This window comes from Oppia nitens, unplaced genomic scaffold (assembly GCF_028296485.1).
Source record: "Oppia nitens isolate AA-2021 unplaced genomic scaffold, nextdenovo-longstitch-racon4-pilon3 scaffold5_pilon_pilon_pilon, whole genome shotgun sequence".
In the NCBI taxonomy this organism is placed as follows: Eukaryota; Metazoa; Arthropoda; class Arachnida; order Sarcoptiformes; family Oppiidae; genus Oppia; species Oppia nitens.
Genome location: NW_026533243.1, coordinates 7160688 through 7304866, shown reverse-complemented (window position 1 = coordinate 7304866; position 144179 = coordinate 7160688). Strand labels below are relative to the sequence as shown.

Here is a 144179-nt window from a genome sequence, read left to right as displayed (position 1 = left end):
GTAATTATAATTTTGATATGTTTTTATATTGTTGTTAACAAAATCAATAAAATAATTGTTTATTTAAAGATTTTTTTAATTAATGATTTTTTCTCTCTTTTTCTTTTTTGCTTTTTACACAACAATTTGTTAATTATGTTATAAGTTTAAGAATAATATTATTTAGTAATTTAATAATTGTTAAGAAATAAGAGCAAAAATAATGAATAAAATATGAAAAAACATAATATTTTGATCGTCAAAACTAATTTTTTCTTAAGCAATAGTATTGTTATTATACTGTATTTTTTTAATGTCATTAATTATATATATATATATAWAWAAAAGTAAATTAATCTTTTTTGAAAAAATGAGAAATTCAATATAAAATGTTATACACATTTATGCGCTTCAAAAATAAAGTTTCGCAACTAATGAGACACAAAAAAGTTAATATCATATTATGTAATATACAAACATTTTTTATTACACAGTATTTAACATCTACTTAAATTTATGAGTTTATATAAATAACATTTTATATAAATTCATATTATYCTCAAAATACTTAAAAAACCACATATTATTGAAAAGATTATGAATCTTCTTTTTTAAAGACATTTTAAAAGCTATTTAATGTATTCTAAGTTATAACTAAAATAAAGAGAGACTCAGGACTGGGAGGGGAGGTATGGGAGGCTCAGAGAAAGAGAGAGAGAGAGAGAGAGAGAGAGAGAGAGAGAGACGACTTCATATTGAGTTTGAAGTCTCTAACGTACCGTTTGTTAAGTGTGCGATCAGAGCCATTGCTTACCTGAAAGCCCATCAGTTATATAAATAATTTGATGGCTTTCCCAAAAAGCAATGACAGCCTCGCATCTCAAACCTGACGGCTCAACATATATTAAATGCTCTCTCATATAATATTACTTTATAAGCCATTAAAATATAGGTCAGTGAAGGAGAAACTCAATGTAGAGAAATATTTTTTTGAAATAAAAACACAATATATCGTAATGACAGCATAATTGGAAATTTCAGTTTTTTATACATAAATACAGTATATTATAATCCATAAGATTGTGTGTTATGTTGTGTGTGTGCCAGTCATGAGGTAATACCTAAACAAAAAGCTCTGACTATGAGGAGCTTCCAGAGTACGAGTCCTCGACATATCATCGCTCAAACAAAAGGTCAATAAGAAAGTAATGAGATGTTAGATGTAAGACAAGAGAGGGGAAGACAGACAGACAGACAGACAGAGAGAGAGAGAGAGAGAGAGAGAGAGAGAGAGAGAGAGAGAGAGAAAGAAAGAGAGAGAGCCAAGAAATACCACAAAATATTTCATAATACTAACCAATAAGAGCTTTAAAAAAGTGAATATTTTAAAACAAAACACAATAATGAAAGAAACAAAAACTTTCACTAAGTTTTAATGAAATGGTTTTTGTTGTTTTACTAACATTCAAAACTAACATATAATTTCTACAGTTATGTACAGTTATATACTGTATATGTGTTGTTGTAATTTAAATGTATTTCTTGTGTTTATTAAATCAATTATTACATCACTGTTTTATATATGTAATAATATTAAATCAAACGAGAAATTAAGAGAAAATTAAAAAAAGAGAATAAAGTATTTCTGAGAAAAGTTAAAATAAAAATTATTATTATTATTATTATTATTATTTTATAGTTTTATTTTTATTATGAAAGTATATGTATATATATTTAATAAGTCTTATTAAATTGAGTGAAACACAACTATTCATTCAAATTAATTTCATTCATAAGTTTTGTTTTGAATTAAACACTAATTTTGAATTTTACAATATATTGTTGTATTATTGTATTTACAATGTATTGTATGAGGAAAATAGTGTTTTGTTTTTTACTTTAATACTTTCAAATCACGCTTTTATAGTGTTTGATATTTCCTTATTTATATCTAAATATACATTTACTTTATAACTAATAAATTTTTATTAATTTTCAATTGAAAGTAAGAGTTTTTAATAATAAATTATGTCAATATTAAAATATTTTATTGTAAATCATGATTACAAACAATAACTAATTTGACATTTGTTTTTTAAAAATTATAAGAAAATTAATAAATATTATCAACAAATTTTAAAACTTACAAAACTTATTGATAATTTTTTTTTATCTCAATAGTAATATATTAATAATAGTAACAGTAATGAAAAATTTCTTAGAAATGACAGTTTGTTTTTTTCAGTCAGTCTCATGTGTTTTATTGTAATCACAATTGTTATATAATCATTATTTTTAGTATATATTACGGTCTATAAGTACTTAGAGCTAAACTACAGTATAAAAATTGATATATGAAAAACAAAACCATGTTTACTATGTTGTTTAAATTGTTAAACTTTCAAACATTAAATTATAAAATATCAATTAATTTAACCTTTAATTATATATTTTTTTGTTAATTTCTTATTTATTAAAAAATAACTAGAATTAACCAAACCTATGAACCGGTTTTTATCGGTTAACTAAAACCGTTTTGGTTTACACACCTATTTTACAAAGTTATTTAATACATCCTTTTGACGACAACTATCTTAATAATATATATTAAATTATATTATTGGCTATAATCAGAGACACAGAAAGAGAGAGAGAGAGAGAGAGAGAGAGAGAGAGAGAGAGAGAGAGAGAGAGAGAGAGAGAGAGAGAGAGAGAGAGAGAGAGAGTTAGACTTCAAGTCTCTTATTATTTATGTGACTAAAAATATGATTAAATATACAGTATACACAAAAAAAATATTATATAATATATCATTTTTTGAGAAAAACATAATAATCAATAATCTCATCACATGTAACTTCAAAGCTATCAAACATACTGTACTTAAAAACATACTTTTTTACATATATCATATCAAATATATTTATTTTTATTGTATGTGTGTTTCAAACAAAACAAATTAATTTTAAGCACAATTTTTCTCTTAGTTAAAATAAAACGTTATGTATATTTGCAAATAATAATTGTTAACAAAAAAATTTAATAATAATATGTTTGATGGATGAGAAAGAGTGTCTTAATTCTCGAAGAAAATGTTTAGAAATGTTTTTAATATTCATATCATAAAAAACGTTTTAAAATAAAAAAACCTTGAAAATATATTGTATATTATATCATACTGTAGTACATTTTGTAGCTTTTTTATTAAATATTATATACTGGGCTTTATATATATATATATAATTGCATATAAAAAATAAAAATTTAATTGTATTGGGCGTCAGCTATCTATGAGAAAGTGCAGTCAATTATTATTATTATTATAAGTATATAAACATAACATTGTGTTACTAGATATCAAAGAAAATATTTTAATTATCATTTTATTTGATATTTATTAATACTTATAAAATAAATATATATAAAAAAAGCCCAAACAAACAAATTATAAAAATTATTTACTGATATCAACGTAAAAATTTTCCAAAAATCATTAATCTAGATTTTATATAGATATACATAAAATTATTTTGTATACATTGTAAAATAATAATATTTTTTTATCACACTTAATTTAATTAGACGGTATATTGTTATTTTATTAAGCAAATAAAATTTCCAATCAAAAACTTACTAACCATGTAATAAGCTGTAGGGAATATTACAAAAACTAAAATTATCTAAATAATAATAATATTATCATTATTAATAATAATAAATTCATATTCTAGTTTAGTGTTGAGTATTTAATATTTTTTATAGAAATTTACTAAATTTTTTCTTAATAAAAATGGCAGTCTTTACTTCTTTAATTAAATGAATTATTTTATTATTTATTGTAAATCATCTACGATTATATAATTTATACAAATTGGCTAATATAAGTATAATWTATATATATATATAATTTAACAAATTTGCAGTTAATTTTTGTATTTGATTTCTCAATTTATAATCAAATAGCTAATAAATTAGATTTTATTTTATCACTCTATAGATTATATTTATTAACTTTCTAATTTATAATTGTACTATAATAAAATCTTTAAATTATAATAGATATCTYATAGAGAAATAGAGTTATTCAGCAAATTTCACGTAAATTTAGGAAAATTTCTATAATTATTTTCCAATACTATTCTGTTTACACAATTCATTATTTTATACACAATTCTTATGAATCTAATATTGAATTTATTATATTATTAAATGTAACCATGAATTATGGTATCGCCAATGTTATGATATATTAATAATATACGATATACAGTATTTTTATTTCATATATATATATATATATTTATATTTATATACATTTAATTTAAGCGCTGATTAACCCTCAATTTAGTTGATAACCTTGATGACCTTAGGTTTGTATTACATTTTTAGATATAGACTTTATTTGTGTTTTGAATAAACAATATTTTTATTATAAGAAAACCTTATAAAATGTTATATTTAAAGATAATATCAATTGATTAGTCTTGAAATTTTTCTTTGACTAATTAATTATTCATAATTTAAACATGCTAAATTACTTAAATGTTTTTATAAACATTTTTTATTTAAAACTATAATTATTTAATGATACTTAAATATACTTTCTAATTAATAAATTCATTCATGTATTAATTGTGATTGCCATACAGTATAAAATCAAATAAGCAAATTGATAACAAATTGATTTATAATATGTAAAATAAATAAACAAAAATATATTTAAATAAATAATTAAATTTAAATTAGTATTATAAAACAATTTATTTTTTCTATAAATATAGACTAGAAAATAAATTTGTTATTTTTAGTTTAATTAATGCTAATTTAATTATTTTTGACTTGTAAATAATTACAATTAATAATAATTTTAATAATAAATTTTTAGCTATGAATATAGTTTATTKTATTAATAAATTATTAATGATTTTTTCATTAAAATTTTAATTACAATATTTATTATTTTTTTATTATTAACAAACAAAACTATATCATATAGGAATCCTTCAAAATTTCAGTTAAAAAAACTAATTAAAATTTTATTACACATATTAAGACTTAATTTATTAATTTAAATGTTATTAAACAATAAAAATATATACTGTATTAATAAATTATCATAAAAATAAATTATATCAAACTACGACAATATTCATGTTATATTATTTTGACGATAAGCATAACAAAACAGTTATATTATTTATATTATGCTGTAATATATCAAACAATTATTTGWTTTATATAAATAAGAAATCATAATTGTACTTGATAACTATTTACTAAATTATTATTATATATTGTTTGCAGTATTGATATCTTAAGATCATGAAAAATAATCTGCAATTTGTTTAAAAWTGTTTGTATAAATGTGAATACATTTTTTTTGGAAAACCACATTATAATTGTTTTTTTAAATAATAGTAAAAAATAATAAATTTAATTTCACTCAGATCTCACCTACGCTTATGCAATATATATATATATTTATAATAAAAAATATATGATATGTAGATATYAAACAGAAACTAATTATTATAATAATTCTGTCTACAAATAAAACAATACAAAATAAACTATTTTTTTAAAAATAAAAATCATATGATAATCAAATACAAGCATTAAAATTAGTGAATTATAGCGCTTTGAAAATTGTTTTAATTATATGGTTATTGTATAAATGTAGTTATTGTACTGTATTATATATATATACTGTATATTTAAATATATAATGTGTGTAAATATAAGATATATTTTTAAAAAATGCTATAAAGTGTTGCACACAAGTATTTTGCACAATAATCCTTCACCAGGAAAATAAAATTAGTGATAATACTGTAGTAAAATTGAAAATTAAAAATAAGAGATAATTTAATGATTTTGATCATTACTTATGATAATGAAGATCACGATTTTAATGGTCAGAAAAAAAATATATAGTTGTACTTTACATACCATACGGTAATAATTGTGAAATAGTGGTACAAAAGTGTTGGCTAATAATGCATGTAAAAGGAAAATACGTGTTAATCATTGCTTAATTTGTGACTGTATTTTATGTTCAATTATATATTAATGTTTTATTTTGTTTTAATTTACAATTTATTTATTGGCATGAAATGTTGCTAATTTTTATTAATATTTTAATGTTTTACACTTTTAGTTTATYGTATTATGAATTGAATTATATTGTGTAAATTATTAGATAGTCAATTCAATTTAACAATACATAACACATATGTTTTTTCAATTTCAAATATATTATAAATTATAACATTTAATATATGTTTCTGTATACATATAAGTTATACACATATATTAAGTTAATAATATAACTAAAAATAAATTTTACAATCAAAAAATTATATAACTTAATAGATCATTGCACTACAAATTTTGTCATTTCTAAATTACATTAATATCGAAACAATATAATAATATCATAATATTATATATTAAATAAAAACTTTAACAATAATAGACATAATTGTCGTCCCATATCTTAAGAATAAGTTTTGTATCAATTGGTTCATTGATTTTTAAAACACTAATTTGTAAAAAAGTTATTTCCTATAATTACAAAAATAAGTAAATTTATAAAAACATTTTTTCAAATCAATATTTAACATATTAATAATTTTGATCAACAGTTCTTATAATTTTAATAAAAAAAAGTTATTTGATTTATAATCGTTTTTTAAATAAAAAAATATACTATAATTATATTGCAATATTATTGTTATATTGATAATCATTTTATAAATAAAAAATTAAATTATACTGTTTTCAATTAATAATGTAGAATATAAATAAACAAAATCAAAATTATTATGATTGATCTTTTTTGCATTCATTGATATATTTTTATAAAAAATCATGAAATTGATAATACAAAATAAGAAAAAATATAATTTATAAAAAATTTATTTCAAATTTATTTTATTTATATAGTTAAATATAATTTATATCAAATTTTATCATTTTTACTAAATAATGTGTAAAGAATACTAAACTACTAAACATTATTATATATAAATATATTTATAAAATATTTTTCAACACAAAAATGAAAATGAAGTCCAACAGAGTGTTTGATTATCTTATAATCAAAGTAAACATACATTTAATATAAAAACTACTGTATATTATTCATAATAAAAGACAACACAAATACAGTATATCCTAATAATGTATCAATTTTGTGCTTTTTATTTGATTTGTGCTTAATATTAAACTTCCTACAGATCTCTCATTTTTTATATACTGTATATAAACTATATATTTATATATATATAATAAGTCGATCGACAAGTTTTCATATAAGTATGTGAAGCACACATATCTTTGCAAACAAAATAAATGATAGCAACGACTGGTTTGTCTCTTATATTATTAAACAGTGGTTTTTGCTTTCAAAATCTCATTTAAAAAAGCTATACTATGCTATACGCAACACGTCTGCAAACTTTCACCAGAAAAAGGTTTTTTTTAAATGCTTTCGGCTATATTTTGACCTCAATTTGTGATATCAATCGAAAGAGAGAGATAGAKAGATAGAKAGAKAGAGAGAGAGAGAGAGAGAGAGAGAGAGAGAGAGAGAGAGAGAGAGAGAGAGAGAGAGAGAGAGAGAGAGAGAGAGAGAAAAGTAAAACTCTGATAAATGAAGAATTAAACATTTTTATGTTGCTTTGATAAAYATTAACATTGGTTTATGAGTTTTATTGATTTCTTTTATTTTTGATATATATATATATATATTTAAAAAAAGCAATTTTTTGTTATATTTTGTTTGTTTCTTTTTTTAATGTATACCAATTATATAAATGTGATTATCAATTGTGATATGTATGACAAGTATCATTATTATTATACGATTTTTCCCAACATTCAGTCAAACCTATTATATTAGTTAGTCTAACAAACTTTATTTTAGTAGAGATCGTTATAATTATGAGCTATAATAAAAATTATAAGATGATATCTAACCAATGATGACGGATGACATGTTGACAGCATTATAGTAATTATTTTGAGTGAAAGAGAGAGAGAGAGAGAGAGAGAGAGAGAGAGAGAGAGAGAGAGAGAGAGAGAGAGAGAGAAAGTAATGTCTAAAAACTGTCTAAAAATAGACAAAAATTTAATTCCTTATTAAATTTTCATTTTTAATATGTAAAACCAGTTGTTATTATAATATAAATACAAACAAAGAAAATTTCTTATCCATCAAATATGATAAATAAAGTTTTTATTATTTTGAGCATAAAAACATAAATCTTTTAAAATTTGCAATTTTAATGAAATTTTAGGACTACTTAACTAAATTTTTTCAAAATGTATGTTTGTATTAAAGATTATACTATGATAACCTATATTATGAAATAGACAAAAAAATTAAGCTGGTTTATAATGTAAATCACTGGTATAATTACCTAGCTTATAGCTAGATAAAGAAAAACATTTAACCTATAATATGCATTATCTATTTTAATTTGCAATTAGATATTATTTATCTACTATTACATTTAAAGTTTAGATTAAACTAATTAATTATATAAAAATTTTAGTAAAATAAATTATGAAAATATTTAATATTACAATAAAATTAATTTAATAACAAACATAAATTATTTATTCAAATCACTCATTATTTATACAGTTTTTGAAATTTACATCATAAAAGACTTTTAGATAAATATTTGCAAATAAGTGGAGAATTTTTAATTAATTACACTTTAATTACACTCTTATTATAAAAATCTCTGACAAAAACACCAAAAAAATGAGAGAATATACTTTTACTTTAACTATAATATGATTTCTACTGTATGTGTTAAACATGTCAACAAAATAATTTATAATTAGATTTTTAATATTTACAAAAAGGATTTCTAAACAATAAAATTAGTTCAATGAGTTGTTTACAATATTTTATAATATTAAAAAATATATATACAGTATATATTGTCGCAAATTTTTAATATAAACAAACAGTTTAATATAGTTTAGTATATTAGCCCTAATTGTTTTTGAACATTAAATATATAGTAATTAAGCGTTTTATTATTATTTTTATTATTAATTTTCTTCAAAATGCAGACAACGTGCAAAAATGTAGAGAAATTATTATAAAAATAAAAATTTATTATAATTTTTATTGCCTTTATTAATCTCAAATCCCAATGACATCTCATTAACACAAAAATCAATGTTAATATACGGTATATAATATGAAAAAGTAATAATCAACAAAATTAATCTCATTTTTTTTAACTCTCTTTCTCTCTTATCATAAAAATAATTGAAATCATTATTTTGAATTTTTTAGATTATTTTATTGAAAAACAATGTAAAACATAATATAATAATACGCAAACCAACCACAATAATCAATGGTAATCAAAAAATTCATWGACAAATAATTACAGTATATTTATTTATTTGTATTGAAATAAAACTACAAATATAATACAATTTGTCAATAAATATATACTTAATACTTAATACTTTGAATACTGTATATGACTTGTATTATGAACTAATTATTTGGTTTTACTTTCATTTATTATATATTTCCAGACAAACAAAAAACACAGTAAAACAATAATAAAAACTCATTGACTGACTTTAATACCACTGAGAATATGATTATCTCAACAAATAAATTGCAAAGTGTTATAATAACACTGCTATTAGTCGCATATGAATGAATTGGTCGGACAAACAAACTTATCAGTGAAAGAGAGAGAGAGAGAGAGAGAGAGAGAGAGAGAGAGAGAGAGAGAGAGAGAGAGAGAGAGAGAGAGATAAAAAACAAATTAAAGCAAATATTTTTGTTTAACTTTTGAAATAAGTAAAGTTAGTTGAAAAGTTTGAAAAGTAAAAGTGAGACTCATTATTATTGTACTGTATATTAAATTGAACCCCAAGTCTATTGAAGCACAACTACTACTTACTTGGGTTAGAGTTTAAGTTTATTTGAAAAAAAATTTATTCAAAAAAAATAGAAAAATAAATAATAATAATAAAGTCAAGACATGTACACAACACAAATGTTTGGCTTATATTTTTAAAAATAATAATTTAAATGTTGATTATTGACTGAGAAAATAAGGAGTTCATTATAATTTTTTATAACAATAAATATTATATCCCGTATTTTGTAGGTATATTTGAAAATAAGTTTTTTTAAAAAAAGGAGTTAATGAGTCCATGTGTTTACAGTATATTACTGTACTTTCATTATATTAGCTCTTATTCTAAATAATATAACAATTTTATGATTATTTTTGTTGTTGTTATTAATGAAAACAACAACAACAAGAAAATTGTTATCATTAGCCAAATATATTAAGACATACACTCCTTATTGTCTGAAGAGAGTACTTATACTATATTAAGTGATATTTGAAAAAATGTTATGAAATAAATAAATAATAAATTTATATAAATTTTTTAAGGATAATACAGTGTAACGATTTCTAAAAATTAATAATTAATTAAAAACTAAACATTATTTTAATATACTGTACAATACAGTAATACTGGAAAATGTATTATAATTTTAAATATACTGTATTTAGTAATAAAAACATTTTATTCAATACTTTTATTACAGTTTATAAGGTTTGTAGTGAACTCTATATTGGATTTTATGAAACACATCATGTGTTTTGTGTTTACAATAATTGTGTCAAAAAGACATTTGTATTCAAATATATAATACAGTTGTTATAGATTATTATTATTGATAATAACATTAATTAAATTAATTAAAGTTTTATTATTATTATAATTTTGTTTTGTTGTTATATTAAATTATAAAATATATGTATAGAAAATTTTAAAAAAAAACAATATTTGACACATCAATCAAATTAGATTTCATTGAAATTATGTTAATTAAAACTCTAAATTTTTAAAAATTTGATTTCAAAAATAAATTTTTGTTATAAAAAACTATAATAAAAATTATAATATAATATCGATAATGGGTTACAAGCGTTGACTTATATATATATATATATATAAAAACTAATAATAAAAATTGTTTTAAGCTTTTACTTTGAATTTTATAATTAAACGATTTTAATAATTGATTAAAAAAATATTAACTGATTGTGAAAAATGTTAAATTAAAATATAACAAAATGAATAATAATTTTTTGCAAAAAAATCTAATTTTTATAATTAATAAACAAAAAAATATTTTGTAATTAATATTAACTTTAATTAACTTAAGTTTGTATTTTTAATCAATTATTTATATCATATAGAAATTAATTAAAATTTTTTAAAAGTAAGTTATGATATATTTTTTATAATTATTATTGAAATGTTTTTTTAATTTTTATTATTATCTAATAATTAATTTTTCGATAAAAATGTTTGGCCAGAAAATTGATGGCCAGTTATAATGAGTTTTAACAGATTTTAATGACTACCGGAGAGACCAAACGACACCATTGACCGACCGGACCACAAATGGCCACAAATAATCGGTCATCAGTTGTGACCACCAAATGTCGGAATCAGTCGTCCACAGCAAGACTTCGGTGGAAAATGTTGTCCAAAGCATTGAACGAGTCATCGGATGTCGACCAAAGGCCACCCGATTTCTCTGTACGTCGGTTTGAGTCTTTCGGTTGCATTAAATTAACAAATGTTTTGACAACCGATGAAAATGAGTTAATTACCGATGAAAGCAATGAACTTCTCGAAGGAAAGTGGTTTGAGTGTCGATTTTGGGACAATTGTCTCAACAAATTTGGCGATCCGTTCGCCGAAATCAAAATATTGAACGCAAAGATACCGATTCACGAATTATTAAACTCGTTGGACAACACGGGAAACGTGTGTTTGTGGCCATCGGAAGAGGTTCTCGCGTATTATATCTTTAAGAATCAGTCATTATTTGCCAACCGAACTGTCCTCGAATTGGGCGCCGGAATGACTGGTCTGTCAGGTTTAGTGACCGCTGTGTTCACGTCTGCCAAAGAGGTGATCGTCACGGATGGCAATCAACGGTGCGTTGAAAATGTTAAGTCAATTATTCACCGAAATAGACATAGATTTCGATCAGTTGTCAGCACTCGACTACTTATATGGRGTGAAGAGTCACATATGGATGACATTTGTGGCAAAGTTGATGTCATTATATGTTCAGATTGTCTTTATTTCGATACTAGTCGTCACTTATTGGTTCAGACTATACATAAACTGCTCAATAGTACCGGTATTGCCATAGTATTGGCCCCAAAACGGGGCACAAGTTTTGGCAAATTCATTGAATTATGCGATAATTTATTTGAATTATCAATCATTGATAACTATGACCAACATATTAGTGAATTGCACCATAAGTTTGTTGTGTCCGCCGATTATAACTTTTATGACACTGATCTTCACTATCCAGTAATGATTGAATTGAAAACTAGTAAACAAATTGTTTGATAGACAACAAACACTTGTTATTTATATAAACTTTTGATTTATATTTAAATTACAATTATTTATTCTTAAAGATCTGTTATTAATTTAGTCAATAATTTATTAATTTTGTTAAATTTTATCCATAAAAATATTAGATCTGAATATTTTTACTAAATTATGATTATTGGTTTATTATRATAAAAATAATATTATTGAAATTAATTAATTAAAAAACCATTTTTATAAAAACAAAATTTTGTATTTAATATGTAATAAATTATTAATTGTATTGAATATTTAATTTTATAATTATTTTTATTTATATATTTACTGTATACTAATTTTTGGTATACATATTTATTATTTTATGTTTATTTACTTTATTGCTAATACATATATAGTATATTTTTGTAGGTAACGATATAATTTCCCATCAAATATTACTACTGTATATATTTTTTAGTGTTATTTATCTTATTTGATATTAAAATTATATATTAGTTTTTGTACTCAAACATTACTAATACCGAAACATTGGTTATAATTTATTATAGTATACATTGTATACTATGCCGTCAAATATATACAAAAAAAATAAAATCAATAACAATATGAATGGCATATATAATAAAGTTTATGCTAAATATGTGATCATCTGAGACAACCTCTCACACCAAATGTAGTCTCAATTTGCGGTTATCTCTCACTCCCGGCATATAATAAGCTTTTATTAAACAGTTTTCTTCCAATTATATTATGTATTCAAGTGCTCCATATATTTTGAGACATACTGTACATACATTTAGATATTTGCCTTAACATTGCTATGTCTGTCTATATGTGCATAATTTCAATGTCTGTGAGATGTTTTTAAAATGATAAAAAAAACATGTTTATTACATAACTGTGTAATTGATTACAATTTTATATTAGATTTTTGTAAATATAAAAGATATGTACAGTATATGCTATAAGTTATATACTATATACATATACTATATACTGTATATATATAAATTTATATATATATTATTAAAAGTTAAAATTAATTTTTTTAAATGAGTATTTATATTAAAATATTTTTAGTTGAATATAGTTTTTATTACATACTATTTCAAACTTTATTATTTCTTTAATTTAGATGTAATTTATGAGATTTGACACAAAAATCAATATATTAAACAAAATTAAGACGTTTATAACGTAATGATTATAATATATATGATTTTATAATTTTTGAAATTTATGATATATTATCATGGGATTAAAAACATTTAACTAATAAGGCTTCATAAAGTTATATCATATTTATCTACCTGTTATCATATGTATATACAGTATTTGATGGATTATTTTAAATTATTGAATAGTGATAAATAAAAAATTGTAATTATCCTCAAAGTTGACATATAATTAATATTTATTGATAGTAAAGATTAAGGATATACAGTATTACCAAATAGTATAATATAAATCAATGACTAAATCAATAGTAAAGATATACTGTATTTGACATATAATAGATTTTTGACATTTATTTATTTTTTACTAAAAATTTAGAATAAATCAATAATTTAAAGTAAATAATTTGATTTTATTTTTTGATGTCAATACTCAAAGTATGATAAATATTATTATAAATTTTATAGAGTATTCAATGTCTATAATATTTATAACATCGTTTTCACAATAATTTTGGTGCTATAAAAGTGTTGTTCAAACAATCAAACAATAAACTGTTTGATAGACATGTTTGCGACAAAATTATAGATCAAAAGTTTATTGCATTATACAGTAGTTTGCAAAACTAGCTTTTAGTTTTTTTTTAATAATTAGTAGATCTTTATATCTGAGTTAAGTTATTATACTAACAGTTTTTTAAAAAAATAATCATTAATATTTAAATTGTGACGGCTATGGGTTTAACCGTCAAATAACAATAAATAAAGTAAACTTTACGAARCAATATGCAATGCGGGGTATCTTTTATAGAGTAYTGTGACGTAATTTGTGTAAGGATTGCTATAAAATAAATATTAAAACTGTCTCAGTACAAACAAAACCAAAACAATAGCAGRCGCACCACAAACACATAGATTACACTTAATATATAAATACAAAAATACTTAATGTTTTATATAAACTCCGCCCCTAAGCATTATACCTAATATTACGCGCATWTACATAGAGTACTGTATTATAGGGTATTATTGTGTGGCGGCCATTATTGTTTTGGTTTTGCTTGTACTGAAATAGTTTTAATAATCCGTGTAAAGTTTGTATACATTTAAAACAATACATAAAGTTTCAAAATATTTTATGTTTAATATTTCATAGTTTTGTAGTATACTGTATATTATTATTAGTCTTGTATCACAATTATCTATAAATATTAATAAAATTTTATGACTTAATGATCATATTTTGAATGTTATTTTTAAGACATTTTGACCGAAACTATACTTTTTTATAGAGTTACACATTATGTTTATATTTAAATAAATTATTTAAATAAAACTTATATTAACACTAAATATTCCTTTTTTAAACTTATAAATGCATTACAATTGTTGGATAATGGCTTAAATGTAGATAAAAAAACATAACAGATATATATAACAGTATTATATTTTGATTTATAATGTCATTATAATTTACTATTTATTTTAACTAACAATTCTAGTGTAACAATAAATATAAATATATAAATATTATATTAGTTTTAGAATTAGATTTCTTATTTATATTAAAAATTATAATTAGAGATAAAATTAATYTGTATATTTTTAATATAAGTATTAACAACACTTCCTAATTTTTGCTAATAAACTTGAAGTTTTTAATTAAATAACACAAAATTTTGTTTATAACAATAATTTTGTTTTGTCATACTGTAATGTATAAATATAATGAGAATAAGCAACAATTTACTCATTTATTATAATTTATAATTTATAATAACTTTGTAGTATAAAGTAATATTATAAATGTGTAAATAAAACAATTTACATAATAAATAAGTTATACAGTTAACTACAATAGTAGTATCTATTAAATTTAAATAAGAGTAGATTTAATTTTGACAATGATATCCAAAAGCATTTATTTAAATAGTTTTAGTTTTCCTAAATTTTTTGGCTCTAATAATAATATTTATTTTTTAGAATATTTAATTTATTATATAAGTGCATGTACTACGTGTATATGTATTAATCTATGTGTGTATGTACTGTATGTACAGTAATATATAGTTTTATGCTTTTATATAATACAGTACATGTGTATCAAATATTATAAATTATATATTAAATATTAAAATTTATTAAATGACTTTAATTTATCAGATAATTGTAAATTTATTTTTTTATATATAATTTAAGTAATGCTTAGTGAATTAAAACAAATTAATATTTCAAATGCACTCATAAGTAAAATTATTAAAATTAGCGACAGATTTTTAGACACAATTTACGGCATTTTATATCAAGTTTAGTGTAAAAAACTACTTGACTTGAAATAATTTTTTTAAATTATTTAGATTAATATGATATTAGATACGTTGTAAACATCTATAATAAAAGTGATTTCGTAAAAGTAGTAAATCACTAATAAGATTATCTAATTTATCTGAAATATTTCAATCCTTTTTTTTATTTTTTTATATTTAAAAAATCATACGTACGGTATACTAAACATACAGTTAATATGTTATATTACAGTACGGTATACTGTATATACATATTAAAAGTAAATTTATATGTATTATGATTTTAATGATACAAAGTTTCACAATTTACTACTTAAATATTGACCCCTAATGGTTGTTTCAAACGTGATTTAAATAACTAACTAATCTATGTCTTAGCGCAATACCTATAAAATACAGTATATAATATATTTGATTATATGATTCATCTTATAAATGATTTAATATTTTTTTCAACAAAATTTAATACTAATGATTTTAAAACTATTTTATGGTGATTATTATTATAAGCTATAAATAATTGTCTGCATAAAAAAGCATTTAATATTATATATAATTATAGGTTGTAATCTTTTTTTTTGAAGGCAAACATTTGTGTGTGTTTTATAACAATATTATTTCTAAAATAATGTATGAAAAATATCTCTATTAAAAATTAGCTATTATTTTAATGTCATTGTTTAAAAAAATAAAATTAATGCAAATTATATACCAATTACCTCTCAATTTTAAGTACAATATTTTTTGCAACAATAAATTAGAAATTTTAATATTAATATTTTGGTTGTTTCAATTAATGATGATAATTTACATTTTAAAGTAATTTTTAAAGTGTTAAAACATTTTAAAATTGTAAAACAAATTATATATATATAATGTACATAAAATTTTTGCAAATAATAAAAATTTGTTAACATTAATTCAGTATCTAATATTAAATACGCCCTGGTTGATTTTTGCTTGATAATATTAATAATACACATAAAAACATTTTTCAAGTTTTCATTCAAATATTACTAACATTACATATTTAATAAAATTACAATAATTTTATATATAGATATTTTACCAAAACTGTGTTATAAAAGCAATTATACATAGTCTATGTTAACCAATAATGTTAATAATAWTATTATTATTACTTATGTTATGAATACCCAAAAATAATGAATTATTAATATTTTGCTTTTGATATATGATTTAATGTTGTCTATGTATTAGTTGTTGTTTGGTATTTGAAGCAAAATAGGATTAAACTCTTTTATATTAATTATAATACGAATAATTACAGTCTAGAAATGATAAACTATTATCAATTTTGTTATATAATGAATCATTATAATTGATATGATGACAACATTTTTGTAGTTGCTTTATATGATAAAAAACAAAAAATTTAATATTTATTATATTTGAAATTCCTTTTAAATTCATTTAATTTTATAATAAAAGCCATATTAGTATTATAAAAATATATTTGATTTTTGACATAATATTTATACGACATAAAATATATTTTATCAATAAATATTGAATTTCATGTAATTCAATATAATTCATGCATTTGTAAATGATATTAACATGTTTTTCACTTTAAGCCAAATTATATTTTCATAAAAAMTGATTTTATTTAAGCTATATATTTATATATTTTGTTGTTGTTGTTGGGGTGATATTATTAATATAGAAATAAATAAAATACAATAATATTTTTACTTATTTTACAAGTTAAAGATAAACTGAGCGTTAATAATTATAATTTTTCCAATTGTTTTACATAATATATTAATAATATTAGATATTTTCTAATATAATATAATTATACAATATTATCTAATTTATTATATTATTTATTGATTTAAGTCAAAAATTATATCGTAATATAGCCCCCAATAAATTTTGTGATTATGATTGAAATTTATTTTTATAATAAGTTATAAATTAAATGATTAAATTTTAGATGAGTCACAAACAGTTAATTTTTAATTAAATCACATTATATTAATCTTTGATAAATACAGTACAACATCACTGTTGTGTCCATCAACTCGTATATGAGTTTCCTCAATATATATGTCATTTAACTATTGAAATATATTTGTTATATACTGTATATATACTGTATATATTTCAACCATCACTTGGTTTGTCTCTCAGTACTAACTTTGACACAACACTGTTGTTGTTGTCGTCGTTGTAGTTGTTATTGTCATGTGTTTTGTGATGACATTTATGGCTTTGGCTAAGAGTTAATAAAGAGTAAATGTATTGAATATATAGACTACAGTATTATAAGGAGTCAATTGATCAAAATAAATGAGCAATTGATTCATTAAGGAAAACAGTACAGGAAGTCATTGGCACTGGTAGTCAACGCTTGTATCGTTACAGACACTAATAGGACATCAATTTTTTCGGCTCAAGTGAAGGACATGAATAGCAAGTATTATACTATAGTGTCATTCAAGTGGACACTCAATGACAGAATCATTAATTAGTGTCGAAATTAGACTAAACTATTGGGACATTGATTGAAAAGGCAAACCTCACATATAAACTCCATTAATAGTCAATGCATTGGCAAAGTTAGTGAAAACAACAAATTTATGACCTAAATTTTATTGGCCATTTATTTCTCTACAAAATTAATGTTTATAATAATTATATATTAGCTAAAAAATATTATATTTATATTATATAGTTAGTCAATAACTGATAAAAAATTAAATGATTTGGAATTATATAACTGATGTCAACTATTAGGCGAGTAATTCATGTGAAAATCACTTCACATAATATAACTGTAATTTTTTTATACAGTAGAGAAAAGCAATATTTTGTACCAAAAAATTCTATGATTTATTGTTTTTTTTGGGGCTTTTTATTGTATATATATATATATATTTAGTTGTAGATGTAGTTAAACACAGATTCTTTTACTTATTGTAAGAGCAATGGGAATGGGATGCAGGGATGTGTTGTAGTAGTAGTAGTAGTAGTAGTAGTAGTAGTAGTAGTAGTAGTAGTAGTAGTAGTAGTAGTAGTAGTAGTAGTAGTAGTAGTAGTAGTAGTAGTAGTAGTAGTAGTAGTAGTAGTAGTAGTAGTAGTAGTAGTAGTAGTAGTAGTAGTAGTAGTAGTATATGTGTGGGAAAGAAGAGACAGTCAAAGAAACTGATAAATATTGTATGGAAAGTGTTGTTGTTGTGAAGCATTCAAAAAACATAAAATTAATAGAAATAGTCGCTGACTATGAGATTTACAATGAAATGTCTACCAAATGTAATAATTCATTGACACTGATATATATATATATATATATATATATATATAGTATGTATATACCGTATACTATAATATAATAAAAAAGGGAGAGATAGACAACACATAACACGAGGAAATCCAATACTAAAGGCGGCATAACAGTCATTATACATAATATAATGGATAATAACATAAAGTATTGTGTTTAATATTATAGACTCTAAAATATAAGCAAACTCTCTCTCTCTCTCTCTCTCTCTCTCTCTCTCTCTCTCTCTCTCTCTCTCTCTCTCTCTCTCTCTCTCTCTCTTCCTTTACTAAATAAAAATGTGTTTAAATAAGAAATAATATTTTATCACAAATATTTGCTATTAGTTTTATGATTATAATAATCATAATAATTTTTTTTATAATAAAACCATTGCTTACATACTGTTTATGAACTATTTTGCTAATGTTAAGTTATACACATTTAGTATATTTTTTTTGTTAGTTTGTTTGGTTTTGATTTAGTTATTCACATCAAAAAAAGTGTTGATACTATTTATAATAATTGTTGGCTAACACAACACTAACTATAATAGTGTGTCTCATAACTGTCTCACATGTGCTCAGACATTGTCTGTCCACTTATTGTTCAGTGCTTTGCTTTATCTAATTGTTCACAAAAACCATTAAAATAATTGCAAAACCAAATCGATATCTTTGTTTTCCTCCTTTTCCTCTCTTTCATTCACTTACTTACTCACCCATTCACTCACCCATTCACCCATTCACTCACTCACCCACTCATTCATCCATTTACTCACTTACTCTATTCATTTCTCAGTCACTAATTTACTCTTATAGTTACAAACAGTTTGCACACTAAACTGAAATCATCACTGATTTTTAGCACTTAAAAATCATTGTAACTCATAATATAATATATAGTTGTATTATGATATACAGTGTATGATTCACACCATACTTAGTTGTCAATTACAGAGATAAATAATTTAACATTAGTATTTATTAGCAATTTCAAACATTGAAATAATTGGTTATGTTATTGGATTTTTTTGGCTCAACATTAATCGCAGCGATATATTTATTTAATTCAAAATAATTATTAATATACATTTTTCTCTCACTTAATCGAGATATGATTATTGGTTTTTTTAAAGGATTAATATTTATTATATATTGTTTAATATATATATATATATATATATATAGATTTCCAGACAATTGACTATCATTTTAATTAAATTTTTTTAATATTATTTCTCTCATTAATGAATTGAATTGTCTTTTATAATATGATATAATATATAAATAGTGAATTAGTCAACAAACATATCAAACTTATGGTATTTTTGTTATCAATAAGAAAGTAGTTAAAGTAGTTATGACACGAAAGATAACCTAAACATACAGTAAATTTTGTGATCACTAAAAGTGCTGAACAATACAATATTAAAGAGTAGATCTATTGTTTAGTTTAATGAGATCTAAGACAAATCTATAAGACATAAGAGCAAAGTGAATGAAAACAAAATTGATTTTTATTTGTATTTTTTTAAAACTATTTATAAATTATACAGATTATACACATACACCTTATTTTATTCAGACATTTTAATCAATTTGTTATATAAAAGTACATAAAATATTTAAAACACTTTTTTTCTTCAATCACTGAATTTCGTGCATTGCATTACATTATTGCAAATTGCAATCAATTAAAAATTTTCTAAATTTGTATTCAATATTATAAAGTAAAACAATATACAGTACTMTAGTATAATAATTTTTWAAAAAATATATAATAATAGTATAATAATACTGTAGAATTTATATATCATTAAACAAAACATTATTTTAGCTCACTATCAATCAAATTAATAATTGATTATATTGTTCAAGTATTTGATTGAGTATATTATTATTATTATTATTATTACCAAAATTACATAATATTTTCTTGAGTCACATTAGATATAAATTAGTTGTAATATGAATTTTATACATACAAAATTTCCATATCATTATAAAATGTGAAAACTAAAAATAAATTTTACATTTTTTCAAGTTTGTTTAGTAATTACTATAAATTATGTAAAAAAACATTTAGTGTTTTTTATTTATTAATATTATAAATATTTAAATTTATTACTAAAAACATTATAGCCAGTGCTGTATGTGTGACACCAAACCATCACATATCGGTAGTGTTACCAACAACTCGACACTGGTATCTGTGAAACACATGCGCTCACACCGATTGCTTGAGTGTTGTGTGTGTTTGGTATGGAGTGGTGTTTCGGCTAAAATTGATTGCCATCTCATACTGTTTGCTTGTGTTGGCTCAGATGCATCAAACTTGAAGACATACTGGTGTTATGTGTGTGCCATCAATACTACAGTATATATATATATATATATATATATATATATATATATATATATACATAAATATATAAACTGAACACACATTTGTGTCACGGATTGCATCTCAATGTGTTAAGCATTGTTTTGCTGTGCTTTTACTTTACAATATTGCTAAATGTTTATATTGTTTATATAATATATATATACTTTTTAATGTAAACATTTGAGTCTTTTTGTACCAATTGGTCAAAAAATTCATTTAATAAATAAAAAAAATTATTCAATAATTATTATTATCTTGAAATAATATAATTGATTATTGTGTGCATTGGATTAGTTAACGACATTATTGGGTTTATGTATAATTGGTTTCTATCGTATCAATTTAAAGGTAAATAAAATTATAAAATGTTTGAATTTTAATAAATATATACTGTTTTTGATTATTAATACTATAACCAGCAATAAAAATATGCATTTTTCTCTTGTGAATAATTATATTGTTTTCGATATAATCAGAAATTTAATATTTTTTATTTGTATAAAAGATTTAATGATTTATACAAATAGTTTTATTTATTTCTAAAAATAGACATACTTGATAGCTATCTAAATGTAATAAATTAAAATAATAAAATTATACATTTTATAATTTATGTCACACACACACACACACACACACATATATATATATATATATATATATATATATATTATACTGTATATTAATATAACAAATTGACCATGTGCATATTTTATATTATAAATATAAAGTATATGCAGTGAAGTGCTCTTTCAGTAGTAGTGGCACTCATGTATGTGATTGAGTTATGCATTGATAACTCAAAACTCATTTCTTATCATTGAATCATAAATAATATTTTCATTTTTTTCTTGTTGTTTAATAATTTGCTTTTGAAAAATTGTTTCATAATTATTAATAATTTTATTATGAGAATCATTAATAATGCATCATGGTAAACTATCTTTATGTAAATAGATTTAATTTTTTATATTATTGTTGACTACTGTAGAGTGTAGACAATAAACTTTATTTATTAAAACAGTACTTTTATGACTCCATGTGTTCACACTATAATTGTTAAAATTATTTACATATAGAGAAAATTTTAGACTTATTTTAATATTTATTTATTGTCATATTTACTTTACTGTATAACTTATACAGTATAAGTATAACTGCTAGAAGCATGTGATAGACAAATACGGTGTATATATACGGTATAGTTGTTTTAAATATGTGGAAAGATAAATATGAGACATATAAATATTTAAAGATATTTAAATGTCAAAAGTTCACACCAAAATGATTCATGTTTTTTGGGCAAACAATATGTATATTTGAAAATATGTTAGATATTTTATATATATATTTTAGATTAATAAAACTTAGTGTATATCCATTATTACTTGTATAAAAATCTTATATACAAAACTATATATATATATATATATATATATATATACCGGTATATGTATGTGTATTATACAGTATATATTTATCTATTAAATTGTATTATCAATGATATATGTATATTATATAATATGCGTGTCTTTAGTTGAGAGACGACTTTGATTAAGATAACGATTCCGTTGAACCAAACAATCACTTACTTGTTGTATATAAGCCGTGAAATTAATTGAAGTCTATTGAAGGCACTGACTCTTTGATAATGAGACACAAGTGCACACATTTATAATATTGAAGTCTAGGGTTTAACCTAAACAACACAAAAAAAAATCTTTTATAAGCAATTGAAGCAAATATATTATTACTTATATCATTAAACAGAAAAGAAGACATTTCATTATTGTTGTCCACCCCTTCAGATATATATAGTATATATCATTCATTCATATAAGAAACACATGGGATATGACCTCTCAATTTGCTTTTAATATAAATGTATTGTTAGCCAAAAACAAACATTTATATTACGAATGTTTGCTTAATAATATGAAAAAATAAATAAATAAATGATTCAGATCACAAACTTAGTGTACTTTAAATATACCTTATAAACTATTTTGTTTACTATTGTGTGTATGTTTGTGTGTATTATGAATAAATGATACGTCAAAATATATATCATTTTAAATATTCTTATCATTTCATATGTCAAACCATACATTCCATACATCCCAGGGTTTGATTTGTTTGATAGGAATAGTAGACTAAAAAGCCACCGAAACTTACTGATGATATTGATTTGTTAGAAGTCATGTAATAATGATAAATGATGAAAATATTGCATTTTATATTATTTTTTTCAAAGTCTTAGAAATAATTATTAAAAAATATATTTGTAAATATTGTATAAATAATTTAAATTTAATTAAAAATATATATACTTACTATTTTTWAAAATTATTATAAGTTATTTGATTTAAAAATAATTATTTTTACCATATTCAAGATTTTTTAAATAGTAATTATTAAGTTAATGGCTGAAAACAGATATTAATTATTATAATAATGTGAAAACATTAGCARTTTTTGTCTTTAAATGTATTTTTATAATTTTTGCGTATAAAATTTACAGTACTAATGCTGTTAAATATTTTAGTTATTTAGCAAAAATTTACTGACAGGAAAAAAGAAAAAAAATCAATTAAATTTACACAAAAAAATTAATACTTAAAAAAATACTGTGAATGAATAAGATATTTAGTTATAAATTATTTTCAAAAATAATAATAAATATTAGAACATATATTGTKCATTGAGTGATAAATGTTAGTAAAATTTCTAGAAAACATATTATAGAGAAATATTTAAAAAAAATAAATTTCCCATATTTTTCTGGCACTACATATACTGTAAAGCAATGAAAAAATTAGGCTAATTTTCATAGCACTTACAACACATATTAATCATTAACATCTACACGACTTTCATCTCAACATTTTAATAGAGTACTACTTTTGTATAATAAATGAAAACGACGTGTAATTTAAAAAATTATGACTTTTTTCGAGTTTGTAATGTTATGTAATAAAASGACAAACATTATGACGTATCAAATGTTTATAAAATTTTGTTGCTTTTTGTGTGTATATTACAATTATAATGAAAAACAAAAGCTATTTTAATGGAATTTTGTTTTATTTTATTTAACAATTATTTAACTCAAATTTTATATAATTTTTAGAATTTATTTTTTTGAAAATAAACTTATAGTAAATTTTAATTTATATAAATATCTTGATATGTGTGATATTAACAGTATAATTATTAGTATTATATTTATTGTATTGTTAACAAAATCTAATTAAATTAAATTGAACAAAATATTTATTATATTAAGCATTATAAATTACATTATCATCAGTATATAAGTGATTCAATAAATCTAAAGCGCATAACATTTTTGAAGTACCCGCTTATTCAATAATAAAATAAAAAAGTAATAAAATAAATGTAATATAAAATTTAATATTGTTTATTTTGCTTTTTTCTTACTGATGTATTGTTATAAGAGTTGAAAAATAGTAAATTTGCTTAAAAAATATTTTTGATTAACATTTCAATCATAGTAATAGTTTTATCAAAAAATGTCAACAACCATATTATATTTAACTATAATAAATGCAATATTTTTCATATAATATTATATCTATTATATGCAGTTATATATAAAAATAAAAAATAGTTATAACTTAATAAATAAAAATGTTCATGGTAAAATTTAAAATTATTATTATATACGATTGGATTTCTTTACTTTTTTAAAATTTAATTTTCTTAATATTATTTTAAAGTAAAGTACCAACAATATTATTTTTACAGATTATCATTATATTTACTTTTGATTTTCTACTATATTTTATTTCATTTATGAGTTATTCAATGCTTTTTTTGTTGTTATGCTCTCTGAAAGCTAAACACTATTTTCTTTAGTTTTCTGTATATTATATTTGATACTAACTTTTTTTTATTGCTAATGTTTTATAAACACATGAAACTGCTAAAAGTCTTTTTTTTATTTTGTTGAAAATAGCAAAATATATTGGTTTACAGTATATAAAACAAAATGTTTATTTTCAAATATAAAATGTCTCTATATTTTTAATTCACATATAAATTTAAATAATAAATATCAATATATATGATACAAATCACAATACATGAAATCCACAAAAAAAAATTAAAAATCAATATTTAATATAAAAATAATAAATTTTTACAGTATAATTTTGATCTAAATTATAAATATATTTCAAAAACAATACAAATGAAATTTATTTTTATTACTAATAAAAAATTTAATAAAAATTATTTAAATATATATATATATACTGTATATAATATATATAATAAACGTTTGTAACAAATAAACAAATGTTATAATTAAACAATTTTAAACATATTTAGATTTTAATTTCAATGAAAAATTATTGTAAAGAATTTTCTCTATAAATAAATTCCAAACATATTTGTCTAATCCTTACCTAAAGTGTTTATATGGCATAACTTGACGCTAACCTATCAAACAATGTCTATATATATATATATTATAGTATAGTATTGTTGAAGAATTTTTATATCAATCAGATTAGTAGTTATATATAAATATATATATATATTGATGTCACAGCTATTGAACAAAATTTATATATCAAAAAACTTTTTCGTTTTGCCACTTCTTTTTAAAGCACTATCTATTTTAGCAAAAATTTTTTATATTACTATTTATATAAAGACTTTTTTCTTGCTTTTTATAAATCTATAGCTCTCTGTATATATTTAATATGAAAAAAACTCTTCTTAAAGAAAAGGCATCAAAATCTCATAGGGAATCACATTTCAGTTGATTATATGACTGGTCTCTCTCTCTCTYTCTCTCTCTCTCTCTCTCTCTCTCTCTCTCTCTCTCTCTCTCTCTCTCTCTCTCTCACTCACTCACTCACTCCATATTTCAAATGATTTATAACATTATTGTAAGCATTTTTATGTTTTTCATTAATACTTTTTAAAAAAAAACTACTGTACTTTTGTTGACTCTAAATACAAGATTATATATACAGTATTTTTTGATACATTGGTCATTACAAATAAAATAGTTGTTTAAAAAAATATGACGATTATATTGACATTTTTAAGTGAATTGATGATGATCAAATTCAATACACAATAAAATTAGTTTACTAAAATTTATGTTTCACAATAATAATAATAATATTAATAACAATAATATATTGTGTCTTGTAAGTATTGTAAGCAAATAAAAATAAATTACAATTTATGATTAATTTTCAGTTTCTCACTTATATCAGTTATATCAATAACATAAGTTGCATAAACACACACACACACACACACACACACACACACACACACACACACACACACACACACACACACACACACACACACACATGAATATACACAACACCTAWCGTATGGTATATTATTGACTGATAAAAAATGCTGTTTACGTATTGAAAAAAAGACAATAATGTTATCTACTATTTGATTGATAACTTTCACAAACATATAAAGTAATGGATTTTTTCAAACTTCAGATTCCATTACATAATATTCTTAAAATTTAATATTCTTTTGCTGTAAAAAATGATTTTTTTGTTGGAAAATATTTTTATTGTGAAAAATATTATAATGATAGTTATCTGAGTGATGAATAAAAATATTTTAAAATTACTATACATAATGATTACAACGGTTTTCAAAATTAGGCACAATTTATTGCATATTTTTACAAATATAACTGTAATTTTAAATATTAACAAATTATTTTATAAGTTACGCTAATTTATTTATTTATTGCTAATATTTTAGCTTTATTAATTTTAATTGAATTAATAACGCATGAATAAACAAGTCAATATTTGTAAATTTATTTTATATGTATTTTAGAAATAAAAATAGTCAAAATCGATTCCTATATAAAACGTAAGATAAAAATAACTAGATTTGTAAATTGTAAAAATCTTTAACTATGAAATAAACATTAGATAATAATTTTAATTAACTTAATCATAAAAACATTAAATTTAATGAATTTTAGATTTAGAATTAAAACAAGAATTTATTATTAGACAAAAATAAAACCAAAAATATATATTAATAAAATATTATTTATTTTAACTATTGCTAATTTATGTCATCTGTAAATAGTTTTATGTTTTAAATTATTTTATTATATAGATTTATTTTAGTAATATTTTTGTTTATATTAAATTCTTATCTTAATTTTAATAAATAAAAATTCCATAAATATTTAGTAATAATCATTCAATTCAGTGTTTTATTAACAAAATTCTTAAAATTATTATTCAATGGTTATTCAATACTAAAGATTTCTCATTTATCAAAATCATAGATAAAATAGACGCCTAACTAAAAATTGAATTACAAAAATTGTGATAAAATATTATATAATAAATTTATAATATTAATGTACATTTATATATAATTATTTTATAAAATCATTTAACAAAATTTGTATTTTAGTTATCTTTTTAAGTATTGAATGAAGAGTTGCTATTAATTACAATTAATTATGCGATAAAAACAAATATATTTTATTTTAATATTTATTATATTTTTGGTTCAATAATATTATAACAATTTATATTAATATATTAACTGAATTATTCAAACTTACATACAATATGCGAAATAAATTGTTAAAAATGTGTTAAACTTGTGTTTATTATTGTAGTGGTGCTCAATGTTTACCATATCTTAAAGATAAAGACAACATTAGTATTAAATGTTTATTGAATGCAAAATATTTATTAATTGATAAATTAGATTACAATTAAATCCATTATAAGTACAAAAATTTTACTATTAACACGTTTTGGGGACCAATAATTTAGTAATAATTTTTTATAAATAAATGTAAGGTTAGTAAAGCACATATTTTTATACTATATATTAATATATACTGTATATTTAATATTAATCATTTGGTGTGAAAAATATCAAAAATAAATAACATTTTCCAAACAAATTATTTATATAATTATTGAAATATATAAAAATGTGTTATATCTTTTCTTTAAACAAGCAATAATAAAATAAAATAAATTAATTTCTACATTTTTGTTGTTTCGCTCATTAAATATATTTTTCATTTACAACCATTTTAAATGACTTATTCAATAGATGATTGCATTATATATATATATAATATATATGAAGATAGAGATAAAGATAGAGTGAGTGAGTAAGTGTATGAGTGGGTGAGTAAGTAAGTAAGTGAGAGAAAGATATGTAATAATATAAATAATTTTACGGCTTTTTATATATGTATTATACATGTATTAACACAACACCCATTGGGTTTTACATATAATATGAAAGATTTTTTTGTTTAAAATACAATTCATGTAACATATAATTTATTGCATTATATTATAAAACTTATAGATATATAAAAAATACAAAAAGTAAAAAAGCAAAAATAATATAAAAATATATATAATAATAATTTGTTATAATTTTCAAGCCTTAAATCACAACATAAATTAGATTAAAACTTTATTTTTTGTGTTGTATTTGTTTCAAAAAACTTTTATTGAAACGGATATAAATTGAATGACATTAATAAAGACTAATATTTAACAATCGATTTGTATACACAATCCCTTACAAACCTAAAGTTATGAGACATTTGTTAACTAAGCAAAAGATGGATCGGAAAGGGAGTAGAAAAATACGGACAGTTTGTGTGATAATCAAACACAACAAACATACACACAATGTCTCGTATATGTTGATCACCCAAAGTGATGATGATTTGTATGTTTAATTTATTAGTCATTACTATCAATTATGTTTATCTATTGTAGCGCCAAATAATGTGTATGTGTTTGCTATATGTGACATAACACGTTTGTCCATTTAGTTGTCTCCAAATGATAACCTAACTGTGCCCTTCAGTTAACTGTCCATGACTTGGGTTATCCAACAACTACAATATCAGCGTTTTTTTTGTTTGGGTTTTTTTCGGTTATTTTTTCTACTATGATTTGTATTGTATTGTTATTATAGTTGTTAGCCATAAAGCTTATGGTTTATTGAACTGGGTTTTCTCCATAACTATTTTTTCTAGACATAAAATTTCTATACAATAACTGTACAATAGTTTAGTAAAATGCATTTATGGCGACAATAGCATTACTTGTGTCCACTGATGTCATCACTCTACACATCAATACCATGTTTTGTGGCATTTTATTTATGTTATATAGAAAACAAAATTATTGTTAAAATATATACTGTATTTTTAAGTTAATATTAAAAATTTTATTAAAATAATACACACCTCGAGCATTTGTAAAAGTCTAAAATATTTATCTGGTTTATTGTTTTTAAGCTATTATTATTATAGTTGTTAACAATACTTAAAAAACAATATTTGTTTAAAAATAAGAAAAAGATAAAATGATTTTTCAATTGACATACTATATATTTTTAGTAATTTTTTGTGTAAATTTTGTAATATTTTTTATTATTTGTGGAAGTTTGTGTGTGTTGTCTATATATATATATATATAAAAAGTTATTATTTTAATATTATGTGACATTTATAAAAAAAATTGATCAAATATAAAATTAGATTTTATATATATAAAAATTATATAAATATACAGTATATCAATATATATATATATATACATATATCAATATATATAAATATATATATATATATATATATATATTGATAATAAAAAAACTATTGTAAAATATGTATTATAGATACTGTTTATTTTATGTCAAATCTGTTAACAACTCAAGTGAAAGTATGAACAAAAATATAAGAAATAAATTGAATGAATTTATAAAAAATAAAATAAGCATTTTATATAATATTTTATTATAAATATCTTTATTTTTTCATTATTTATTATTACATTATATTTAAGTTGAAATTATGTAGAAAAATAAAAAAATTTAGTAATAAAAAGCTATTTTAAAATTTTCAAGAAATCTTAATATTATAGAATAGATATATTATTTAAAAAGCAAAGAAATATATATATATATATATATATATATATAATAAACACTCATTTGAAGACACATTTTTAAAAGGATTTATTGTATTTTAAATTTTATATTCACTCAAAGATATATTTGTTTTGATAGCATAAGAAATATTCATTTGTTTTATTTTTTAGTTTCTGTRGAGTATATACACTATATAYACGTATATATAAATTTATATATATATATATATACATAAATACTTTTACTATAATTACATAAACATTGTCATCAAAACTATTTATTAGCAAAAATTTCTATTACCGTAATAATTATAAAGCATTGACAATAAAATTGTTTATACAAATATATATATATACAATATTTATCGCATAAATACTTGACATTATTTGCAAACATTAATGCATATGTATTAGAGAATGTTGTAAATTATTTTACGAAAAAAATCAAAATAAAAATGTTGTGTATATTTACACATTAATTCCATGCAATGAGTTAAGACATGAATTTTTGCATATCTTTACTCTTATAGACATAAATCTCTTTTTTCTCAACTAAAAAGTTCACTAAATTTACTATTTGACTATATTTTTTTCAAACCATTATTTTTTTGATGAAAATATATTGTGCCTTAAGAAATGCCACCAAAAAAAAAGAGGAATCTCAACATCAAGAATGAATGAATTGATTTACTTTAATCTATCAAAACATCATTTTTTATGATTTTAGATTTATATTTTTTTTGCTTCTGCAATAACACTCAAAATTTATTAAAAAACTATTATAAACTAATATCATAAAAAAATAAAAAATAATAATGATGACTCTAATATATTGTTAAAATAGCTAKTTTAAAAATTATTATAAATCTATATATATACCACCAGTAATGTATAAGTTTGTCAGTAATGTTGATATTGATTTTTCTTAATTTATTATTTATTTGAAAAATAAAAAAACAAAATTACTGATTAATGTTAGTTAATATTATTAACTAAATGGTTGTACTATTTTATTTTATTTTTGGTATATAAGCTGATTTTGTTACGCTATTTACAGTGAATGGTTATACTGTAAAAGTAAATATAACGAAATACAAACACAAGAGATGACAAATTGAATTAAAGGCAAAACAACCCATTTTTGTTGTCAATTCATTGATTATTCTGATGTTATAAAACCCGTGTCCAAACACTAGAGATAGTTACGAGCACTGGACGTTCACACGGTTTGACCATACAATAGGCGTGACGACAACTAAGTTGTCTGACTGACCCTTGAATGCCATTTTAGTCATAAAAATCCGAGTCTCGACACAACTCTCTCTCTCTCTCTCTCTCTCTCTCTCTCTCTCTCTCTCTCTCTCTCTCTCTCTCTCTCTCTCTCTCTCTATGCAAACAATTATAATTGATATTTATTTTTTGAAACAATCGATAGCTTCGAAGATATTATTATCTTTTTTTCTTTCAAATACCAGAAAATAAGTATTGGTTTTTGGATAAAACATCTCAAATAAATGCAATTGATTTGAATTGATTTGTCTTACAAATAGGATATGATAAGACCAGTTTGAATTCAAAATAATACAAATTAATTTAATGTATCAAAAATTAAATTTAAGTTTTAACTTAATCAAAATGTTTTTCAATTAAATTAAATTACAACTATTAACAAAATATATCATTTTATATGTTTATTACAAATAAAGTTAATTAATAATTACAAAATATATACTAAATATATTAAAATCATATACTAATAAATTTATACAATATTGTAAAATATATTGATATCATTTTATTTTATTTTTAAGTTATAAATTAACTTATGATAAATACTATATTTATTAATTGATAAAAATAACAGTTCATCTTATTTAATAAGAAATAATAATAATAATAGTGAGTTGTTATCATAAATTCATTAAATTGTTATCTTTATTTTGTGGCCACACTTATCATTATTAAATAGTGGTATCATTGAGCCATCATTGTTGTCAACTGTATCCTCAAAATAAGCGTCATTTTTCTTAACTGTCCTTAAGTTTTGTCAAAAAAGCACTTCTCGTTTCTTATTTTATTTTATTTTTGCTTAAATATCAAACAAAACCCCTGTTATTATAGTATTTATATTTTTAGCAATGACTTTACTCATACAAAGACTCTACTATTTTCTCTCAACAATTTTTTTGATGTCAAAGACAGCATAAGTAGATAACAAGACATCCATATATTGTTGTCTATTTTGAAAGTGTTGTGACGACATAAAAGGCATACACATACACATACACATACACATACACATACACATACACATACACATACACATACACATACACATACACATACACATACACATACACATACACATACACATACACATACACATACACATACACATACACATACACATACACATACACATACACATACACATACACATACACATACACATACACATACACATACACATACACACCCTTTGGATCATTGATGGCAATAATGATATAACAAATCTTTTTTCCGATGCCATCACTGCCGACAATACCCAACAACGACAACAACATCTTGTGTTTAAAACAGTGTGAACAACGAGAGTCTAATATTTATCTAATATATTATTATATAAAAGTTATTTTCTCTTAAAAATCCTTGTTTTAGATTCTTGAGTATCATATTTGCAAAAAATGATCGCCAGTTTTGAACTGCCTTTCCTTAAACACAATTACCATTTACTTCAAAACAACTATTACTATACTTTCACTGTTAAAACAGCTGTGATTTCATTCATTCATCCAATTTATGTCTCTGTCGTACATAACCTTTATATTGAACTCTCAGTGAAAGTGGAGAAAAAGTTGAGTGAATTTTTCTTAAATATATTTTTTTGCTCTCAAAAAACATCATTTTATAAAAATAAAAAGTATTTACATCAACACATCAGATATATAATATATATGTATATATATATATATATATATATATATATGTCTGTATTATACTTTAAGTTCAAAAATACACAAAAATGAAAAAGACTTAAACAGAGAAAATGTCAAAATTTATTGTATTTTAGGTTTTTAACACTTTTGTTGTTTGTTTTTCTACCGCTTATGAGAAGCTATTATTTACAATATATATATATATTATTTCACATATTTTATATAAATTTGATTTCTTCATATTATATATGATAAGTAAATATATCTGTTTGTTTATGTTTAAATATTTATTTAATTATTATTTTTTAAAAGCATTCAAATTTAAAATTGGTATACAATTACTTAACAGTATTGAAAAATTCATTTTTAAAATTAATATTTCAATAGTAAATTCAAATAAAATAATTTAAACTATAAATTTAATTGCATCTCTATTCTCATATAAATTATATGATATAATAACAAACATATTATATTTTATAATATTAATATTTATTGTAATCTTATACTTTTAATTAAACTTTTTAAATAATTATAATATGATATGAATACTAAATATATTATTATTGTAATACTATATTATTAATACTATATATATATTACTATATATTACTATATATATTGCTATATTATAGTACTACCGTATATAGTGTATGATAATTTTATGTATAATTTTGACTTTAATAATATTATAAATGAATTGAATGCATAAAAACGTTGAGCTAAGAGACACAAATCAATTGCAAGAAATGCCTTAAACATAGTTTCAGATTAATTTCCAAATACAGTAACAATAGTTTTTTTGATGTAAAAATAGAAATAAATAATTAATGATAAATTGCATATTAATTGCAAATAGAGATATATTGTCAAACTTAATGAGTATTAATCTGTTTGTAAATTGAATACTAATTAATGAAAAATAATTGAATAGACAGAAGTAAAACAAGTTTTTTTGCATTTAAGTTTCAATTAATATCCTCTTAACTATTAATAAGACATGTTTTTAACTAAACTTATTATATTTTATTAGAAGAATATTGATTAATAAGGTTTTACTTATTATATATGTATTCTTTTAATTATAAATATAGAGCTATATTTTTAACAATTTATTAATGATATAACATAACTGTAAAAAATGTGTATCAGTTATGAAATTATTTTTAAAATATAATAATTTAACAATAATACAAAATAATTAAAAAATAATTTTATTGATAAAATAATCATTTATAAACATCAATAATATTTGTATAATTATTTCTTAAGACATGATTAGTGCATATTCTAAATCTTAAACATAAATACTTTACTTATAATAAGGGGAAATTCACATATTACGTTTGCACTTGAGGGGAGAGGGGTTCGTCAAAGCAAATTTTTGCGAAGATGAGGGAGGGGTCTAGATTTCTTACAAAGTGCGAACGTAGTATGTGAATCACCCCTAAGTATTATTATTTTAAATCAATACTCTGGTTATTAGAGATTATTAAAATAAAATACTGTATTTAGTTGTATTTAAACATTTAAATTATATTTTTATTTAAGACAATGTTATATAAATAACATCTTATTAGAGATAATATCGAAAAGAAGTTTTTAATTAAATGTATGTAAAACTATTTTATTTAATAAAATCTAATTAATATAAAATCTTATATATTGTATTTGTTTGTTATATTTTTTTATTTATTGAATAATATAAATTATAATCTATTTATTTTATTTATATAAATGATTGAAATAAAGTAAAATAAAATATTATACTTAGAGATGGAATATTGATTCTTATAAATCTTAATTAATAACAATAAAAACGAAAATAAAAACAATTACTCTATAAAATATTTTCATTTGTTTTAAAATAGTAATTCATATCTAATTAATGAGAAATTTTTAATACAATTCATAAATCATTTATATATATAAAAAATCAGATGATAAATGTTTTCATTGTTTTATAGTGTTGTCATTATTATTAATAATATATTACAGTAATTTGTAGCATTATATTTTCAATTAAGTTTTCAAAATAACGTTAAGATGTTTTAAAAACAAATGTTAAACTCATTTATTAAAAAATACGACATTTTCACTATATATATAGCATTTGATATCACATACGGAAACACATTTTTCTTAGTCTTCGTCTCTTTCTCTCTCACTTTTAAAAATCCATTTTATCGACACAACAATACAAAACACAACACAAGACTAACCTACCAGTGCTGTGACTATGAGAGCCCACAAAACAAAGATCAATGTATGAAATCTCAGTTCAATTATTATATTCTTTGGGTTTAAAAAAAATATATTTTTCGTCTTTTACTTAATAACTCTGTCTGTTCTCTGTAATGCATTAAAATTTAATGAAAAATATATTTTATTTTATTGCAATTTTTGTTGTTATTGTTAAAAGCTTTGATGGTATATTTTTTTTGTCAAAATAGCATTTTAAAACAAATATAATACATAAAAAATTTCAAATATCTAATCTCAATCAAATATTTAAGTGTCTATTATTGACAGTAAAACATGAAAATAGTAGAAACAATTTATTTCATTTGTAAAAATTATAACATTGTTAACAATATAATAGATTTTTTTTCATTTACTACATATTTTTCTCTATAATTTTCGGCTAAAATTTTTTTGTTCACAGCTTTAAAGTGTTGCTTAATTTCTATGACTCTACCCATTATTTTTCTCAATATTTTTCTCACATCTCTCTCACACACAAAATGTGTTTATCACTAAGTCTTTCGCTCTCTATTTCATTATTTTATTTGTATTGAGAATCAATATAACGAAAAAAACTAAGAAAGAAAAAAATGTTTATTTCATTGTATGAGTGCTCTCAAAAAACCTCTCTCTCTCTCTCTCTCTCTCTCTCTCTCTCTCTCTCTCTCTCTCTCTCTCTCTCTCTCTCTCTCTCTCATCTATCTTTACAGTCAACTAATAATCTATTTTATTCATTCAGTCACTCATTGCCTAATGTGCTTAAATATAAAATACTTTTTATTATAAAACTTTATTAAAATTATAGAAGAATAAAAAGCTGTCTGTATTTTATATGCATTTATTGCCTCAAAAATTCATTATGACTATACATATATATATACATATATATTATAGACAGTATAATCAGTAGTATTATTGCTAGTATAGTACATATTTGTATGCATAGTATATAAAGTTACTTTATTTATTATATTTATGATTATTGAGAAAAATTACAAAAACTCCAATTTAATTTACAGCAATAAATTCCAACCCATATTTCACTGACTATTTTGATGGGTTGTGTTAAAGAAATCAATATCTCTAATATCTAATGGCTATAAGTATTTTATTTTTAGGCCAAATATAATATATTTATATTTTAAGCTTAACTTTCAATCGACTATCGCCACTAAACTGATGATCGATCCGTAAGTTTTGTACAAAAAAACATAGATTTATATATATAGTACACATCACTTGAGATATGATATGTTATTTTAGTACTTATTTGTTGCCATAAACTAAATATATATATATATATATATATATATATATATGTTTTTATTGATTTTATTTTATTATAATTTTTTTACATTTGTATTAATAATTTTTATAAATATTTTATTAATTTAACTGAAAACTAAAAAATTATAAAATATTTTACTATTTTAAATATTTTATTTTATATATTAAAATATTAAATATATTAAATATATTAATAATATTAAATTACTTTTATTGATTTTAGTATATAATATTATTGATGCATTATAAATGAATATGTATGTTAAAGTTTTAAATTTATATTCAATATATTTTATGCCAAATATTTGATAGTATTTCATATATTATTTACACTTTAGAATATTCTGTAATCTATAAGTAATGTAAATATATGTTGTATATATTATATATAATATATATAATGTTAGTATTTAATGTATAATTTATAATCAATAGACATCATTGAATATATAAAAAGATTGTTTGTTTTTGTTATAAACTTTTTTTTAGTTATCAAACGATTGAGTCAATTAAGTTGGCGTTTCATTTGTGACTGTGATTTACAGTTAGTTTCAGACATTCATCAATCATTGGACACAACAATCGGCGGTACAAACAATACCCATAGTATAAACATAGTGTTTATATACATTATATCGTATGAAAACTTACAATCCGTGCCAACCATTGATTCCCTGAGCAGTCAATATAATCGCACGGCACCAGTAATAGTAGCCCTGTGCCAACTTTAAGGGCATGAGCCCATGAGCCAGTGTATGTGTGTGTGTATGTATGTGAACGTGTGGTTATAGTCTAATGACATACATGAACTAATCCATGAGCTTATTGTTATAAACGGCAACAATCGTTATATAATTTATTTTTGTAAGTTATAATTATAGTCACATACTATTAATGTATTGAATTTATCATTATATCGATAGGGAAATGGAGACAATGTCAGGCATTTTGAGCTATTAGTTCAATAAATTAATTGAAACTTATGTAATATAATAATTATGATTACATATTTATTAAGGATATTATTAAGGAATTTATGCATAAAATTATTATATTTATTACTTTTTTTTGGGTCAAACTACAATCAAATTAGGATTTTAAATTCAATATATTTATTGTTTTTATTAAACATGTTATTAATATATATTAATGTAGATGAATATAATTACAGTATGTCTATTTTATTTAATATTTTCAATTAAATATATATATACATAAAATACTATATTTGAGACTACATATAATATATATATACTATAAATATATAAATTGTTATTTCTAAAAAAAAATAGTTTAGCTATTATATAATTATTGTATTATGCTTTTTATTAGTTGGGCAAATAATTTATGGCATTATATAAGTTGTCTTTAATATAAATACTATGTTTCTAATGTCTAAAATAGTTTTTGATATAACATTTTTGCATTTAGTTAATAGAAAACTGTGTTCTCTAGTAATAAATATTTAAAATATACTGTAAATATATATATATAAGAAACAAATATAATGATTTGATATAAAAAATGTTGAATATAATGTTGATTATCATTATTATGTCAAATGATATATTTTCTTTTTATACAATAAAATAGTTGTAAAACTTTAATGCTTTGCTTTTAAAACGATTGAATTGCAAACTATTAATTTATTATATGCTTACATAATATTACTAAAATTGAATATACTTTATATGATATATTGATTATTTTTACTTTTATTTATTTTTATTAGTATAATTTTGTTAAGTACTACATGACTAGTGTATTACATTATATTTATACTGTATGTTAAATATTGATATTAATATTATATCTATATTTGCTATAAAAATTGTTTGGACTTTAGTTATAAAAGCTACTTACAAGTTAGTATTATAAATAAACTGTTTTCTTATTTTAGCATTTATTAGTATTATTATTATATTTTTATTTTATATAAAATTGATTTTGTGTTCATATTAAAAGCCAAAACAACTACTATTTAAAATAAATATTTTCAAAGTAAATTACACAAAATTATAGTCCTATTTAATGTCAATTATTTTAAATGAGATGCTATTATGGTTTTCAAATAAATCATTTATTAGTATATTTTATTTTTTAATTTGTAATATAATTTTTGTTTAAATAGCTGTGATTGTTATATTATGTATGATATAATTATGGAAAGAAAAAAATATATATTAAAAAATAATAATACTATTATAATACAATATTATATAAATAAATAATACTGTAATTTTATTTATCATAATATATACTAAATATGATTTTTGTTGATTTTGTTGTTGTTGTTGTTGTCGCTAATATAATGGGCACTCATGTGAATTCATATTTCATTGTGTATATAAATACATTAAAAATATAAATATACAGTATATGACTTATATTTATATATCTATTTCTCTAATGTTTGTAAAGTAACATCAAAAAGACTATAAGATGCTATGAAAAACACTTTTTTTTTGTTTTTTATGTTTAGTAGTAATGTTATGTCAACTGTAAGCAAACCGTAAGTTTTATTTCAAGCATTAATAACTTATACTGTATATAGAAAAAACATAGTTTATATAAAAAAAATATTTTTGTTGTGTTTCTAAATATAGACAAAATATATTTCTATATATATATGATATTTTTGCAAATCTATAAATTCAAAAATGCTAAATTCAGCTAAAATATTTTTACATTTGCTGGTAAAAATAAATATAATTTATACATACTGTTTATATTTATACATAATATTATCGCCAAAACCCTTCTAACTCGATGATCGTAATATTTAATACGATAGAAATGTTACTAAATTATATTATATTAAAACATAGATTTGGATACCATTTATATTATAAATTGCATCACATGAGCAAAATAGTTAGATGAGCACTGGGATGTATAATATTTAAAAAACTAATAAAAAACATAAAAATTTTAGTAAAAAGAATATAAGTTATACTGGATTTTAATATTCGTTACATTCCGGTTCTTATGTTATATATAAGAAAATGCAAATTCTATTAATTGTTCCTAAATTCTATGTTTTTCATGAAAATTAATGTGACTATTATATAATGATCATAACTGTATTACGATTATTGAGTCCAAGGAGTTTTGACAAAAATGTTATATACCAATACAGCATTTTTTGTTAATATTGCAAATATGTTTTAAAAAAATAGGTCTACATTTTTCATAACTTATCAATTATCTAAATAAGCATACAGTAAAAATTTCCAATTGTTTTTTTTAAGAAAATTATATATTGTATATTTTATATTGACATATTAAAAAATAAATAATAAAAATGTGACAAGAATTTCAAATATAAAATAAGTATTGTTATGTTTACTAAGTTTACATAATTTTTGTATAATATGTTAATTTTAAAATATACAATAACTTAGCACTATAATTTGTTACTGTACATATTTAAATATTTTTAATTTACTAAAATTTTTTGAAGATATTACATGAATATATAAAAAATATAAATTTATATAAATATTAATAAATAAATAATTTTTTACAATTTCTCTATATTAGTCATTATACGGTACTGTACAGCTTACTATAAAAAATATATTTTGATTTAAATATACATTAATATACAGTAAATTACAATAAGATATTTTACTTCAATTTTTTTTATTATTATAAAAATAGTAAAAAATTTGTCAAATATTAATTCAGTTTTACACCTATTTCATAATAGTTAAAAACTGTTAAATAGCAAAATGATAAATATTTAAAATTGCAATTATCTATTGTATTATCATTTTTAGCAAACATAGCCTTTTATGATTAGATATTTACATAAACATTTTGTTTAATATAAAATAACATAAAAATTTTTATGAATATATTAAATATATATATATATATACATTATATCGGATGTGTTTAATAAAAATATGATTAGAATTTTATGAATAAATAATTTTTCTAAATTTAAATATCAAAAATTGTCATTTATTGTCCTACGAGATTTGATAAAAATATTTTTATAATACTCTTATAAATATTATTTTTAAACAAATTATTAATATATTCAATATAATGAACATATGTTAAGCTTTTTCAAACAAATATTATTTTTAATTTACTCTAATTTTCTAAAGTTTATAAACATTTTATTCCATTTAAATCACTAAAAGAAGATTATTAAATGTTAATGTATTATATTTTAAGAAAATTTTTATTAAAATAACATTAATAGTTAAATATATTAGATAAATAAGTAATACCATTAGTATTGATGCATATTATTAAATATATCATTTGCATCAATAAATCAAATATTTGAATATCAACTTTGCATTTAAGCATTTGTTTTGCTATTCATTTGTATTATTCAACGATTTAAATATATATAAGTATATATTATACAGTATATAAAAATGAGTGCATTTAAAGAGTAAACATACCATTCAAAAAATTTGCATTTTATTAGACATTGAGTAAATGTATGTGTATGTGTATGTGTATGTGTATGTGTATGTGTATGTGTATGTGTATGTGTATGTGTATGTGTATGTGTATGTGTATGTGTATGTGTATGTGTATGTGTATGTGTATGTGTATGTGTATGTGTATGTGTATGTGTATGTGTATGTGTATGTGTATGTGTATGTGTATGTGTATGTGTATGTGTATGTGTATGTGTATGTGTATGTGTATGTGTATGTGTATGTGTATGTGTATGTGTATGTGTATGTGTATGTGTATGTGTATGTGTATGTGTATGTGTATGTGTATGTGTATGTGTGACCCCTTACATAATCAGAAATTTAAATTATTTTTTTGCGACTATAAGACAAAATTATGTTTAATTTTATATAATAAACTAAAAAAACTTCTCTCTCTCTCTCTCTCTCTCTCTCTCTCTCTCTTAACTAATGTTCATTCATTTAATTTGTGCGAAACAATAAAAATACACTTAAATTATTAATACATATTTTCTGTATACCAATAATTGAGATTTAACTTCAAATTTTTCGGATCATATAATTTTTGTAATGTTATAGTTTTTTATGACTATTGTTTCTCAGTTACCACTACTTGACATTTAAGTAAAATTCAATACGTATATCGATTATCAATTATTTTAGTTTTGTATTACAATATTCTTTATAGTTTTTATACAAAATATAAAATAATTTTGATTATAAAGTTTATACATAATCTATATTATTGATATTATAAATAGATTATTAGTTATTTCAGATTTAAACAATTTTTTATTTAATAATTAAGTATTTAAAAAAACATTAAAATTTTTTATTCATGGGATTTAGCATTCAAATAATATATTAAATTAAAATTTAAACAAAGAAAAACTTTACATTAATATACATGTGTTATATTATACGAATTTATTAAAATGGGTCAAAATAATAAATTAGTTATCATAAAAATATATCAAGCAGAAAAGTAGATTTTCAAATAATTTTTAATATAAAATACAAAATTTAAAAACAAATTTTATTATATTTTATATTGAAAAAATACTTTAGCAAAATTTTTAAATCTAAAAACAAATATTATCTATTTTTAGACTATAATTTATAATAATACTGCATAACAAAAATATAGCCATTATACTGGATATTTATGTTACATTTATGAACTCAATTATTTATAATTGTAGCAAAAATAGCTTAAATTAATATGTGTAACAATAATAACCCTAACTATCAAATATAATTATTATTACGTTCAGTAATTTCTAACTTTTATCACGTGTGTGATGTATTTGTGTGTATTTGATTCAATAGATAGTGTGTATGTGTTATGAAATTTTTATAACATTTTATCTTAACTAATGTAACAATTATGTTAGTGTGCAATAATATTGACTAAAATTTTCATTAAATTTACTGAAATGCTAAATACAGTAAAAATATATACATTTGAAAAGAGGGTACAGTACTACTCTAGACGATGACTGGCATTGAATTGATATATCAATCACTGATTGATTGATTCTTTGTTTATTTCCTATACATTCAATTTAGTGCAGAGAGAGAGAGAGAGAGAGAGAGAGAGAGAGAGAGAGAGAGAGAGAGAGAGAGAGAGAGAGAGAGAGAGAGAGAGATTGGACTATAAGTTAGAAATCCTCTTAAATAAATAAAAGTCTGATCTAAAAGACCTGATGAGACTATAAGATAAATGTTTGATATACAGACATATAGTGAGTGACTCTAACGTTGAATTATATGGGAAACACATTTGCTATGTATTACCAAATAATATAATAAGATATATCTGACAGTCATATAAACATCTGATAGATATTAGAGTTTATGGTTGTGTTCTGTGTATATATATGTTGTATTGGGGATAGGTTTCAGGCAAATGTGCGTCTCTTATAAAAATAATAAATTATATTTTGTCAATTATTGGTATATAAATATGTTTTTGTATAATACAATATATTTAATTATATATATATATATTATCGTTATATAGATATATGTATTTAAACATTACAAAGTGCAAAGTTGTTGACTATTTGATAGAAATTTCTTTAATAAATTTTGTTTTAAGTGTCTTATAATGAACTGAAAGATCATAAAATAAGCAATGGTTTTATGAATTTAATAATAGAAATATTGTTATTGTGTTATGATTTACTATTTATATATTATATCATATTATATAAAGTATAACTACATAAGTATTATTTGTTGGATGTATAATACTATGTGTATATTTATAGTAGACAAAAGTTACGATTATAGCTATAATAAGTTACACATAACATTATATACATTTATACTTTATATATATATATTTATTATATAACGACCTCTTTTTAGGAGTACTATTGACTACTATTGTTGCAAATATATGATACCATTATTATAGAGTCGGCAGTCAGTGATCGCACACATTGAGAGAAAGTGAGAGATATGACAAAAATTGCTGAACTCTGCTTAAGTCACTCTCTCTCTCCATTCAATAAATAAATATACTTATAAAACATAACATTTAATAAAATCTCAACTATTATATATAAATTTATATACTGTATATATACTGTTTAAATATAGAAAACAGTCATATACAGTTTATAATACAGTTATATATATACTGTAGTATAATTTATTATATAAAATGCATTAAAACTTAAAATAAGTTGCCTTACAGTTAGAAAGCCTTTTAATAATAGTTTTATAAATAGTATACAAAAATATGGTAGTATTAAAAAAAAATCTAAATATTGAATGTAATGTTGATCTTTCATATTTAAAGATTTTATTTACAATATCTCTATGTTTTCGATAATGTTTATTTGAAAACTGACCACTATTAACTTATTTATTATTATCTATAATTTTAATTATTTATTATAATAAAAGTCATATACTGTACAATTAGCACAAACAGTATAGTTAATTAAATACTGTAGATATTAAACATAACTTTTGATAATTTCTACAAATTGATTTATCTATAATTAAGCAAAAAAAATATTTAATATTAATTAAATAGTAAAATAAATGTTTGCTATAAACCAATTGGGTGTGTCCCTCTATTTATTTGCCATGGCTTGTGTGCTTAAAATACATTAAATTATGTTTTCAATTTGCATCTATTCAAACTTAATATAATATCAAACATTAAATAATTCAGTTTTATTTTTTTATCTCTTATTTTCTGTTTATTTATATATATTGTATTAGTAGCTGATTTAATATACTGTGTGTAAAACATTTGTACAATACTTGTTTAAACACAATATTTTTTTCATACAGTATTAGTCATATAACATAATTTTTTATGCATATAAAATAAGTTTGATATTGAAAATATTTATATAAATTGAAAAATATAATAAATTATATTTAATTGTCTTCCGGACATATTCAATATATAATTTAGATTGAAAACGCTTTTATAATGTATATTATATATATAAAGGTAAAGATATACAGTATGTGTGTGTCATTCAAATATAAAATAGTAGATATACTTAAAAATAATTATTTTATGTATATTTTTAACAAAATCCTAGCTTAGAGTCAAATGCTCTTTCTTTCTCATTTTAACACAAACACACTCACTCACTCACTCACTCACTCACTCACTCACTCACTCACTCACTCACTCACTCACTCACTCACTCACACACACACACATTTGAATTTAAATTTTTAAAAAGTTAATTCAGTGAATATAATTATATGTATTTTTATTTTTTAGTTAATATTTTTTTGCACATAAAAATTGAATTATTTACTTTATCATTAAACTAAATGTTTTATAAATTTTAATTTTCTCCTTAAAGTAATATAATAAATATATATTTATATGTATGTTTTATAAGCAAATTGTATTGATCATATTAATAGTTATCTTCAACTATATGTTTTTTATTTTATTACATAAAACTTTGCATACAATTTATTTGACAGTAAAAAGAAAACAAAAAATACATTATTATTATTATTATTTTTGGTTCATTTGTTGAAAATATTAGGCAAATTTGTTTGTCAACTATAAAATCAAACTCAATGCAAATCTACATATCATTATTTAGACAAATAAAAAAAATAGAGAAACACTATCATTAGGTTTGTTGTCTTTCTATTTCTTAACAGTAAAGAGATGACAATTTTATTGACGACATTATTTCTAATGGTATATTCAAACATCACTTGTATGCAAAGCTTGTGTTTATTGTATGAGAGAGAGAGAGAGAGAGAGAGAGAGAGAGAGAGAGAGAGAGAGTATTGTATATTCAAGTCATTGAACCAGAAATAATAAAAATTGAATTTTTATAGAAAAAGATATATAAATATGTTTAGAAATAAAGCTCATTCCCAGCGCTGATGACAAACCCTTATATCATATTATGGATATTAATGCGGGTTTGAAATTGCAAATTGATTTGATATCGTATACAGTGTATACTCAACAATACTATAAATGATAATTTTTTTTTGGATTTCACTATTGTTTCAAATGTTTATTACTAAGAGATTAATGTTATTTGTCTTTAAAATACATATACTAAATAATTGGTTAGCCATACAATGGTTTATCAAATGGTAACTACATTAGTACATACCATATCAAGTAGTATATCTATAAATACAAAACTTTCATTAGTTTTAAGGGTCTGTTATGTAATATAGTGAGTGTGTGAGTGAGTCAACTAAACCGCAGCAGATTATTGTCAATCGGTTTGATAAAGTATTTAGTTTGTCGGTTGGATCGGTTGGGCACACAATCATCCGATCCTATCATCAAAATGGTTTAGTCGACTGAAAACTTGCAATCATTTTGTACCATAGATTTGTCTGTTTAACCAAATAAAACATACACTAATACTACTGATTTTTCTGTATATTTATTTTAATATAAAGTAATCATTGATATAAACATAAACCGTTAGTTATATAAAGCATATACTTTCAATTAATCGAAACAAAATTAATGAAATAAACTTTTTTAAGTCTGACATTATTATTATTATTATTACTATTGTTAATTATATTTATCGATAATATCTTTTTAATATTACATTAGTTATAATTGATAAACACATTTGTAAAAGATTAAATTTATAAATCCTCTTAACGTTTTCATTTTGAGATCTATTTTGTTGCTATAAAACTAAATAAAAAAATACGTTTATTATCTAAAATCAATATTACATTACTTCAATTAATTCAGTATAATATTATAAATTTTGAAACTAATAATATTTAAAATTTTACTTTTAAAAATTTATTAAAAACAATATACAGTATTAATATTTTTTAAACGTAATATTAGTTAACACATGTGTATATTTTTAAAGGCAATTTTGTCTATATATTTATAAATTATTAATTTAATTGCTAGGAATATTATTGGTAATTATTTTTGAAATTAATTATTTAATTAGATTAAAGCATTATTTAGAATTTAAATTATTAATGATAAAACTTAATATAATAATGTTTTCAATGTATTTATAATAGATTTTATCAGATTGCTATTATTTTATGATATATTAATAAAATAAATATTTGATATTTTAAATAATATTTATAAAATATTTAAAACAATGTAAAATTCCTTATTTATAACAAATGTAAAATTCTTATATATATTATTATTACATTTTATTAATTATATTCAGTTATTTTTTATGAAATACTATTTGAATAACTATTATTTCTAAAATTTTATACTATAATAGATTAAAAAATAAATTAAGATTAAAAATATATATTATTTAATTAAATTTTAGTTTGTTTTATTTGAAAAATTGACTTAGTGAATGTTTTTTTACTTTAGTAGATTAAAATTAAATTTTACCCAATGGTATTATTATTATTATTTTAGTTCAAAACTATATAATAAATATATAGACTAAAAATCTATTTAATGAAATTGCAATAATGAAATATCGTAATTATTTTCAGTATTGTTTAAATAAAAATAAATTTCAATATAAAATACATTATATTTGACAATATTTGAGCGTATTTTGTGTTAACTTAAATAACTAAAATTATAAATAGTATATTGTAGTAAAAAAATTAAACGTAAATAACTAAATAAAAATTATATATTTAATTATTGTATTATAATTTACAAAAATTTTATTAAATAAATAAATGTAAAGTTAAGTATAATCGCAAAACGGATACATTATTATTCTGGTCATGAGATAAGTGGTTCCGACAAAACACATCACAGGAAGTGATGACATGTCTCTCTCTCTCTCTCTCTCTCTCTCTCTCTCTCTCTCTCTCTCTCTCTAGAGTATACAGTATATAAACTGTGTAAAAGAGATGAAAAAGAGAAAAAATTTAACGTCTATTGCAAACTTGTCTATTATATAAATTTATAACATATTTAATATTTAAACAAAACATTTTGTTATCATAAAATATTTATAGACCAACATTTCAATTAAATACAGTAATAATATAATACATAAAATGTTTGTATGTTTTTTTAATTGTTAAGTTTAAAAAAAAATAAAATATTAACATTTTTCAAAGTAATATTAGCTAAACAAATAATTTAATTTCTAGTTATTATTTTCATATGATAATATTTAATATATTTAAAATCATCTTTTAATATTATAGATAAATAAATTATATTTTAATAATTAATTATATTTTTTGAAATTGCTCAAGGTTATCTAATTTAAGCCACAATAATTTATAAATATAGAGTAAAATACTGTTTACTGTTTGGTTTGTTATTATTTATTGATTATAATTTTTTTATTGGAAAATGTATTTCTCAGACTTGTTGTAAATTCAAAGTTAATTTTTGTTTTGCTTAACTTTATACTAAATAATAAATCTATTTATTATGAAAAACTATTAGTGTTTCAAATAAAAGATCAATCAATCAATTCATTTTAATTTAATTGCTTTATTGTAAAGCATCGAAACTTAGCTGATTTTGTGTCACATCAATGAAACTAATGATTTCATGGCTCTTATAGATAACTAATAGTTTTTACTTTCGTTGGAAACTTTTTTTAAAAAAAAATCATTATTCAAAAATATAAACTGTTATACAGTATCATGTTATCAATTGTCAATTAAATTTAATTTGGTCACAATATATATATATATATATTGTATTGAATTTTGATCTATCGATTGATAAAAATATTTTAGTTTTACAATAGCTTAGTGTTATATAATAAGCAAAATCAATTTGATTATGAAATATTTTGCATACTATCGATTATTGAAAAATGTTTTTTTTTGGAAATACAATTATTTTTATTTTATTATTAATATAACAATACGTTTTTGATAAAACAAGAAATTTTTTAGTCTAATACAGTATATGTAGATATATTTTTTGTTGAAGAAATAGCCAGATATTGTTTGTATATAAATTATGTATATATTAAATATGAATGAAAAATTAATTTTAAAAAACAATTTATCAATTGAGACAAATAATATTTCACTGCCTTTTGAAATTCATTTTTCAACACAAGTTTTTTATCATCACTTTCTCGTTTGCTGTCAAACTATTTCTTTATTCATTATTTTAAGGAAATGCTATTTTATATGATATATAAAAAAGATTACTTAAACACTTATATAAACTTTATATGCAATAATAATAATAATAATACTCTAATAATGTTTTGTATTTTTTTGCCTCATATCCAACATTGACGCCAACAATAATAATGACAATAAAAATGATGAAAAAAACCATTTTTAAATTCAATAAATTTTTTACAAAATATTTTTACATACTTTTAATATAATTTATACATTTTGAAAATATTTTTTATAAAATATTTCGCAATGTTTGTACTATTTTTTCAAAACAAAATTACAAATCTTATAATTAGTTATCACACATTTTTACAAATGATTGTCACATTTATAATATATTATAAATGCTAATAAAATTCAATTTGTTTTGAATTCATTTATTATTAGTATTTATTGTAAATACTATAAATTTGTTCAGTTGTCAGTCGCTCTCATTTTTTTATAAATGCATAAACTGTCGGTTCTTATGATAAAATATATCAAAAAATTTAAATTTACGCCAAAAAAGAGTTATTAGTTTTCTGATCTTTAGTTTTGATTTTTTTTAGGGTAATGTCTCACTAAAAACTAAAGTTCTGAAAAATGATATATAAAATAAGTTTTATAGTTTATTTTTTTGCATTTACAATGACATTGTTTATGATTTATGATATTTTAAAGTGTCTTTTATATATATCTTTATATTATTTATGTTGAAATATACTTATTTCTATCATTTATTCTCTTTATGTAAAAAAACTTCATTCAAAAATATATGACTAAACCAATTAATAAGAAAATGCTATTAATATTAGTTAACTTTATTAATTAAATGTTTTTACTATAATTATTAAAGTATTTATTTTTTTGTGTTTTAACTTAATAATATTTAGTAGAGTCATAATTAATTAGATAAAACAATACATAATATTGTTTTAGATATCTATTTTTACCAACATAAAAATTAATTAATAAAATTTAAGGTATAATATTAACATATAATCTATTTAATAAAGCATGAAATGAGAGATTAATATAATGTATAAAATATAATAAAGATGTAATTGGACATACATTTGTTAGTACAGTATATAATATTATACATTAATTGATTGGCTTTACATCAAACAATTACATATTAAAAACTAATTATAGTCACTATAATGTGATCACTAATATTAAGAGTATTGTATGTCATTGTGATTGTTATTAGAGAGTCGGTAGTTGTTTATTATTACCAATGGATTAACTAAAATATAGTTTTGCTTATTCATGTCTTATATCGATATGTATGGCATTGAAGTAATTAGATATCGATATTAAGGAGTAAGAAAATCAAACAAAATATATGATCACATATTTTATGCTTAGTCTATAAGTCGGCAAAAACATTATATACATCGACAGTGAAATACCTAAACCATTATCTGGAGAATTACGGTCAATATATACGATATTTACAATATATAAGCAAAGAGAGGATAGTATGGGTCACTAAATTAAGTTTTCTATAACTATGAAAGTATTGCAAACCAATGCATCAGTTAATGGATACCAATGCTATGGATATAAATGAGAAAATGAGAAATTACTTATAAGAAACTTCTGAGAATTTTTTAGAAAAAGTTTTTAAAAGAAATTTCCTTTTCTATGAAATTTTAGTTTTTTGTAAATTGGTTTTTCTTGTAATACACATTTTTTTGTTTTCAAAATTAATAAAATTTATACAATTTTTTTGTGCATATTTTGCACAATTGTAATCAATATCTCTTGTTTCAAGTTTAATAAATTATTATTTGGATAACTTTTAAATTAATTTAAATTGTGAATCAATTATACAGTATTATAAATCCAAATTATTATTAATAAATATTAGCAATTTTCTAAAACTTAATATATTGTATTGTATTGTATAATACGTTGTATTTAAGGAAAATAAATTTTTAGAAATTTTCTTATGAAAATTTATTAGAAATTTCTATGTTCTATATGTTAGTAAATGTTAGACAACTAACACTAGTATCGATAAACAACTGTTAGTTATGGAGTATAAGAAAGAGTGTCGGGGATTGGCATTCAATCACAATCACAATAATCTGAGTGCAAAAAATAAGATTTGTATGTAATTGTTGTGCACCCATACCTAAAAACGCAATGTTCTCTCTCTCTCTCTCTCGCTCTCTCTCAAACACACACACACACACACACACACACACACACACACACACACACACACATACATACACACATACACACATACACACATACACACATACACACATACACACATACACACATACACACATACACACATACACACATACACACATACACATACACATACACATACACACACACACACATACACACATACACACATACACACATACACACATACACACACACACACACACATACACACATACACACATACACACATACACACATACACACATACACACATACACACATACACACACACACATACACACATACACACATACACACATACACACATACACACATACACACATACACACATACACACATACACACATACACACATACACACATACACACATACACACATACACACATACACACATACACACATACACACATACACACATACACACATACACACATACACACATACACACATACACACATACACACATACACACATACACACATACACACATACACACATACACACATACACACATACACACATACACACATACACACATACACACATACACACATACACACATACACACATACACACATACACACATACACACATACACACATACACACATACACACATACACACATACACACATACACACATACACATACACATACACACAATCACTAACTTACTGTTACACTACTGGCCATAGTTTGCTAAGTTTTTTTATGAATATTATTACTGTTTGAGTAAACATTACACGGCATTACATCATTTTATGGCACAAAATGATTATTAGCAAAAAACAAAACAAAAAACTTTAACTATAATATCAACATTTCTGTAGAAATAAACTAAACAACACTTTTTTGTGGTAAATAACAATCTAATAATCAAAGAAATAAAAAAACTACTTTCCATCTCTCGACTAATTCATTGAATGTCTATATGTTTTTGTCTATACATGTAATGTCTATTTATAAATACAGTACAGTATATGTCTATTGAGTTAAAGACCAAACTTTTAGATACATCTCTACTTGAAGTCTAAAGCAAAGTGGATGTCTATATCGCACATCAATACGAGATTTTCATGTCATTCATTTGGTTCACTACTTGACTATCAGTTAAACCGTTAGAGTTTTTAGTGAAACTAAATGTACGATCAATTTTGGGTTAATCTACACTCAGTTTGCTATCAATTTATTTTGTAACAGTATTATGTATAGTACATCCACTATGTTGTCCATTACTATAGATGACTATCTTTTTATCCAACTGTTTGTAACTTTTAATTAAAGCACTCCAGAGAGAGAGAGAGAGAGAGAGAGAGAGAGAGAGAGAGAGAGAGAGAGAGAGAGAGATGTTTTATTGTAAATGTATATATCAACTTATATTACAAAATGAGTGTGAAATTAAATATTAAAGTTAGTTTTCTAATGTTAATCATGTTTGCTGAATACAGAGTAGTCAAGTATAAATAATATACTAAATAAATATATATATATATTGCTATATATAAATAGATTCTAATTTTATCCTTATATTAAAATATTAGATTTCATATCAATTGAAACTTAAATTATATTACTAAATAATAAGTTGCTAATTTAGATACTATGGTTTCAATATCAATCAATATTGATAGAAAATTATACTTTTAATTAACAATAATACTCTAATTGCTTGATTATTATTTTATTATCTGTAAAAAATATATGAATTATATTAAAATACTATAATTTACTTTTCTTTACTTGATTTTTTTGAGTAATTTATTTTTTGTGTTACATATAGACTATCTCATTACTCAACTATTTATTTGACAGAAAAMTAAATTATACTTTATATTCATTATTTTTTTGTGTCTCTTTTTAGCTTTGATTCTGACTTTAACTTAATAATGAAAGCATAATAGTGTAGTCCTTTCAATATGTGAGAGGAAAGACACATAAGAGTCCATACAAATACAATAAGGAATAAAAATATAGAGAATATTCTTGTTATGTAAGAATTGGAGTTTTATTTGTTTCGATATATAAATATATATAAAAAACATTAAATGAATCAATGAATGAATGAATGACTCGTTGTTTGAATGAATTACATTTGTGTGAAACAGTAGTATATTTTTAATACCAGAGTTTATCTGACTATAAGTCTATTTCTTGTTTCCATTTGTGACATAAAAATTCACTCAATTTTTTATGTGTTAGGGCTATAAACTCTTTTTTTTGCTACAGTTTTTATTGTTCAGGAAATTGTATCAGACTTTTTGCAATTTTATTTGATATTAGATTATACACAGAGTAGGGAATGAGTGAGTGAGTGAGTGAGTTATGAATTATATAAATAAATATATTGTGTTTAACTACAGTTTAAAAGGAAAAAAAGAGTGAAAAAACTAATTAAAATAGTTATTATAGATATTCATAATTGTTTTTATGTACATTTTTTTTATATAATAGTGTATAATTTATCATTAATTGGGTTTAGTATTACTTTTTACAATAGTAATTATTTTAATAAAAAATAATAAATTATTTGTCTTTATTATTTTGAAATAATTGTCAAAATGTACAACAATGTTTATAACTATAAATATAAGATATACAAACTTATCCTTATGTATTCATTATATATATAAAATATTGTTATATAATAAAAAATATATTTTTAAAAATATTTCTATTCATATGACATCAATTTATATTATGCTTATRTATTAAAAAAACACAATTTGCATAAAAAACACTGTAGGGGTTGTACAACCAATTTTATTTTTTATTATTTTATACATAAATTTGACTATAAATAGATATATAGATATTTCGTTCAAATTTTTCAAAAAATTTTATTTGAATACAATGTTTTATAGATTCATTATGTTTACTAATCATATACTGTATAATACTAAATATATTCATATATTTTTATGACAGTCTAATAATCTAAAAATGAGAAACAATAAGAAAATAACGACAACAACAACACCGATGACAAACCACAGAGATTGGTGTTAATAGTGGTGGACATCATCTAAATGGACGCATTGGTCGTCATATGCGACCATTTGCTGCTTTACTGGGCATTCATTGCACAGTTGTTTGCATTTGTCACGGCTGTCAACACTCAATGCGATTGTGTTGTCTTTGATGACACTTTTGGTAAAGAGTTTGGTGTCTTCACATCACCCAATTGGCCCGTCCCGTGAGTAACCAATCATAACAATTATTGTCAAAAATACACTATATTTTCAGTCATGTGTCTGTATTATGTGACTTTAATACCAAAAATTGTTGTCACAATTCTGGTAACAACACATGCATTACATACACACACACTCACACACTATATWTATATTAAGGGCACATGTAGTCCATTAATCATTAGGACTGTCTATTAAAACACTATATAAAACTTTAATCAAAGATTGTTGTCTAATAATATTTATTTTTTGTCTTTTCTTGTGGTCAACCATTTCGTGGTAACAGATATGTAGAAAATATCAATTGTTTGTTATACTCATTCGTATCCCATAAGAACCAAATCGTTGAAATCACTTTCGATGAGTTTGATGTCCAGAAAACTAGTGTCGAGTGAGTCATAACTTTTCATTGATGGCTAACCATCTATTGCTTTACCAAGAAATCCATAAAATAAAACTACTTTTTCTCTGAAATAATGCCTAATTTCCATATAAATTAATGTAATTTTCTGTTGTTTTTCTTCCAATCCCTTCACCCATACTGTTCTCTCATCGCACCGTTAGCTGTGAATACAGCGATTTTGTTAAGCTATTCCTTCATTTGGTTGAACCGGGTGTTAATGAGAAGACCAGTTGGAACTCCATATTGTGCGGAAAGATAGCGGACATCGAGCAAACACATTACAGCTCACATTCAAACCTTATATTTGAGTTTCGCTCCGATTGGAGGAACGGTAATAACACTGGCTTTAGGGGCACCTATAGGTTCTTAGATAAAAGTGAGTAACCTTTCTCTCTTTTTTCCTCTTTTTCCTCTCTCTCTCTCCCTTTGTGTCAATAATTGTCACAAATATTTGCCATCAAATTCCTAATATATTGTCAATAAACAAATCCGAAAGCCCTGTCCATTCAAATTAATATAAACTTAATTTTCTCTCAGTTTTCTGTATTTTCACATTTTTTCTCTTTTGCTTTTTATTATTATTGTAAACCAAACACAAATGCATTGTTTTGATTGAATTTATGGCTTTTTTGTTTGTATTATATTTTGTTTTTATGTAGAATTGTTTCATACGGACGGAGAGCTGACTAAAGGCAGTCAATGCGATTACACGTTTGTCAGCTCCGCCACAACCAATGGCACCGTCAGGTCCAGGGGTCGCTTCTATAGTCTACAATATCCATCGACATACCCGAAAAATATCCAGTGCTCATAYAGTTTTTTTGGTCAGGATAATGAAAGAGTGAAAATTATCCTGGAACAGGTTAGACTACAAAAAAGTGATCTCAGGTTAGTTATCAATAGATATAATTTGTAATTAATTTTTTTTTAAATTTCATCTAATAATAAAAAAATGTTTGTCTTTTTTTTAGTTGCATCAGTAGTCCCGATGTGATCCTTGTCTACGATGGCAACGATACGAGTGCTCCAGTGATCGGACAGTTATGTAATATCAACAGTTATGTTGAGTTGGTGTCCACCGGTCCTGGACTATACATAGAGTTCCTGAGCCGGAGTCATATGCCTGGACAGGGATTTAAAGGCAAATTCATATTCGACACAATTGCCAACAGTGCCAATGGTAACGGTTTGGACATACCCTCAACTGGTAAGTGATTGAACTGTTTGAAAGGGTGGCCCTTATATCGCACTCTATTGAGTCGGAATTGCATTTAACAATCGATCGACTTTTTTGCACAAAATTTTAAATCGATATTTAGCACTGTTTTTATAATATTATATATAAACAAAATTTATGTTATTTGGTTGTTTAGTATTTTATTTGAATCCTATAAAAATAATTAAATAAAAAATAATTAAATTTTAAAACATATTTTGTTAAATAAAATTGTAATAATTAACAATTATAATTATATACAATTTATATAATTATATAATTAATAATAACAGTTAACCCATATTTAACAGTTAACTCTTATTATAATAGGAGGTGGACTATGAAATAAAAAAAAATAAAAATCTGTTTTTGACGTGGGGTTCAAATTGCAAATGATTTAATACCTAAACAGTGTCGATATAGCATTGAGTTTGATTTGATGACAAAACAGGGAGGGGTGCAAACTAGACCTCCCGGTTTGAGTCATTAATTATATTTTTTGGATTGATTTGAGACATAAAATTTATGCGTTTGTGTCTTACAATCTTTCAGTGATATATATCAGTAAAAATCATTGTTAATATCTAGACTTAGTTTTTGATGAAAATTACGGTACGTTTAGAAATAATATTGAAGTTAATTTAGTAAATAAGTACTAATAAGTAGAATAAAATTAAAGTACTTGACTATTAGCATAATAATGTACTATTAGTTACAAATATAAATTATATAGTTTTTGTTTAAATTCAATTAAATGATTAAAATATCATAATATAGAATATTAATATTTATTTAATTAAATTTTACACCTAATAATCGTAAATAAATTTCAAAACTTAGATACATGTAATAATATTGAGTTTAATTTTTATATTTAACAAATAATATAATAAACATAAAAAATAAAGCTTTTTTATAAAATTGTTTTAAATTAAAATTTAGTATGCTATAAAATAAAAAAATATTTGAATATATTTTTCCAATTTAAATGTTTGCATTTGTGACAATGAATATATTAATAATTGATTAAATATATTTTTTAATAATTGTAGTCAAAATGGTTTTTTAAAAATCGTTAAAAATATTTTATTTTCTTTGCAGATTTTTTTTATTGTAAAATACATTTAAATTTATTAATTCAATTTTTGAAAAAATACTAACATTAGTAGTTTAAAGAGGTTTACTGAATGTCTATTATACTAAATACATTAATATATAAATATATATCATATATATTTACGGTATCAACAAAAAAATATTATTCAAATGTTGAAGAAAACGAGTGCGAAATTTAGTTGTAATACAAAATATACATAAAAAATGAATTTCACTCTACTTTAGATAAAATAATAGTTAAGTTATTTCTCTACAGAATATTTTTTTGAACATTTATTCACACAATATGTCATAAAAAATTGTTGTGTTTTTAAATTACATGAATTCCATTAGTGCTATGAAAAAGAAATAAATTTATGAGAAATATATATATAAGTGAAGATATATCTATCATTTACATAATATTATTATTATTATAAGCAAAATATATTATACGAGACTTACAGTATGATGTTAGACATATCATAGAACTTAAATATATTATTATATGATAAGTTACATAACGGTATTTATATATATTATATATTGAAAGTTAAGTTACACTTCAAATAAATAGCAATTTTTTATTGTATTTAGTATTGTTATTATTAATATTGTATTTTGTCAGATGGCGTGTTATCTTTAATTATAATAAATTTATTTATTTTTATTTTAAAATACAGAAAAATTTTAATATTCTAATTGAAATTTATGAAAGATATTGAAAATTATAGTCCTCAATGACTGATTAGATGTATGTCCAGTACTAGAGAGAGAGAGAGAGAGAGAGAGAGAGAGAGAGAGAGAGAGTCTTGTTTTAAATCTTAGTTTTTATTTTATTAGTCTTTCAATTATCTAATAAAAATTTATCTAAACTTAATACTTCTTAAATATCACTGTAACTGAAATTAACAATTTATATCATAAAAAATATTTCTGAAACTAAAATTTTATCTAATRTTTTAAGACATAATATTTTTTTCCTCTCAATATTATTCAATTTATTTACTACTTGAATGAGAAAAATATTTTTTCTGTTATTACATTTTTTACATCAAAATCTTCAAATGAATTATCATTTTATTAATTTAATGTTCTCTATATATATATATATATATATATATATAAATATCAGTAAAAATGGTAACTATTTTTTCAGCCACATTATGGTTTTCAACAAAAAAAAATAGTATGGCGATCTCCCGGTGCTCAACACAAACATATTGTCACTATCATAGATAACAGTGCAATGAGCAGGCTTTTCAAGGAAAATATTTATATTGAAAATTGCAATTATTAATTATAAATTAGTTAAATATAACTTTAATTAGTTTTTTAAACTAATGATATATATAATAAATACTATTATATATATTTAATTATTAAAAAATTAATAATAATCTAAATATGTAACACATCACTAGTATTACATTGGTTATCATTTAATATATATTTATAAATATATATTTTCTGAATTTTATTTTTGTTTTATATATATWTATGTTATATTTTATTTTGATTTTCAATACATAGATTTACTGCTAAGAACTATGATAAAAGTCAAAATATAAAATATTTATTTTATTTTCACATTTATATAATACATATAATATATATATATATATATTTATAAACGGGTCTCGTATTGTTGAAAAAATGTCGCAATTTTTAAGAATATATTTTAATTTTTAAAAGTCATTTCCTGAACGTGTCTATCGTTGCACTCAATATTACTTATAAATAAAATCATTGATAGTATTACTTTACAAAAGAAATATTTGTCACAAAAATTGTATCACAAGAATTGAAATTTTAAGTCCATTTTCACAGACATATCATACAATATATATATATATAATAATCATTGAATATTATTTGTATGTCGAAAGTACAGTCATATGTCTGATTGATTCAAACATTTTATTTTCAAACAAATAGTGAATAGATTGAGAGTCAGAAACAAAATTTAAGAATAGAGTTATATATATATTATATAATAGAAATGAAGGCATCAATTATAATACATTTCATATCAATATCAATAAAAAAATAAGATAAGAATCGGTGAGTGAAATGCATTGAAAATTCATGACATGATATAAATATTGTAATAAATATTAAGTTACATAATATCTATGTTATTGCAAACTCTTTTTTAAATTAAATTTTTGCAACAAAAAAATATTTAAATTCAAATCACTTACAATTTACATATAATAAATATATTGAGTTTTATATGAATTTCGACAATAAAATATGCTTAGAATATTTATTTTAAAATGTAATAAAATTTATTTTGAAAAACATACTTTCAATTTAAATTCTAGAGACAAATTATACAAAAAAAAAATATTTTTTTGTACTAATTCAACATATATTTTTTAAAAAATATATGTACATTTAGTTGCCTTATGTTTATTTTACAGTATAATTATATAATATATAAATTTATACAATTTATACATTGAAAATATAAATTGATATTTCAGTGTTATGTTAATAAAATACTCATTTATCTCTGACAGACAATCATGTTATGTAAGACATTGCTTGAACTCGCAATATACTGTGGTTTTGACGTTAAATAATAGTATAATAGTTTCACAAACACACACACACTCACTCACTAACTCAATCACAAAAACACACACATTGTGTATATTTTATTAAATGGTTTTAAATATATATATAAAGTATATTGATTTTAACAATTGTTTATATTTTTGAATTAATTTTCTTATGCATGTAAAAATATAACAGAATATTTAGTATCGTAATATGTATAAAATATGAATAAAATATGTATAAAATATGTACATTACAATAAATTTGTAGAATATATTGTATTTTTATATATATATWTATAAATTACTGTATTTRTGATAGTTTGTACAGTACTTGTGATAATTGCTAATTTAATACATTCATATTCTTTATATGCTTTTCATATAACAAATAATGATTATATTATTATGTAAAATTATATTATATACAAATAGATATATAAATTAATAATTATATTTATTGTGTTGTTAACTTTTAATTACAGTATACTGTAATTTTTAATAATTAATTTTCTCTATAAAACAAACATAATATATTAATTATTAACATATTTATATACATAAATCAAATAAGATATCATAATGTATACGATATGTTAATCTATAATATTATGATAAACTAGAAAATGTGTACATTTTAAGTTGCAAATCGATAGAGAGTTTCGCTAAAATAGAAGACTTTAATTAAAATCATTAATTGGAAAATTACTATTGAATACACAATTCAATTGTTGAAATAATCATTAGTTGGTCTCTGAATGGTTAATGAGATAAATGAGTTGAATATAGTCTAACACACAATATATAACATTATACTATATTTCATTGAAACAATTCTATGCATTGATGTAAACGACCAAAAAGTTTAAGTCCATTACAATTTTTTTTAAAAAATACAATATGTTATGTAAAGTCAGCCCAATTTAATAGTATTTAAAATATACTGTAAATACTGTCATATGTTTTTATTATTTAATTTGTTCACTTTAATAAATAAATTTATTATAGATTATTTATCTTAAATTTCAAATATTAATTTAACATTTCATTCAACAGACAAATGCTTAATATACAGTATATATATATATTTAAAAGTAATATATTTGTTTCAAAATTAGTTTTATTTAAAATCTATGAATCAGATAGAAAATTATGATTTAAATAAAATGCATAAAAATTTGTGTAAAATGCAGTCGTATTTATACTAAATATATTTAATTATTGTCAAAAATTAAATAGTCAGAATGTACTTAAAATTTGAATTAAAAAGTATTTATTTTAAAAATTAATAAAATATGCTAAAAATAATATTATAATGGCCATCTTTTTATTAGACTATTTGTTTGCTAATCTTATTYAAATTAAAACTATTTTTACAAAAAAATTGTATGTTTTCAGAGCCAATCAATAATAATAATAACGATGGCTATCGACGAGTCTATCCAATAACTCCGGTAACACCTACTGGTAAGTCATCTTTATATACAATTTTTTTAGTAAAACCTAATATACAGTACAATCATAGCTCATATGTTGAGATAATAGTCTATCAGTTAATATATAGATTTTTGAACAGTTTATACCTGTAATAGATGTGTAAGTTGAAATTATTATCTGAAACCAAACCGGAACCAACTTTTTTTTGTTACTATTTTTACCGCTTAAACGAAAACGGTTTGTGTTTATTTTTTTTAAAAAAAATTAGTCTATTTTTGTTTTCAATTTTAAGTGTTATTAAAGATTATGAAACGCMATATAAATCAAGTGTTTCTTTTGTAATAATAATAAGGATTTTGTTGCTAACACTTCATGTGTAAACCGTTTACCAATATATGTATAACTTATGATATTCTAGTGATTATATCAATAAATTTTACTTTAAAATAAAAGATTTACTGGCGATTGACTTTAGTTTTTTCAAATTATTGCTATTATTATATATTATTATTATTATAATGGAAAACATTGTTTTAAATTATAATAATAATTGAATGTTTTATCATTTTGTTTGACATATGAAAAATTAGGTTTATTATCAAAATGTCAATATCAATACATGCTGTATAACAAATATAGTGTAAAAGATATTAACAAATAAAACAAAACAAAAAAGTTTTAGTCATAAATGAAATTATTTTTCATATATTATTATAGTATTTAAGTAAACTAATGGTTGGCTTATCTTTAATACTCTTTTTATTGCTAACATTGTACAGTATTTTATTACACACACAACTCTATACTGTTAAATAAATATTTTTAAATACAATACAATACTTATGTATTATACTTAGCCTAAAGTTTTTATAAATGAAATTTTCACGACTATCTCTTGACTCACTTTCCTATTTTTTACACATACTATCCCTCAAGTCTTGAAAATTGTGTTTTCTTTGATAAGTAATTTAAAGACAACTGTTTTCATGCAGTGATGTGATGACACATTCACTCACTCACACAAACACACACACACTTACATTAAATAAAGTGAAAAACCCATTGAATTGTTTAGTGTGTATTTTATTTCTTAGTTTTTTTTTGTTTTGTTGCACTAAATGCTGGTATTTTTATTACTATTATTTAGTTCAATTGCCAGAACCTTATCAACATTTATTAACTTTATTTTTTGACTTCAATCCAAACTCATAGATAGAAAACACATCATACAAAATGTTATAGAAATAAAATTAATGTAAAAATATTTTTGTTGACAAATACAGTATATTATACATATTATATATATAAATATCAATACAGTATTTTCATTGAATTTTCTATATGTATATAGAAATTGTTTTGTTTTTTCACATTGATTTTACACACAACAAAAAATAATTTTCAAATTATATATATATTAATATATATATATATATATATATATATATATATATTCACAAATAACACAAAACAAATTATTTAATTATATTAATAATATCAATTTCAAATTTTAACGTTTTGCACGCATTAATAAAACACATTTTTAATATAATAATAGTATCAAAAAATTCTTATAAAATTTGTTACATTTATTTTATTCAGTTTATAGTCAGAATACAGATATTATATTGTATTTTATATAAAATTAAAAAATTTTCAATCAATCACTAGTGAACACAATTGGCTTTTGATTATTTAGAAGAAATAGTTGTCATTTATATTTAAGTATTAGTTTCTATACTATTATGTTATTATATTTATATTTACAGTATATATAGTATTTAAATGCTTTAAAATAAGGTCTGTTTTAATACAATAGTACTACTATTCAATGCTTGAGGAAAAATAGTATTTATATATATTTATAAATTTTAGTAAATCTCTTTTGTTGTTTTATTATGTTGAATGAAAACTTTTACCTCAACATTATATAATATATTTTAAAAAATCAATAGTTTTCAATCAAATTATATTTTTATTTATTGAAATAAAAATATGTGACATTTTTTTGTTGTATTTTCTGAATGAATTAATTTTTATAGTAAAAATTTATTGACTTTATAAATATACTGTACTATATGTGACACTATATATCCTTTATACAAAAAAAAATCATTTTCATTTTTTTATTTATTTATATTTAAATATACTATATTTTAATATTTATTTTCAAATATAATATTTGCTATCTTTATTATCTCGTAAATATATTGTTTTGTATAATAGGAAATATCTGATTGAATATAAAAAATATTATAAACACGCAAAACAATAGCGTTTAGAAAGTGAATATAACTGTTTAAAATAAAAATTAACAATGATATATATATATCAGGGTTGCGATAGGTTTTCTCAGGGGGTATAGGGGGTGGTAAAATGACAAAAAACACGAAAAAGCTCGGGGTATAGGGGGTGAACAATTTTTATTGCATTTTTAAACGACAATTTTTGCCAAATTTGAATAAATTCCCAATAACTTCCCACTAAACATTTTTCAGAAATAAATTTCTATAGAAATATATATACTTTATTATCATATTATAGAATCCCCATATCTATATATAGATATATACAAATTAATAATACATAATATCCACTCTACTATACCAATGGGATTATATTTTTATGTAAAATTTTATTCATAATTCAAATAATAATTATAGTTTAATCTAATTAAATAAATAGTTTTTTATTTTGAATAAAAATAAAAATATTAATATTATTAGCAAAATTAACCTGGAGATCTCATAGACAGAAACTTTCAAGAAATTTTTATATTATTTTAGAAACTTCTTTTTGTTGCCAACTCTAACTGTATCGTGTATTTGTATTTATATTTAAATAATTTTATAGTAATTAAATATTATATTTGTAACTATGTTAAAGTTACAAATGATTTTTTAATACTATGCTCAACACTTATATTGAAATGTTTGAATCTGTTCAATTTTGGAAATTTATTTTCTGTAAATTAAAAATTTAAATAAAATAAATTAACTTACTTTAATATAATTTTCTAAACTTTTTTTTCACTATTTTTACAAAAAAAAGTTTTAATAGACTTAAATATTTTTATGAACATAAATATTCAATATTTTTATTATTCAAATATTCTCGTAAATGCATTTTTTTGCATTAATCTTACTTTAGCTCTGAAAATATATATTTATTATAATTTATTATTTGGATTTTCTTTGGAATATTTAAAAAAAACTAAATATTAATTATAAAATTATAAACATTTTTAATAATTTAGTAATTAAATGATGTTCATGTTTATTAAGTAATACAAGTTTAATGATATTAGAGTTTTAAAATATTTTTATTGTGATTTTTAATTTTCAAAAATTAATTATAAAAATTTCATCATGTTTAATATTTAATTTTTATTAATGTTACCTTGGAGTCTAAATGTTAAAAGTTATTAAATATTGTATGTTGTTATTGTATTATTTAGCATACTTTAAAATAAATTACCATAAATGCTAAATAAAATATTTTAATAAAATTTGGTCTAAAAAATATTTTATTTAGATTATCATAAGTATTGATTGCATATTTTACTTGAAACTGTATGCACCAYATTTAGTTCATTATAGATATAATTTTATATACCTATTATATACAAAAGTTTTATTTTACACTAAAATGATCTAAACTTTTAAATTACATAAGWGTTGTTATTTAGTAAATAATAAATTTAAATATTTTTCTACACAACTTTTTGTTATTAATGTTTAATTATTTAATATATATGAGGAATTCAGCATTAATTTTAGCCGCTTTTATCACATTATAATGTATAGGCTTCAAAGTGTACGGGAAATGCATTTAATTATTTGCACTAATAAATTATATAACGTTAACTACCGATAATAATTTATATTTGAATAAATTGAAGCAAAAAATTTTATTGTATATATGTTCATTATGTTTTATATTTAATATAAAACATTAATCATTATTTTTTATGTGATTTTCATACATCAAAAGGATATATCATTTGATAGGTTTTTCCCCCTAATATTTATCTCACATTTATATTCTTTACATTTATCCGTCGATATCATAAAAAATAAAATTAAAATAATTTCAACTTATTTAATGTAAGTTCAATACATAGTAATATGATTTTTGCACTCAATTTATCTTTCAATGCACGGCTGTTGTAAAAGTGATTTGCAATTTATTTTTATTAATATTAGCATTACTTTTATATAAATACATTGGATTTATAGGCATTCCTCAATACTGTACATAATATGTATGGGTCTTGTATTTTAGRTTGTAATGCAATATGAAATGCATTGAAGTATATGTAAGTATTATTGATTTGAACACTAATTTAGTGAAAATTCAATAAGAAATCAAATACTTGGCTTATTATTGAAGAGATATTTTAGGTATTGGTTAATAAACAAATTGAACGTACGTTTGATTAGGAAAATAAAATTACGGCAAAAAATCTGAAAAACCCTTTTATAATACAGTATTTTATACAATAATTTAATTTTATATATATATATACAGCTATTGTTTAGTTTCTTTCACTGTCAATGCATTACATTCGTTATCTTTATATATACATAAAATATATTTACTATTGTATTGAATAATAAATTTTTTTAAATACAAATTGTAGATTTCAAGAGTGGTTTTGTCTTTTCCTCGAGTTATATATTATAGATCTTTATTATATTAGTATATACTCTGTTGTATCTACAGTACTACTGTTTATAATAAATATATTTACAAATAAAACATATAATTCTGTATATAAATTACAAAATTTTATGGATTTTTGGAGAATAAGCATTGTATATATATACAGTATATATATATATATATATATATATATATATGAATGTTACCAATTGTTGAAGTTTTATTTATTATACATAGACTTGAGTTTCTAGTAAGATATCTCTCAATAAATATATGAATCGTTGAATAAAATGCCTATCGATTTGCCAACAATTTTATTGCTTAAAGTTTTACATCAAAATAGACAAAAAAGACGGTTTATATTTTGATATTTTTTTATTTGTGTTTATGTTGAATAAGTTTTTTGCCATACTTTATAATACTTTGATGATAGTTATTTATTATATATTGAAGGTATATAATATATATATATAAATATATATATATATAAATATATATTTATAGTGAATGAATTGAATAGTGCAAACTTTGAGGAAAGGTATGTTAGGGAGAGTTCGTTGCATGAATTCAGATAAGATTATTAAATGAAAATAATCTTATTCTCTAAGTGGCTCTCAATGAGAAAGATTGAGTTGGGGCTCAGTTATGGTAAAGTTAGGTTAAAGGCTATTACTATTGAAAGAGAGAAAGAGAGTCACATTTCTTTTAGTAATATTTCTATCAATAATAATGTGAAACAAAACTTTGTCTCAATATATCAATATCTATACTCCAAATGATTCATTTATTTCTTCTTTTTATATGTAATATTGTTTACCTTATAGTTATTTGTCTATTTTGTTGGCAATCGTTTGATTATTTTTGTTTTGTATCATTTACTTAAATATATCTATAAGAGCTAACATTAATAACCGAATCAACAAAAACAATAAATTCAATTATGATCTCAAGTATTGCTAAGATATGATATAATAATACAATTATACAAAAAAGGATTAACTAAAAGTTTAATTAAATTTTTAATCATTTATATATTTATATTATGTATTACTGTACTGTATATATGATTATAATAATAATTATTATTATCGTATTTATCATTTCAACATTATTGTTTATATGCATAAATTGTATTTTATTACTATCAATCATAAATATCAAATAGTAAACTGTAGCTTTTGTATTGCAATAGTTTAATATATTTAATATATTATAATTTTGATTGATTTGTGTTTATTGTTAATGAAATGTTTAATATTAAACTAATGTTTTTAAAGTACTGAATAACTAAAGTTTAACGGATTATATTTGAGACAAAATTAGTAAATGAATTATCTTTAAATCTTTTAAAAGTCACGTCTGGTTATATCATAAATATTTTAATATAAATATATAAATAATAATTAAATATTGTTTAGTATTAAACACTTGACTGTTGCTAATTATAATAATTATCTCCTTGTGTTATCAATTGCCATAGACATAGATATATTGAAAAAATGTTACTATTTTTGTGTAAATATTTACTTTTAATTTATTAAGCAAAATCTTATGAATATTTTAAACAATTATTCAAATTTAAGATGTTTTTCATTGATATACGCAAAAGTGTTTTTTATTTATCTATAGATATTTTAAAATCCATAAATTTCAAACAATTTTGTCACATTTTGACAATAAATTTTATATTATTTTGTTGTCAACGAAAATCAGATTTTATTATTTTTTTTAAACAAAAGCAAAATAACTTTTTTATTGAAACACGAAATGCTGTGTCTCTAAACTGATACAACTGTTTTGTTTTTACTGTATATTGCGCTCTAAATACTGGATATATTGACAACTAGTTTGGCTAAACATTTGGTGATATATTTATGTGGACATGAAATCATGAAAATACAGTACAAAACAAAATGCCTACACATTTACAGTAGAAGATAAGGAGATATGATATGTATTGTTAAAACAGTAAAATTTTATTATTTCGTTTCAATGTTTATATTTGGAAACAAAAGTTTACACTTAAGTTAAAGTGGAGATAATATTTGAATAGAAAATGTGAATGAAATTTAAAATTTGAAACAAAAAAGATATTTCAATTTGTTTTCTCAACTTTAAATACTTTTGAATACTACTCAGCATATAAAGGATATACTTTACAGCATATACCAGGCGATATCACGATTATTATACGGTCCCTTACTTAAAAACATAATTACTGACCAAGATAAAAAACAAAAAAAATTATAATACACAAATTTAATAACCTTTTTTATATAATATTAAATAAAATATACCACTTAATTAAAATTAATATGTAACAGTGTATTTGAGCTAGATGAAATATATTATAATTAACCATAAGCTTCGACAGTGCATTTTAATCAAAAGTAATCAGAAATCACTATACTGATAACCAGTGGCATATACTGTATATAAATATAATATAAACATTATTTTTATGGATGACTTTTTGTTTAACAAAAATGATAAAAACATTAATAAATTAGCATTTATTCAAACGATTCCTTTGGCGACTTTTCGGTATTTTTGACACAGAAATTGTCTTAATTTGTATCAATAAAAAGCACTTTACTATAGTCTCCCTTAAGATTATTAACTGATGAGTGTTGCAAAACATTAGTATCGACCTAATCATGAATTAGCTTTAATACTACTCCTACTACTACTACTAAAATTAACATCAATGAGATTTTGTTGTATTTTCATTGAAATGAACAAACAAAAAAAACTTATAAATTATTAATAAACTTTATAATTAATCTTTTTATTTAATGTTAAACAAAGTGAGACTAATTTAACAAAAATTTCAAAATAGAAAAAAACAAATTTTGTTTTTATATAAATTATTTACAGTTAACTACAGTATATTACGATATAATATACTGTATTATTATTATTATTAGTTAGTTATTTTTAAATGAGTTTTGCAATGACTATGAATTATAGATTGTTTTGTTTTGTCAAATCGATGTTTTATACTATAGGTTATGATTGATGTAGACTTTGTAGTTGTTAATCAATTTAATTGAAATGCCATTTCATTTTGTAAGTCAACAAATAGTTTGGGAAAACAAACAACAGTTGAAATGATGAATAAATTGTCAATTATTTATATCGTAAATGTTTTATGCAAAATACATACAATTTTGTCATACAATTTAACAAAAATTTGTCTTAAAAATCAACTAAATTTTTTTCTGTGGTTATAATTTACATAACTATTATATATAATACGTGTACAATACTATAAAAAATAGTATTTTTTATTATGAATAATTATTAGTTTACAAATGTGCACAATTGACTAAATTTTAATTAAATTTAATAATTTTTAATATCTTATAATTTATTTTTTAACATTACTAAAACTGAGATTCAGTGTATTACATAATGTTAAATTTCTAAATAAAAATATGATAACATGTGGCCATCAACATGTTTAGTGCATAAAAATCATAAATCACATTTCAATTTTTATATTGCTTTTTGGAAATATTATATATAACTTTTTCATTTAACACGTTTTGCATATTTGTTTATCAGGATAGAGAAAGTATGCAAATTTTAACTATAAATATTACTTTATTGTGTATTACATATACAGTATATATTGATATATAACGTTAACATATATTTATGAATAATATGTATTAAAATAATTGATAAACAAAAACATTAATTTACTGTATTATTCAATTAGTTTGATGATTGCTTTTGGCATTCATGTGTTTTGTGCATATATTTATATTGACCTCATTTTACCTTTTATTATATTAATAATATAATATATTGTGACAATAGCTTTATATATATTGTATTTACAATATACTGTATTAGTTGAATATAAAAACAAAAATAAGTTATAATCATTTTATGTTAGGAATCTCTCAATGGACTCTCAATACATAATAATTCTATATTAATACCTATTTTAGTGCTTAATATTTATATCGATATTTACTTTAAGTCTATAATGTTTTCATCGCAACCTTTTTTTCGCCTGTCATATGTCACACACTGACAACCCATACCCAACACATTACTTGTGCTCATACATAGTATTTCTCAATGTTTTGCCACTTAATCTAGAAGTCCTAAAAATATTTGACAGATTCATAATTATTAAATGATTATGTCGTTTACTGAAAAACAGTTTTTCGGTATCATATTTATGTTGTGAGCGTTTAATATATGTCATAACAAGTACTGCAGATAGAGATAGAGTAACAGCAGCTCTCATTTTTTTTATTAATTAAATATTTTTATGTAAACTATTGAACACCAATATATATATATATATATATATATATATATATATAGTATATAAATGATGAATTATTAAATAAATGAAAAAAGATTAAAGAAATAATTAGGATGTACTATATTTATAATAGACATTATGTGTACATATTTGACATTACCTTAACATATATGGGATATATTTGTATTAAATAATAAGTATATTTACATGTTTGACAAACAGAAAGCTAGTTTATATTAATAAATAACATATATTCTCAATATATATTTTTCTCACATATTTTACATTATTAAATACAAGAATATTCTCCAGTGGATATATAATGTGTGTATGTAGTAGTGTATACTGTATTATATAAGTTTATGTTTGACAAGTTTTTTTGGTATTAAATATAAATTTTTTGACAAATATGCTTTATATTTTTATATATTTTACATTTTTTCATAATAATATTTTATGTTAAACTCAAAATTTGCTTTTTATGTCAAAATGATTTTAATACTACTGTATGTTCAGTGTAACACAACACACAACACAATACCACTTCTATATTTATATCTAATGTTCATAAAGTAAAGCTAATATCTATGACTTTTATATGATTCACAAGAGACACAAGTATTTACCTTTTGCTACACGTTTTACTTATATTTATATATACAGTGTATATACATATATATCATATAATATACAGTTTGTAATACAAGATATTAAAAGTTAAATAATGATTCGTCTAATAATTTAAAGTCACTTATAGTTTAGTTGAATACAAAAATTTTGTATTATCACATTAATGATGTCATGTAATGTATATTTTATATCATACATTACAAAATTTTTCTATATATTTCATATATGTAAATTTATAAAAATTCAGTTATCCCGGTACATATTCAATACTATTTTTTAATTTTTTTATATCGATATAATGATAAAATGCATTATTATGYTGTTTGTATCATATATATATACTGTATATAGTGTTATATATATCAAAATCAATTCAATTTTAATAAATTTCTATAAAATCATTATTTTTTGAATATTAACATCTATAACAGTGAACATCTATAAAAATGATCTTTTATTTAAATCAAATTATTTAGAGATTTAGAGAATATAAAAAATAATGATATTTTCACATAAAATTATTTTAATTTGTAAACTTAATGAAAATTATTTCATTAGTAATATATTATATTTTTTATTTTATAATTGCTATAATTAATAAAATTGCTATTAATTGTAAATTTTTATTAAATATTTTAACATAAATTAGGTAAATCTATTGGAAAATAAAACTAACATTGTGTAAAAATTTCATAAATTAAATTTTGCAATAATTTATTAAATTTAACAAAATAAATTTTTAAAATTATTTATCAGAGCAGCACTAAAATATTAAAAAGTTTCATTTAAAAATATTTAAAATAATGTTATTTTTAGACACCACATATTATATATAAATAGCAGTAATAAATGTGTTTTATAATCAATTCAATCGTTGAATATATGTTTGTCTAACATATTATCGCATCAATTGTTTTACTGAATACATGTAAAAATGTTTTTTGTTTATTTGCACAAAACAATCGATTGTATATTTTTTCATTTTTATATATGAATCCCATGGATATTATTGAATGTGTGTTTCCATTAAATATAAAACTCTCACACACTTTATAAAACTTAGTACACTATTTGTAATAAATTTTGTTTTTTTAGTGTGTTTTTCATGAAAAACATAAACATCATATATATATATATACTGTATATAATACCAATAAAACAGATTTCTTTGGATACAACAATTTTCTACTTATTATTATTTCAATATTTTTGTTGTTGTTTATAAAACATTAAAGACATAGTATGGGAGTGAGTAAAACAAATACGATAGACAAATGTGAAACCAAACCGATTGGGAATATGCATCTATTTTTTGTAGACCCTTTCCCTGGACAACGATAGATGTGTGTGTGTGAGAGAGAGAGAGAGAGAGAGAGAGAAATTGATAAGCATTGTTGAGAGAGTTTGCAAATATATTGACATGAATTTGTTTCTAAACTTGAAATATGTTTGCAAACAACACAACGACACACATAATAAACATACAGTGAATTTACTAAACGTAGTGAGAAAAATATATCGGTGCCGTTAGCCGATGATAGCGCATGTGTTTTTGGATGCCTTTTTTAACTGTAAGGAACTCCAGATGCCAGTCGGCAATAACTGGTACACAACATAGGTTTGTCAGATCTCTAACAGTACTCTTACCAGTGCTCGGCCTCACTTCGATCGTACACTACTTTCTCGGGTTATATAACTTTTGTTGAACAGTCAAACAACAGAAAGCTTCTCATATATGTATAGATAGTCTAATGTGTCTATATATCTGTGACAGTGTTTATCAGTGCTCTACCGATGATATTGCTAGACCAAAGTCACTGTCTATTTTACACACAACTACATACCAGTGCTGTAAATTAAAAAATACAGTTTATATGCGAACCAATTAGAAACAGTCAACCGTTTTGTTTGGTATTGTTTTTTCTGTTCAACACTTTGTCTTTCGTGAGACAATTTTTGTTTGTTGCATATCTATAGCCAAAAGTGTATGTGTTTTTAAGTGGTGTGACCTAACAACTCTCTCTCTCTCTCTCTCTCTCTCTCTCTCTCTCTCTCTCTCTCTCTCTACGGGTAAACAAACCGTATAAATACTATAACACATCGACAGATAAAAATATATACTGTATATGAGTTATCCATTACACGAATTGCGTGTAAACTTTTTTTWAATACTTATCTCTATTTCTAACTGTGTTTTTTCRTGTAAAATACTTGTTTGTAGTCTATAGTGACTATACATAGTATCATCCGATAGAGATTGAAGTACAGTMAGTATATGTTTCAACAAATTGAAAGAAAAAATCTATGCGAATATTTATTATATATATTGACTCCAAATTTATTTTTTTTATAGTTTTCAATTTATTTCTTTTTACACCAAAAAGCTTATTGATATAAATATATTTGTGACAAAACTCATGAGAAACATAAAAAATAAAAATTGGTTGATCTCTTCTACTTGTGTTTGAGGTTTTTTTTAATAAAAGCAATTCAATTGAAATAATAATAATAATAATAACTTTTAGTATTGATACTATATATATATCATTACTCACTCACTCACTCACTCACCCACTCATTCAACTGTTCATTTCCCTAACGGTTTGATTGATTGCAATCAATATGAAACACTTATTATTATTATTTGTGGCCAACACTCCAATTATTAGTGTTTTGTTGCTTATACTTGGTTTTCAAGTAGATATTGTTTCAAATTATAGTAAATCCGGTACTAATCATCACAATAGTAATACTCATCGAAATAGTAATAATCACACGACAAACACACGTAAGACTCGAAAAAAATTGTAACTTATTTTTTATATTAACTAAAATATATAACTAATTTTTATAGTTTATTATTGTTGTTATTATTATTATTATTGATTACATTAAACAATATAAAAACTTATAGTTTATTATCCAACTGTGAGTTTTTAAGACAACTACTGTACATTTGTTTTTATTTTTGTTATATCCTATAATAGATGTCTTAATTTGCTATTTGACAGTACTTAGTTTAGTAAAGTAATCAAAAATTAATTTATAAAAAATTACTAAACTTAACATTTATGGTCAAACATTTAGCTCTTTATTTTTTAAGACTTCCGCACTGGTATTATATGACTATTGACTTTCCTTTACATAGACACATATTAAATGCATTTTTTCATTAACACTAAATTAACTTCTCGTTTTATATACAGTATATTTATTATACAAAAATTATTGCCATAATTTTATGTTTAATTATTATTAACTTTATATGTGCACAAAAATTTATATAATAAATATGTTTAGATTATATCTGAATTTATAGGTTTATATAAATACCAGTGTTGTAGTAGTGGTTCTCATACTCTCTCTCCTAAAAATTATTATAATTACTGATGACTTACAATATTATTAATTACTTTGTCAACGGCTGATAGACTCATAGCGCGCGTGAAATACTTTTTAAGCATTACATAAATTAAATTTATATATAATATTAGATAATATTAGATGATATCATATTATTGAGTTATTATAACATTAGTGAGTATATCACTGATGTTTGGCGTTTGACTTCAAAATTGGTAACACTTTAGCTGAATGTTAATGTTATGGCAGATGTTTGCACTTGTATTGAGAACTATTGTACAGAATAATGCTTTAATATATATATAAATTATATATTATTTTTATAAAAGTTAATAATTTTTATATCTCTATCTATTTATATATATTTTCCTTTAATTATAGTCATTCTATGGACATTAGATTTATTGAGCAATTATTTTAAATGATAATTGATTTTCTCTCTCTTTTTCAACAATTTTTGATATTTTTATTATCATTACTACTTTTATTAGTATTATTAGTGTTTTTATATATAAACTTAATATCGTAATGATATTTAATTTAATAATTTAATAATAATCCAATTTTCTCTCTCTCTCTCTCTTCTTTCTCTTGATCATCCATTTTCCCAAAATAAAACAGCCATTCCTTGTGACCACACGTTTGATAGTCGAGTGTCGAAGAACGGCACGTTCACATCGCCTAACTTTCCCGATCCATATCCAGCCAACGTTCACTGCAGCTATCATTTCAATGGTCAGGGAAAGGAAAGGATTCAGATCCTGTTCACCGACTTTGATCTCTATCGACCCGACGACACCAGTCGAGAGTAAGTCCATTAGCGTTGCACTCAATGTTTATATAATACTTTTATATCAGAAATATAATATATAATAAACTTTCTTATATACAAAAAATTCTTATTATTTGCATCTATTTATTTGTATAGAAAAGTTTTATATATAGATATAGTATTATATATGTATATTTCTAAACTTACTATTCATATATTGACCCAACAGTTTTAATGTGCATTTAATGCAATCTAACATTTGCTATAATATTTCACTGGATTGTAGTAATAATATTATGCTTATAGTAGAGAGTATACAAAATTGAAATCTAATACTACATATGTATAATCTGTTTCTCAAAATACAGTAATATGTTTTTTATGTTGAAACTGTTTTTCTTAATATTATTTTAGTTTTATGTTTTATGGTAGTACTATATATTATACAGCTATAAAAATGTTTTTAATAAGCTCAYAAAAAAATATTGATAAAAATTTTTGAATTCATATAAGATATATAGAATATAATATTATTGATTTAATTATATAATGTAAGCGATATGTTAGATAATTAATAGTATTATGTTTTTGTTGTAATGTTTCACATGGATTACACGGCATAAACGTAAAGTGTTTAATAGAAAATATCAAGAAAAATATATCCATTTTAATACAAATATATGATCTGCAAATTTTGATAAATTATAGTGGATTACTATTGCTAAACCCTATTATGTCAAATATAATTAATGGATACAAAAATTTAAATTTATTTTACCAATACTTGTTTAATAGGGATATAAGGTGTATATAGTATATTACAGTAATATATATTTTTATAATGAAAAGTTATTTTACACAAATTTATAATAATTTATTTTTTATTTATTCATTAATAGTAACATAAGTTTAAAATATTGTGACATTTTAATATAAATGTTGTTTTTTTATTTTGAGTTTGATTTTTACAGGTCTCTAATGATTTGTACAACAAATTGAGATTTTCTCTAATATACAGTATATTATATATGTTATTCACTGTAAAAGTCTCTTTATATTCAATATTAAGGCTTTAAATTGAGTTTTAACACTAAATGAATGAATTAATAAATTACATTTTCATTTAATTATTAAAATTGAATATAAACATATATTATAATTATTACATACTTTATAAATTAATGTTATTGTATATTATTTATGTATATAATTTAGATTATTATAGTTTTATACATAAAATATTTCAAAAGCATTAATATATATATAAGTTGAACAAAGAAAACTATTAATAACTGGAAAAAATGTTTTGACAATATCTATATTTTTATTTAGTATTGTTTGATAAGAAAAACAGTAGAAAATTTGAAATATTTTTATATATTCTTTTCTTTTATTGTATTGAATTCAATAATAATAATAATTGTTTAAACACTGAAAAAGTAAGATATGAAAAAAACTTAAGAAAAGACATTATTTTTTGGAAAAGACAATATTATATATAAAAAAATAAAAATAATAATAAAGAGATAATCAAAAGCATATTATTGGTTACAACTGTAAAGTACAACATATATATACAGTATATATAATAATGAATATATAGAAAAAGCCATTAAAACCGTTACAATAATTTGCATACGAGTTACTCGTCTTTATAGATATACTGTATATCTATTAAACATTTATACAATTTATTTTTATTTTATATTATTATTATATGATGTAGTCCTTAACCATCGGTAATGGTTGTATCGAAATGTTCATTGAAAATATTATTATTCTTATTTATACATATACTTATACTAACATAACTATAAACAGCTAAATATATAAATTTTGTATAATATATATATATATTATAAATTATATTCAAGAATATTTTGTTCACATTTTACGAGGAAATGTATATATAGTTTAATGTTTTTTATGTCCTAAAAGAAGTATACATAATATTTAATATAATTTTTTATATTGTATTTAATATTATATAAAAGTAAAAAAAAGTATATTTAACATAATATACCTACAGTATAATAGTATATCATGCAAATTGTTTTGTGTTTTGTTATAAATTATAAAATACATAATGTTTTACAACAACAAAGAATTTTACACTAAATTACAAAATATTTTATTATATAAAATTACATTAAWGTTAGATAATGAAAACGAATATATGATACTTAAATTAAATTAAAAGCAATTTTAGTAATAATAATAATAATAATAATATAATTATTATTTATTTAATATTATAGTTGCGATGCGGCCGACACTGTAATGGTATTCATCACAATCAATGGCCAGAAGGAACGGGTGGACAACTTTTGCGGCAGTGATTTGCCGCCTCAGCTCATGTCTAACGGCCCGTCCCTTAATGTCGAGTTCAAGAGTTTACAGACAACAGAGTATGTGAAGGGCTTTCGAGCCGTATATCGATTCGTGACGAGTAAGTCCTTACTTTCCCTGTCATTAAATACCAGTTCCCTTATCTCTCATTCATACACACAAATTGCACTAAATTTTGTGCCAAACAAAATCTACTCTCAACTCATCGTTTAACTATTGTTGTGATACTAATATTTTTCTATAACAACATATGTATCTTATATGCCATTAACTATATATAATACATATATATATATATATATATACTGTATATATATATGATATAACGACTGYCTGTTTTTTCAATGTATGCAATTTTTGTCTATACTTTATTTGCTAAATATCCTCAAAAAATTATAGTCTAATTTATGAGTTCATAGCTTAGGCTTACCAGTACTTGATGTCGGATACTATTAAATGTGAATTAATATATACAGTATATTAAATATAWAGTTATAATATTATAGTTATACGAATTAATGTATAGTCATTAACTAAACTATCGACAATCAAACGCTATGTCTATAAATAATATTAGTTTAATGATACAAATGAATAATAATTAAGACATTTTCAGGGATGAGATAACTTCAATCATAATTTATGACTTTATATAGCTTTTTCTCTTATCAATAATGTTTATATTGTATTATATAATTATAAATGAAGATATATATGCCATTTCATATTAATACTATTTGTTTGGCAAAAAATAACATTCAATACAATATCTAAAAGATAATACAATATAATAACTAATATTAATATTATATTATAAAATAATATATAGCTACATTTTCATCTACTTTAACAAATACGTAACTATTTTAATAATAAACAAAATAAATAACAAATTTTATAAATTGGTTAAAATATGTTATTACTATTAATGCTATTATAATATAAAAATATATATAAATTACAGTTTACTATTATAAAGTTTATGATAGATACTTTATATATTATTAAAGTAAAATTACTTTAATATGCAATATTATACAAATTATCTAATATTGCGAAAACAATTGTAATGATAAAATACAACATGTAATCAAGCGATAAGAAAATGTCTAAAACATGTGAAGACAATTTTCATTGACTTTTGTTATGGCTGTCCATTATATGCGTGGAAAGGGCTCATCAAATAGGAAACTTCATTAGCGATCATTAATGTTGTTGTAAACGACTATTCCGTTTAGTTGGTGTTGTCGTATACAATGCCTATAAAATTATATAACTTTTAAACTGAGATACCTATGGTTTTAGAGATATGGATATAAAATAGTAGTCTATTGTATGTAATAGAGTTGCGAACAAACATTATTGACAACAGAGACACAACAGTCCTTCCTTTTTAACGTTTAGTTCCCCACATCTCTGACCACAACACTAACACATTGGACACCGGCTGTACATTTGGTGTGYCTCTTATCAGTTTCACTATAAGTGCAGTTATATATAYAATATATTAGTTAAAGACAAAAACAATTTACTGTAAATATCTAGACATTAGTGAGTGAGTGAGTGAGGACACACACACACACACACACACGGAGAGAGAGAGAGAGAGAGAGAGAGAGAGCAATACATGAGATTTCTGTCGGTTTAATCTCTTACGCCTGGGAAGAGAACAGGCATTTAGGTGTAATCACGCACCGGTGCCTGACTTGAGTCATGTAATCACTTGTAAGCACACAAAATGCTATTATCACTTAAGAAATATAAATTATAAGAAATTATTGTTTTAGATATATACTGTCTATACTGTCTATACTGTATATGTTGTTATATATATATTATGTGATATATACAGTATATAAATAACTAAAATATATTATATATAACTGCAATAATTATAATTCAATAAAATCTAATAAAGTTATTTTAATTATCTTTTATATAGATTATAATACTTTGGATTATTATCTAATAAAGAATTRTTGCAATAATTGATTTTGAAATTAATCTAAAATAAACTATTATAATATGTTACTCGAGATTATTATTTTTATTAAGTGGGTCATCATATAAAATAATAATTATTTAATTTTATAGAATATTTACTAAATGATAGTCACAAAAAATAATAATAAATATTTAACTTAAGAATATTCTTGACTAAATAATAAATTCAAAATATACAATATTTGTAGCTATTTGTAGCTAAAAAGCTATTTATTATTCAATCATTTTATTACCATTCAATATGAATGCATTAATCTTATTTTTTATGAATACACTTATAATCWAATGTTGATATTCAATGTGCCGATTGATTTCAATGGCAATGTTTGTACAGAACTTGGTATTGCCTATCAATGGTCTACCCTATCATTAGTGACACGGAAAATGGTTGTATAATAGCCTAAGTCATCATTGGGTGGCCTCACTCTCATTGCTATCATTTTCTCTGTTTTTTCTTAATAATAGATAAACTGTTATCTCCTAAATACCAACACTACAAGTACTGTATTTTCTCACAACTTTGTTCTCTCTCTCTCTCTCTCTCTCTCTCTCTCTCTCTCTCTCTCTCTCTCTCTCTCTGAAATCAAATGATATAATAAAATTCTGTTTTTTTCTTTTAACGAATGCAATGCAATTTCAATGAATTGACCGATCATTAGTTGGTTATTAAACAACTATTTTTTTGTGGTTGTAAAGCCATAAAAGCTAAATGTTTTTTATAAAACACATTAACACTGATTATTCAGATTATATTATTTATTGAATAAAAACAAATATAATACAATCTGTATTATCAGTTACTTTATTGTAAACATCATAATTAGTAGACATTTACATGGGCTATTTATGCAAAATTTATTGGTTTCATATAATTATAAAACAATTACATTTTCTATTGAATAATTCTATAATTGCATACAATATAAACTGTAGAATATATCATATAATTGCAACAATTATATAGTATAAAGTAATTTAGCAAAACATTTAATTGATATATTATACAGTAGATTTGGTGTAGCATTATGTATACAGTATWAACAATCAATACATTGCATAATATAATAGGTTATAATAGTGACAAAAGAGTTTATTAGATGTGAAATCTTAAAATTACAAAAACCATTAACAAGTTTTTTTTGTGGATACAAATCTGTTAAAATTATTGGTAACTGATTGATAAATGAATTCATTTTGTATTAATTTGATTATACAGTAGAAAATGTGTTAAATATTTAGTTTTTCTCGCATTATGTTTAACTCTTAGTTTCTTATGTTATAAGTGTTGACACAAATAAGATTAATTGGTTTCATGTATTCAATAGATTTCCTAATTAAATAAATTTATATATATCAGCAAATTTGCATTAGTTTTTGCGTATAACACTTTCTTCTTAAATAATAATCTAATCTTAATTTATGACTTTTTTTCTTAAACACACAAAATTCATTGAATATTATATTTTTAATAACTTTTTTCTAATACACTTTAATACAGTACAATACGGTATGTCTATACCATTGGGTGATAATACTGTAGTTATATATATTATAATCACATTAAAGACTAGACTTAACTATACAACAGTTGGGTTTTGTATTTTGTTTTTATATTATAGTATTGTTTTATACATTATATATATATTTAGAGGCTTTTCATTTCTTATACAATACTATACTATCAATATATAAAGTATAAGAATAAAACTAAGAGTTTAATTAATCATCGTTTGCATACTATTAGTGCTTATATTAAACAAACTAATCTTACTTTATAATGGATTTGCATTAAATATATCACTTTCAATCAATTTACAAATGTATTAGTAATGTTGGATAACAGTCTTTAGTATTGTTTTTTGCAGATTTAAAAATAAATAATACACCAAAAAATAATCAATATATTGGCAAAACTGTACTTTTATTTTTACACACAATAATAGTATAGTTTTGTTGTTGAAAATGTATTTTGATATATACGATATTTTTATATATTTATGTGAAATATATGATATATTTATTCAATGAGTAGAGATTATCCTATAGTTTTTGCGCTTAACTACTGTATTAAATTACACTATAAAGACAATATGTTATAAGTCATAAASAGTAAAAAAATTTGAATGAATGGCAAGGATTTTGAAAATAATATTTACTTCAAAAAAAATATTTTACAAAATATGAGTGTATAATAAAATTTTAATCTTATTATTTTTGGTATAATAAAAATAATACTCTTTAAGCAGTTTTCTAGATATTAAAAAATTATTAAATTTTCAATAATAATTTAGTGCATTTAATTTTTATAGTATAAAATACTTAGTTTATTCAACAAAAATCTTAGTAAATATAAAAAATATGTTAAATAAATGAATAAAATGACAAACACATAAAAAACGGAATAAAAAATATTTTTAAATAGTGATAATTTTTTACAAATTTTTATTTAATTACATTTTAACTGCATTAAAATTGCATAAATATCAATCATTATACTGTATTATACAAATATTAAAGTTTGATGTTTTCATATTGTATAATATTAGAAATATTTTGCATAAATTAACATTTAATTATATTTTTWAAAAATTATTTAAAAAATTATTTTACAACATATCTTTTGCTTTCAATTTATAAAAAATTATTTAAAAAATTATTTTACAACATATCTTTTGCTTTCAATTTATAAAAAATTATTTAAAAAATTATTTTACAACATATCTTTTGCTTTCAATTTATAAAAATTTATATTATACGAAATATCATTAAAAAATATTTTATTTATATTTTGAATTGTTTTCATATTGTGGTCACAATAAAATTACTTATTTATCAACAATTATTGCTTTTAAGATATTATACGATTGCAAAAAAAATATTTGTAATTTAATAATAACCTGAATTTTACAAACATTTTTAGGTAATTTACTTCAAGTTTATGTTATTATATTTTATACTATAATATACAGTATTTATTAATGTTTTATGTTTTTWTARCATAGTTATAGTGATTCTATATTGTGTTTGTGCCATATATTTATGATAACTAATAAATCATAATTATTTGACATTTAGTCCATTTAAGGTGTTTTATCATAATATTAAACTCATTTATTTATATATAATTCATTGATTCAATAGTATTATTCATAAATTGGTAGTAAAAAATAWAAGAAATTAACATAAAATATTATAAGTGTTAAGTCACTATTATAATTATCACTAATATTGAGCATTAAATTTTGAGTAATTAAACAAATTACGATATTTTTATATATTAATAATTATTTTACAGAATATAAAAATTTATTGATTTTAGTTATTCATATATAATATTATAATTTATCAATTATGTTGTTGTCATACACACACAAACTTAAGATTTCAATTTTTTAAATATAAAATCAATATAAGTAATGACAAGAGAGATATGTGAATAATCTTAAGTCAATTGAACTATAATTGACATTTCATTAAAGGTGTCTCCAAATGGGTAATCCTCGCGAGGATTACATACTTAGGATGGCATAGACTATACTCTTTCAATTGAAGATATGCCAAGAATTGCTTTCAAATGAATCAAACATAGATTTTGTAGTTTTTTTATATATATTTTGGCGAAAACTTTTTTCTATTCCCCATAAAAATACACTTATTTTTTCCCATATTTGAGTGGTATAAATGTGTGATAGAAAATGGGCAAAAAAATCCACACAAAAAAATAAGTCAGAGTCAGAGACACGGTTTGGATTAGTGACGGATGTGTCGCTCAATCATTTAGTATCACTTACACGACGGCATTCATTATCTGTATGTGTCTGTGCCCAACATTACCAGTGCTGTGATAACATATGAGGTGTGTGTGTGTGTGTGTGTGTAATATACATCCACTTTTTTTATATRTGAAGGAATGCTTTAAATATTTGTCTATAAATAACCAGAAATATAGAGTACAAATCGATTATAATTGACTGACAATTCAAGTGTTAAGTAAATTAGCTGTGAATGTGATTGAATAGTATAGCAATATTTAAAACCTCAAACTATGCTTTTAATTAAATACAAAAWTTTTTCAATTTTTCTCCCGATTTTTATTCTGTTGCTGTTGTGTCACAATTTAAGTTAATATTTTATTTATAAATAAATTGCAACCAAGTGTTTGACTACTGTTTCACATTTATTTTTATATCACAAGTTTATATACTGGTATTCAGTTTTCATGCATTTATCTCAACTGTTATTAATAGTGACATAAAATAACACATTTTCTGAAAAAGAGAGAAAAAACAGAATCCATTTGAAGACATATTTTGTTATTTCTGTTTATTAATATATACGAGTTTTTATATAAAACTTTACAAAACATTTATATAATAATAATAATATCTTATATTTCTTAGTTATAATAAAGTTGAGTGTAGTTGTTATTGGCTATAATAAAAGTGTCTGATATTTGTTACACTTATTGAAAATATATACTATTATATAATATACTGAATATATCTGTATTCCAGTGAATAACTCGGTCTCTATTTTCACAACTAATTCTTTATTCAGTTTGTGTTTCATTAATCAAGAAATACAGTCAAAATCACTGTTTAGGGTTTGGTGTGTTTGTGTCTGTATAGTATAATAGCTACCAGTCCTTTAACACCAATGAGCTTCATATAGTGAACATCCGTTTTATGAGCAAAATACTGGAAACAGTAATGCAATCGATGATTATATAAATTAAAGTACACTATTTATAAAAGTGTCTGTAAATGAAATATATTTTTCTATATATATATTTATATGTATTGATTGACGAAAATTCATCACTTAATCAGTTTAAGTTTCAAATGTTATTTTTCCAATTAAATAAATATTTAATTTATATATTACCCAATTTTCAATGATTTTATAGAAAATGTTTTACAAAAGAATTTTTTTATATGTAATTATTAATCTAAAATAACATATTACAGTATATTAAAAATGTTTGGTATAATACAGTTTATTAATAAAAATACATTATTTAATCTTTATAAACACTATATTAATGATGATTTTCATATCATTTATCATTTTTAAAAATCTATACTAAATTATTACTTTTGATATTATCATTTGTATTTCATCTAATATATCATATAATGTAAAAAATACTTAACTTAATATTGATATCAATAAACAATATTTTATATGGGATTTCATTGAAAACATGTAACACTTATATAAGCGTATAATTTGTATGCATTTCTTTCATACGGTTAAATACATTACTCATTTTTGTAGTATTTTTTGTGGTCAATGATTTATAGACACTAGTTTTTAATACACTTTATTTTACACTATTTTATATTATTATGTTATAATACAGTATATATATCTTAATATCTATTATTATTATTATTTACAGATTTCGGTATAAATTCCGGTAAACAGGACTCACAATCAGGTTTTTATACAATATTTTTATAGAATTTATTTTATTTTTGAAAGAATTATTGATAAAAATGTTTATTTTAATTTTGATTGAAATGATTTCTATAATATATAATTTATTACATTTTCATTGTCTACTCTTTGCATTCAATAAGTTTGCGGATTTGTCTACAATAGCACCGAAAGGACTAACGGCTCATTTACATCACCAAATTATCCCGGTATGTATGGGTTGATAATAATAATAATAATAATACAATTATCTATAGCCCGAGTCATATATGATATATTCAGTATATGGCTTATGGCTCTAATACTGTACTTTTATAAGCAATACAAACAATGTATTTATTGTATGTAATATGTTATAACATTTATTACAAATAGTTATTAGAAAAACTGTTTGTTCATACAATTAGCTTATAATTGAATTTCTAAGAATTTGCTTTTTGTTTTGCTTATGGCTGTCATCTCTATGCTATGTTTGGATGTGTTGTTGTCATCGATGGTTATGCCTACTAATAGGTCTGTACCCGCGCGACACAGAATGTCATTACTTTTTCTATGGGAACTCATCGCAAAAAATTCACATCACTTTYGCTTACTTTGATGTCGAGGGCGTCACACCGTAAGTCTTATATGATATATAAATATATTTTTTTTATAGACAGTATATTACATATACCTCTAGTGATCACATAATTAACATCTATATATGATGGGTCTCTCTTTCTCTCTCTCTCTCTCTCTCTCTCTCTCTCTCTCTCTCTCTCTTCTCTCTCTCTCTCTTATAGTTTTGTTGGCACTGTTAGCTATTTTCTAACAACACATACAGATCAATCTCTATTACTATTATTACTACTCTTATTATTATTATTATTAGTATCACATCTTTTATTATTTTTCTTTATTACTTGTTTGCCATTTGGGCCACATTTTGTTTGTTTAAAAAAAATTCAGCTAAAAACACAAAAAATTATAGCATTTTTTATCGACTTTATTCAACACTGATTATTAGTGGCTCTCTGTTTGCTTATAACTGTTTTAAATCTGTAGTCATTTTTTATTTTGTTTAAAAAGAAATTATATATGTCCTAACATTTAGTGTCTAAATGTAAATATTTATATTTCATGCCTAGAGTTTCATCCATTGAATTTTGAAATTGAATTATAAAATTAAATTATAAAAACCAAACTACGAGTCCATTTAAAGCAAAGAATGAGTTATTTTTCAAATGAAATCGGAAGAAAAATTTTAGATTTGTTTTCACTTATATTTTATGACACAAACACACATAACTTAATATATTATATAATATATTTCTGTGAAATAATTTCACAATTTTGTCTTCTAAAGCGTGTATTTTCTGATAACCAAATTTAGGTCTCAAATTTGCTTCATAGATGATATACATGTTTATAACAGTAGTAGTATTTACTTAAATTGTATATAAAATTACCCCCAAATAAAAAAATTTTGTTTCAATTGAATCTAAAAGCACTAAAATCTACTATTATTACTCAAGAGTTGTGTTTGTGATAAGAAATTTCAATAGAAATATTTAAGACTAGAAAAAGTTTTGCTTATTTTTTATATGAAAATTACTATTTATTTTATTCAAAAAAATATCTATATATTTCATTGGAAAAACTAARAAAAAAAATTTAAATATCAATTTCTGAAGTAACAGAAAAAAAATTCAATTCGTCAACATTTAAAATCTGATTTTAATATTTAAATCGTTTTTTATTTTATCCGATATTTGAAATTGTTTCCTATTTTTCTAAGCATTGAATTTATTAAAGTACAAATATATACAGTACTTGAATGCATACATTGTATAGTATATATGTATATCAGAGCAAACAGTAATTGCTTTATTTTGTTAATATTTGTTATGTCATGTGAGCCACACATTGAAAATTATAGTTCAAATGGTAAGAAATCCTAATGTTTTGCCCAAAATTATCGATTTTTATTTATATCATATAACCTATAACTTAGACATAAACACACACACAATCATTATACACCAATGTATTGCTCTAATGATTTTGAATTTTTTTTCTCTCTCTCTCTCTTTCTTAACATTTATTATTATTTATGATAAGAAACTAGTCTTCACTATCTATTATAAGGCTGATCCCAAACGTTTAATACTTCAGTTTTTTAATATTAATTTTTAACTTTTAAAATTAAAATTAACACATAAACATACATAAATTCCCCATTGAATTCTTAATCTAATAACACTACTGTATACATAATTTTATCAAAAGTGTTGAACTTATTTTTTGTTGAAATTATATTTATATATGTTGTTAACATAGATTACCAATTGGGAGATAAATTAAATTTGTGAGTTAAATGGATATTGGATTTTTATTAAATTAAATTATTAACCACTAATACATCTGAAATTTTTTTTAAATTTGATAATATTTTTTAATGTATTTTATGTGATTAATATATCTATAAATAATTTGCGCAATGACCTGAATAATTGTATTTTTTTAATCAATATTACATAAAAAATTTATTGTGATTTTGATTAATCATTTGTTTATTTTCTGCATTGACACACATATAATAAAGTTAAGTACATTGAAAAGTTTAATACTAAATTATATATTTTAATTTATAGTTAATTAAGCAGCTTTATTTAACATTAATGGTTACATTTATTATTTATTATGTGTAAACAAACATGAGTTTAAAATTCAAATTTATATATTACGTATAATTATATATTATATATATATTTTATTAAACTATTAGTTGAATAAAAACAAAACAGTTTATTATTAGAAACATTAATTACATTATAAAATTGTACTGTATATATACAGTATATACAGTATATAAAGTATAATGAAACATAACTTTAATCTCATTAACAATTTGCGTTTATTTTTTAATTATTTATTTCCCGAAATTACATCTGATTTTTACTGTTGTTTACTATTCAAAGCGCTTGTTTTGATTAAATAGTTATAAAAATTTTTAACAAAATATATTTAGCAATATATTTTTCACTAACAATATAAGGATTAGTATAATATACAGTAATATTATATGTAATGAATTTGTGTACAAAAAACAATTAATAGTTTATTTATGAGTTGTCTGTATTTGTTGGTTAATCATTCGTCTATAATATACATRAATATTATTTATWTGATCATCATTTCTAACATTTTTACATTTATTTAAATTATGATATCAACTATTTATATTATATATAATATATTATCTATAATATACAGTATGATGAATGTTTGTGCCTTAAATATTATGTTACAGACTTACAATTTATTTGTTTTTAAAATTAATTACAAGCATCCCGTATATAAATAAATTTTTAGTTTAATTATTTATATTTAGTTTTTAATTATAATTAATTAATTAAACTACATAACTATAATTTAAAATTCAATATTTACAAATGCAAAATTTTATAAACAACTGTAAAACTGATAATTTAAATATATATATATATAGAATCTATATTATAGATGTAATACAGTATTAATTGCTATCATTTTCCTTTATTTAAGTTTAAATGAAACCTTACATTACAACCATTGATATATTAGTAAAACTTTTGATTGATTTATAAATATGTATAAATGTTGTAAAAAACTTTATATTAAATTAATATTATTAATAATAATTAAATTAGAAGTTACAATTTCGCTGATTTCTGAAAACTAAAAATAGATATCAAATATTTTTTACTAAATAAAAGACAAATTTTATTTTATTTTATCTTTTATCAAATCACTTGAAAAGTACAACTTTATAAATAACATAATAATAACAATAATATGTTTGTAGGAAACAATTCAACTCTTTTTTAATCTTTTTATAATTTGATCATTATTTTACTGACCATTTGGCGGACAATTGTTACAGAAAATGATTGTTTAATATTACAAATAACAGATATTGTATTTTTTTATAGACCATTAATATCAAAGCTAAAGATTTGGACAAACATTTTCTCAGTGAACTCAACCGAAAATTTCTTGAAATTTTGTGATTTAATTAAAATAATTAAAATSTTTTAGAKATTTACTCATATATATTGCTTTTTTATATAAAAAACTATTTATAAATATATAGATATATCATTGAATTTATTTATTAATTTTAAGATAAGCCGTTATATTAGTCATACATTTAATAATATATAGCTATTTTCTATTATTTTCTCTTTTGCGCAAATTTGTTGAACCTTAAAAAATATTGCTTTAGATTTTTATATATATTTTTATTGCAATATTTTTTTTATTAAAATTCGTACAAAATTGCTATTTTTACTCTCATTGTGTTTTTTCAGTACATTTATTTTACAATCATTTTTTTGGTTATTATAATTCATAAAACAAAACAAAAATGATTCAATCAATTATTCTGGTTTTCTATTCCCGGAATTTGTATAATAGTATACATTACATACTTATAGTTAAAAAATATTAGGCGATGAGATATTTATAGAAATCCATAAAACTCATAGAAAAAAGCACACAAAAAGACACTCAACTGGTGTTAATTGTGTTATTTGATATATGTATCTATGTGTTAGTCATATGAAAATTATTAGACAATTTTAATATCCGTGAAGTGTATCACTGAATTAATTTAATAAAATATATAATATACGAGCCCTTAGTTTTGTAGATATATATCCATCCGCTGTTTCATAACGTAGTTTAGGCACACATTTGTTGAGAAGACATCAGAAAAGTGCTTATCTGTCATAAAAAGCACAAATACTTGGAATTAATAAGTAGTGAATAATTTATATAACAGATGATGACTAAAGCAGCAAAAATATATATCAGGGTTAAGCAATGGGGGTTAGGGTATGACGAAAATACCCCTAAGATCGAGATTTTGGGATTTTACCACTTTTTGACCAAATCTGAAAAATTGTTGTTAAAAACGAGGAGAAACGACCCGTTAAGATCTTAAAATTCATATAATAATAAACTATAATTTAAAATTTAATTATTTTAAAGTCAGATCTATTTTTATAATCTTAATTAAACTTGATTTTTTTATGAATTTAAGTTTATATTTCTAAAATTTAAGGAATTTATTGGGAATATTTTCTTACTTTCCTGCGAATTTTCTCACATTTATGTGGAATATTAGAAATTTTTCTCTTGACCCCCCCCCTGAATTTTGAAAAAAATTGTTGTTTTAAAGTTCAATAAAAAGTACACTTACCCACAGATTTTTCGAGACTTTTTCAATTTCACTCCACCCTATGCCTCCCTATAAAATCGTAAACCTTGATTAACCCTGATATATATATATAATTTACAGTACATATTAGATAAAAACTCGTGATTATATTTGATGCTATCATTTAATATTTATTGAAAATCGTTTTTTTTGCTTTGTTTTGTTTTTTGTCTATTCACTTATTATTATTAATTACATATTCAGCCATCATTAGATCCAACAATAAAGTTATATAAAATACAAATTTTATTAGTAATTAGATATTTATAAATAAATGTATAATAAATATAATAGTTTCATTAATTATAATATAATTTTTAGATACAATATAGACTATATATAATTAATATATATTGTCTTATGTTTCAGGTGCACAACAGAGACGGCCAGCGATTACGTAGAGTTTTCAAATTATAGGACAGTTGACCGCAAACTAAGTCGACACTGTGGTCTCAAACAGCCCAAAACGGTCGACTCTGAGGGAGACTTCTTTCGGGTGACGTTTAAAACCAATGACAGATTTGACGGAACCGGCTTTGAGGCCTTTTATCAGTTTAGAAGCCAAGAAGGTATGTCTACAGTATTATTACAGGCAATACAACCAACACATAACATAACATACTATCAAAAAAACCCTAAAGTCTATCTCATCTAAACATTCATTAATAAGTTAACAGTGAAAAAGAGTCGATGATTTTGTATGGCTATTACTTGCCATTGTATTGATTTTTGTTTAAAGCATTTGATTCAATATATATATATATATATACACAAAAAATATTGATTTTTTACGTTAAAATTTTTTTAAAAATCTCTTGTGTTAGATCACAGATTGCCATTTCTTAAACCTATTATGTATTGATTGATAAAGTATTTAACATTTTTTATCAATAGGATTATTGATTTTTTTAATTAATAACTTAGACTATACTGTTGTTTAATGTAACGATGATTTAACATATTATTAAGTGTATTATATATTTTTATAAGATTATATGTTATATAAAAATTTTTATTTTATTTTTTATATTGATATAAAAATAGTATATAAAATTTAGTATAGAGTTGAAAAACGTGATTCGTGATTGCCATACATCACTAATTCACTTACGATAACACAATATTAATTAATTAAAACAATATTTTATTGAAGTCTTTTCAAAAACTAGTAGAAAAATTCAATCTACAAGTAATAGTAAAATTAGTTTTATGAATAAAAATATTTGATAAGTAGTGACGGATAGTAGACTTACCCGTTAGTATTATTGAGGTTACGGTGTGGGATCGTGAGTGAAATTTTGCATTAATTTTAAAACACTAGTTTAGTATTTCACATAAAAAATTTAAATTTAAAATTATCCTCAATTTAAAGGCTAAACTATATTATTTCCAAAAAACAATACAACATTTATTTAGCATTTCACATATTTTGCAAATTGTTTTTTGTTTGAAAAAATTGCTTTTATTTGATTTTTCATTCAATTGTTTGCAGAAAATAATGATTRTTTTATTTTAAATTTTTTCTACAATGATTTCCAAATTGTAGTTTATCTCATTGTAAATATATACCGAAAAAATTAAAATTATAATATAAATAAAAAAATATAATAATAATAGTTGAGAATCATTAATCAAAGTGATTGTCTATTATGTATAATATATCAAATGAAATCAACTGCTAATATATCACTGGTTTTTTTTCAGATCCTTTTCAAGTCAAAGTCATTGGTAGGTCTTCATCATCGATGCCAACAACAACTCATCGGTGGCTAACAATGGCCTCAATTGTGATATCACTTATAATACAAACTTTTATTTTCACGCTTGTGTTACACAACAAACTATAAGCGATTTTAATTAACAGAGAAAAAGACTTATATATATATAGTTTAGCGAACGTCTAATCTGAACAAATGTATTGAATAATATATAATGAATGGATTCTTGAGTCTAATCAGTAATAATTATAATATATTTGTTTCACAAAACAAAAAACAATACTTACTTAACAGTCACACGAATTGCAAGAATCACAAGAATCTGTTAACAAATTCTTCCATAAAAAGCCAAAAAGTGCCTCAAAATTGTTAAATATTATGTTTTGATAGACAATAAACAGAGGGAACTACTAATACTAGTCTGTTATCAATATTATACATTTATATTGACTCGAATATTCTGTTTGAGAGCACCGGTATGTAGTGTATGTATCACTGGTTGTGTAGTTAAGTGCTACCAGTGCTATCTGAGCGTATCTTTTGCAACATTATCAGTGCTAAAAAATTTTTATGATATTTGAGAACAACTTTCAAACAAAAAAATTTATTAATAAAAAACTTTATTTCGACCAAATCTGATATATATTATACTGAATGTAATCTTTTAGAAAAACAATTATATAAAATCAATGTATTGTTATAAAATAATTTTATCAACAAAAAAGAGCTAACATTTCATTTAATAACTATTTGTAATCATCTTTAAATTATTTTATTTTATTTTTTATTATAATTAATTAATCTTCTATTAAGTTGCAATCTTAGCAAATTTCAATCATGTTTACTATAATTTTGTAATATATTTCAATCTATACATATACAGTACATGTATAGTATATATATTTTTAAAATATCAAAGCATTTTATTAATATATATATATATATATATCACACATAATGTAATAAATGTAAACAAAATCATGACTAAGAGCTCTAAAAACACATTTGTTAAACAATTTTATTATTAATAGGTTATCAAACAAACAAACAAATATTGATATATAAAACAAGTGTAAATAAAAATAAACGTAAAAATAGAGTATAAAAATAGTTAAATCTTACTATAGATTAAATTTGTATCAAATATACAACAAAAATTATATATAAAAAATTTAATTGATTATTTTAAAAAATTACATAAAAGATTATGTTTAATCCATAAACATTATTGAACATTAATTTATCATGATTTAAGGATTTGAATATTTATAATATATATATATATATATATATATATATGGAGTGTAGCTCAATATATAAGTTGCCACAATATTTTTTAACTAAATAAAAATAAAATTATCTAAAATAACTAATTATTAAATTATATCACATGATAAAATTAATTAAAAATGATGTTAAATTATTTTTACATTTCATTAATTTATTTAATATAAAGCAAAAATAATTATAACAAATATTTATTAACACTAATTCAAGTCCTTTAAGTCAAAAATAAATTAAAGTTTGATTACTAATTGGATATTTAATTAATTTTTAAAAATTAAATATACGTAAAATGTTTAATTAAAATTTTTTATTTCTAATGACTAATTTTATCTATTTTATTATATTAATTGGTTTATTATTAGATAATATATTTTATATTATTAATTGTGTTTTGAGTGATGGATAAGGAAATTGCATTTATAATATTGCTTTTAATTATAAGAAAAATTGTTTGTCTACTGTTTTTGTTTAAACACATATAATATATAAATTATGGGATTTTAAGGACATGTGTTTTGAATGATTGTGAACAACAAAAAAGTCGGTTTTGTTTTTTACAATTACATCACACGTCTCTTCTCACGGGAAGCCCTAACCAAGCACTGGTAGTCGGTCTTATAGTCAATGTATTCAATGAGTCATATAATAAAATAATAACTGAGTTTTGAAAAATCAAGTGTTGAATGCTAACTAACATCAGAATAACTATTATTGCATAACATTGAAAAATATAATATATGACCGATTCATACCAAATAACACAACAGTATTGTTAGTTATAAATATATATCTGATGGAAATAACAGGTAACTCATTATTTAAATAGCAATTCAATGATTATATAATATATGTATATTTAATCGTCAAATTACATATACAGTGGATAATAGCTTTTTGTATATCTTGATAGAGCTTAGAGCTCTATTCTCTTTGTATTTTTATTTATGAATAGTATTTTACTCTTTTTTATTTTGCTATCTATTTGGACAAACAAAGAAGTATTGAGAGAAGAGAGAGAGAGAGAGAGAGAGAGAGAGAGTTGAGAGAGAGATGAACAACACATAATGCCTGTGAAACGGCTGTTAAAAATACATGTATTATATTTATAATATATTTGTTGTATTAAAATAAGGCATTTATGTATTAACAAGTTTCTTGAAGTTTCTATCTGTTAAAGTATATACCAAGAGGTGAGTGGACGGGCAAACAGAACTTGTTTTATATATTGTATTAATATATATAATACCGATTCATAAGAGAACGCCCGGCGCTCTCCTAAAAAAATAATGATAATAACTTCTGTGAGTATGGCTGTGAGTGTCGGTGCTGTCAAGCTATCAGCGATGGCCTATCAACTCAGTTAAAAAGCCATAGCATTTGGGGATATGGGTTGTGATAGGGAAGGAAAGCAACAACAAAAAAGAAAGAAAAATTAAATGTAAGTACGAGTCCTAATGGGGTGTTCAGGAGGTGTTCATCGGTATGTCAGCTCAGGTGAGAAATCATGAAAGCACTAGTCGTCAAAAAAATAAATAAGTGAGAGAGTGAGTGCATGTATGGCCAAAACCGTGACGACCATAACTAACAGCTCTCATATAATCCCTACGGTTTCCATCAATTTATTTCTCACCTTATTTAGCATTTGGTTCTGACTTTTAGAAAAAATATTTTTTTTGTGGCAAAAAAACAACTTTAATTTGAGAGCAAAATAAATCTATGTTTAACACTATACACATTATTATGTGTTCACAAAAAAATAATTTCTGTTAAAATACGAGCAATAGTTACTCCCCTTTGTCTTCAATTAGTAAATAACTTTGTCTTTAATTTAATATGTATTATATATTTTTTGTTTTGAGAAACACTTTATTTCTTAGTTTAATTTAATAGTTCATATAACAAATCATATACAATATACTGTATATACATATATATAATTAATTTGTATTAAATGTTTATTGCATATCATTAATAATATCTCAAGTGTTAATAATTAATTATGTAATTACCCCCAAAAAAAGTTTATCATTTTATATTATTGGCAGTAAATTACTGTGAAATTATCATTAGATTAATTAATTTAAATAACTTAATCAAAACGTTAATCTATCGTCAAATTTATTACTTTTTATTATTGTCAGTCATCTCTATCTGAGCTATAGGTGTGTCGATGGACATTGCAGTCGACTCTTGGAGTGACATTTGAAGAGCATAACTGATCTGTTCTTCTTCTGTCATCTCATTAAAGTCAGGCATTTTTGTCTCATCTTTGTAATCGTCGTCGTGTCGGTCATTGTCTGCTGAATTATCACTTTTATCAATAGATTTTTCACTTTTAACTAAATTACATAAACCGTCCAAAACTTCTTGTTTGTCTTTGTCCTCGACTTCAATTCTCTGTTCATTTCTTCGCCACTGATCTTCAATATCATGAAACTCTTGGTCGAGTAGTGACGCCTGTATGGCTGCCATTATGAATGGATCCATTTCTTCTTCATTTTCAATTAACGGTGAATTTTTTAGAGCATTTGCTAAGTCATAACCGGACGAAATAGTTATCATATGAGATGTTGTATTATCGATGGCTTTGATAAAAGCCGTCAATTTATCCGTATTCATGACTTCTTCACCAAAGTTTACGACATCGACATTGACTTTAGCTTTCTTGAGTCGTTTGGCTAATAATATTAATTCATTTTCGTCGTCATTGATAGGACTGCCGACAAACAAAACAATTCGCATTTTGTTTGTCTTTGACTCCCTGTGCTTCAACGCCAGGTGCGCCACACGGATGCTAGTCATCAGACTTATCGTCTCACCGGACAGTTTTACCAAACAGAGTCGTCTTTCCATACGATCGACATCTGTACTTAAAGAAGACACCAATTGAGGTGTCGGTGCCATAGTTAACAGTCCAACGGTATTCTCGGCATTAGATCGTCTCTTTGAGCGACTAACCATCGAAACTGCCTCTTCCTGTGCCTTGAGTCGGGTTGGATCAAAGTCACCATTTCTCATATATTCACAATTATCAATACAAATCATAACACTTTCTTTTACCATTTTTTTAGTAATAATTAAATTGAATACCAAAAATAATATATATTTTTAAGTATAATTTATAGATAGAACTGTATAATACTAAAAATTTTTAATACTAATTCAATTTCTAGATATTTTTGGAAAATATAAATGTAATAAAAAATTATTATTTTATTAAGTGTTATAATTTAGACGGTCGTGTCAATACATAACCCAGAAACTTAATTTTTGTCATAATCTCAGTCATTTAGGTAATATTTTTTTAAATATTAATAGTTAAACTCTCACTCGCTGTATAAGCATTGACTGAAAATATGAATAAATAATTGGCATTCAATTAGTCTATTATTAGTCTATTATATTTGTCTCCATTAACTGAATCATTGCTTTTATTTGATACAAATCTTAAATTTAATTCAAATCTATGTTCATATAGTATTGTTAGTCACCCTTAAAATTGCTAAATGTATGGCAATGAGTGGCCCGACATCCGAATAATTATATTTAATAATAATAAGTCATATAAACGTTTAATGTTTATACATATTTTGACTAATGTTACGGCTGTTCAATGTATAATTATGTGAAAATTGCAGTCCAGGTGCTTATTAGTTGACTATTCATTCAATTAATTTAGTAAACGAGAGTCTCATTTAGTATCATACATCAACTCAAGTTTTTTTTAGGGCAAAACAAAATTTATTTCTTTCGAGACTTCAAAGTGAGAAAAAATTACTTTAATAAATATCAAATTTTTAATTATCATAACTAAAGGGTGCACTTTAAAATAATTATTTAAAATAATTTTCCACTATTAATTCAAAATTTGTATTACAGACTAATATAAATATGAATATGTTTAATATGTTTAATATGTTTAATATGTTTAATGGCCAGTTCGCTGATTGTCAATCTAAAAGCATCAACAGATTATCTATAAAATAAATGCTCAGAAAAATGCTAAAAATGTCTTTGAAATTTCCAAATCTTGAAAAATATTTGATAATAACTTTAATGTCATTAAATTATATGATTTTATAAAATAAAAATCGTTTTTTCAAAGATTTTTCAGATTTGAGATTTTTTTAGTCATTCTTTTCATATCTGATATAAACAACTAAAATAAGAGTATTTGAGAAAAATCGTTGGTCTCATCACAACCTAATTACAGGCATAGAGAGTGTGAAAAGTGTATGATAGGGGCTCTGTCTTGTATGACCCCCGGGCTCTACCATCCTTGAGCTACGCTATGACTGTACCTATTCATCCACTCATTCATTCTCTTATAAATTTTGTGGTAATTTTTCAAAGCATCGCCTGTTGTTATCAGGAAATTCATCACTTGTTTGAAAAAGGTATTACTAAAAGGTAACAGGATTTCGCACTCTCTGCACACCATATCTTATAGTCATAGGTATGCCTGTGCTATCAAAATACGTGATCCAAACATTGTTTTATCACTGGTCTCTCTCTCTCTCTCTCTCTCTAAAAAAATTTCAATATTACTATTTTGTGAAAATGTAGACATTAGTATATAATAAGTATTAAGTATATATTACATTAGATATCTATAGATTTTAATGTTGAGAAACATTCAGTTTGTTTATCACGATATCAAATATAAAGTGATTATGAGATTCAATTGATTGCATTCAAAAACAATTTATTTATTTTGTTATATTAAATAAAAATATAATATATTTCATTTCTAATTAGATCTACAGAACCTTATCTTTATTATACTAAACATATAAATTTATAGTATGTAATACATACTATGTATGCTTTTATTATTATTAGTTAATGTATATTTTTATTTGAATTATTTTCATATTTCAATAACTATTCTTGTATTTATGTGTGTTTGGTATTGTTTCAAAAGTTTTATATGTTTTATTTATGTATATTTTTAAAATTACTTATCAATCATAAAATTTTTAAAATCTATTGTTCAAATAATTTGTCTATTATTCATGGCATTAATAATATTTTTACTGTATATGACTTTAGGCATTGACTATAATAACTATTGATAATACTGTATATTATAATATAACAACAACAGCAAAATATAATAATTATAGCAATAAAAATATACAAGTATTTATAATTTTGCTTAACAAGTGAGTGACTGTTTTATAATTTAACAATTTGAATATTACAAAAATCCTATCATACTGTAGTACTTTATACATGCTATCATACATTATAATTTAATAATATCAAAATAATATATAGTTAACAAAGTTTTTAACAAAATAACTTATTTTGCAAAACAAATGATATATAATTAGTAGAGTTTGTATTTGAATTTAATGTATGCCATTAAATATGAAACATTTTCTCACAAATTGTGTTTTGAAAACATAGATTTATGGATACATTTTATTTTATTAATAGTATATATAATAAAAAGTTACTTTAAATTCACTGTTCATTAAATGCTAGTTTACGTTAATTAAAAATTATTTTTATTCACAAAAATATGCTGCTATTTAATTTTGTAGTGACTTTTCATATAAACTGTATATTATAGTTATGGATATAATAAGCTAATAAGTGGCCAAAAAATTACACCTTTATTTTTTTGCCATTCAATTAAAACAAATCGGCTGCAAATCATTTGTTTTAAAATATGTTTAATTTAATTTACATCTCTTTGAAAGTTCCGACTCTATTCCCTCTCCTATTCTATCTTTTATTTTTCTTCCATTTATTTATTAATTATACATTTTTTGAGCTAAAACTAGATATTAAAGTCATTTTGTATATTTTGTTTTATATAATTTTGAAAATGATGGTTGCGTTTAATGAAAATATGTTAAATGCTATTTAGTGTAAGAGAGAGAGAGAGAGAGAGAGAGAGAGAGAGAGAGAGATGGTGTATAAAAAATAAAAAATAATTTTTTAGAAATTTTTATGTAAATAAACAGAAAGTTTTATAAATGGTATGAAATGTCTAAAATTGTTTTTAAAAACTAAAAAAATTTTATTTTTAGATCAGTTGCTGCCTTTTGTCGGATCAGCTCATATACCATATAGTTATACAACATATTAAATATAACCCCTGTATTTAATGTATTTAATATTTTCAAACTATTTGTGTATAACATATAAAGTATGTAAGTTTGTTGATAACAATTTTTTATTTATTTTTATAAATGTTTGCAGGGATACCAAAAAAAATTTATTAATAATCAATGAGACATTTAACATCACATGAATGCATCTGCCATGAGATCTAATAATAATAAAACTAAAGTGTTTGTCTACTGGATTTAATGTTAATGGGATTTTATTTTTTATAAATAAAAATAATAAAAAGCATATAATTAATTACTCGTGATATGTACTTTTAATACATGTAATAAATATTTTTGATTTTTATTATTATTATTTTTACTGATTGTATATATAATAAATACTAGTGTCGGTAGACAACAAAGTTTTTCTCATTAGGCAATCACTTATATATTTCTTTTTAATTTTTTATATTATTATTATTATTATCATTATTAACTATCTCTTTATATTTTTTTCTCGATGCGCCTAAAAAAAGTAGTATAAATTCATTGATTTAACGTTAGTTGATTTTTTGAGTGCCATTTATCTATAAGATATATCACTTTTTTTGCTATGCACTCAACTGATAACATGTTTTCAAGTAAGCAAATGAGTCTCTCTTTTTTTTCTCTCTCTCTTTCTTTTTTTCTCTCTTTCTTTCTTTCTCTCTCTCTCTCTCTCTCTCTCTCTCTCTCTCTCTCTCTCTCTCTCTCTCTCTCTCTCTCTCTCTAAAACATACACACAAATACACACACTTAATGGTGAGTTCGGTGTACTCAACAATAATTATTAAATTATATGATATGATAACACATGTCTTTTTATTTTATAATTTAGTATAGTATATATCGATAACATTTCAAACACATACAAAACAATTATACAGTACGGTATATACTGTATCACATAATATTAATAACTTATTATAACGTTATTAATTGTGTGTTAATATTATAAACTGATAACTAATATTAATAATAGCAGAGATTTTTGTGACATATATAAAAAAATTTATTACTATTAGTTAAAGTGAAATTAAATGTCTAATTGATAATAATAATAATAATTAATTGTTTGTTATTTGGTTAGACATCGGACTGGGAGTAAAATTCCTGTGAATTATTTCCACTACACTATTATTATTATTAAAACTTATAGTATTGTTAAAATGTTAGTTAGATTTTTCATGAATGAGAAAAATCCAATTATACCATAGAAATAGTTTGTGTGGTTTTTTCAGTTAAAATCTTTAAAATTTCATTTTAAATAACTTTGTCTATTGTTTTGTATATACTGTATATTTCCTGTGCTATGAGTTAATGAGTGGTCAGTGATCTTACGGCTTACAACTTGTAGTACTACTCATAATCTTGTGGTCAGTTTGTATTGAATGAACTTTTTTTTCAATGACATTGTTGTCAACGATAGCCATTTACTACACTATACAGTATAAGATGTTAATAACGGGTTGGCCTCACACAGCAATATGGGTGGCATTACAATACTACTGTACTGTACTTCAATAATACCAACGACACAATAAATACCTGAGCACAGGAAACACGGGATTAAAGGGTAAAATATGTGTGAGATATATAACCTATTCATATGATATACATTTATTGAATATAATATAATAACTACAAGATTTCCAATGTTGATTGTGTGTCCGATAAATTATGTTTTTAGTTATAAATATAGTTTCTCTTATATTGTATTTGGTTTCAAAAAAATAACTATATTATAAAAATTTAGTGGATTTAAAATTATTAAAAATAAGACAGAGATATGTGGATAAAATTTGAAAAATTTTCTAATAAATCGAAAAATATAATTTTATATATAATAAGTTTATTGTATTATTAAATACTTTATTCATTGTTTATTAGTGTGATATTTTATAGTATAATATTATTCAATTGTTGTTTTTAAGATTTCGTGTAGTTTAATATTTTATTTTAATTATTATTGATAAATAATTAAACTATTGAAAAATTTAAAATTATTTTTTGTTTAATACTATCATTTCTACAGTATTTTATTAGGCATATAATATTAAATTGCTATGGATTTAGTAATCATCGATAAAAAAATTGTGTGAATTCCCCCCCAAAAAAAACTTAATTTGTTTAAATATAACTTATAGTATATATGTTTTTAGACTTCATTTGAAACCCAATGTGTGTCTCATTGTATGCCAAAAGAGAGCACACATTCCGTAGGAATTTGTCTGACTTTTTAGATTCAAAACATAGACTATTATTATTATTATTGGGGTAAAGCATTAGATCGGGTGTGTGAGTGTATAGTATGTATGTATGTATGTGTGTGTGTGTGTTGAGATACCGCACCTTTTGTACGGTTTTCTTCAAATGCCTTCTCGCAATACGTGCGGCAATAAGTCGATACCGCGTGTAAGCCGCGCCGCGAGCACTAGTATGGTATCTGTGCTCTGCAGGTGTTCGTGTCAGACCTTTTAAGACGGATTCCCTTTCATATATACCATACAACACTCACTCTGTTTAACCTCCAATGGCTATCATTTAACAAGCATTTCAATGCACTTCTCTCTCTCTCTCTTTCTTTCTCTCTTTTACTGATAAACTCTTTTGACTTCAAAAATGGTATGTTTTTCAATGAAATGTATGGTTGGATACAAATTTTTAACACAAAAACAACAAACAAAATATACTGTATTTTTGCACATTTACCACAAAAATAGGACAAAAGATTAATGAATTCAATATTTTCTGTGTTTAAAACCGTAACCACTTGTTGTTAATGGACCACAAAATAGTGTTTCGTTATTATTGTCAATTGATTTATTAGTTTAGTTACAATAAATGGATATAACATAGAAATAAAATTTTTGGTTATATGTATATAATTTTTTAAATTCTATTTATACAAAATATTTATTAGTTACAAGTTTTTATATAAAGATTTTCACTTATTTAAAAAACAAAACTTATGTTCAATATATATATATATATAAATATTTCTGGAAATTCTCAAATAAAATGATTTATAATTTTTTTCTTTTAAAAAAATGTTTGACACAAAATTAATTATACTTATAAGCTATTTATAATAATAAGAAAAATATATTTATCTTAAAAGAAAGATATTAAGAGATTTGGAAAGTAAATAACTGATTGAAAATGATATGAAAAGTTTTATAAATAATTATTAAAAAAAATGTAAGTAAATATTTTTTAATAATAGCAAATATTTTAGTAGATTTCAAAATATCAATCAATTGAATCAAACATAAAATACTTTTTTTTCAAAATTGCATTTTCATTAGATCTCATGCCATAACAGGATGTGTGGTATTTTAAGCTTTTTTTTTGCTTTAAGAAATTGCAGATATTTTTGTGATTCACTTTAGTTCATATCATAATATCAAATATATTTTTTAAACAAAAAATCCCTTCTCTTGTTTAACTAACAAAAAAGTAAAACTGGTTTCTAGTTATTACACTATTATAATAATCATACAGGCTGGCTCATCAGGAGTTATTTTCAAAATACACCACTTATTTCAAAAACTACTAATTATATTTTATTTTAACAAAAAATATTATAAAATATGATAAATGGGATTACATATTTTTATAAAAAAAATTTTTTTTTTAATTGCAATTAAATGGCAAAGTCAGGTGTAAAAATAGTCGAAATTGTCCTTATTTATTATATTTTGACTATCACGCGACCGCTACATCCAGAACCTGTCGCCATATGATGTGCTATTAATGACAAAGAAATAATTGGGCCTATATTTTTAAGAGAAATTTGTGATATCAGAGATCTACAGGACTTAAATCATTGTGCAGGACATAAGGTTAAAAAGATTGCTTGATTGTTACTGGTTTAAACAAGATGGTTCACGACCTTACAGAACACAAGATATCTTTGAACAACTTAGAGAGTGTTTTGGTGATCGGATTATAGGTTTGGATGCGCCCAAGAAGACTGGCGGCGGAAATGATTTTACCTCCATATTTACCCGATTTCAACACCTGTGATTATTTTTTTGGGTTTATTTTAAGATATGGTTTACATATCCAACCCTCAATCTATTGAAGAATTCACAAAAATGATTGAAAGTGAGATACGGGCCATACAGCAATATATGAAAGTACGGGTAACATCCAATTTTGTACACCCAACTTTGCCATTTAATTGCAATTAATGGCGGCCATTTTGAAAATTTATCTAATTAAAATATGTAATCCCATTTATCATATTTTATAATATTTTTTGTTAAAATAAAATATAATTAGTAGTTTTTGAAATAAGTGGTGTATTTTGAAAATAACTCTTGATGAGCCACCGTGTACAATAATAGTATTATTATTATTATTATTGAAAATGAAAATAGTGAAACATTTTTCTTTGTTGTTATTATTATCATTATTTCTATTACTATTATTTTAATGTTTATTTAATATTCATCTTTTTTCATTATTAGTATTTCAAACATTTCACAACTACTTAAAAATATATAGTAGTATTTTTTCTAAACCTTGTTTTGCAAATAACTAAAATATTTTTCAAATACTTATTTGTTAATTTTAATTTGAAAACATATACTGTATATCATACCTATGAATATGTACAGTATTTAAAGTGCATAATGTAAACATAAGCTATATTACTGTACGGTATATAAAGTAAATATATAATATTAAAATCGGCAAAAGTTTTTATTACCCCTCAATTGTAGTGCCTCTTAGTTAGCAAACATATTCCAGTTTTGTGTCTATGATATGACTTGAATAAGTGCTTTAAAAATCAGTGATAAGTATTATCAGTTAAATAATAACCACAATATTCTCGACTTATTGTTTGTGCGCTAAAATAAATAATAATCATACATTACTTAGTCATATATATAAAATCATTGCTTATTATTAATATAATAAAAAGCCAGTGTTTTTATCATTGCTTGTTATCTCAAAACTAAGACATGTAATGGCTTCATAAATAAGCAATTATTGATTGCGATATTAGTTGTGTACTTTAATTATAAAGTATTATAAAGTACTCTTTTAATAATGTGAACTATAACTAATGACTAGTATTTATTATTTTAGATTAAACTATATATATATATATATATATATTGTAAATTATTATATAAATTATTTTAATTGTAATGAATCTTCTCATGTATGATATTGTATGAAAAAAATAAAAGATATTTACTTTTACTAATTTACGAGTCATTTACTGTATTTCCAATTAATAATGAGATAATAATAATTACTATTATATTATGGCAATTTGAGATACAATGGTTTACTCATATAATTTGTCTGAACCAGTAATATACTGAATGCAATTTCGTGGATCATTAAAATTAAATATTATTATTCAATTTAAATTATCTTTTATATTATATTTTTTTGACTTAAATAATTAATTTATAGCCTTCTGTTTAATACTTATGATTGTTAAAAAAAATTGTAAACGTCTTTATGATAATATGAATCTTCCGATAATATAAATTTTGAGGTATATATACAATAATAATTATCTTAACAACACATCTCAAACATCAAACTTATTTTGTATATTATAATAATATGTATAATTTAAGTTTGATATCATTTTTAAAAATTATACGAATATTATTAGTAGAACTAAATATTATTGTTACTCATTATAAACGACTAGTTTTCTACTTAATTACCAAAAAAAAACTTATTGTCTCTCATTATCTCACATTTTCCTCCCATCTATTTTTGAAGAGATGTAATCATATGATTGTTCACATAAAATGCAATTGTTTTTGTGCCAAATCTCGAGTGTATTTTTTTAGTATTATATTAGTAGACATTTCTCTTTGTCGGTGCTATCAATTTAATCAAAATTATTTATTTTATATTTTTTTTTACTTTAAATGGTTAGCAATTATATGCACTTTAAATGATGACTTATCAATTATAATATTCTTGTTTGTTGTATATAATATTTTATTATTATAAAGTAATTTAATAGAAAAAATAATTACTTAATATTATAATACTGTACTACAAATATACTTTAATAATAATTATTATAATTATAGTATGATATCACACTTTTAAGCGAAATGTTTATTATATAATTTGATATAAAATTGTTTATGAATGTACGTGAATTTATTTAGATTATAATATGATGTATTTTTGTAATAAAGCCTCTATGCATAGTTGATTATTTTAATATTAAAATAAAGTAAAATTAAAAATCTCTGTGTATTTGTATATCATTTTTTATTTATATCTAATTAAATTTTAAAAATCCTAATTTATAGTTTTATATTAAATATAATTTTATGTACAAATACAGTATAATTTTTTCAATATACTATTTCTCATATGTTGTGTCAAAAAAAAAAACAATATTTGTTTACAGTTTTAAGCAATATATTTATGAAAGTTATTTTTTAGACTCTCTTTTCTTTTAATGTTTTTTCCAACAATTTAAGTGCAGAAAATAAAATTGTTGTGTATTTTTGTTTGAAAATTACTTTTCCTAATTATATATTTTAAACAAAAAGTGAAAAAAATAAATATATAATTTTCTATTTCTCTCATTTCTTATTGCAGTAATTTCAGTGTTGGCCCCAAACAAAAATTGATGCTTTTCTTGTATAAACATTGGCTCTCGTTTTTCATTTATATATATATATATATATATATATATATATCTTTCTCTGCGGTTATAACTATTAAAACTAAGCATATAATCAAAGGGTTATTAGCCCTCAGTTTTTTATCAAAGCACACAAACCATCGCTTTATATATATATTTATATTATTGCTTCAGTTGCTTAGCTAATGACTTCTCACTTCAAATAAAATATATTTATATTGATCTTCGCATAGAATAAAGCAACAAAAAAAGTGCAAATAATATGATTGTAATGCAATTGAATGGTGTAATATACATATAAATTGTATGTATAGTTGGGATTTAACGACAACTCCTAATTATACTTTAGTTGGCCTCACATTAGGCGATGACATTAAGGATGTGCTTCTGACAGGTCTAACACCAAAGCACTTGTGGCTCAATAGTGAGTGAGTGAGAGAGAGAGAGAGAGAGAGAGAGAGAGAGAGAGAGAGAGAGAGAGAGAGAGAGAGAGAGAGAGAGAGCACTGATATGTTATGCATTTTTCTGATCGGTATTTTCTTTTTATACATTTTTTTTGAAAAAAACTATTTCTTATGATTACTATTTCTATAGTATTTATTGGTTTTTTTGAGAGCGTATTATGACTTTTTGTGTTTTTTTTATTTTGAGTCACTTTGTTATTAAATTGCTTTAACGTCTGAAGAGATTTTCCTGAAATTTTTTGATGCATTTTCTTTATTTCTCTTTCAGTCAGTGCCTAACATATATAGCTATCTCCCGGTGCCCAATCATTAATGTGATTGCCAGGGCATGCAGTACCACATTTTATGAGCACCATTGCCACTGTCCTCACAAACAACAGGCCCTTTATCTATATTTCACTCAATAGTATTGTTGAACCGATTGCAAAATCTTCTTATTGGTCATTAAGTCGTAAAAACATATTTACTATAAGATCTGAAAGAAAGACTGAAGATTGTCTTTCTTAACAGTATTATTGGTATTATATTTAATTACAGTCCTGTGCTCTGACTTTGCGATCGTTGGCTTTGGTTAAGGCATCCCATGAGTCGGCAAATTAGTGTCTTCTCTAAGAAATTAATACCCAAAATAAGCCAAAAGGCAGATTAGACTGACTTTTCTATTGATATTATACTTGTATTATTGTATCGTTTATTGAGTAGTCGTATAATAACCGAATTAAATTATTTGCATACATCTGGCACTGGTATGTCTTCAATATATAAACGTTTGTATCACATATCCATATATCAAATCGCTTGATTCAAGTGCACACACAACTTGTAACACAACACAACACATCAAATATTATACTGTATATTGAAATCTGTTATCAATGTTCAACATTTTACAACCACATTATTATTTATATTCGTGGCTATAATGCTAACAATGATACTCAAATACAGTGTATTCTTGTATATAAATTATATATATATATATATATATATATATATATATATATATATATATATATATATATATATATATATGTGTGTGTGTGTGTATGTGTGTGTGTGTCTAATACACACAGTGTGTATCATTGATATGGTACTTGCATTTGGTAGGGCACTACTGGCAGTAATTGCTAAACATTTTCTGCAATCTGTGAAAGTTTATGACCGACTATTTCTAACCATTTCCAGTGAATATGAGTTATGTGTTTATATTCCTAATCACTAAAACTTTTTCGCTTAAATAAAGTCAGTACTGATTACTGACTGATTTTTCCGAAGCTCTCAATTGTTTGCTCTGTCGTTAAGGTTTTATGAGATGAAAGAGAGAGAGAGAGAGAGAGAGAGAGAGAGAGAGAGAGAGCATGTATTGAATTATAATATACAGACAAATATATGGCTTCTCTCTAAATATGTTCACTATATTTCTATTTTATATTATATTTTTACGGCAAACGTATAAATTACAGTCAATTTTTATCCAACACTTAAAATTAATGACCAGTTGTTTGAAGTCTTGTTTCTGAATCCATTATTATTTGCCTCTTATTTTCTCTTGACTTTCATTAAGTGCAACACATTTAGTGCCCGATTAGCATCAATTGTATTTGCAGTGTATATATAATATAAATATATTGTTATCGCACTTTTGGATCCCAAAGAGCACACGGCATACAAAGTGTTAATATAATATAAGATAATGAGAAAACATGTTTTAATTTATACGCCAAATGAGATCAAATGTTAAGATATGAAGTGAATTATTAATATTATATAAGATCTGTATATTAGAGAGACTGAGAGAGAAATTTTGTTGTTTGCGAGCAGTTGTGTGTTATTTAAGTGGATGTGCTGTTTGTGGGCCGACATAGAGTACACATACAGTACACAACTTATGGGTGAAAGATAAGAGAAGTAAACTACTAATTGCTATGAGGAGAGAGAGAGAGAGAGAGAGAGAGAGAGAGAGCAAAGGCAGGGCGGGGGTCAATAGCAATGATGAATGGTTGAGCCCTACAGTAAACATAATTTTTCAGTACACAACACATAACAAGTATTTTTTGTTAGATATACATACATAAGCTAACGATAATTTTTAGCCTCAAATAGCTGTCCGACAGCTATATATAAAAATAGTTTTGTGAATCAAAAAAGCACTGAAAATAAATATGATCTCACAGTGACTTAACTCATGTGTGAATATATCTGTCAAACAGGAATTCAATTGAGAAAATTGTTTATTGTTTTGTATGTGAAATGAAGTTTTGGCCAAAACTTATTTTTAATGGCTATTATTGTTTGGATGACAGGCAAACACCAGTGTTTTATGTGTGTTGAGCACATGTAGTATTGCCCGTGAAATTTAAACTTTGAAATATCACACATAAATAATTACAAAATAATAATAATAATAATAATAACTTATAAAACCATTCGCTCTCTCTCTCTCTCTCTCTCTCTCTCTCTCTCTCTCTCTCTCTCTCTCTCTCTCTCTCTCTCTCTCTCATTCTCTTTCTCGGTATGTGTTATAGTAATAAATAAATGAGAAGCAATCGAGATTTAAAAAGGTCTGCGCATTGGTATGTTTGGGCAAAATTAGAGGAATACCAGTGCTGTCAGTATTTATATGATAGACAAAAATATTTTTCTCTTTTCATGCGAGAGTCGACTGACTGCCCATTGTTTTTATTATAGCGGTTCTCAATACCCATTAGGATATTCCTATTGTGTATTGTGTTTTCTGATGTGGACTTCGAGTCCCCACAAGAGACCAATGTGTTTATGTGTAGGTATGTGTGCACTAAAGATATTTGGCATTTGTGTTAAGCCATCTCTATCGGTCCACTTTACTACAGTGCCTACTCTATACAAATACTACTCTACATATGATAGCCCCCAAATGTAAAGGTCCAAAAAGCTTGTTTCCCGTAAGTCTCTCTCTTTTCATACAATTTAACTGTGACTGAGAGCACCCGCCTTACCGGTAGTAATTGGCCCTCAGAGCGATCTCACTATTTTGAGTCGGCTCTTCTCTTTAACTAAGAGAGAGAGAGAGAGAGAGAGAGAGAGAGAGAGAGAGAGAGAGAGAGAGAGAGAGAGCACATACATATCACGCCAAGCCTTGTGTGTGTGAGAGAGAGAGAGTCAGCACACAAAGTGATAGTTATTTAGGAGACAGTCAGTCGGCCCGGAATACTAGCACTGATAGAGAAAGACCATTGAGTGTTGCGCTCAGTTGTGTTTGTGAAGCGACTGAAGAAGGAGCTCAGGCATGTTTGGTTGGTTTGGGCTGAGCTTATGTATGCATATGTTTTGGCTTCAATAAAAAACTTTGTTATTGCTGAGCACTGGTATGTTCTGTTAAAAACATAGACCAGTTACCAATTCCCTCTCAGATATACCGATGACATTCACGCACGCGTTTGTTTTGACCAAAAAACACTGATTTACAAATGATATGCAATGTTATGGCAAAAGTTTTTTTATCTCGACATATAAAATATGTGTTTGATTTGTTTATTTTATAATTTATTTATATATTTATTATTTTAAAGAAGAAAAGTTATGTTTATAATAAAAAAGTATAAAAATAAAAGCCATTAAATTGATTTTATAATTGTGCTTCAATTAAATACTTTTTAAAAAAATATTTTGAAATAATAACTATTACATCATTTGTAATAATAATTTTTTAAAATCAAATTTAATGTTTTTTCTATAATATTCAATATATGTGTTGAATTTTTTTTTAAATATGTTTTGAGACAATATTTTAATAGTTATTTTAAATTTTCATTCATTCAAGACCTGACTGTTAGTAGTGTTTAAAGAATTGATTGAATTGATTGAATTGATTGACTGCAAACAATGACCAGAAGAACAGCTATAGCTTCGTCTGTGTTAACACTATTGGTGTTTATATCGACGGTTCACACGATGGAGGTGTCGGCCACCCGTAAGTCCGGTAAATGTGAACGCATAACAATACCCATGTGTCAAGATATGCCCTATAATCTGACCCGAATGCCCAACTTTATGGGACATAAAGACCAGTCGGAGGCCGCCATTCAAGTGCACGAGTTTATACCGCTGGTGGAGATCGGGTGCTCAAAGAATTTGAAGTTTTTTCTCTGTTCATTGTATGCTCCGATGTGTACGGAACAGATCGATATACCAATCCCTTCGTGTCAATCCATCTGCGAGGAGGTCAAGTCCCGGTGTTTGCCAGTCTTACGTCAATTTAACTTCAATTGGCCATCAATGCTCAACTGTAGTCGACTGCCAGTACCCAAGGATGGTCTCTGTATGGAAGTTCCCAATATCAATGACACAATGAAGACACCACACAAACATCCCTCAATAATATCGTCATTGTCTTCCTCCTCATCTTCATCATCATCGTTGCCATCAAACAAACCTGATATTAAAGCCATCAGCGAAAAGGAGACTAAAGAGTTGTTAAACTCGATTGAGAAGATCTATCCATTTTTATTTGCCGGTAATCAACGTCGTGAAGGCAGTGATTCCCAATCGTCACCATTTATGCCATCATTTAAGTCATCGCTGCCTTTTGAAGCGTTTGATATTAGTTCATACAATTTGAATGGTGTGGACAGTAATGGTTACGGAAAACTATCAAAAAACGGAAACAAATGTTACGCAGAATTCGTTTATATACCGATAGCCGGCAAACAACACGTGAATGGCAGCCAAGCGGTCTGTGCGCCCAAATGTGGTAAAGATATACTATTTACCAGAAATGACAAAAACTTTGTGGAGATATGGATGTGTATTTGGGCCTCAATTTGCTTCATATCCACACTATTCACTGTATTAACCTTTTGGATCGATTCCCAACGGTTTCGTTATCCGGAAAAACCTATTATATTTCTATCGATGTGCTTCTGTATCTCAAGTGTCGCTTATTTGATACGTATATACGCCGGCCCTGAGTTTGTATCCTGCGATAGGAGTGACTCGGGTGACGATCATATTACTCTTGAGGGACTCGATAACTCTGCCTGTATTATAGTCTTTATATTGATTTACTACTTCGGTATGGCGGCCACTATGTGGTGGGTCTGTCTAATCATAACCTGGTATTTGGCGGCATCTAAAAAGTGGGCGCACGAAGCCATTGAAGCTAAATCTAGTGTTTTTCATCTTCTATCGTGGGCTATACCGGCCATTCTGACTATTATTGTCATTACATTAAGACATGTGGACGGGGATGAGCTAACAGGGCTATGTTATGTCGGTCATCACGACCCGAGCGCATTGCTTTACTTTGTGATTATACCTCAATCAGTCTTCTCCATCTTTGCCATACTTGTACTGATATTTGGCTTCATATCATTGACCCGAATCAGGTCAGACCTACAATATGGAGGTCACAATACAAATAAATTGGACAGACTTATGATTAGGATCGGTGTCTTTACAACATTATATACAGTACCGGCACTTGTGGTCATTGGATGTCATATTTATGAGTACTTGAAAAGCAATGAATGGCGCGAAACATCACTCGACAGGTCGAGGATGTGTCACGACATGAACACTATGAACGCCTGTCGTCTTAATGAAAGTATACCAATGAAAGAGGTATTTGTACTCAAGATATTCATGTCACTGGTGTTGGGTATATCTACCGGTATATGGGTCTGGAGTAATAAAACGTGGAACTCGTGGACCCGATTCTGTCAATCGACGTTTGGTCGTCGACCGCGACGTAATTTCAAGTGTCCACCAGTGCTACCGCAGACCACTACACAGTACATACCGGTGCAGCAACAACAACACCGACACACACCCACGTCTAGTATCTCATCGCAAAACAATATACCTAACAATACTAATAACATTAACAATAACATAGCAAATAACCCGTTGTCCCGACACCACGTCTACTATCATTCATATGCATCACTCAAGACTCAAAGTCAGACAAGACATTCACACCGTTCTCATCGTAGCAAACATAGCAGGAATACCACAACCAATGCATCGATAACTCACGTCTAATATGTTTATATCATTATATCATTATTTATACATTTTTTTAAAAAGAAATTATATAGAAATATATTTACGATATTTTTTTTGTATATAAATTTACAAGTACTATGTATTAAAGTATATAAATATTTATTTGAATGTGTATATTAAAATTGGGAATTTTTAAAACAAATAAGTTTAAATATTCCTTAAAATTTTTTATTGTATATAATAATTATAATAATTGTAAATTTGTAAGTTTATACTATAGAAATTTTGTATAATAATTTTTTAAAATGACAAAACAGGAAAATAATTGAAATAAAATATTAATATTTATGGTTATGATTCATAATATTATATTTTGCTTTTATTACTCTCTATTTATTTTTATTTAGCGTACAATATATATACAGTATATATATATATATTATACTTGAGTAAAATATTAATAATAAAGGGAAATATTAAATATTGCATTTAAAAAGTTATCCATAAAACTTTGGCATACATTGCGATACAATATTTGCATATATATTATGCAATTACAAGTAATGGTAAAAACACAGTGTCTAATGCATATACAGTGTGTATAATTGTGTTTATTGTATTAATATACTGTATATAACTTTATACTTTAAATAAATTTTATGTGTGTGTGAGTGCACTGCAGTAATGAATATATGAATGGATAATGTTTTTTGACTGAAATAGTGAACTAAAAACATAAAGTGAATTATTGTTAGAAATATATGTATAAAAGCACTCATTTTGTATTATAAACATTAATATAAACATATTTTTTATCGGCAAAATTTTTATCATTTTGGCGTAAAATTTATACATATCATATGTCATCAAAATATAGTAATACATTACATTACAATTTGTATGGCATACCAACTATTGATTAACTAAGTTAATAGCAAAAATACATGTCTTCAACAATATTAATAAAATGTAATAACAAAATAGACAGAAAATAAGTCATTTAATGAATGTACACTTTTAGCAATGTTTTACTTATGGATTGTAATCATTATAAAATAACATTAAGTTTTTTTTACTGTAATTCCATATAGAATTTGAATCATACGCTTGAATGCCGAGAGAGAGAGAGAGAGAGAGAGAGAGAGAGAGAGAGAGAGAGAGAGAGAGAGAGAGAGAGAGAGAGAGAAATAGCAAAAATGACATTAGTTTTAAAATTGTATTTTTCAATGCTTTCCACTGTTTTAACCATCCGTTCAATACATACAATCACATCGACTTTTGAAAGCCATGTACCGGCTCTCTGGTGTTATGGCATTACAAAGTAGATATTGGATGTCTTTCTCGTATCTCAACTAAAGACGAAAACATCAAAAGCATTGGTAATTCGTCTCAATGTAAAAGCTTTTTTGGTCTCTTATATATATATACTGTAAATTTATATACATATTCAAAGTCTATGGCAATTGAAAAGCGCCGGCAAATACTGTATTGAATGGTTTGGCACAAAGCCATCGCTCTAAAGATCACAACTAAATCGCCAGATCTGTGACTCTAAAGCCCCTAAACAGTACACTAGAGGTTCACCAGAGCGTGGATTGCAATATATATATGGTTTATATGCAGTCAACCACCAAATCTTAATGCTCTGGTTTATACATATTGTACACTACTGTCTGTATTACTAACTGTTCCAATAGTGTCTAAACCGATACAACACTTGCCAAACATATACCCAAATGAAAGGATGAATACATTTCATTATTTCGGTTTCTCTTCAAATATATTGCAATACTTTGACTACATATGAGTTGTATTCACCCACAAAAAAATGTTATTCACTGTAAGCTATGCCACTATTTCAATGTATTTATACAACTTATTCGTGTATTGAACTGCACCTCTCGGTTACTTTGCTTTTAACACAACTAATGCTTTAATAATATCCCGATTATAATAACAACAACAATATATGGGTACACAATATGTGTGTAACAGGTCTACAAATGACATGTGATTAGACATACAGTGTATATATAAAGAGTTTTTTCTGTATCAATGAATTGTGAGAATTTTAATGCAATGTTAAAGTTATTACAACAACAATATATACTGTATATACTCTATGTTGTCAGCAATAGGGTCTCATATTTTTTTGAGGGGACATTGAAATCTGGAGCACAACCCAAACAATTTCTAATAAAATGTGTGTTTCATTATATAGACGTGTATAACACTTATTGTATTTTCATTATGTTTTTGGTTAGTTATGGTTTGAATTTCAATAAATATTAAATAATAACAAATTCTTATTTATGGTATTGTATTAGTTTGTGAACAAAAAATAGTTATTAAGAAATGTAAGGTTTCCTAAATTATGTTTCGGATTATATGACATTATATAAAATTACTATTATAACAATTTGGTGGGTATGTAATGTATGTACGCATACATTTATATATTATATACAGTATATATATATATATATATATATATATGTGTAACAATCAGGGTTTTAAAAATGGCAGGCATTAACAATAGATGCCTATTTTGCCAAATGCCTGCCCTGCCTCTGCCATGCCCTGGGCATCTATTTTCAGGTGGTGACACCTATTATTTTAATTATATATTATTAATTTATCTATAAAACATTGTTTTATCGATATTTGTTTGTATTTTTATTTTGTATATCTCTACTTAAAAGGTAAAATCATTAGAATTAATTATATTAATTGTAAATTTAATTAACAAGCTAAAAACAGTAAATTACATTATTTTTATAAATTCAGTTGCTTTTTAGCAATTTAATTTGGCAGGCAAATAAAATAGATGCCCAAAATGCCAGGCATTTATGGCATCTATTTGGGCATTGCCAAGGCAGGCATTTATTTCCTTAAAACCCTGGTAACAATACAACAAATTTTAAATGTGTCTGTTTAAAAATATTTATACAGTTAAAATGTGCACATAAATTATATTATATTGAATACTTATCTAGCTTAATTTTATTTAAAGATAAAAACTATTGAAATAAACAGAAAATTTAATTCTGAGCTCATGTTTTAAATAAAAAACAGTTCACATAAACATAAATAATATTGAAAACAATATTTTAGTAGTGTTTTAGAAAGCATCGCATATATACTGTACTGTATATAAAGCATATCATATCTAATCTTTTAAGTTTTGAAAGCCAAAGACATATATCTCTTGGCTCTTAATATATTATTTAAAGTATCTGTCGGTGATCTTCACTCATACATATAAACAGCTGCGGAAACCTTTTACCATAGGATAGCATATGTCCTAATCTATGAGCGCAAGGGAATCACTATTTAAGAGATAAAAAGAGCGCACACACTGGCAAAGCTTGGCTCCGGGCTATCAAGTGATTCAATGAAATGGTGCTAAAATATTATATAAGAAATATTTTATGTTTTATATAATACAGTGTTTTCATTAAACTATTTTCTAAAGTACATCTAAAATACAATATATAGGTATTCAGCAAATATTTTTAAAATACCATTTCTTATATTTTGTTCTCTCTCTCTCTCTCTCTCTCTCTCTCTCTCTCTCTCTCCTCTCTCTCTCTCTCTCTCTCAAGTCTTATAATACAATATAAATAAGTATAAATGTATGCTTTCACTGGCCTTGGCTTTGATGGATTGTATGAATAGATATGATCCCTGAGTTTTACACAACTGATGTGCAAATATGCAATGCATAAGCAATGGTTTTATACCTATCGTGCGGGTTCGGCCCCATTAGTGATAATCATAATATGCCTGTGCTATGAATAGACCATTTCATAGTTAGTCTATCTCTCATAACATAACATTAAGAGTTCCTTTACATGTTTGAGTCACACCTTTTATATAATGGGATCCTTTCAGGTGATGCATATCTAGCTTTCCTTAAGGCCTACTTAATCAGTACTCCTTTTTTTTCTTTTTCTCTCCTCAATCATGTAATTACTGATTGAACGGATAGCAATCACACCATAAGTGTGGAGAATATACGCTATCAATCAGTCAAAAACATTCATATCGTTGCCAAATAGCACAGGTATTACCTGAATGGCTAACAACATATTAATATTTGTCTAAATGAGAAAAATACTTACAAAATATATCCATAAAAATTAATACACTATTTTACAGCCTCTCCTTATTTTTCTATCATATATATATACTGTATAATAAACTTTATTTTTATATGTAGTAAAAAGTAATATAAGTGTATTCCCAAAAAAAATAGTTATTAATCTTTAAGACGAAAGGGGAAAGGGATGAAAAAGCACATCCATTCTAACCGTGTAATGTATATTTGTCTTCGAGTTAAAAAACTTTATATGTTAGTCAATAATATATAAAAATAACATAACATTTTCATAATTAGTATTCAAATTTGCCGATACTTTTTTTGACATGACTGGCAAAAACATGACACAAAGTCATTAAAGAAAAACGCAAAGAAATAACCAAAAATAAAAACAAGTGAAAGATTCGGTAGCTTTTATGTCTGTGCGATTGATGAGAAAAAATTAGTAATTAAAAGGTGTTTTGATAGGCAGCAAAAAATTGTGAAAATATTTGCTCATTATTTCAATGCCACCAGTATATATATATATATATATATATATATATATATATATATATATGTAGCCAATAGCCAACTACAGTACTTGAAGTTAACTTTTTTTTTAACTATCAGTTCCCTTAACTCTTGCCTTAAGACATGAGACACTGTCTATCCTTTTTTTAATATATAAAAACACTTATAATTATAATGATTGTCACAATGATCTTTAGCATTAATAACATTTTTTTGCTAATTTATACTTTAAAGATAATGTTTTTATATAATACATTATAAACGCTAATAAATCAATTTCTCATTTGACAAACTAATTAGCCTTAAAATTCTTATGTTTTAACTATTATTTTATTTCTGTTAAATTATAAATTAAACATTTATTTCTTGTAATATAAACACAATGTGTTATTATCATTAGTAATCATTTTAATATTTTTTTGTTTATAGATTATAGTATTTTAAATACTTTTAAGTAATGATTTGTGTGAATAATAAAAAACAAACATTTAAAAAAAATTTCATTAGTTGAAAGTTTAATTCATTAATATTATAAAATATTATAAATAATAATTTCAGTCATACAATTTATACAATTTACAATATACCTTGTTTATCAATTTATTATACAGTTATACATTATTTTAATATTATCTTTAAAAATTGTAATAATAAAGAATAATGTAATTTTTTAGCACTCAATAATTCAACCAAAAGTGTTATAAAACTTAAATTACTAAATTATCAAAACATGTTTTTTATTATTCATATATTTTACAATTTCTAATACATACTATTAGTGACTTGAGAATTGGTTTATAACAATAAATATAAAACAATAACTATTTGCAAATTTCACTAAAGATACTAAATAAAAGTATTGATTATATGTATATATACTATATATTATATATTATATATTATATATATTATATAGTTATTTATATTACTACTACTACTACTACTACTACTACTACTACTACTACTACTACTACTACTACTACTACTACTAGGCTTTATCGTTTTATTTTCCAAAAGTTCCCTATGTTCCCTATGTTCCCTATGTTCCCTATGTTCCCTATGTTCCCTATGTTCCCTATGTTCCCTATGTTCCCTATGTTCCCTATGTTCCCTGGGAATTCCTAGAGAATTTATTTGCTTGTGTTTTGTACCTATTGAATACTAAACATCAAATGTTCTAATAATGTTTGAAAAACAAATGTTATATTAAACTGTATTAAACTTAAATAAAATAAATTTAATGATACATTTCTATATTAAAGTAAGTGGTATTTATAAAAAGTATTATTAAATTTATTGAAATGAAATTTATTTTTAAATATTTCTATGAAGTTCTATGAAGTTCTATGAGTTATTTAAGTTTTGGTATTATTTATTGTAATAATATAAAATATATTATCCTTTCTAACGATGAAAGGAGGGAAAATAAAAAATTTTCCATATCATTAGTGAAAATTGGAGAAATTTTATTAGGGAAATTGCTTCTCTAGGAAAGTTGTCCGAACTCTAATTAATTGTTTTTATAAAAAGTATTCAAATTAACATTGTTATGATATTTATTGTACATTCAATGATAGAAAAATTACACAAAAATTTTAATTAATTTTTTATTTTAAATACAAATTACACTTTTTCAAAATCATGATATAAAAATTATTTTTATTTTCATCCAAATTCTAAACAAGCATTTAAACACTCATACAAACTAAAAAGCTAAATAAAATTTAACACTTCATGTAAAATGTATTTCAATAAAAAAAATCGCTAAAATGGTTTTGTTTGTAAATTTACATTAATAATAGCAATTCACCATTTTTGTAATTTTTATTTTTAAATAGCATTCATCAAAACTTTAGTATAGAAACACATTTAAGACTTTAAAATTTAGTTAATAAAAAATCTGTTTTTAAAAAAGTTTGCTAATCAATTGAATATATTGAATAAAAATTGCAAAATGATAGACAAGTAGACATCTCTCTCTCTCTCTCTCTCTCTCTCTCTCTCTCTCTCTTTCTTTCTCTCAAAATATAAAGAAATTATTTAAGAGTCGGTCGTCTAACAGGCACTCAAAACGAAGAGAGGTATGCCATGAATGCTAAATAAGTTCATAATTAAAGTGCCGCCGAAAATGTAATGATTGCCTTAATTGAAGTCTTACATAGAATGAGAGAGAGAGAGAGAGAGAGAGAGAGAGAGAGAGAGAGAGAGAGAGAGCACAATAGTTGAATATATATTGAATAAAAATAAGTTTCAGTTTTAATGACACATCAAAAGAAATTGCATACAAAAGACATACCAAACAAACCAAGAGATTTCAAAACAAAATACTTTTTTGTGTTTATTTATATATTTTTATATTACGCTTCTCTTCTTATTTTCTGACTTTTATTTTTAACTATTTTAAGTCATTTCTTCGTTCATCTCTTTTATCTTTCATGCGATTCGTCGGCAAATCGTTAAGATTTTTATATGGATTTTACGCCTCTCTCTCTCTCTCTCTCTCTCTCTCTCTCTCTCTCTCTCTCTCTCTTTTCTTTCTTTCTTTTTTCTGTCTTTATTTAAATGAATACAGATGTCAACCATTTAGGCAAAAACTTATTGGGGTTTGGGTTCGCCTCCAAGTGTTTCCGTTATGACCCCCAATGGCTATCATCTTATGATTTCTCGTCATTTTATATCTTGGAAAAGACTCTTTTTTGGGATTAGTTTGCATTTTATGCTCAAATGCATTGCGAAAACCCATGAAAAACTAAACAAAACTAAGAAACAAATATCAGAACTAAGTTTTTATTTTGTGGACCGACTTTTCAAAGAGACATATAAGAGATAACACTTTGTTATAATAATAGTAACAATTGAAACAAATTTTTCAATGCCTTATAACAGATAAGTTTTGACAGTAAAGAGGATTCATTTAAAATGTATGAAAATATTAGTTTTGCAAAAAAAATTAAGTTTTCTTAAGAAGATTACTAACTGATTGAAATCAATGATAACACACATCACTGAATACAATAAAGATGTGACTTATGTTACAGAAAAAAATAGTTATTTTTGGAAATCAGATTTTAATACATTAAATCAATACATATTTTATATAATCATAATATGATAATAATAATAATAATACTAAAATTTGATTCTAGGTTACTTTAAGGTTAATATAAAATTAATTAACAATTATAAATTTTTAAAAATATAGTAATTTTAAAACAATAAATTAATAATACAGTAAGTAAATTAATTTTTGTGTGCATAAAAAAATAAATTATTTACATAATTAATTTATTGCATTAATTATAGTTAATATTATAAACTATTTTGAAATGATATTTAAGTCTAAATCAATATTCAGTTAATATTTAATTATTATAAAAGTATTCAATAGTTTTCAACTGTTTGTAACGTTTTATATTTACAGTATATTTATATATTAATGGAAATATAATGACGTAATTGATGAACGAATCATACAATAGTCGGCACAAAGTGTTTGTGTGTTTAACACAAGGATTTCAATCATTAAATATTTAACGACTATTACGGGTGTTGTTTGCGGTCATTGTTTTGCTGACCAAAACACAGGACAATAACACGTGCTTTTGATTGGTTACCGATCAGTACAAGTATTACACAATATGAACAAAAAGGACAGGTTTGTCAACATTTTTGTTGTTGAAAAACATACGGTATCTGACCGACCGGTCCTATTGGTTGGTCGGGTCGTCGGAAACAAATTGGACACTAAATTATCAATTGATTACTTTATTGTGTTTTTTTCTTTAGTGTGGATTTATCGACCATTCGTTGCCAGAAATGTCTAGATATGGGTCACTGGACCTACCAGTGCACCGGTAAACGCAAATATGTTCACCGATTGTCGCGAACGGCTATTATGAAGAAGCGATTAAAACAAAGAGAAGAAGAGACAAAACTGAAACTATTGTATGATATCTATTAGGAAGAAGACATGAATTGTTGTTTATTTACTAATTGATTCAATTGTTTATTATTTTCAGACAAAAGTTAAACGAACAGAAAAATGCGGCCAACAGTTCATCGTCGGCATCGTCTTCGGCAACCAGTGATAGTGAGTCAGACAGCAGTTCTACATCGAGTGATGCGTCAAAGCCATCGCCAATGATAAATGTTTCGCATCGGAATCGGTCACGAAGTGGATCAAGTGGTACGTCTTCGACATCATTGTCTTCAGGCTCTTCATCGACATCATCATCACTGTCGTCCTCGTCGTCTAATTCATCCGATTCTGATTCAGACTCTAACCCATCGTCAGATGAAAGCAGACAGAGATCACATCACAGACATAGAGATAATAGAAGGCATTCGAGACATAAAAGGAGAAGAAGTGATTGATTTATCAAAACATCAATAATTTTCTACTAATTTTCAAAAATATGTTTCGCTAAACAACTGTTATCTTTAATTATAATAATAATAATCCAATCAATGATTGTAAACATTTACCGTAAATTATTATTGATTAATAATTACTAAATACATAAAATGGATTCAATTTAAGATATCTTTAAATTCTCAATTGATGTAATTTTTTAAATGTGATGTTTTAGTATTGTCATTTTATATTTTGTAATTTAAATTTTTTTTAGATTATTTTGTTTTAAAAATAAAACATTTTGACTATAAATTATCTATACTACCGTACTATGAATTTGTCAAAAAATTTTAATTACCGCTAATTTTAACTTACGGTAAATATATCAAATTGCAATATAAAATTTCTGTAATCATATGTTAACTCAAAAGTTGAAAATTCAAGTACAGTAATAAATATTTTTTAAAAAATATAATAAATATACACAGATTTATAAATTTATTCTAAAAATATCTTTTTATTTAGAAAATCACGTTATATACAAATTTATTTATTTGTTTAATACATTATTCAATATAACAAATACTATATATAATATAATAAATATTAAATTTATTTGCATTTCCACAACATTTTTAAATACTAAAAAACTACTCATTATTAAATTTCTGATACAATATTATCAATTGCTGATTGACATTCAACTAATTAAAAGTTTTTATTGCATTTTATATAATGTATGAAACTATATGTATATATATTATACAAGATATATATTTGTATTTACAGAAATATTATATAAATGAGTTTAAAAAGCAAATAACAAATTGAAAGCTCGCTTCAAATGCCATGAAATAATGATTAGCGATATAATGATTGTGAGCTGTGATCGTAAACAGTAATTACTTGTATCTGAGAAAAATAAATATAAATTTATTTTTAAAAAATTAGAAATGAATTACAAAAATCATTTAATAAATAATTAAAAACCTTTGGCATGACTTGTGGCAAAAGTAGATATTTTTTGAATACTAGTACTTGTATCTAATAATTAATAAACAATAATAATTTTAAAAATAGTCTTATGATATAAATTGGATTAAATAGACAGACCATCGTTGGCCCGGAACTGATAGAAAGCCTCAAAGCCTGTGCCGTCAAACTTGTCGTTAGTCTTGAAAGCGATACGAAAGAACTTGTTGTCAGACTTGACATTCTTCGGTGTCTTTACGCCACAATTTCGCGACATTTTCCGGTCAACGGTCTGATAATTACTGAACTCAACGTAATCACTGGCAGTATTTGAATCGCAGCTATATTTTCAAAAATATTGACAAATATATATATTTTTGGTATCAATTACTAAAATTTGTTGTCTTAATTGTTGTGGAAAACATACGGTGGAACTCCTTCGACATCAAAATAGGCAAACGTTATGTGAACTTTTTCGTTAGACTGTCCATAAAAATGATAATGACATTCAGTATCACGTGGGTATAGACCTGGACACAAATATTTGCGATATATATAAATATCTATGAGATATGCATAATAAATGTCATACCGGGATAATTGGGTGATGTGAATGAACCGTTTGGATGTATTGTACTGTTGAAGATAAAACCACAGACTGTGTGTTTGAAATGATTAAATGGTTATATTAATAACACAATGATTAAGAAAATCAATTTAAATAATACTGTTTTATTAAAATTAATTGTGAGTTACCTGTCTCTCTGTCATCAGGTGTACCACCAGTTATACCAAAGTCTAAAATAATACAAGATTTATATAAATATAATAAATTACTGTATTATTATAAAATATTTTTTACTTACTATTAACAAATCGATAAATTGCACTGAAATCAGAATAATTAAAATAAAAATTGTTAGTATTATTGATACTAAAATAATTAATTAGTAAATACCGGAATCCTTTATTTTTACGGATGGCTTGAGTTGACTTGAATTCAACAGTCATTGAGGGGCCGTTAGACATGAGCTGAGACGGCAGCTTTTGGCCGCAAAAGTTATCGATTCTCTCTTTATGGCCATTAATTGTGATGAAAACCATCACCACATCTACGCCCTCACAACTGTTAGGTTACAAATGTGTGTAATAATAAATTGATTTATTATTAGTATATATATTATCTTTACAATACAAAAACTGTACAATAAGATAAATATAATGAGTTAATAGTCATCTCTTTGTCTATTATTTTTTGTACTCCTTATCCACAACTTTAATGGTTTTAACAAAACTTAAACTCTATAATCTTTTATCATTAAATAAATTGTATGACAATATATATATATATAATTTAGTTTTTATGTACTTAAATATCACAATTGAGACAAATGTTATTCAAGCGCTTAGCGACTTATTGTTGTAAATAATATATTTGACAAAATTGTTGTCAAAATTTGTAGTTATAATCATTAAATATCATAAAATGTTAAAATTGTAAAAATAAAATTATTTTTTTTTAGTTATTGATTTAGTTGTTGTTACTTGAGTTTGCAATTAAATAAATAGCAAGAAATAATTCATTACTAGATTACTTAATTCAATAATTAGTACACATTAAACATATTATATGATATGATATAATTAGATTGAATATAATAACAATTTATAATCAAAAACTCATAAATTTTTGCTTAATGTGCCATAAAATCTAATTAAATATATTAAGATTATATTAAGATATATTAAGTTCTATTGAAATTTAAGCAATTGCTTACAGTAATAGCAACAACAACAACAAAATTAGATAATCTAATAAAAATTTTAGTTAAAACCAATATAATGATATATTAATAATATTTAGTGTATTTTATAAACATAAAATAATTATCGGTAATAAAAATACAATTTATATTATGTTAAAAATGTTTTTTAAAAAATACTTACTCTCTGATGGGTCCAAACTCGTTGTGTAAGTATAGGTCAAAATCGGTAAACAATATTTGGATCCTTTCTTTGCCGCGACCATTGAAATGATACGTACAGTGAATATTACTCTGGTATGTCTCGGGATAGTTGGGTGATGTAAAGGTGCCATTTTTTGATACTAAACTGTCTATATGTTGATCACAATTGTTAGCTATTTCGTAAAATATAAAACATATTTATCTATTAATATCTTATGTATGACATTTAATATTAATTAATTAATCAATAATGATAACTTATTATACTGTAATTATAATTATTTAGATTATAAAGCTTTTTTTAAGCTTATAGATATAGTAATAAGTTTTATAATTGTAAATAAATATATTTATAACATTTGAATAAAATTTATTTTAAATGAAATCATTTAAAATAGGTTAAGTATTCACAAAAAAAACTTTTGCATTATTAGTGTCATTACACAAATAATTTAAATTTTTAGTAAATAAGAGTAAAAATTAATATGAATAACAAATTACTTCATTCAAATACTATTATATATATATACTGTATATAAATTATATAATAAATATGTCAATTAAACTTTAGACACATTTGAGTTGTTTGTTAATTTATCATAAATTTGTATTTTATTTAATTACTATTTATAGCAATATTATAATTTTTAATTTATAAAATTTTAAATGATAATACTCTAAAATTTACTAAAAAATATTGACATTATGTTAATTAAATTCAAATTATACAAAAAGTTTTGAAGATGAAAAACATTATTAATGATAACTATTTACTAAAAAAAATATAGTTTTTTTTGGTAAATGATGTGTTGAGTACTCAATTTCAGGACTTCAGCTAATGTTGACTGCAAATGACATTAATATTTTTGGCCATCACTTTGGTTTGCCATTCATAGTAATTGGGTATAACTTATATACTGTATATTAATATACAGTAGTTTTAGTAAAAAAAAAGTTATCTGAGAACATAGAGTTTAACATTACATATATTAATTTTTTATTATCAAATATGTGATCCAAACCAACATTTAAAATTAATGATACACTCAGTTCTCATGCTATAAAAAAAATTTTTAGTATTGTGTTTGATATATCTATATATATATATACTGTATATTGAAAAACTAATATCTAATTTCAGAAAATTATTTTCTTATTATTGTTGTTGTTATGATTTGTCATTAAAATATAACACAAAATTTTTAGAAAATGCTTTTTCAAAAAAGTAATTTATTAAAGATATAACAAAATAAATTACTTAACTTTAAAAATTTGTAAGAAATCAATAATTTTTTATAACATCAAACATAATATAAGACTCATTAAATAAATTACTATAATTTAGACGCATAAAAGTGGAATAATTTTAATAATTTAAATCTTTTATACATAAAAAGGTTAAAATATAAACTATTATTATGTCTAAGAGAATATATGATGTGTTTTGAATAGTTTTTATTTGTAATATATAAGTCAACAAAACTATTGAATTTTTTTTATTAACAATGAAAAACTATAAAAGTTTTTTATAATGTATTTTACTTAAGATATCTGTTAGTTATCTTATAAACCAAAATATTGTTCAAAAATACATCCGTTTTTTTACTTCCGGACAACTTTTTTCAGATATTAAATGTAATAATAAAAAGACTTGCTTTTAATGTGTATTACATAAAAAAATTGTTATACAATATGTCTAAATAGTAAAATATTATTTGATATAAATTTTCATCGCACTTTATTATTATTATTGTGTTCATAATATTAAGCAAACAATGTGTTCAAACAGTTTATGGGCTATACTTAAATATAAAAGTTCACAAAATTCAATCAATTTTAAATAACAAATAATATCAAATAAAGTCTACATAAAGATAAATAGTGATTCATTATATTTATGTTTAAAAGTATTGTGTATATGTGTGTGTGTGTGTGTGAGAGAGAGAGAGAGAGAGAGAGAGAGAGAGAGAGAGAGAGAGAGAGAGAGAGAGAGAGAGAGAGAGAGAGAGAGAGAGAAAGAAAGAAAGAAAGAGAGAGAAATAGAGAGAAAGAGAGAGAGAAAGAAAGAGAGAGAGAGAGAGAGAGAGAGAGAGAGAGAGAGTGAGAGATTTCAAATTAAAGATAATTATTTAAAAGTTAATTAACTAATAAATTACATTATTTAGTATTTGTCTCTATAATTTCAGAGTTATCTTATTTCCGATAACTCAAACAATAAAATATAGTTTTAAAAATTTATTCATAATGATAGATAATAAAATTTAATTTAACATTTTTGACATTTGAACAATTCATCTATTTAAAAAAAATAAATTTAATGATCCATTAATATAATTTATGATTTAATTAAATTTAATTTCATATATCATATAATTAGTAAATAACAGTCATCGTAGAAAAATATCACTAAAATGAGTTAAATCATTAAATATAAAATAAATTATTTTATATAAATTATAAATCAATAATAAAAATCATAATTTGAAAAATTTATATCAATAATGATATAAAATGTTAAGAATGTCAAAAATATATATTATTATTTTATACTATAAAGTTTATAAAATATTATGATAGCTAAACATTGTGTTTAAATTATATCAATATATCTTTGATGACCTCAATGTCCACAACTTATAAAACATTTTGTTTTTTATAGCAATTAATTTAAGAATCTTATATACACTAAATCATTATTGATGTTTTTAAACGCATTAACTTAAATGTAGATAAACATTAATACTGTGTATAATATAATATAAGTTGATTTTTGTTACTATTAAATGAACATTTTCTAGTTATTCTGATTAAAATATTTATACAAATTTAAAATATAGTTTAGTTATAATACTGTATAATAAATTATCAAATCATAAATTATCTATACTAATAAAATTATAATTATTTGCACAATAAAAATATAAATAAAATCTTTTTTGGTAATCTTTTTTTTGCTTATATTATATATTAATTACATCATATTCTTTATTCTTGAATTTAATTTTATAATTTATCGTAATTGAAATGTTTTGTAATCTCTATTTACTACATGAATAAATTGTAAAAGTAAATTATTTTAAATTCTAGTAAAAATCTAGGCAAAACAAAAAATAATTACATTAAATATAATTATCAAGCATTATAAATTATGTAAATAAATACTTAAATATATATTAAAAATTATATTACATATTAATTAATATTTTTTAGTATCTTTTCAAATTCATTCAATTGTACGTAGCATTCAATAGTTTGTTATCATTATAAACTTATTATTATTTTTATAAAATATTGATTTTCATATCATATTAATACTATATTTAAAAATTTCTTACCATAAGTTAAATATATTATTTTATTAATTAAAATAACAAATATAATAATTTTTGATATCATCGCAAAAATATTTAAATTATTAGATAAGTATAAACTTATAACCAGTATAAATTGTATTAAACTAGTCTTTTAAAATCAAGATATAATGAAATAATTTTAAATTACTTGAGAAATAATTACACAATTTCATAGTTTAAATTTTAATATATTTCTTAATAGTATTGTCAATAAATTAAGATGTTTTAATTCAACATTTGTATAAACAGTAATATAATTTATACTCTATTTGTGAGCTTCAAAATTACTAAAACATTAGTGAAATATTATAGTGAATCATATCATCTCTTTTGTTCAAAACATTAAAGGATGAGATGTCAGACAAACAGAGATTCAATGGCAGAGCGCATGACTTCACGAATTTGATGCCGATTTCAATGTTATTTTAATCAAATTGTTGTTTAGTTTTTTTTAAGTTTATATATTATATAATTCATTTTAATTTTACAACCTATACTGTATTTAAATCATTTATTTTAATTTATCTATTTAATTATTTAATTATTAATTTATTTCAATAAACTGTATTTTTATAATTAGTCTAAATTTTGTAGTCAGTATTTTAAATATCGGTAACAAGTTGTATCTAATTATGGTTTTTTAATTAAAACTATTAAATAATATTTTGTTATTGACTTAAATAGTCTAAACCAGACATTGTCATTAAGCTTATAAAATTTAATTGCACATATAAATTAGTAAAAAATAAACTAATAATGATAAGTTTATCTCACTTATTGTTTGATATAAATTTTCAAAGCTTTTACAAATTTTATAATATAAAATATATGTTAAATTTGTTATGCTATATACTGTATGTTATGCTTTATTCAAAAATCTATCACTAATAGTACTAATGGCAATGCTAAGGTCTAAACTAATATATCTATTATATAAATTAAAATTATTTAGATATATTAAAAATTGATATTAATAATATTAGTAATAGTTAGATATAGTAAGAAAATGATGATTTTCTACAATTTTATATACAATTTTAATGATCAGTAATTCAGACATTAAAGACAATAAACATATTAATAGTTAATGAAAGTAATGCTTAAAGTATTGTATAAAATAATTATTTTATAAAATCAAATGAATACTAGTTTGCAATTAACTTATGCTTCAATCGATATATATATATTCTTATAKATACTTAGCTCCTGTAGTTTATAGTCTAACTGTATGTATGAAACATAAAAGGAAAGGCAATGGCAACCAATAATTCTTGTGCTGATCACTAACAGTGAATCAGATTCAGGAAATGAAAGACTAAATGAATGGAGAAATAGAATAAAAATAAAATCTAACTTTCCTTTTGAATATATATTGTAATGTAAGACATCTAATGTTATGGCATTCAAGCGAAAGATATATTAATTAGAAAATCAAAACACATTGAAGCCTAACATCTCATTGAATTAATTCATTTAATCCAAACTTTAATTATGTTTTATCATTAAACAATAATATCTGTAATTATAATTCAAATGATTTTCAATATTACTATCTTATAATATACAGTACATCACCCAAAATAAAAGTTATTTAATTATCAATTGTCAATTAGAAGTAAATTATTATATCATAATATTGTATAAATATTAAATTTCTGATATTATTAATAATTTTTTAATTCAATTAATTATTTTGCTGATTATGTTATTTATTGAACATATGTACTGAGTATATACCGGAATATTTTTTTAAAGTATCATTTATTGTACGCAAAACACTGGTATGAATATGATATATGGGTTGTTATGAGCCGAACAAAGACCAGGTATTATTGCTGACATCCGATGAAAGCCACGAATGATTCAATATCTCAAAAACATGTAGTCTTTGAAGGGGTGAGGGCTCTAACAGATGCGTCAATAAGTCTAACAAAAGTCTATCTGTTTTGTACTTCTGTTCAATAGTCCACTCGCTATTCATAACTCTGTTGTAGTGGTAGTCCATGTCATCTGTTTTATCGACGTCTATGTTTTCACAATTATATGGGAAGTCGTGGGTAACCATCAGATAGAGTACGACTCCCATACTATAGCTGTCGGCAATGAACGCGTCATACGATTCGTTGCGTAATTCACAGGCGATCACTTCGGGCGCCTCATATTCAAGAGTACCGCACGCGTGATCTGTCATTACCATTTCGTACGAGCCGTTGGAACCATATTTCACGCCATAGATGGCGTGACCGAAATCGCACAGTTTGGCCGTACCATTACATATGATAACATTGTCCGGCTTGATATCCCGGTGCGCAATACCTAATAGGTGCAGATGATTGACGGCACTGGCTATTTGATAATACCATTGTTGGATGATTTGGGGGTCGAGATCAGTGTCGCGTGTCTTGTCGAGCACTGAGATGAGATCACCGCCGTCGGCCAACTCGCAGAAGATAAACAAATAGTTATCGAACGGTTGGTAACCAAATGTCATCATAATGTTTGGATGACAACAGTCTTGAACATCACTCAGAATCTGCAATTCGCGCGGAATAAACTCAGTGCGTATGTCTTCGTCTTGTTTATCCATTTCAATCACTTTTATGGCATAACCGACTTTGTCATAATCGACAGCTTTATATACCTTAGAATAGGCACCGGAACCCAAAAATTTGATAATTTTCAAATGATATTCTTCATCTAAGAATTTCTTGGCCTCATTGGTCAACTCATCCTCGGTATTGGTTTCTGTGTGGTCTTTGGACTTTGATTTTGACATATCTTACTATTTGTGTCTAACGGATACCGTTTATCTGTCTGTTCCCACTGTCTGTCTCCTTGATGTTAATTATGTGAAATTTCACACCCTTTTAGCTATTATTTCATTTAAATTAATTTTWTTTTWATTTTATTTGTTTATCAACTATTGTTGCGCGAGATTGTTGCACTAATAATTATATAAAGTAGCACGTGCGTTACATTATGCACGTGTACTGTACATTGAATATTTGCATTTGTAATCAATAATTTGTTAAACAATGACCAAATTAAAGTACGGAACAAATCTATATTATAGACAGCCAGTAGAAAATTATTTGCCCCAAACCCCATCCCCACCCACCCAAACACTTCCTAACCTAACACTCACCCCAAACTAAATAATAATTAAGTAATAAAACTAACATTTTATATATGTATAACTGCATAAAAAACAATAATTTTTTGCTGGCTGTCTATAATGTAGATTTAAGCCGAAAATACAAAAATTGTGTGTTTGGTTAGACTTAATTATTATCAAATATAACTTAATTATATACAAATTTCATATTATTTAGTAATAATTTGTATAATTTATTATAATATTGTTTATAGTATACAATATAATCAGTATATTATTAATTATAGTATTAAAATTATTATTATAAATGACTTACTTTTAGATGATTGTGTGGTCTCATCCTTATGAAGCAAATCTTCAACCGGCTCTGTAGTCAAAATTAAAATTATTAATTATTTGAAAATAGTTTGTAATATTGATTTTGATAATTAAAAGACATTAATTATTAGCAATATTATGAGTATTAATAGTATGAATGTTAATTAATATACCTGTTTGTGGTATTTGACTGATCTCTAGTTTATTAGTATCTATGGTAGTGGTGCTGATGGCATACACTAATTGTTGATTAGTTTCGTTGGGTTCAAACAAATAGGAGGCTTTGAAACCATTATAAAGCGGATGAGTGGAACTGGTCTTGAACTCGATGTATAGGTCGGGTCCACTCGATATTATTGGTACATATGTCTGGCGATTACATAATTGAGCGATTAGTGGTGCAGTTAAATCTTTGCCGTCATAAACTTGTATGACATCCTCACTGTAGCGACAACTGTAAACACAATTATATATTAACTTATAGTATGGTTATAAAGTGGTATATTGTGACTGTGATTAAAGTCACCACAAAAAAATCAATATTTTATTGCATTCACACAATTAGCAGATGCCGTTACCTGGCTTTAAGGTTAGATTGTATTAATAGAAATTTATAAATAAAATAATTGTATAATATATTAATTAATATTTTAGGATTTAAGTAAAAATATTCAATATGTATTATATTTGTAAATATTTTTTACTTTGTCACAGTTAAGGTATAGGTAAAATAAAATAATTTTTAATATTATGTTAACTTAGATTGACCAATTTATCAATATACAATATTAATCTTAAATTAAAAGCAATAAAACTATAATACTAAGTATTAAAAAATGTAGTGTCAAAAATTTTTATTATTTTTTCCATTTTTTTTAATTTCCAATCCAATATTATTTTTTATGACATATGTAATGCTTTTCATGATTTTTATGTATTGCATAATGTTTTTATAGTTTATGCTAAAGATAATTATCGGATAATCAAATTCTACAATATATTTAGACTACTTATTCAATCCATTTTTTTCTCCTACTGTCGATTTTAATAATATATATATATATATATTTATATTACTGTATCACACAGTTTGAATAAAGACATATTGAATGTGTGTATGTTTTACTAAAACTTATTAAAAGTTTTGTATCAGAAAAAATATAAGAGAAAACTTATCAATCATATGATCCAAATCTCTAGTGAATTGAGAAAACTAATGCTTTCACTCATTGCACTCATTGAACAACAAATATATATAACAATAACTTTGGTCTCAACATTAACTATTAGCCAGAATTGTTAGGAATTATACTAATATTGATTTAGATATAGATATAACAAATATCTATAACAAATAACATATAAAAGGGTATATGACTCTAATATAGTATACACTGTTATTATGATATATATCGGTATTAGTTTATATATAAAATATACAATTCAAGTATAGTTTTAGCTAGAATTTCCCATTTGACTATTAGTTTAACTTATTGTATAATATCATACTTATAACATATGTTATAACGTTTATAAACGCATTTGTAATCAATACTATTGATGCATATAATGAATAAATAGCTTTATGTACTATACTATCATATTATTTATGATATACTGTACAATATGTAGTCATTGACAAAAGACAATCATCTCATTACACTTGATATTCAATAAATATAAGATCACATTAACTGTGAGATACAGATAACTTATAATCTAACAGTTAGACACTGGGATGTCAATTATGAATGCTATTGTTGTTTCAAATGGTGTCATCAATTTGTTATCATTAATTGAATGTCCATTTATATGTTATCCATAATGTATAGTAATACAGTTTCACAATAAAAATTATATTAATTATTTTTTTCCTATACTGTTTGTCTAATCGCTAAGCAAATAATAACAAAAAATTTGTTCATAAAATATCTCTCTCTCTCTCTCTCTCTCTCTCTCTTTTCACAACAACAACAAAAACACAAAATTATACGATATGTGTGTATAAATAATATTATGAATGATTAATCATTTTATTTTTTAAAAAACAAAATGAGTTCATAACTAATTCATAACTTTTGATTATATTAATATTAAACTAAACTACTGTGCATAATAAAATTGATTGCAAATAATTAACCCATGTCATATTTAATAGATATATTATTAAAATTACTTTAACTTTTGCAATACTGTATAACTAAATATTATTAGTATATATATATACAGTACAGTATATAAGTTATATTAATCATAAAACAAAGTAATTTACTAAAAAAGCAATAAATTATTATAAAAATAATAAATATTATGTTTTCTATTGTTATAAACAGCTCTGAATTAATAGAGACATAAATCACACGAACACACAAACAGCAGAAAAAATTGTTTGTCACCAAAAAAACTCGTGAAATAAAAAAAATGATAAAAATATATACACTATTAATGTTATTATGATTTATTCATAAAAATACTACATTAATGACTTAATTAAGATAAATAACACTTTTAGTCAATAATAAAATACATTACTTATGATTTAATTTTTAAATAAATGATAATTTTTTTTGTGGCCAAACCTTTGATCGTTATCCATGAGCTGAATGGACTCGAAGACTATTTTAATTTTTTCGTTGTATTTGGCAAAGAAATGATACCCACAGTTGACATTTGGCGGATATTTTGACGGGTAATTTGGCGAATAAAAATGGCCGGACATGGAGTCATTAGTGGACAGTCGTATAAAACCGTAGTCACACTGCGAACCACTTAGCAGTTGGCCATCGGTAACAAAACTGGATTTATTGACGAACTGATAGATACCGCTAAAGCCGGTGCTATTGGTACTGATTTCGTCCGTATGAAACTCAAAGACCAGAACCGAATCGGTCGAATAATGAGTCCTACGGGCGTCGGCCAGCGATCGGCCACACATTACGGCACTCCATTCGCTGTACTCATTGATAGCTGTATCACCCGATGGCTGATTGAGAAACAATTTGACGTAATCACCGCTCAGACAACTATATTATATATATAAAACCAAAATAACAATAAAGAGAGAGTTGTATTACATAAATGAGTCATTAAGGGTGTCATTCAATTAATGTCGGTCTCTAAACAACTTTATAGTTATTTTTTGCCGTATCTATAGATTGAATTTACGGTTCAAATAATATCATATCAAATGAAATACAAAAAACGACAATAAAAACCAATTGATAAGATACACAAAAATTCAAATAATGATCGCTTACTTGTCAATAGTTTGATCGGTTTTTTGTGGACCGTTAGACACATCAAACGTTTGGAAAGTTATTTTCACCATTTGGTTGGTGTCGGCAATGAATATGTATAGCAAACAGTCTATGCCGTCCTCGTACTGGACGGGAAAGTTGGGTGATGTAAACATACCGTACTCTTTATTGAATGTGTCATCAAATGTCACGCAATCACAACCTGTTGACAATTATTTAATTTTTAATCTTTTTTAAAATTAATGTATACTTAGTTTTAATCTTATAATAATTTTACAATCGTCTCCAATAAAACAATACATAAATAATTACTATAATCTTTGATTTTTTTGCAATAAATMATTTTATTATTAGTAACAAAAAAAATTAGTAATTATCAATAGATAATAATAATAATGTATTTATTAAATTTTAGATAAATTTTGGTATAAATAATAAATAATTGTCATTTTTATAAAAACTCATTGATCTGTCTATGGTTTTATCACTAATCCTATATTTGTCTTAATATTATATAATATATTATACATTATTATATTGTTGTGAGTGACTGGTGTCAAACCAAAGGGTCATTTTTAGACCACAAATGTTGTAAATTGTTTTAAAACTTTAATTTATTTTTTGTTTTCTGTCTTTTTTATAGCATTAGTCACAACATATTATAAATCATTCATTGCTTATCATTTAAATCATTAAAACAAATAATTCAATATAAGTTTACAACTAACAAACAATTTATCAATAAAATAACGATGAATCAAATAAATTCAATGTTTGCAACTTTTTTTTAATACTATAAAATAATAATTATTATTTTTTCAATTAATCTTTTTTTAAAATTATCTTATTTTACACCAAAAACTTTTTAAAAGTCGATAAATTATTAATTAAACTTAAATGTCATTAATCTTTCAGAAAGTTTGATAACTTTTTAAATTCAAAACTCAAGAGTCTAACCAACAACAAAATGTATGTCAATTGTTATCTTATTCATAATATTTTTTTAAAAATTTTATAAAAAAAAATTTCATATATATATATATATATATATAAGTTTATATTTGATAAAATGGCCAAATGTCTAAATAAACCAAATAATAAAAATTCCTAAAATATTCTGTACGTGTTTTCAATTTTTGTGTTGATTTTTTTGTGTAATAAATTCTCGAATAATACTGAATTTTTGTTGTATTGTTATCACATAAAAACAATATTAACTAAAATAGTTTTTCGAATTCAAATTATTATTATTATTATTATAAAAAGTATCTCATATTTTACTTGTATTACAATAAATTGTAAATTTATGTGTTATATAAAAAAGTTTTAATATATGTTTGCAATATTTATCGGCAAATGTATAGTAAAAAACAAAAGTTTATGACTAGTTTTGAACATATATTACATATCATTAAATAACAAATTTTAATTTTTTCATTTTATTTTATTTTTCTTTTAAGATATACTGTAAAATATTATATTATTAAATGTGTTTAGTATTTATTTAAAAAATTTATTCAAAAGTCAAAAAATAATAATAAATAGTATAAAAGTTAAATAAACAATTTGTTTAAATAATGTTATAAACCCTTTGAACTTATTTTTTCTATAAAATATGGTCTTAAAATTGGTTAATAGAAATAAAAGTTCATGTTTTTAGACATTATTTTATATTATATTTCTAATAATTTGAATCAATATTTCAAAAATATCGTATAATATATTTATTTAATATAATAAAAACGCTAAATATTTTAGAAGATTTTTATTTTATCCGATAAACAAAATTAAAATTTTCTAGATTTGAGTCCAGTTTTTAAAACTGTAATATAGTTTGCTATACAATGATAGCAAAAATCGATGTCTTTGCATAAATTTTAAAGTCATTTCACTTTATTTTATAGTATTTGAAAAATAGTTTACAAAACTTTTCATTATTTACTTTGCCGTCTAAAATAAATTCACTGCTCTTTTTGTATTTTGGTTTTTATAGTCCTAAAAATTAAGACACACAAAAATAGTGCTTACTTTGTGTGTRTGTRTGTGTGTGTGTGTGTGTGTGTGTGTGTGTGTGTGTGTGTGTGTGTGTGTGTGTGTGTGTGTGTGTGTGTGTTTGTGTACCAACACAATCAAAAATCGTTGACTTTAAGAAAACAAATAAAAAAATCTTAGTATTGATTCAATTGAAATACAAAAAGTTTTAAATGATTTTATTATTTAAATATTTCAATTGTTTTTTAGCTTATGTTTTAATAAAATTATTTTTTAAATGTAAATAAAATTTTGATGATACCACAATTAATGAAAATAATAAAATTATAGATAGCTAGGTTTTAAATAAATTTTTATTTGTCTATCAAAAATATTTTGTTTCATTGTATTTAATATTATGGTTATATTCTTATTATAATTCAATATATTTTATACTATTCAACATTTAAAAATTTATTATACTAAATATAAAAAGCAAATATATTATGTATAATATATTAAATCTATTTTATTGATTTATATTTAATCAAATGATTTAGAATTTAGTAAAWATTCGTTTAATATTTTATAGTAGACTATCATTTGAAATAATGGTCTCATCTGTACATTGACTCTATAGTATAGAGTCTATATTATATTATGAATCATTTATCAAAATTTTTATTGGATTTTGATATTTTATAACAAAAATATAGGATATACTGTATATATTGTATATAAAATACAAACAAAAATATTTTCTAAAAAATAACTATATCTTTAGTCAATATTTAAATCACTTTTCAATAAATAATTTTTGCTATTTGTTATAAAATATATTAAAAACTTTATCCATTTGTTTAAAAGATGTGTCAATTAAGTTGACAAACTATACAATATAACACTATATATATACTATAACTGTATACATTGTATAGACACTAAATAAGATAATTAAATTTAATTTAATCATTAAATTGAAGGCATGTTCTAAAACATTAGTCTGGTTTGACATAATTAATATTTTTCATAAATAGTGCTATCAATAGTTAATTAACAATTATTTTTAAACAACAAATTCAACTGAATTTTAAACAATAAGACTTAATTAACAAAAACTTTGTATATATTATATATAATAGTTAAAGCATTGTTAATAATTAACATAAACTCTATTTATAAATAGAATATTTGTATTGAATAACAAATTCATTAAATTTTAAGATTGATTAAAAAACTTTTATTATAATATAATACTTTTTGTCTTAAATAAATAAGAAAATAGTTTGAATGAAATAACTTTTATTTTAAATTACAATTATTTTATTATTAAAAGTATCTGGCTTATTATTAATATTAAAAGTAATAATAATAAAGTATTATTATTTTTTTCTTATAAATTATTATTATTATTATTGAATTGAATGGAATTTATTTTCTAATAAAATGATATATATTATTTAATAGATAGACATTAACATTATTAGTCGTAAATTATAATTACTTTCGTTTCACTGATTATTATATAATATAATAGTCATAAATATAAATATAACAAATCATTAAAATGAAAGAAAAAATAGAGTAAATTATATTCAAAAAAGATATGATTTATGTTTGTATTACTCAATATAATAAACAAATTTAAGTATAAATTGTATTTGAAATTTAAATTTTGAATTCTCTCTCTCTCTCTCTCTCTCTCTCTCTCTTTCTCTCTCTCTCTCTCTCTCTCTCTCTCTCTCTCACACACACACACACACACACACATACRCACAAATAAATTAACATTTACTCACTCACCTTATTTTGCATTTATTAACAATCATAATACACATACATAATAAAAATAATATGTATAATTGTCTATCATAATTTTACTTTGTCATAGTAGCTATCAATTTGTAATAAATAATATATTAATTAGCTATACAACGATGATTTTATTACTAATTAATGTTGTCATAAAAGAAAACAAGTTTGAAAATGTGTTATTTTTATTTATTTTTTTAAATTATAATTAAATGTTAATTACAATATAGATAATTTATTGTTATTACTTAACTAAAATATAATTAACATAAACTAAAAAAATATAGATATAAAGTATTATAACAGTTATTCATTAATTTTAATTGCATTTGTTACAACAAATAGTAATATACAATATATATATATTTATATACAAACTGTTTATATACTTATCTATTAAATAATATAAATACAGTATATTATACCGTATATAGTAATATATAATTTACTTTAGCACACAATAATCACTTCTCTTATATATATATATTACTTCAATAATGAGCCGCAAACTCCTTAAAGATTTCAAATATAATGACTACTAAATTAATAAAAACTTTTATGAGTCAAACAAATAGTTTTTATACTTTATATCTGTATTAACAACTCAATCCTTAAAATAATAGCTTGTCTTATATGTTTGCGTTTATCAAATTGTTATCATTAAATGTATTACAATTGATCATTAAATTAAATTTTTTTATTATTATTTTGTTTATAATATACAAATGTAAATAAAAATTGTGATTTTGATAAAATGATATTAATAAATGAGATAAATTAAATAATATATTACTAAATAATAATGTAATTATTTTGTTTAATTATGATAGATATAATTATAAATAATTTTAGATTTTTATGCTATAACTTTAAAATATTTAATATACGATTATAATTTATAATCTAATACCTATACCTAATACAGTGTTTTGAAGCTGTCAATGCAATAATAGTGTAGATTATAATTAAAATTTTTATAAATTATAAAATAAATTTATTATATCATGTATTAAACTTCATTCATGTTTTATTATACAAAAATCATACATTACGTAAAAAATTTAAATTTTCAAATCTATTATTATAGACATAGATTATTGTAGAATATATGAATACATTAGATTCATTATAACCCCTTAAATCATACTTCACTGTATTATAGAAAATAACATATATTTAATATTGTAGTTTAATTTAACTTATCCTAAATAATTTAAATTGTTTAATAAAACTGTATAACCAAGGATTGATTTATTAAAATAAAAAATTAACTTTTTTGAGACAATTTAACCTTAGTTTACGTTTATGAATCAAATATAGTCTATATATAAAAAATATAGTAAAATAAATCTAATATAAAATAAAAAATTATTTAAATTAAAAGTTTTAGACAAATTTATAATATTTACTGTACATTATTAAAAAATACTATAGAATCTGTGATATAATAAATCTTTTTAAAAAAATTCTATAGATTATTAAGACAAACATACACTTTGTAACAACTGTTTAATATATATATTTTAYATTTAAGTGCAGGCATTAACTGACAAAAAAACTATAGTATTATTTGCTTACCGGCTCTAATGCAGACATTTTTCGGTATAAATAATGTGATGAATAAAAGCGTTTTATAAACAACTAATAGGAAGTATGCAGTGCTGGTTGTGATGTCTACTGATATGGAGTTCCAGTGCTGACAATGCTTTCCAATGGAGTCGACCTAAAAAATAATGGGTGAGACAAACAACATCACAATCATTGAGTGTTACAATAAGTCGCGAAAAAAGTAAAAAAAATATACAGTAAATTGCAAATCAWTTTTTTTTTTAAACAACAAAAGAAAGATTTTTTTTGTTGCACACAAATGAAACAATCTTTTATACGATTGTCGGCACAGAAAATAACAACAAAATTAAAGTAATTTTTCACAACTGATATCTTGGCTTTCAATTTATTCATTCATTTATAAACACAAATTCCTTAAATTTCAATTGAATATTATTCAAGTAATTTATTAAAAGACTATTAAATGGATATCTTTGTTATGTTTTAATTCTCTTAATATTTTTTTSATATGTTTTTTGTCAATAGATACTATGTTGGAAAACAAAATAAACTGTTTAGTGAAAAAAAATTTAATAAACATTTTTTTATTTACAAAAAAATATATAAAGACATTATAATCAATATTATATATATATATATATAATATATAATATAAACAAAATCGATAAATATTTTTGTTTAAATCTTAATTATGCTAAAAATAAAAAACAATTTTTTTAAAACTAAAATAATTTTTATTTATATACAAAATAGCAAAATAATAAATACTGAAAGTCTGTTATTTAAAAAATTTGAACATTATTATAATTTTATTATTGTATTTATCAATTTTTTATAAATAAAAATACAATGCATTTWTTAAAAAAAGTTTCTTACTAAYAAACTAAATAAATGTAAAAAATTATAAAAAGATTTTTAAAATAAAATTTATTTTGTTATGTTTTAGCAAATATTATAATATACTGTGTATTAAATTTAAATTAAAATTCAATAAAAAAAACTTAAACTATTATAATTTATAAAATTACTATTATATAATAATATCATTAATAAACTAAATAGTTATTTTGTAAATGATAGTCATAATAATACAAGTATTTTTTAATGATGACAATACAGAATTACTACTGTATAAGCAAATCATTTATCAGAAATAAATTTTTTTTTAGTTGTGAATCTAATCTGTATAAATTATTTATATAATAATTGTGATATTTAATTTTAAATTTAAAACTAAATTATTATTTAATATGATAGTGAAATCATTTTTCCAAAAAAAATATTTCTAACAATTTATAAAACATATAATGACATTTACATCATTAGGAAATGTGATATACATTAATATTATTATACATTTTGAATATATAAAATTTCAACTTTAATATAAATAATAATATTTTTTGAATGAATGAAATTCAAGCATTTATATGAAATGKTTTTTTTATATCAAGAATAAAATGTATYACTTTTACAGTCAGTGTTGCAAAAAAAATCAAAATAATTTATATTACAAAAGTTGCGAAACAATAAAACCAACACAACTATTATTTATTGGTTTTGAGCCCAAAAAAAATGTTCATAAATTATTTGAAAAACAAAAAAGACAAAACAAAACAAAAAATTGTTATTTTTTCAAATATGTATATAAATTGTTTGGAATTTAGTGTAAATTTTTTCCCTTTAATGCTATTATTTTTTACCACTTGTTTGGAAAGTATAAATATGTGAATCATTTTTCATGGATTTAAAACAAACCTAATTTTAATACAATTTATCACAAATATTCAATACAATTCACAAAAATATTTTGCATTCAAATTTTTTCTCTATATTTTTTTATAAATGTTTGATCTATTATTTTGTTTAACATAAGTTATGATAAGCATATATATATATATATATATATATATATATATATTAAAGAACTATAATTTAATAAATTATTAAATATATTTTTATATAAATTATACACAAATATATTGCATAATAATTTTGCTATATTTTATTGTTGTTGTTGTGTACTGTACTTCTACTGTATTATTTATGATTGCAACATCTATCTAATATAAATTATTAGTTACTATTTTAATTAATAATTTATAAAATTGTACAGTATTATAATTATTAATTTATATAAATATAAAAATATAATTTAAATAATATTAAATAAACGTCTTTCTTGTTATACCTTTATATAAATATGTTTTTATAAAGTGATGAATATTAATTGAAAATTGAAAAATGTTTGAAAATTACAGTCAATAAAATAAATATTTAGTTATTTAATTCAAATATTATAATTTTTTTTATTAAAATTGTTATAAATCATGAAATAAATGAATTAACAGTAAGCGAAATGAAAACAATATGTGAATATCTAACTTAAATATGATTTATGCAGTAAACGGTCAAATGGGTGACAAATGTATAGCAATTTTGATGGTCACAGATGTCAATGACATTAAAGCGTCTCTTTATTTTTGTTGGCGATATAAACACCAAATAATTTTTATAATATGACACAAATATTTCATAAAATACAGATATTTTTTATTATTATATTAGTTAAAGCTCTGAAAAAAACCAAAAGTTGACATTTTGTTTCAATTTGTTGACTCAATTGTGGGCCAATTATTAAGATATTGGGTYAACAAATTAWGACTACTAAGTGATAAAATAATATATTTATAAGCAATACAATATCACAAATTATTTCGACACAAATTGTTATACATAATACATTAAAAATTATATATATTTTTTCTATAAGATTATTTTAATTTATAATCTCAAATTACATTATAGAACAATAAATTGCTTAAAATTGTAAAAAAAAGTTTCATTTTTTCTTTCTATTTTTATTATAGAATAATATTGTATAGTATTGTACAAAAATTGTGTAAACAGTACTGTAATATATATAAAACATTAGTAAAGTATAATGTTTTTTAGCAATTTATTGAATTATATTTTTGATATAAAGGTGTTACCATTTATCTAAAGGATATATTTATTAAATCTCTAGAAAAAACTTTCAACATATTCTCAACAAAAAAAAGTATTAAAATATTGTTTACATTGTAATCAAGAATTATCGTAGTTTTTTTAATATAGCGGTATACATATATATTTATTTATTATATAATTTATGTGTTCTTAAAATTATTAAATTTATTAATATCCAGAAATGAAAACAATACATTATATTAGAGCTCAAAAATTGCTGGATAAACAAAAAATATGTGATATTTTTTCTCAATATAGTATAAGATTGAAAAACTATTGCCGGAAACTATTGCATTMTATCCATTGCTAATAGTAATTGACTTTTATTGAGTATTTCTAGTAAAACACTCAATCTTCATATAAATACATTTATATATTTATTATATTTGCTTATATATTAGTACTATTTATAATATATTGTGTATTTATWTATATAATTTCTCAAATGTCTGTCCCTATATTATGCTATTGTTTGCCACAATAAGATATAACAAAGTTGATATTTTTTATGTAATGTTTACAAAATTCACAATAATATAGTGTTATCTCATCTTTAAATTCTTTTACTATCCTATTGTTTACTATTATTTGAACAATTATTTCCTATTAATTTTCAATAAAAATAAATTATTTTTGCGCTAATAGATTAAGTAAAAAATATAAATATAAAATTTAATTTAATTTAAAGACTTAAAGTCATTTTAAACATTTATTCACTATAAGATATGATTAGATGTTATATTCTGTTATTTGTTTTATTTTTATATTTTTACAAATATAATGTGTCATACAATCTATAATAATCTCAACTAAAAAAATAAATAAAATTATATAATAAAATCATACAATAAAAATGAAAACATTGACCGACTAATTGAATACATGAGTCGCTTGTAATGTTATTTCCGTAAAAATTACTCTATTATTACATTAATTTTATATATAGTATAAACAATACTATTCTATACTTTCTTTCTTTCCTTCTTTCTGTTTCATTCATTTAATTTAACACTAAACTAATAAAAAGTTAAGATTTTTTTATATACAGTATATTATAATATAAAACTAAAAAAAATATTTTGTACTAACTATTGCTTACCTTATTATAAGATTTGTTTAATGATTTCATCACATCAGTCGATGCACTCAATTTTGATTATACAACTGTTTACGGATTAGCCACACGCGGAGCTGCCGGTGCTTTAGTACCGATGCACTTATTATTGTTGTGTTTGTCATCAAATGACAATCTTATTATTACATTGTTTTAACAATAAAAATCATTTGAATGGTAGCCGACGTTGTTAATGACAGTTGGCTTTTAAATATAACTATTTATTAAATAAATAAAAAATAAGCATTAAATCAAATTTATTTTGTCTACAAAATAATAATAATAATAATATATTTAGTATAAATTGTTTGCATTATCTTTATTTTTTGTATAAAAGTTCATTAGTTTAGTATAATGTTATAAAATTTAATATAATTTTTTCTAGCATTTAATCCGTTTTGATGAGATATTTCTAGCTAAACATAATATCATTTTTTATTTATTTTCATTAATAGTCATTTTAAGCTTTAYTTTGTTTATTGACAACATTTTAATTATATTTTTTTCTGGTTTACTCTCTTGATTAACAATCAAATACAAACTCTTAACACTATATTATAGTACATTATTTAAAGTATATTTATATGTTTACAGTAGTATATATGAATTGTAAGCTTCAATAATACTATTCAATAGATAAAGTATGCAGTGATTCACTCAAAAGTAAAATTAG

The 144179-nt window shown here is 22.8% G+C and overlaps 7 protein-coding genes across 7 annotated transcripts; 4 read left to right on the top strand and 3 right to left on the bottom strand.

The window, feature by feature from the left end:
* Positions 1 to 11247: 11247 nt before the first annotated feature.
* LOC128961699 (calmodulin-lysine N-methyltransferase-like) lies at positions 11248 to 12423 on the top strand. Its single transcript, XM_054307960.1, has 2 exons — positions 11248 to 11269; positions 11367 to 12423. The coding sequence occupies exon 2, from the start codon at positions 11455 to 11457 to the stop codon at positions 12421 to 12423; it is 969 nt and encodes a 322-aa protein (XP_054163935.1). The 5' UTR covers positions 11248 to 11269; positions 11367 to 11454.
* A 42361-nt stretch (positions 12424 to 54784) lies between these two features.
* LOC128961698 (bone morphogenetic protein 1-like) lies at positions 54785 to 90741 on the top strand. The gene is made up of 8 exons (XM_054307959.1): positions 54785 to 54801; positions 54980 to 55194; positions 55478 to 55706; positions 55790 to 56025; positions 74695 to 74881; positions 77104 to 77253; positions 90249 to 90448; positions 90704 to 90741. The coding sequence occupies exons 1-8, from the start codon at positions 54785 to 54787 to the stop codon at positions 90739 to 90741; spliced, it is 1272 nt and encodes a 423-aa protein (XP_054163934.1).
* A 4109-nt stretch (positions 90742 to 94850) lies between these two features.
* On the bottom strand, positions 94851 to 95970 carry LOC128961038 (26S proteasome non-ATPase regulatory subunit 4-like). The gene has a single exon (XM_054307242.1). The coding sequence runs from the start codon at positions 95945 to 95947 to the stop codon at positions 95006 to 95008; it is 942 nt and encodes a 313-aa protein (XP_054163217.1). The 5' UTR covers positions 95948 to 95970; the 3' UTR covers positions 94851 to 95005.
* A 4416-nt stretch (positions 95971 to 100386) lies between these two features.
* Positions 100387 to 112116, top strand: LOC128961697 (frizzled-4-like). The gene is made up of 2 exons (XM_054307957.1): positions 100387 to 100564; positions 109898 to 112116. Exon 2 carries the CDS (start codon positions 109960 to 109962, stop codon positions 112114 to 112116), a length of 2157 nt encoding a protein of 718 aa, XP_054163932.1. The 5' UTR covers positions 100387 to 100564; positions 109898 to 109959.
* An 8023-nt stretch (positions 112117 to 120139) lies between these two features.
* On the top strand, positions 120140 to 121178 carry LOC128961333 (zinc finger CCHC domain-containing protein 10-like). The gene is made up of 3 exons (XM_054307560.1): positions 120140 to 120350; positions 120482 to 120640; positions 120715 to 121178. The coding sequence occupies exons 1-3, from the start codon at positions 120334 to 120336 to the stop codon at positions 121067 to 121069; spliced, it is 531 nt and encodes a 176-aa protein (XP_054163535.1). The 5' UTR covers positions 120140 to 120333; the 3' UTR covers positions 121070 to 121178.
* Positions 121179 to 121857: 679 nt separating this feature from the next.
* On the bottom strand, positions 121858 to 143567 carry LOC128961696 (suppressor of lurcher protein 1-like). Its single transcript, XM_054307956.1, has 15 exons — positions 143492 to 143567; positions 139393 to 139537; positions 134032 to 134233; positions 133354 to 133797; positions 130948 to 131228; positions 130773 to 130823; positions 123969 to 124161; positions 122980 to 123147; positions 122888 to 122910; positions 122778 to 122819; positions 122614 to 122679; positions 122449 to 122551; positions 122163 to 122362; positions 122040 to 122093; positions 121858 to 121961 (listed from the first exon to the last, which is right to left on the bottom strand). The coding sequence occupies exons 1-15, from the start codon at positions 143519 to 143521 to the stop codon at positions 121858 to 121860; spliced, it is 2106 nt and encodes a 701-aa protein (XP_054163931.1). The 5' UTR covers positions 143522 to 143567.
* On the bottom strand, positions 129042 to 130214 carry LOC128960852 (testis-specific serine/threonine-protein kinase 2-like). Its single transcript, XM_054306991.1, has one exon. The coding sequence runs from the start codon at positions 130115 to 130117 to the stop codon at positions 129146 to 129148; it is 972 nt and encodes a 323-aa protein (XP_054162966.1). The 5' UTR covers positions 130118 to 130214; the 3' UTR covers positions 129042 to 129145.
* Positions 143568 to 144179: the final 612 nt, after the last annotated feature.

What these genes read in the sequence shown, in the direction of transcription:
- LOC128960852 (XM_054306991.1), bottom strand. Translation starts at nt 130,117, where the DNA reads ATGTCAAAATCAAAGTCCAAAGACCACACAGAAACCAATACCGAGGAT.
- LOC128961038 (XM_054307242.1), bottom strand. Translation starts at nt 95,947, where the DNA reads ATGGTAAAAGAAAGTGTTATGATTTGTATTGATAATTGTGAATATATG.
- LOC128961697 (XM_054307957.1), top strand. Translation starts at nt 109,960, where the DNA reads ATGACCAGAAGAACAGCTATAGCTTCGTCTGTGTTAACACTATTGGTG.
- LOC128961333 (XM_054307560.1), top strand. An exon ending in GAGACAAAACTGAAACTATT is followed by an intron (nt 120,641 to 120,714) that starts GTATGATATCTA and finishes TATTATTTTCAG; the next exon opens with ACAAAAGTTAAACGAACAGA.
- LOC128961696 (XM_054307956.1), bottom strand. Translation starts at nt 143,521, where the DNA reads ATGAAATCATTAAACAAATCTTATAATAAG. An exon ending in TAAACAAATCTTATAATAAG is followed by an intron (nt 139,538 to 143,491) that starts GTAAGCAATAGT and finishes ATTATTTTTTAG; the next exon opens with GTCGACTCCATTGGAAAGCA. An exon ending in AAATGTCTGCATTAGAGCCG is followed by an intron (nt 134,234 to 139,392) that starts GTAAGCAAATAA and finishes AATTGTCAACAG; the next exon opens with GTTGTGATTGCGTGACATTT.